Source organism: Canis aureus, chromosome 29 (assembly GCF_053574225.1).
Source record: "Canis aureus isolate CA01 chromosome 29, VMU_Caureus_v.1.0, whole genome shotgun sequence".
NCBI classification, from domain to species: Eukaryota; Metazoa; Chordata; class Mammalia; order Carnivora; family Canidae; genus Canis; species Canis aureus.
Window position 1 is genome coordinate 17,560 of NC_135639.1, and position 122,665 is coordinate 140,224.

Below are 122,665 nucleotides of genomic sequence, written 5' to 3' on the forward strand. Positions count from 1 at the left end.
GCTGCCCTGCGGGGACCCAGCACAGGAGCCCATGGGCTGCAGGTCCAGGTCAGCCCTGCTGTCCCCAGAACCGCCTCTCAACGCCCCAACCTCAGGACACACGCCCCCACCCGGAGTCGAGTCCGCACAGGCTCCCAGGTGGGGGACTCCAGCACCCACACCCCTGTGGGATTCCCGCTTTCCTCTAAGGACAGGAAGGTCTCCCAGGGAAAGGCACGCACCCTCAGCTCTGAGCCCGTTTGCTGTTGCAAGTTCAATAAAGTGTTGTTGTGTGAAAATGCACGGCCGGCTTGTTTCTGCGTCCCCCGGAGCTCTGTGCACAGGGTGCAGAGACACCCCCAGAGAGGAGGAGGGGGCACTGCCCAGGTCCCGACCAGCCCCTGCAGGGGCGCCGCCAGGCACACACAGCTGACATCCCCACGTGCCTTCCAGGGGCAGCCAGACACCAGGGTCAGGACCCCACAGACTCTACTGCGACTCAGCCTGTGCCCGCGGCCAGGACAGGCCTGGGACAGAGTGACAGCCGGGGAGCCTCAGGTCACCAGGGTCTGTGCTAAGCGCCCTGGGAGGTCTGTGCTCCCTCTGTCCAGGGGGCCTGGGCTGCCCGGGCTCCGGGGCGCTTCCTCCCCTCCTCGCCCCAGGCCTGTGCGCCTGGGGCACAGAGAGCCTGCGGGGCGGTCAGCGTGGCCCCGGAGGGGATGTCAGGACAGCAGGCCCTTGCAGCTCTCACACCTGGGCGACCCTCACCGGGTGGGCTCAGCGTGCACACCTGGTGCTGCTGGATCTCTCGCAATCCAAATTGCACGCCCTAGAGAGTAGGGGCTGGGTGAGCGTGGGGCTCGACCTGGGGGCAGGCAGTGCAGGGGACCGAGGGACCCCAATCCCATCCCCACCCCGACTCCCACACACAGGCAGCCCCAGGGCTCCCCCCATGGGCAGCTGGCTCCTCAGGAGCTCCCCCCAGGGCGGCCCCGAGGTCTGGATCCCCGCTGGAGAGGCATCAGGGAGAAGAGAAGCAGCCGGCGCTCGGCAGGGACCCACTGCCACCCACGGGAATGTGGCCGAGCCGGACCTTCCAGCTCAGGTGACCCTCTGGCGGGACGGCACAGCACGAGGGAGCCCGGGTCGGCCAGGAGAACCCAGCTAGCCGCCCAGCGCCAGCACCAGAAATGATGGTGTTTCAACCATTTCGGCATCAGGATGACACGGCCCAAGGATCAGATAGCGGCACGGCGACAGACACACACACACCCCAAACCCAACAAACATCGGAGCCCCCCGACTGTTCTCAGACAGCAGCTGGACGGTTACAGACACGATGCTGGGGTCCCCGGTAGGACACACAGAGGACACTACAGACCATGGCTGCAGAGGCGCTGGAGGCCTGGGGATGTGTCTGCGGGTGCCGACGGGGAGCGCAGGGCAGCGGGAAGGACCCTACAGAGGGGGGCCCCTCCTGGGAAAGGACACCGGGTCCCTGCGAAGGCTCTGGATGCTGACATCTGTCCTCCTCTCCTTCAGTTTCTGGTTTTCCCCCTACTTTGTTCTTCCTGATTCTCCTTCGGCCTCCACCCTGCATCTGAGCCACTGACCACACGGGCTTCTTTATGACGTCGGGTCCCAAAAGGAGGCCGAGCTCTGGCTCCTGGGATCGGGAAGGATCATCGCCGAGGTTTATGCTGATCCCCCGAGCTCATGCCTTCACGGCTCTTCTCTCCTGCAGAACGAGGGGAAACACAGGTCTTATAGGGAAGGAAGCCCACTCCCACTCGGGCGGGACCGAGCAAAAATAAAAAAGGAAGAAATAAGGAACTGGAACAGACACATAACCAGCAAAGAAATTGAATCAGCAATCAAAAATCTGCCAACAAAGTCCAGGACCAGATGGCCTTTCTGGGGCAATTCCACCGGACATCTAAAGAAGACTTAATATCCATTCTTCTCAAATTATGCCCCCCCCCCAAAAAAAAGAAAAGGAAGGAAAACCTTCAAACTCATTATATGAGGCCAACATTACCCTGATACCAAAACCAGATAAAGACCCCACTACAATCTGAGGCAGAGAGAGAGAGAGAGAGAGAGAGAGAGAGAGAGAACTAAAGGCCAATATCCCTGATTAACAGAGATCAAAAACTCTCAGTAAAAAGCTAGCACAAGAATCCAACAATACATTAAATAAATTATTCACCATGATCAAGTGGGAGTTATTCCTGGGTTGCCAAGATGGTTCAATATTAACAAATCAATCACTGAGATACAACACATTATTAAAAGAAAGGATAAGAACCAAGTGATCATTTCAACAGATGCAGGAAAAGCACTGACAAAACACAACATCCAGTCATGGTGAAAACCCTCAACAGGTTAAGTTTAGAGGGATGTACCTCAACATAATAAAACCTTAGATAGGGATCCCTGGATGGCGCAGCGGTTTGGCACCTGCCTTTGGCCCAGGGCGCGATCCTGGAGACCCGGGATCGAATCCCACATCGGGCTCCCGGTGCATGGAGCCTGCTTCTCCCTCTGCCTGTGTCTCTGCCTCTCTCTCTCTCTCTGTGACTATCATAAATAAATAAATAAATAAATACCTTAAAAAATTAAAAAAAAAATAAAACCTTAGATGAAAAACCCAGAATATCATCCTCAACAGGGAAACACCAATAACTTTTCCTCTACAGCCAGGACCAAGACTGGGATGTCGCCCTCATCACTCTGATTTGACACAGCCCGGAATTCCGAGCCACAGCAATCAGACAACAAAAAGAAATAAAAGGCATCCAAATGAGCTAGGAAGATGTCAAGCTTTCAGTATTTGATGATTAATGATTTTCTGTATAGAAAACCCAAAAATCTCCATCAAAAAACTGCTAAAATTGCAGTGAACAGTGAGACACCTGCAGCCCAGTGTTTATAGCAGCAATGTGCACAATAGCAAACTTGGAAGGAGCCTCGGTGTCCTGGGACAGATGATGGATAAAGAGAATGTGGTCTATGTGGACAGTGGAATATCCCTCAGCCATCAGAAACGACAAATACCCACCATGTGCTTCAACGTGGATGGAACTGGAGGGTATGATGCTGAGTGAAGTAAGTCAATCGGAGAAGGACAAACATATGGTCTCATTCATTCGGGGAATATAAAAAATAGTGAAAGGGATTATAGGGGAAAGGAGAGAAAATGAGTGGGAAAAATCAGAGAGGGTGACAAAACATGTTACAAAAACATGACCCCTAACTCTGGGAAACGAACAAGGGTTAGTGGAAGGGGAGGTTGGCGGGGGTTGGGGTGACTGGGTGACGGGCACTGAGGGGGGCACCTGATGGGATGAGCACTGGGCGTTATACTATATGTTGGCAAATTGAACTCAAATGAAAAAATATTTTAAAAACTGCTAAAACTGATAAATTCAGTAAAGGATACAAAGTGAACTTGCAGAAATCTGTTGCCTTTCTATGCAACAATAATGAGGCAGCAGAAAGAGAAATGGAGAACTCAATCCCGTATATACTAGCACCAAAAACAATAAGGTAGGATTAAGCCTAACCAAAGAGGTGAATGCCCTGCACTGTAAATCCTATAAAACGCTGATGAAAGAAATTGAAGATGACACAAACCAATAGAAAGCTGGAAGCTGAGCCATGCTATCTGCTCATCTCACCTCCACTGAGAAGTAAAGGATTCCACCCACAAAATGGGCTTTACATTTACACTCTTTAAAAACCACATTTTCTTAGGGACTTTTACACCAAACTGTCTTCTACAAGGTAGAAGTTCAGTAATGAGATTTCTTCCAGTACAATTTCACTTTATGTACTTCGATGAGTCCCTGAAGCTGTTGTGTATCACATGAGGTGTGTAGTCTGTCATTTTTTTCAAGTCTGAGGTACCGAGGGCAGAGCACACTTGATATTTTTGTTGCTTTCACAGTGTGATGACTTTTCCCGCCTTTATCTCCAGACCCAAGGACACAGAATAAAGGCAACAAAGATACGCACACTTTGAAATGTCAACAGGAATCTTCTGCAAGCCCAGGTTCTCACAGGAGCTATATATATATATAATTTTTAATTTATGATAGTCACACACACGGAGAGAGAGGCAGAGACACAGGCAGAGGGAGAAGCAGGCTCCATGCACTGGGAGCCCGACGTGGGATTTGATCCAGGGTCTCCAGGATCGCGCCCTGGGCCAAAGGCAGGCGCCAAACCGCTGCACTACCCAGGGATCCCTGATTTTATATTTTTGAAACACCTTATGGAGGTATGATTGACATACAAAAAGTTCTCCGTAATTAACATATGCAACTTGACCCTGACCCTCAGCTGAATATCTAGTTAAGATACACTCTGATTTAGAATATGACTCATAAATTATATGATGGCTTTTAGGAGCCACGGGATCCAGGACCAGCCTTATTCTCTTGACCAGGCTGGGTTCTAACACCTCCAGCCACGTGCCATCCACAGAGTGGCACGCGAGGGCAACAGTGAGTACACAGCGTGAGCCCCGCGCCCCCAAAGCTGAGGCTTCCCTCATCCTGTAAAACTTTGCTCGTTCAATGTTTACAGATCATTTTATAAATTATTAAAAGTGTGATTTTGTTGAATTTTTTTAAATCCAAACTAATTATTTGAAACTGTTAAAAGTATAATATGTTTTTTAAATTCTCAGATTTGAAAACACAAACAAACAAAAAAATTCTCAGATTTGGTCTCAGGGCAAGCAGATGGAAGACCCAGGGGCTGGGGAAAAGGCTGTTGTTATTGAATATATTCAGATCTACTTAGGCAACAAGTAAGATTCATATTCCACTTATTTTCAGAAACAATTCATGTTAAGTAACAAAAAATAGTGCAGTTCAGAGGAAAACGAAACAAGAATCAACAGCCTCAAGAAGTTGAGAAAGAGCCACACCCAGGAACAAAGAGCACATGCCCCAGAGGCTGTGCTCAGGCCAGTGTGCCCTCTGTAGGGCCTCTGTACCTAGAATGCCCCCGGGGCCCCGGGGGTCGGGTGGGCCAGAGCTCACACCCTGATGTTGAACTGTCATAACCAGTAGCGAGTCTCCCAGTCACTTCCTCCATGAGACACCCCAGTCCCTGACTCCTCCAGCCTGCTTCTCGGACTCCCATTCCTCTGTTCGGCCCCATTGTTTACTTTTCCCTTCATTTACATACTCTGTGTGTATGTTTAATTACATATTATTCTGTCATTTATTTTTTTTCTTTTTTTAAAATTGTTATTTATTTATGATAGTCACAGAGAGAGAGAGAGGCAGAGACACAGGCAGAGGGAGAAGTAGGCTCCATGCAGGGAGCCCGACGTGGGACTCAATCCCAGGTCTCCAGGACTGCGCCCTGGGCCAAAGGCAGGCACCAAACCGCTGCGCCACCCAGGGATCCCCTTATTCTGTCATTTAAATGTTTTGTCATGTTGTCAGTGAAATCATACTTTATATCATCCACCCTGATTTATAATCACTTGTTCCAATGCACGACCTAACTGGGGACTAGAAATACCCTCGCAGTGTCCTGGCAAGGTCCTCGCTAAACCAGCTCATCCTGCAGCTGTGGCAGTGAAGGCCTGATCCAAGCACTGCTATTTTTGTGCAAGTAAGATAGCACAAGGCAAATTAGCCAAAATCTTGGGTTTGGGTTCAGAATTGCTCATGGCCCCTCAGCCACATGAAATGGCATGTGGGTCCACCTTGAAGACACTTGCTAGTCCAATGTTGCCCTAAGGGAAGTCCTTGCAACAGCTGTTGTGTCAAACAGGGAGCTCATTATGAGAGGGGAGGATGAAAATCAGAATCCCTGAGATAGAATCCATCCTGGAGACTGCCTAGAACTTAATAGGAGTTCATCACATAGTTCTCGAATGAATAAATTAATCTAAAAACATTTCCTAATTTGATAAATGGTGAACCTGAAGCTCAGATTGACTCACCTCAGTCGTATTGGAAATCAGTGAGAGAGTCAATCTGAGATCTAAGATGACCTCCAGCATGATCCCCCAGAGTGGCTTTCACTGGAGCCACAATCACCCATTTAACCTTTCTGGACTCCCAGGCTTTCATGTGACTCTTCGTGTGGCATATTCCGTGTACAAAGGTCATGTCAGTGTCACAGAAGCCCCTTACACTGTTTATAACAGAGACTGTGATGTCAATGGAGTCCCAAGCCATAGGCCATCTCAGAGTTTGTCTGCAAAGATATGGTTGGTGGGAAACCCCCATGCTGACAGAGGGTAGAGGAAGATGGAAAAGGCAGAGCAAAAGACGTGGGTGCTCACTTCACTTCTAGCCCCAGAACACAGTGGTGTCCAGTAGGACAAGCCCCCCAAAATGCCCCCAGAACCTCCACAGAACTCACCCCTAAGGTCTGAAGCTGGGCTTCATACATGGGTCATGAGCACTCGTGGCAGCTCAGGTAGGATGACATGAGACATAACAAAGCCACAGCATTGACAGATGTGCATTCGTGGAGCAATGGATTTCTCCAAATATATTCTGAAAAAGGTAACAAATACACGGATACAACATTGATATTTTTAATTAAAAAGAAAGCCATACATATCACAGAGTAAAACTCTTTCAGTTAACAAATATTTATTGAGCAGCTACTTTGTGCAAATGTATAGATCTAGTCCTACCTGGGAGCTTGTGAACAGTGTGGGATATAATAAGTGGATCAAGCAGGGATGCTGGCTAAAAAGAGAACAGCGTGGGCTGAGGGGGCCATCGTATTCAGAGAGGCCCATTAGAAAGCCCCTGTGAGAAGGTGGCATTTGAGCCAAAATCAGAATGAAAGAGGGAGCAAATCCATCTGTGAGAAGAGCAACAGATTTTTATTAACTTTAAAGATAAAACATAAATGTTAAGACATTTTAACTTAGGTGTTGCTTTGGGACCTTTGGTTCTTCTCCTTAACTTTTTGGAATACATGTTTACTTTTCCTCAGTGTAAAACGCTCTAAAACAAATGTCTTATTTAAACATCTTTTATTAAAAGGCAAATAAATTAATCCTAGTAACCCCTAACCCTTAAGCCCTGAACCCTAACCTAGAGGTTGAGTACTGCATTAGTTTTCTACCAAAGTGTGAACAAATTTCCACAAACCTAATGGCCTAGAACAATAGAAATGTATTCTCCTCCAGCTGTGCAGCTCAGAAGTCTAATGTGTGTGGGGGCAGGGCTGTGTTCCTTCGGGAGGCCTCCATTTCCAGCCTCCACCTGGTGGAGGATTCCTGCATTTCATGGCTCACAGTCCCTTCCTGCATCCTCAAAGCTTCTAGAAAGGAATGCAGCTCTGCTGAGACCTTGATTTTAACTCAGCAAGACCTAGGTTGGACCTCTGGCCTAAAAAACTGACAAACATACCTGTGCTACTGTAAGCCACTACCTTGGTGGCAATTGATCACGCCAGCCATAGAAAACTAATCCACGAGTGAAGGTGAGTCTCAAATGCAGGTACAAATCCAGAGTGGAGGTGGTCAGAATCATGTTGAAGTTAGGTCAGAGTGTGGGTGAGGGTCAAGGACACCCTGAAGGTCAAGGTTAGTGTGAAAGTAAGCATCAGGGTGAGTAGGGTCAGAGTCATAATCAGTGCTTCAGGATGAATGTCAGGGTCAGTTTTAGGTAAATGGTCAGAGTGAATGTCAAATTATGACTCAATTTGAACATTAGGGCCTTGATTACTGTGAGGGTTGGATCCATTCAGGTTCAGGGTGAGAGTAGGTTCAAGGCAAAGTCACAATCAGAGTCAGAGTAAAGGTAGTAGTCATTTCTGGGTCAGTATCATGGTGAATGATGGATTCAGAATCAGGTGAAGGATATGCTGAAGGACAATACTGGAGTAAAGGTCAAAGTCAGATCATTTTCAAAGTGAGGGTCATTCCAGGATCAAGGATAGGGTGAGTGTAGGGTAAGGATCAGGGCCAAGTATAACCACAGCACGGTAGCTGCAAGAATCTTCCTGTTTTCCTCTCCTCTTTATTTACAACTGCTTTGACATTCATGACCAAGCAAAGATGCCTCTGCTCATCGCACCAGGACACCCAGATTTATACCCACCTGTGCAAAAGGAAGTAGGCAGACAGGCCCGTGAAGAGGCTTTCAGATCCAAGGAAGCTGATGAGCCTGCCCTACCCTGACTTGCTATGATTGGGAAAAGCACAACTGGAAAGTACAAAACAGGGTGACACTCACTGGAGTAGAGAATTTATTGTGGAAGCCCAGCCAGCCTGATGGGAAAACCAAGCACACCACTGAAGCAGGGTAGAGATGGGTTTGCAGGCAGAGGAGAAGGAAGAACTCGAGTCTGTCCTTCCCCAAGGCAACACTGGCAACAGCCTGCCCCTCAGTGCAGGTAGAAAGCAAAAGAGGTGAGTGGGTCCGTGACTTGGGGAGGTAACGGAAAGGGAAAGAGGCAGACAATGATAGCAAAAGGGATTGGAGGAATGTGTTCCCTACTGTCTGCTTCAAGATTTCAGCAGGATATGTGCCTGTGGATGTCTGGGAGTCCCCTCACTGCAGGATCCCACTACTGGGGCATGGGCACCCCCAAAGCCCTAGGTACAGCCACTCATCTAACCCTATTCTGCTGCAGCCCTGAGAGAAACCAGCTCATAGAGAAACCAAGAACTTGAGTGCCACCTTCTATAAAACAAAAGAGAGGTTTCTAATTGCCATCCAGTGGAAACAAAGCTTCTTGATCAAGGAAGGTGTTCACTACCTCCAATGCTAGGCAGAGGCACACTTCATCAAATGCTATGAAAAGTAACAGGAATACAGTACCACAAAAAGGAGATAATCTGGAGATAATCTTCCAGTAACCCATCTCTCAGGCATCGAATATTGTAGTCTGACTGATAAAGCATTAAAATAGCTGTTATGGAGATATTCAACAATCTACAAGGAAGCTCAGATGGGCATTTCAAGGAACTTAGATATAACATTAAAGAACAGAAGGAGTTCTCTACCAAAGAGATTTAAATATTTTTTTAAAAATAACCAAACAAAAATTCTGGAGCTGGGGAATTCAATGAATAAGATGAAGACTCATTACAGAGGTTAGGTAACAGGGGAGATCAGATGGAAGGAATGATAAAGGACTTGGGGATGGGAATTTATAAATGATTCAGGAAAGAACCAAAATTTATAAAAAGAAACCCTATGAGAGCTGAAAGGAAATGGGCGTACATGTCCAAGAAACTATTGGTTTCTTTATACAGGTCCAATAAAGCACCTATTATCTCAATGCAGAAAGACCTTCTCCAAGTAAAGTCACTCATATTTGATATTATAAAGAAACTGTCAAAAGTCAATCATAAAGAAAGCATCTTGAAGGCACCCAGGGAACAAAAGAAAGTAACTCCTGTTAATCTGTCTCATGTCAATTTGATTCTTAGTGTGACCTTAGAAGGACCTTGAGGAAACAGGACATTCTTGAATCCTTACATACTCGCAACAATCCATCACAAGGAAAAATTAAGGAAACGATATCATTAACAATTTCATCAAAAATAATAAAATAGTGGGATGTCTGGGTGGCTCAGCGGTTGAGCATCTGCCTTCAGTTCAGAGCATAATCCCAAGGTCCTGGGATCAAGTCCCACATCGGGCTCCCTGTGAGGAGCCTGCTCCTACTTCTGCCTACATCTCTGCCTCTCTCTGTGTCTCTCATGAATAAATAAAATCTTTTTAAAAACGAAAAAGTCACAAAATAATAATAATAATAAAATAGGAAAAATTTAAGATGTGAATATTATATAATATCAAAACTATAGGATGTAGATTTAAAAAATGAAGAGACCAATAAATGGAAAGATGTTTTGTACTCACAGATTGTAAAATATTGTAAATTGTGCATTCAAACCAAAGTGATCCACAGATTCAGTGTAATTACGATGAAAATTCCAAAGGCATTTTTCATAAAACAAAAACAATCCTGAAATATGTATGAAACCACAAAGGAGGGATCCCCGGGTGGCTCAGTGGTTTAGCGCCTCCTTCAGCCCAGGGTGTGATCCTAGAGGCCCAGGATCGAGTCCCACGTCGGGCTCCCTGCATGGGGCCTGCTTCTCCCTCTGCCTGGGTCTCTGCCTCTCTGTGTGTGTCTGTCATGAATAAATAAATAAAATCTTAAAAAAAAAAACACACACAAGAGATCCTGCATAGCCAAACCCATCTTGAGAAAGAATAAGCCTTTATACAAAGCTACAGTAAACAAAAGGCTTGAAAGTGTTGAGATTAAAACAGGCAGGAGGATCATCACAGCAGAATGAAATAAACACAAGCGTCCACTTTCCATTGCTCTACAAGGGAGCCAAGCGCACCACGCACAGGACGCCTCCTCAATAAATACTGCTGGGAAAATCAGCCACAAGCAACCCAAGACAGTATGTTATGCAATACACAAACTCATGCCACACACAAAAAATAGCTAAAAACACACGTTTTCACATCAGGCCTTTCCTCTGCCACTCGCCGAGGACCACCCCTTCTTCCTTTACTGTGCACCGCACTCAGGAAGCTGCTGCTCCAGGCTACTCACCTCCTCCTCCCGCAGCTCCAGGCCCCCTCGAAGCCCAGGACTAGGGGCACCTCGGCGGTGGCCCCGTCCATGAGGATGCAGAGCAACGCCACAGGAGGAGTGCGACCCATCTTTGGCATCAGCATTGTTTGAGCGGCTAGAACAGACCAGGAAGCCAGGCTCAAGTGAAGGCCCAAGGCTGGGAAGGAGCCAGCCCTGTGCCCTGGCAGCAGGCAGGGGGGAGCCTCGCAGGGGACGCCCTTCACGGTCCCGCAGGAGCCAGCAGCGCAGCAGGCCTCCCAGCGCGCCTCCTCTTGCTGGTTCTCAGGACCCCCGTGGTTTGGCAGTGGTTGGCCTGTCCTGGTGGTAAATCTCTACTGTTCCAGATAAACCCGTCTTTTGCTGATAAAATAAATGGCATGTTTTGTTAAGGTTAACAGGCCTGATTCATTTTAAGGAAGAGCAAACAGAAAACAGCCTCTGAAAACTGCGCAGCAGCTGTGCTTGGCTGGCACAGGTGCACGTAAAAGGAAAGTGTCCGTTTGCACTAGGAGGAGCCGCGCGGGCCGGGTGGCCTGGGGCCGCTGCTCCGCCCACGCCGCCGGTGCCCTGGGTGCCCTGGGTGCCCCCGAATCTGTGGGAGGAGGTCCGCCGTGTTAGACTTGCTTGCTCCCCGCTTCACCCTTCGTCACACGGACGCATTAACAGTCCCAACGGGCCTCCGACCTAACGGGCTTTCTCCGGGCTGACCGCGCGCCCTGCGCTCGAGGACCGCCCACCGCGCGCTCTGGGCAAACCGCAGCCGCAACCGCTCCCGGCGGCCCCGTCGGGGTCACGACCCGGGGACCAGCCCCGGGAGCGCGGAGCTCGGCCGCAGCGGGTCCCCAAGAGCCGACACGGTCACGGAGCCCCGCTGGCCAATCAGCGGCCTGGACCACAACGAGGCTGCACGCATGCGCACCAGCGCCCGTCCGCAGCCGTTGGGACCCGGCCCGCCGCGCTCCGAAGCTCAGTGCGCAGGCGTGCCGCGGGAAGCCCCGCCCCCGGCGCGGGTTTCAGCCAATCCCCGCCGAGGCGCCACACGCCGGGCGCTGGGGAGCCGAGGCCGTGGCGGGGCGGCCGGGGCCTTCGGGCGTTGAGCGGGCGGGAGCCATGGAGCCGGCCGAGAAGGCCGGAGGTAATGCGGGGGCCCGGCCACTGGGAGGGGCGGGCCGGCGGGGGCGCTGCTGAAGGAAGGTCGGGCCGTCCACAGCCGTTCGCCCGGCGGCCGCGCCTCAGGAGACCGCAGTCGCTCCGCTCTCCTCGCGGGCGTCGGGCAGCCGGGGACGCGGGGGCAGCGCGGGGCTCTGCTCCCGGTGCCGGCCGCCGCACCAGCCCCGCGGGCGCCCTCGCGGCTCGCAGCTCGCGGGGGGAGGGGGGAGGGGGGAGGGGGAGGGGAGGGGCACCGGAGGGGGAGGGGCAACGGAAGCGGCGGCCCCGCCCCCACCCCACCCCGGGGCGCCCCCACCCCACCCCGGGGCGCCCCCACCCGGCCAGGACCGGCCCACACAGGGGGCGCAGCCTGGCGGCCCTAGTGGAACCTTCGGGGCGTGGGGCGGGGCTGCCCTCGGGCGCGGGCGGGGGGCGCCTCCGGGGGGCGCCTCCGGGGGCCGCGGGGAGCGTCCCTGAGGTGGGGCAGGTGTGCGGCGTCTTCGCGCCTCTGCCCGCCTTGGCTGCGGCTCCCCTGTGGCCTCGACGTCAGTGCGGGGGATGGGAGCCACATGTCCGCCTTCCGCCGCTTCTTAGTCGGTTTGACATTATTTTGAGATAAAAGTAAAACCTGGGGGTCACACTGCACAGGCTACCCTGTGCCCTGGGTGCTTTGTTCACAAGATATCAAGCGTCGCACAACAAGGTATGACGACCCCGTGTGGGCACAGCAGTCTGCCTTCCCCTGTGACGGCGCTGGCCATGCAGTAGAGGAAAAACCACTGCAGCTCACTGCCTGGTCCACTGATAGTCCCTGCGAAAATGGTTGCCCAGACTAACTGTAAAAACCATTTTGGAGTCCCCCAAATTTATTAACTTCAGAAAAATACAACCTTGTGTCTGATGAAAGGAAACACCCTCTTGTCCTCCAGTCCCAGCCTCCAGAGGCAACGACTGTTGAAGTTTCTTCTGTTATTCTGGCCAGAGGTTATCTAAACACGGTGTGCGCGAATCTGTAGACTGACTGACGGTATGTTTCACTCTGGCCCTATGGGGTTCGCTCCACACCATTTTTTCCACTAGGGTCTCTTTCCCTGTTAGTACACACAAATCTACCTGTTCAGTGGCTGTGCGGCATCTTGTGGGGATAAGGCATAAGTTCTTGACTGCCGGGCATTCAAGTTGTTTCTCACTTTTGATGTAACAGGTATTGCTTCAGTGTCTTTACAGGCCTTGTGCATCCTTAACTGACTATATCTCATACATAAATCCCTAGATAACAGAATTATGGCCCCATCAGTTTCCACAGTCTTACCAGTATGTATGAGCTTTCCCACATCATCTCACTGGCCATTGTCAGATTTATTAATCTTTACCGATCAGATAGGTATAATATGTTATTTTCAACTCATTAATTATGATAGTTATCTCTTTTAAAATATTTAGTGACCATTTATATAATTTTTGCTTGACTGTCCTCTCCTTTTCTCCATTCTTATAGAGAAATGATTGTTTACCTTCTTTATATTGACTAGTTGCTCTTTAAAAAACGTATCATGGAAAAATTTAAGCATATTCAAAAGGTAAGAATAAAGTATAATTACCCCATGACCCCATCTTTCCACTTCAGTAGTTATCAGCTTTTAGCAAATCTTGTTTCTCCTTTATCCTCACCCACTCACTCCACTATTTCATTGGAGGATGACAGGCATGATAGCATGTCATCTATAAATATTTCCATACATATCTCTAACAGATATCCAAAATATAACCACAATAGTATTTTCATGTCTGAATAACAACTACAGTAATTCCTTAGTTTCAAATATCAAATATCCAGTCAGTTTTCTAATTTCCCTGATTGTGTCATCAATATTTTTTAAAGTACACAGGTTTGAATCAAGATCTAAATTAATGTCCATTTTTCAGATTAATTTATGTTCCTTTAATCCCTTTTAGTCTGCAAGACTTCCTTTCTTCATTATCCCTCAAAATCTGTTAAAAGAACGGAGTTGGTTTTCCTGTAAAGTTGCCAATCTGGATGTTGCTGATTGCATCCCCATGTGTCCTATTGCCTGTATTTCCTCTGAATTAGTATTTAGACTAGTGGATTAAAAGATATTAGTCTGACTTTTTTTTTGGCAAAAATAGTATATTATATTTTTACATCAAGTGGCTCATAGTATCCAGTTATCTTTATTGTGATGTTAATGCCATTAATAGTAATTGCCTAGATCTACCAGTTCATTTAGATATTAAGAATAAGAGGCAGCCCCGGTGGCTCAGCGGTTTGGCGTCGCCTTCAGCCCCGGGTGTGATACTGGAGACCCAGGATCAAATCCCACATCGGGCTCCCTACGTGGGGCCTGCTTCTCCTTCTGCCTGTGTCTCTGCCTCGGTGTGTGTGTGTCTCTCATGAATAAATAAATCAAATATAAAAAAGAATAAGTGCCTGTATTGGTTATAAACAGGTTAATATGAAATATTTTAAGAGGCTTCATAATAAGTGATTGTATATAGAATAGCTTTTTGTATTTTTTATGTTTAAATGAGATGTCTTAAATTTTCTTCTATTCTTTGAGATGCCTTGTATTTTCTGTTCTCAAGACTCTTTAGAACTCTCTAGTTAATTAGCCATCTGCAGTTAGAGTGATTTTTGATCCCTGTTTCTATATATATACGCCTTTTTATATATACCCCTCCTTTTTTTTCTTTCATTATTACATCATGAGCTTTGAGCCAATCTTGAATATTACAGGCAGTGAAACTTCACCCCTCCCCTTGGCCTGAGTTTTATTAAGGGGAAATCTGTGGTATGATTTCACAATTGTAGAAGGTTGACAGTGAAACAGTCTGACTCATCTCATATTCAGTGTCCACCTCAGGACAAGAAGCAGGGGCTGCCATTGTGGCTGGGGACCTGAGCTCCCTCAGTCCCATACCAAAGTTGTTGGACCCTTACTCGGGATTTTAAAGCGTTTGGTTTTGCCTCCACAGGGCAGGCCAAGTCCTCCCAGAAAATTGAAGACTTGCTGGAAATGGTGAAGAAGTTGCAGAAAGGTCACATGTCTCCTGTAACTGAAGCACAGCCTGAGCTTTGGGATAAGGCAGAAATGGATTCAGTTCCAGACCCCACAATTTACAACCTTGGGAAATTAACTCATTTGTTCTCTCTTACTTTTAAAAATTAATTCTTTGAAGTAAAGATACAGCCCCATGATTCAAAATTACAGTCTGAGGGGATAGAAGGCAAAAAATTTTCCCAAAACCCTCTTGCTAGACACCCATTTGGCCCCCACTGCATTTAGTTAAATCCAGGGTTTCAGTGTAAACCTCCACCTTAGCTCTACTGCTCTCTGCAGCCCAGAGCTTACCAGACTCGTTCCAGCCATGTTCCCACCTCATGGCGGTGTCCCACCCCCACCTGGAAACTTCGCTTCCCATGATTGGGGACCTTCAAGAGGTCTTCCCGTGGCTAAAGAGCATGCCCTACTCGTTCACTCTTTAATTCCTTGCCCGTCTATTTTTCTTGGCTACAATTTCTACAACCTGACTCAGTATCTCTATTTTTTCATTGCCTCCCCTGCCCAGAATAAGTTCCTGTAGGGCTCCCAACTTCCCCTTCCTGTCATCACTCAGCTTCCTTTCCTTCCTGCAGCGGGAAGCCTAGAGCCCAGGGTCGAAGTCCTGATCAATCGGATTAACGAGGTTCAGCAAGGTGAGCTCAGGGATTAGCTACATGATTTGCAGGTTCCTTGTTGAAAAGTGACTTAAGTATTTCATAGCAGATCATTAAACCAAGGATGGGTCCATTTAAATGCAACTGCTATAGTCATATTGTCCATTAACCTGGCGCTGCTGTCACCTGAGCCCCCCAAAAAAGGCATGGGCTCTGGAAGCCTCATTTCTTGCCTTAAAATCTGCCCCCCACCCAGATTTCCTTGAAGAGAAATGTGAAATGTCACTGTTTGCAGGGAATCGTGCAGTTGGAGGCTGCACTTATACATAGTTCTGCTTTTTGGCACAGCAAAAAAGAAAGCCAGTGAGGAGCTGGGAGAGGCCCGAACTGTTTGGGAGGCCCTGCAGAAGGAAATGGACTCACGTAAGCATACCAGGGGTTACCCAGAGGTCTCTGGTGTCAAGCCTTCCTGAACTCAACACTCTGGACATGTAGCATCCTTGCTGTGGCCAAGGGCTCCTGCCCCCTCTGCAGCATCAGGTCCTACCAGTCTCCTACTAGTAGGGTGGATAGGAGTATTCCCAGAGTCCCCTCCAAGCATCCTTCCACCTCAGGGCCTGTGAGGCGGTTCAGCCCCAGATAGTACAGGTCCTTCTTGCCACCCGTCATCCTAAGCCCTTACCTTGAATGTTCCTATCTCCAGTAGAACTCCCCCAGCCATCCCATTTAAGGATAGCACCCTGTCCCCACCGGATCACATTCCCCTTAGAACTTAATGTGTTTCTCCATAGCACATATTCCCAGTTCATCTCTCCTCTCCGTGTGAACACACTGGCCTCCACAGTTTCCTCAGTCAGCCATCACCAACCCTAGGGCCCTTGACTGCTTACAGGGAGTGTGGGCTCAACTCCCAAGGGTCCACATTTGGGGTTGGAGTAGAGCTGTCCCAAAGTGCCTGTGCAACCAGGGGCAGGTGCACTCCCTGAGGGTGCAGTGGGAGGTCTCCGATGCCTGAATGTGTTACTGTGTTTTCCAGTGAGTGGAGAGAAAGTACGCCTGAAAGAGATCTTGAACAAAAAGCAAGGTAATTGCAGCGACTCCATCCCCCTGCAGAAGCCAGTCTCTCCATAGTAGCTGAAGCCCTTTGAAACCTGAATTAGCTTGTATTCCTCCTGTGGCTTCTACCAGCCAGATGCAGGACTTGATCCTGGAACCCTGGGATCATGCCCTGAGCCAAAGACAGATGTTCAACCACTGAGCCACCGAGGCATCCCTCCACTAGACTTGCAGTAAATGACAAAGTCCCATCAGGTGTCCACAAGCCCACACATGATCTGACCCTATTTTCTACATCCAATCCTGATGTCTTGAAGGATTTTCACGTGGCCCTTGGCTCCTCTCCCTGCAGAGACCCTAAGAATCCTCAGGCTGCACTGCCAGGAGAAGGAGAGTGAGGCACAGAGGTAAGAGCTTCCACCTGGGCCTTGTTCTGCCCACCCCCTTGATCTGGGTGGAAAAGACACCAGGAAAATCAGCTCTGGACCCACGGTTGCATTATCTTCCTCTGTAAAAAAGAGAAGCTAGATGCATGTCTTCCCATCTCAGTCCCAACAGCACACAGTAAGGGTACTCTGACTCACTCAGATAATCATTCATTTGCTAGAACTACCAAATTCTTTCTGTGGTTTTATTCTATGCCTGGTACTCTTTCTAAAATAGGCTCCTTGGTTCTCTGTGCACTCATGTGTTCCCTCATTTAGGCATCTAGCCACCCAGTGTCTCCATCCACTTCAATATTCGTTAATCTATATCTCCACATAACCTTGATTTAGCTCATTTCATGACCCAGAGTCCCCAAGCCCTCGTATACCAACATTGGAATGGTGTGGGAAATTTGGAGGAGATTAGTTATCTGTGTGCTTGTGCACCTGTGTCCATGTTGATCTCCCTGATTTCACAACAGTATTTCCAGGGGACACGTGCCCATGCCCCCCCCATAAAGTGATCAAAGAAGGACCTCAACCTGGAAAGCCAGAACAGACCCCAAGAGGAAGCAGAAGCCCCACCCCAGCCCTCTCCTGGGGAGGTATTCAGAGACTGTGAGAGCTGCCTTGCCTCTTCCCAGGAAGCATACCATGCTGCAGGAGTGCAAGGAGCGAATTTCTGCCCTGAATTCCCAGATTGAGGAAGAGAAGAATAAACAGAGGCAACTGAGGTAAAGTCCCCGAGGCCAGGCAGAGTGGTGGTGGGTAATATTAGGGATGGGGCTTAGAAGAGATGGCTGAGGTGAGGCCTGGAGCCTCAAGGTGGTGAAGGTGCTTCCCACAGAGCAGAGGACGTGGGCAACTTTCATATGGTCTATGCATGAAGACCCCTGGCTTGGGCCAAGGTGGGGAGGAATGTCTCAGCACATGGCTCCTCATCTTGTGTGGTTGGTCTGCAGGTTGGATTTTGAGGAACAGCTAGAGGATCTGATGGGCCAGCACAAGGACCTCTGGAAGTTCCATGTGAGTCACCCAAAGCCATTCCTCCCACCTTTCACATCTTCCCTGGCAGTCCCAGGCCCAAAACTCATGATCATGCTGCAGGCCTCCTTCCTCTCATCTGCCACCCCCAGCTCCTGAGCTAGCATGGGTGGTCATATGTCCAAATGGCCCTTAGCTCAATCCCTCGTCATCATCCTCACTGCCACCCGGTGTCCTTCTCTTCACTGGGCCTGCCCATTCATCCCTTCAGGGGCCAGGAGGAACCCTGATGAACCAAGGAGAGGTAATCCATAGAGCGGATAGGAGGGTGTGTCTGCAGCCATGACTGACACAGGGCACACAAGTGGGGATCCAGGCAGACCATCCTGACCACCTAGGAGTCCAGAGAGAATAAGTGTTAAGATGGAGGGGCTCAGTGAGGAGGCCACACAAAGGCAGGTGGAGCTGCAGTGCCAGGCTGGTAACTGATTCTCCAGGGAACAGTTGTGATTTGTAATGTTTTCGGGATGTCCTGTAAGAAATAGTTGCCTCAGACCTGATCTCAAAACTGGCAAAGTTCCTGAACATTAACCACCTCATGAGCCTCAAATGCAGCATCACAGGTATCAGGCGAGACAGTTCCAGGTGCAGACAGTAGCCAGTACAAAGGCCCTGAAGCTGGAACATGCCTTGTGTGCCCAGAGGCCCAGAATAGTAGGAAGTGAGGCAGGCTGAGTAGAGACCAGATCCAGATAGACTTCTCTGAAGGGCATGGGAAGAGGCTGGAACACATGGACAGGCCTCCTCTCTACCTACTCAGGGGCCAGAGCAGATGGCCCGGGAGATTGACACCCTGGACAGCAGCAAGGAGCACCTGCTCAAAGAAGGTGAGAGCGAGAAGGGGGAAGCCCTGATTTGCCCTGCACTGCCCTGCCGTACCCTGCCCATTGTCCCTTCTTGCTGCAGAGAAGCTTGTGGAGGCAAAGCTGGAAGATGTGAAGCATCGTCTGTGTTCCCAGTTTGGGGCTGACGGCTGCTCAACCATTGCTGAGGGGCTCTTTCTCCGCAGCCAGGAGGCTGCAGCTGCAGTGTAAGACCAAAGAGGACAGGGACAGGGAATGGGGTGGAGGGACGGAGTTTCCAGTGCTGATGGCCCCACCCTCAGGCATCTGTTTGAAGAGGAGAACAGGAAGGCCCAGGGGCTCCTGGATGCTGCTACACATCACCATGAGCAGCTGCAGCAGAAGTGCCAACAATTGCAGCAGAAGAGGCAGAGGTGGGCATGGAGGCCCTGCCCCCAGTCCCCAAGAGGAAGGTGGCTGTGAGGGCACCTCTGCTCCCCTTTCAGCTCATCTCCCCATTTCTTTACACCCTCTTGTCCCTTCTCCTCCCCCCTCCCCATACTGACCCCACCCCTTTCTGTCCAGGCTTAAAGAGGAGCTGGAAAAGCTTGGGATGCAGATCCCTGTTCAAGCCCAAAGCAAACAAGAGGAAGGGGCTGGCCCAGGAGAACCTGTGAGACCTGGAATTGGGTGGCAAGGAGCAGAGATAGCTCATAAAAGGAGCTGGGTAGAGGAAGGCAAGGAAGGGGAATCACAGAGTCCTCAAAGATGCTCTTTGGGGAAGGGTGTTCTCATAGGGCATAACCAAGACAGAAGTACAGAGGCTGGCAGTGGTGGGGTGGGAAGGGGCACATCCCAGTAAGGCTGTGGGCACAGGGGTGCACAGAGACTTCGCTTCTCAGACCCTGACCTCCCACAGGCCAATCCTAAGCTCCTAGGAGTCATTCAGGAGAAAGACCCAGAGATGCCCACCAAGGAAGGCCCTATGCCCTCTTAGGCAAGAAGGACTCTCCCTACCCTGGAGCCTATTCAGTGCCATGAACTTCAAGAAATAAAATTACTATTTCAGTACCACTGTCTCAGCTGAGTTTGTGCAGGGGTGGTAGGGCTTGTCCAGCCCAAGACCCTTGACCCCTGAGGCTGGGTAAAGCCTTGGCCACATCTCCATTTGGCCTCAGCCAGAGTTCGACGGGAGGTGCCCAGTATGTGCTTCCCTAACCTCATAGTCTCTGCTCATTTCTAGGACTACACACCCTGTTTTGGATCTCCAGGCAGAAAGGTGCACGTTCTGCAAACTCACCCTGTGATTATTTGAATTTGTTACTGAGGCCTGAACTATACAGAACCTACAGAACCTGGAAATCCCAAACATGAGGAACAAGGTGCTTGGGATCTCAGCCAGTCCCTTACCCACAGTCCCCACCGACTAGCTGAGAAAAACATAATTGGAAGCCAAGTGTAGTTTCTGCTCTTGTGGGCACAAAATACATAACTGACATACCTGTCTATACAACACAGTATGTTAGAATTTTCCATGTCCTGGGAGTCAGTCACCTGAGACTATTGTGTGCTTTTGAGGCAGGTCTCAAATCAAAAAATGTACTCCCCAAATCAAGGGCAGCAAAGGTAGTCCAAGTCTGGGATCCTAGGCCAAAATGCAGTGACTAAAGTAGAGATCCTTCCCTTGGAAGGCTCCCACATGCCAGTAGGGAGGTAACATGACAGGAGAGGTCCAAGCAGGCCACCAGTGTGGAGAGCACTGTTTCCACGAAACAATGGGAAAACCTAACCTGGTGAGAAATTATTCATTCAGCCAGACAGTAAGCATCAGCCTCCCAGTTTTCTACCTGAGGTGGGGTTAATCAGACCTGTGTCATAAATGAATAGGTAATCTCAAAGTAACTCCTGCATCTCCTGGAAATTAATATTTTTCACTGCATGCCGGTAGAAACATCACCTTTAAGAACTGCATCTCAGCCAAGCCCATGATGCCCATGATTGTAGCATCAGGTTTAGATCTTTAAAACAGGACACACAATTGCTTCAACAGATGAATGAAAGGCTTTGGCAAAATCCAACACCTATATACATAAAGAAAAATTATAAACACAGGAATAGAAGGTAACTTCATTTATACTTGGTGGTGAAGTGTTAGAAGCATTTCAGGCATATTTAAATACTATTCATGACATTGAAGTTCTAGACAGTGAAATAGGACCAGAGAAAAAGGACTGGAACCTTCCCCTACCCCTGCTCACAACCACATGACTATCCGCCAAAGAAGAAAGAAAATCCTTCCTGCTAAGCCTTGCAATCTCCCTCCAGGCCCTTTACTTGGAAACCCAAAGATCGTGTCAGCTGGAAAAGGAGAACTGTAGCCCCATCACCACAGTGGGGCAATCAAGAGTGGGTTCCTAGCTGAGAAACACACTAAAATCCATAGCTGGTGGAGTCACTTACAAGGTTAAGGTAAAGGCAGATGACCTAGAAGAGATTGTTCAAAGATTAACCTAGACAAAATACCAAGGAGCCAGGACTCGCTAGGTTTGAAAATAAAACTGTTCCTCCTTCCCAGCTTCTCCAGTTATATCAGGCTAAAGATCACTTTCAAGACACTACCAGCAAAATGGAGCCACAGAGTAAATCTCAGACCAAGGGTGCTGCTTTAAGACCCTTCCTTGAGACTCTTGGGACACCTGGGTGGCTCAACAGTTGAGCGTCTGCCTTTGGCTCAGGACGTGTTGTTCCCAGTTTGGGGGTCGAGTCCCATATCAGGCTCCCTGTGAGGAGCCTGCTTTTCCCTCTGCCTATGTCTCTGCCTCTCTATGTGTCGCATGAATAAATAAAATCTTTAAAAAATGACCCTTCCTTGAGACTCCTAAGAGTGCACCTTGTATATTCTCACAGATGATAAGGCTTTTACAAATCTCAGAGGCTCTGTCCCCACATCACTCTCAGGTTGAGGTAGAGTGGATCCTGTTCCAGAAGTATGGGGCTGGCTTTCATCTAATAGAGTGGACAGTAGTTTCCTGTATCAGAAATCCAAAAACTTTTTTAAAGGAATCAAACCAATTTCAAATGAAAGGTTTAGAAACAGCTCAAATGAAGAAACTAGTTTTAAAAAAGGGGGGAGGTATGTCTTGTAGAAGAGAGAAAATGACTGAGTGCAGAATCCAGAACCTTGGAAGTCATCCCCAGAACCACTGCACCCTAATCCAGGAAATGATGGTGTGTCCTGCTAGAACCCAAAGTTTCTATGGACCACAGATGGCTAAGTGCCTCCCGATTCCCCTCCCCTTTGAGTGGACCAGCTGAAACTCCCATCTCCGTGCCACCACCGTGTGTCGTGTTGTGCAGGGCCCTAACTGGTCATGTCAGGTCACATGGCTTCAGCTTAAGAGCAACCACACAGAAGGGACTGCGCCCAAGACCGAGTACAGATGATGTCCTAGATTTTGAGCCAAGCAGCTTTATAAACGGACATCCTTGAGTTTTAAGTTTTTATTTATTCATAGAGACACACACAGAGAGAGAGGCAGAGACACAGGCAGAGGGAGAAGCAGGCCCCATGCAGGGAGCCCGACATGGGACTCGATCCCGGGTTTCCAGGATCACACCCCAGGCTGCAAGCGGTGCTAAACTGCTAAGCCACCAGGGCTGCCCAATCCTTGAGTTTTAATATAGTTTTTATATGTAAGTGATGTGAACTCTATCACCAGAAAGCAGATTGTATCCACTCAATTTTCCAAATATGGCCACATTACTATGTCCCATCCCACATACTCTTTTGTAAGATGCCCTTCTGTCAATAGTTGGAATCTATTTCTCCACTACTTAAGAGTCTTCATGGGCCCTGTAAATACAGACTAAAGAAATGCAGAACAGACACTGGCTACTTAGCAGTAGTACTGGTAAATGTCCCCTTGGAGGCTAAAATCACTCCCAATAACCAATGGTCTATACTGTTTAGAAAACTTTTTTTCAATACATTATCATTTCTAGCTGAGTTTTTATAAACCTTGCTGAAACTGATCATTTTCCCTTCATGAGAAATTCACTAACAAACACAAAATTCGTTCTCTTGAAAACTTGGACAAATTAAAGATATTTATAAGGTTTCACTTTATTCTAAGTGCTCATCTTAGTGAGTCATCTCTGATAAAGGCATTCCTGCCTTTATTGGATTCTTCCTTCCTATATTTCTTTAATTTTTCCATATATTGACTTGGGTTTAAAAGATGACCCACAGGTTCTTTCCTGTGTGAATTTCCTACACACGGATTGGTAACTCCTCTCCTATCTCAAAATCATAAAGTGAACTCGCTACAGTGGACTGGTAGTGTTGTAGATGTGTCAATAGGGCAATAAAAGGGCCCAACAGTGAACACTTCTCACTCAGGTGAATATAAGCAAAGATTTCTGAAGTAGAGTTGAGAAGACCTCTGCCTTTCTGCCCTAAGTCATGGCTGTGATCTCCACCCTGTGGCCCCCAAAACAAACTTGTGAGTAACCTGTGCTTCAGGAGCACAGGGAATGAAAAAATCAGCAAATGCAAGTAAGTTTTTTTGGTGGCAAGTCATAGATGTAATGTTTGTAATTTATATTCATATCCTCTTGGCCAGAAATCAATTACATGGTTCCATCCACAGTTAAGGGAGGCTGAGGAATGAAGGCTGTGTGCCCAACACAAAGAGAAAGTGAGTTTTGACATACACATAGCCAGTCTCTGTAATACATGACTTTCCCCCAGTGTGAGTTCTCTGATGTTTGCTGAGGTGTGATTTCTGAGAGAAAGTTTTTCCACATTCATGACATTCATAGGGTTTCTCTCCTGTATGAGTTCTCTGGTGCACAGTCAGGGCTGACTTCTGGTAGAAAGTTTTCCTACATTCTTTACACCCATAGGATTTCTCTCCTGTGTGAGTTCTCTGATGTCTATTCAGAGCTGATTTCTCACAAAAGGTTTTCCAACAGTCCTTACATTCATACGGTTTCTCACCAGTGTGAAGTCTCAGATGCACAGTGAGTTTGGCTTCACACAGAAGGATTTCCCACATTCATTACATTTATATGGTTTGTCTCTTGAGTGAGTTCTCTGATGGACAGTAAGAGCTGGGCGATGGCCAAAGGACTTCACACATTCTTTACATTCATATGGTCTCTCTCCTGTGTGAGTTCTCTGATGTGCAGTGAGAATTGACTTATGGAAGGTTTTACCACAAGCAAGGCACTCATGATGTGTCTCCCTATTGTGAACCCTTTGATGTACAGTGAGGGCTGACTTCTGGTAAAAGAACTTCCTATACACATTACATTCATAGCGTTTCTGGCCTGTGTGTGTTCTCAGATGTACAATGAGTTTTGTCTTCACAGAGAAGGATTTCCCACATTCATAACACTCATATGATTTTTCTCCTGTGTGGATTCTCTGATGAACAGTTAAGTGTGACTTATGGCAGAAAGATTTCTCACATTTGATACATGCATAGGGTTTCTCCCTGGTATGAGTTCTCTGATGGATTGTAAGAACTGTCTTACTGATGAAGGTTTTTTCACACTCGTTACATTTATAGGGTTTCTCTCCTGCGTATATTTTCTGATGTTTACTGAGATTAGACTTTTTGTAGAAAGTTTTACCACATACATCACATTCAAAGTTTTCTCTCCTGAGTCCTTGAAAACTGAGGGAGGTGTAATTTCTTGCAGAATTATCCCCACTTTGATTACATTTATGGTGATGTTCCTCAGAAACAGCTCTAGGAAGATTCAGTTGTGTTGGTTTCACACAAATGGTGTTCCCCCATTCGTTATATCTACAGGGATTCTCCCTCATGGAAGTTCTCTCTTGGGCAAGGAGAGCAGATTTGTCATAGGCTCTCCAATATTTATAGGCAGTCTCTCCAGTGTAAGCCCTGCTACAGGTAAAGAATGTTGTCTCCTTGTTGAAGCCTTTCCCTTGCCCAATAAATTCAACAAGTGGCTGCAAAGTCTGATCCTTCTGATGACAACTAAGAGGCCCAGAACACCTGAGGGGCTTCCCAGTCATATAACTGTCCTCAGGCTTCTTTCTATCATGCATCTCATCAGGCTCACTGGGGAGAAACATGTCCTGACACACGTTAAACTCCTCTGGCTTCGTTCCTGAATAGTTTCCGTCATTTATAATCAGGTTTGAGATGTGGATTGCACTCAAATTAACTGGTTTTCCCAAGTCGGTTCTCTCCTCAGTTGATGTTTCCTGGTTGGAGAATCCAAATTGGCACAAACGTCTGCTCTGATGCTCCTGTTGGGTCTCCATCAGGTCATTTGCAGTCTGGACATCTAAAATAAGACAAAGTAACCATATCTGTGAATCGCATCTAAGCACTTCTTATGGAATGTTTGTGTAAGAATAAAGAAGTTTCTTTGCATTGCAGTAGAATACGACTTTTAAAGACTCAATAATGGGTATGATTATGATAAACATGATTTTTCTTTCTAATGAATTAACGTAACACATTACACTAACAGATTCTCTAACATCAAAGCATGGTTTTATTTGTTCATTTTGCCTATTTAAGGTTTTTTTTTTCCCCTTCTGGGTCCACTAGGAAATATCTGGTCACAATATTCACCTATTCCCTAGCCAGGATTCTCAGCTGAGTTCCTTCAACTGCATTTCTGTCCCTGTTCTGTTTCCTGCTTTCTCTCATAATACCTGTGAGTTCCTTGTGCTGGGCTTTTTCTCATCATTCAGCTTTGCAGATGGCAAGATCTTCCTGAATCGGTTACTCTAGGATGCAGGAGAGGGCCATCTGTCTGTTACCTAAACAGGTATATTGCTTAGGGACAAGGTTTATTTTTTTACTCCTCTATGGATGGCTATGGGCACCTGTGGGGTTTTTCAAAGGCATCATCTCTACTTCTTCATGCTAGCCAAAGACAGCTTTCTTTTTTTTTTTTTAAGGATTTTACTTATTCATGACAGAGAGAGAGAAAGAGGCAGAGACACAGGCAGAGGAAGAAGCAGGCACCACCCAGAGAGACCGATGTGGGACTGGATCCCGGGACTCCATAACAGGTACAGAAAACTCTGGTCATCACTGTGCAATTCCTCCCTTCTGGTCTAAAAGATTTAGGTTCTGCTGTGCCCACCAACTGAAAAATCTTCTTCTGGATCCTACTTAGGTAGGAAAAAAAAAAACAAAAAAAACAAAAAAACAAACAAACTCCTGGCATTCTCACCCACAGTTTACAAATGTCCATACTGGATAATTTAGTTTCTAAAGACTTCTATCTTGCATTTCAGAGTTTCAGCTGTCCTATAGTTCTACTGAAACTGGAGTCACACACCTTTCTCTTTTTTAACAATGATTTCCACAAAAGAAAGTAAAAATGCTAACTTCAGATTCCAGTCCCCAAGTTTGAGTACCCTAACCTAAACACCTCATTCTACTAGACTTCAACCAATAATCTCTAGTTTCTCCTCTCATGTCATGGACCACCTCCTTCCATGCTCAACAATTTACTGGGTCCTCCTTTGTTTCATGATCTCTGATGCAGTCATTCACAAGGTTCCAGCTGGACCTCTTCTCTCAATTCTTAATAACTCCCTAGGCAACTTCCTCTAATCCTACCCAGTTTAGGGTTAATAATTCCCTAATTTACATCTCCAATATGGTGATGGATATCCATACCCTACTCCAGATTTTAGGTGCACCATGTATGACATATGGAAATGGAAAATAGTCATCTCAGTTGAAGCTCTACCAATGTAAACACTTAATATCCATGAAAATGCCTTCTGAGAATCCTTCAAACAATAATACACATTTTTCTTTCTCTTGTCCTCATTAAATATCCTTTCCAGTTCTTACCTCACTACTTAACCATGCATATTTGTTTCATCTTCCCTCTCAAGAAACTTCACATTCCATGAAAAGGACATTTCTTTGATTACTGTTCTTTACACAACAAAAATGACCAGTGCTTAAAATTTTCCACTTAACATGCCAAAAGATTAAACCAATGTATGAATAAATGCCTGAAAGAAAACAGTCCTTGAAAATAGACAAAAGGAAGACATTAAGAATCTAGGGATTGTAACTAACCAAGAAAATATTCCAAGAGATGCAGCTAGGTACCACATTTTGGTAAGTCTAAGAAAATATACTTGGTAATTTAAAAAAAATGGGGATGTCTGTGTATGAGAGTAAAGAATTCATGAGTCTGATACATGCAGACTCACTATCCTAAGGTCTGGACCTGGGAAAAGCACTGGGGAAAACAGCCCAGCATGGCCATGGCCAGCATCTACTGGGCTCTCCTCTTCCCAGACGCCTGCCCAGTATGCACTCACTGACCTGGGAGGCTCTGGGCTGGGGGTTCCTCTACAATCCATGGCTCTGCTCCTAGCTCCAACCTGATGATCACCTCAGGCTTTGTCATACAGTTCCCTGTCGATCAGAAATAAAGAGGGACTCTTAACAAACTGCTTTGGTTCACGGCCTTTGAGGAATGAAAGGAGCACCGCTGCAAGAGCTGTACAATGAAGGGCCAATGTGAACCTCTGACTAGAGGGGTGAACACACATTCTTCTGGGCCTTGAATCTTAAACCTAAGAAACATTTAATTTCACAAACAGTTGCACATATACCAATGAAGAAAAAAGTGGACACTTTCACTCACCCAAAGATGCCAGGCTACTGTAGGTCTCCAGCATCACGAACCTGTACAGGGTCCACTGAGCATGATCCAGGTCCTGCCACTCCTCCCAAGTGAAGTTCACAGCCACATTCTCAAACGACACCAACTCCTGTAATGACACATGCCTCAATTCAAGGCATTAGCCTGGATCAGAACAGGAGTCTGGGAGTTCACTCTTCTTTGTGTGTTTTATCTTGTACAAAATACAGCATGATCTGTACTCTGCACTGTGGGGTAAAGAGAAACCACAGTAGAAATTTCCTACCTCAGGCTGTAAACAGCAGCAAAAGAAAGCCACTGAACTTGAAGATGGATGAACAGATTTTTCTAATCTTAGACACAGAGAAAGAAAATGAAGAAAAATGGAACGAGGTTTAAAAACAAGTTTAACAACAGTCTAACAACATGTAATTGGAGTTCCATAAGTAAAGAAGAAAGAATTGAGTATTTATGTATTATCAGAAACAATTACTACAACCTTCACAAATTTTGTGAATGATAGTAATTTACAAACCTAAAAATTACAATGACCCATAATTAACTTAATAAAAAACTACTCTAGGCACAGTACAATCAAACTGCCAATATCCAAGGATAAAAAAAAAAAAGACCTTGAAAGCAGCCATAGAAGGAAGAGCACATTCAGATAAAAATACATATGAATGATGAGTAACTTATCAGAAGCAATGGAAAAAAATATCTTTCAAGTGGTGAAAGGAAATATCCTTCAATCCATGATTCTACATCCACTGAAAACTTATGCTACAAAATTGAGGTGAAATGAAAACATTTTCAGATAAACAGAAACTAGATAATTCACCATCAAAAGATGGCACTATAGTGATAAAGGACATTCTCCATGGTTGAAAGAAAATGACAGCAAATAACAATATGGATCCATAAGACAGAATCAAGATTACTAGAAATGGCAAATGTATAAGTAAACATAAATAATTAAACATTTTTCTTCTTTTGGTGTCTATAAAATACATGGTCCTTTAAAGAAAACATAACATACAGACTCAAGATGTACCTATGTATGTACACTATTGATAGTACAAATGATAGGGTTGGAAACAGATTTATACTATTCTAAAGTTCCTTTATGGTGTATGAAATAGGGCACTACTGCTCTAGTATGTTGTGATAAAGATTCATATTATAAAACTATATACAGTAATGAATAAAAAAGTTAAGGAATGAAGCACAGTGTTTTAATTTGCTATGGCTGCCACATCAAAAATATAAAAATGGTTTAGCCATTTGGAAGACAGTTTGGTACTGGATTCAAAAGTAAACACAACCTTTCAACACACAATCCAGTAACTGCACTTCTGGTATTTACCTAAAGGAGCTGAAAACATGTCCACATAAAAACCAGCACATGGATGTATTGCAGCTTTATTCACAATTGCCTAAACTTGGGACGCGACCAAAATGTCCTTCAATGGATGCATGAAAATGTGGTACATTCAGACAATGGAATATTACACAGCACTAAAGATAAATGAGCTATCAAGCCATGAAAAAAAAAGGAAGAAACATAAATGCACCTTAGTTAAGTGAAATGAGCACATTTGAAAGGCTATGTACAGTGTGAGTCCAACTACATAAGACTCTGTAAAAGGCAAAACTATGAAGACAATAAAAACAACACCAGTTGCCAAGGGCTATGAGTAGGAAGAAGGAGTGGAAGGAGCACGGAAGATTTTTAGGACAATGATGCTACTCTAAATGACTACAATGGTGTGTGACTAAAAAACAGATACATCATATTATACATCTGTCCAGATCCTGATGCCAGATGAGATTAGTGGGAGAGAAAAAGGAGTACAGAAACCCCACTTTGGCCTTTTGAGTCCCTGGCTGAATGGAAGAACTATCATCCATGAAAGAAGAAAGGAAGATATGGTTTTCAGGTGGGACTCGCTCAGTTTGAGGTGCCTTCTGGATGGCATCAAAAAAGTCACTCACCAGGGAGCTGAACCCATAGTCTAAGGGCGAGGGAAGAGGCCCAGGCTGGAGAAAGAAACTGCCCAGCACAGAGGGCCATGCAAGTCCAGGAAAACCATAGTGTGTGAATGCAGCGCAGATGTGAACACTTGGATGAGCCATGTTCAGGATCGGACACAAACAGAAGAAATCATCAGGGAGGCTGCCACAGAAGCTAACAGACAAGAATGTCTGGAGAGGGATGCCTGGAGGGGCTCAGTGGTTGAGCATCTGTCTTTGGCTCAGGGCGTGGTCCTGGAGTCCTGGGATGGAGTCCCACATTGGGCTCCCCTCGAGGAGCCCACTTTTCCCTCTGCCTGTGTCTCTGCCCCCCCCGCCGTCTCTCATGAATAAATAAATAAAATCTTTAAAAAATATATCTAGGAGAAGATCCCAGACAGTAGTTTCACTGCCACAGATGATGCAAGGAAGGCAAAGCCTACAGCACAGTCACTGAAATGAACTATAATCTGGGTTGATATGCAGGCTGTAGGTTACCTCTTCATTTAGAAGACATGAATTAAGATGGCACCGCAGAGGTTAAGGTACAAACGGGGCGTGGAACTCTTTGTCAGAAAACACAACTCTGAACAGTCTGATGCATAACCTACACAGACGGACTGGCTGAGAGATACATGTGGAGAGTGATTTAAAGGACCTGCAGTTGACTCAGTCCTGCAGACATCCCAAGGGCCAGCCGTGGATCGAGAAGGGCCTTCCAAAAGTTGTCTGGGATGCTATTTTAGCAAACCTTATTAGGCAAGTTGTGTTTTTGCACCAGTAGCCATCACCACTGCAGAGTCCTGGAGTGTTTATTTCCAGATTGGTAGTGCAACACTGTCCACTACCTCATCCGTGTGACCAACAAAGACACCACTTCAGACTTCTGTGCCCGCAAGTTTTCATGTCCCATGACAACATGGCACGCTCTCTCCTAAAAGACATAACCAATGTGTGTCTGATGCCACAGCATCAGAAAGACCAGAGACCAATGTGTATTCACCTTGGATGACTCTAAGGTCACATAACCTGCCCATATCCATGTGGCACCTTTATCGTGTTTTTGTGTATCTTCCTGAAGATGCATTTTCACTTATTTTTACTTTTCTATTTAAAGGATGACCCCTTCCTCATCAAGCACCACGTAAAACAAACTGAGGGACCACCAAACAAATAAACACACAAACCACTCACCAGAGATGTATTCATCTTCTGTTGCTCTTGGAAAAGCAGAGGACTCTGGAAAAATAGCTGGGAGAGAAGGCGAATGGACTAGAGTCATGACAAGACTGCTGTGGCTTGCTCCCAGATCCTGGATTCACTGGTTGGAAGCTCTCTACACAGCAGCTAGAAAAGACAACTGACAGAGAGAGAGACAGTGAGAGAGCTTGAGAGGGGACTGAGAGAGCCCGCCAGCCTTCTCTGGGACAAGAGTATTTTACACCTGGAAAAAGGGCAGGAAAGACCCTATTGGAGGAATACCCACAAACCCATGAATTTACACATACGGTATAGCCTTAGTTAATTAAAACACATATTTCCCACTGACTTATTGACAGTAACAGTAAGAATCAATTTAAGATTTTGAAGATATGGGACTCCTGGGTGGCTCAGTGGTTGAGCATCTGCCTTCGGCTCAGGGCGAGATCTTAGGTCTTGGGATCAAGTCCCACATCGGGCTCCCTGCAGGGAGCCTGCTTCTCCCTCTGCCTGTGTCTTTGCCTCTCTCTGTGTGTCTCATGAATAACTAAATAAATTCTTTAAAAAAAAAGATTTTGAATATGTTTATTAAAATAATGGTTGTTTAGCCATGCTCCTATTAATAGAGACATTACACGCAGGGCTTCACAGTGGTGTCTCTGTGAGGACACCTGTGTTTTAAATACCTCATCTTCACAGAAATTACCATCCTGTCACACAACACTTTTGGCTTATGACTTTATAGGAAAAGATATATGTAATGTACACGGTGCGGTCTGTTGTGGTTCTCAACAACTTGTTCCCATGTATTCATCACCTCCAACACTGACCTGGGCTTTACTTTCTGACTTGCTTTCATCTAGGGCACCTCAGCACACGTGACCCCAACACAGGATGAAGGGCACTTTTCCACGAGAGCTTACCTACCTCCTTGGACTACTATCATCTTGGAAGACACCTGGGGCTCACCTAGTAGGGACACATGGCTTGGCCAACAGCCAGTACGAACCACCAAAAACAGTAAACAAAGTCCTCTTCCACCAACCACCAACCACCAAGCTTAGTCATGGCACCAGAGGACTACGGCCTCCATCGTGAACCAGGCAAACACTAGTACAGGACCTGATCATGTGACCCTAGCCCCAGGTGCGGAGCCACGGGACTTCAACAAAATAAGAGGACTGCTGCTTACAGTCGCTAAATGTGGTTGGCCTGTCACCCAGCCCGTGCTAGAGGGATACATCTAAACCCCCAAACTCAGTATGTTCTTAGTAAAATTACACAGGGGCAAGTTGAATTAGATGTACCATCACCAGAAGCTGACAACCACACCCAGAACTTGTGAACAGCGTAAGGAAGGTGCACTCGGTGGACTTCAGTGAGGCTGCTGGAGGTGAGAGGCCACGGAGTCACCCGGAGCCCGGCCGCATCTCAGACGACTGTGTCCTTTGCTCCGCCAGGGGCCTCTGCTGACCCCCATTAGGCACGAGCTGCGCTGTATCTGTGCCCTAAACAGCAGTCTAGCCGGGAAGGTAATGCAGTCGCATTCTCCCATTTTACACACTTGAAAACGCAAAACGGGGTCCTGACGTTGTGCCGAGGAATTTATGGCCTTCACAGATCCCTGGCGCTCAGGGTGAAGCCCCCGGATTACGGACGCCTGGGGCACACGAGGCCTGGAGCACACGGAGCCCGGGGCACACGAGGCCCAATGCACACAAGGCCTAGAGCACATGGGGCCCGGATTACAGACGCCTGAAGCACACGGGGCCCCAACGCACAGGGGACCCGGCGCACACGAGGCCCGGAGCACACGGGGCCCGGAGCACACGGGGCCGGGGGCACACGGGGCCGGAGCACACGGGGCCGTAGCACACGGAGCCCGGAGCACACGAGGCGGGCAAAGCCACGCGGCAACGGGATGCGCACGTTTCCGGCGAGTCCTTCTCGGGAGCGGCTGCTCTACGTTGGCTGCATTATCGGAAACGACGTCAGAAGCAAGCACGTGCCCTGGCCTCGGGGCGGCAGGAGCGACGAGACCGGCCGCCCCGTGGGGCCGACGTTCCGGGCACCGGCTCGGAGGCTTCGGGGAGGGAAACGCGAAGGGGGCGTCGCGAGCCGGGCACGCGGCTTCTGCCGCTCGGGCCGCCGGGCACCTCCCAGGCCTGGGCCCGCCCGGCTCCGCCCGGCCCGGGGCTCCGACGGCGGGTGCGACCTCCCAGCTCGTGCCCCGGGGCTCCTGCGCCTCTGCTCCGCGGCGGGCGGCGCCCAGGTCGGGCTCCCGTCCCGGGCCGAGCGGCGCTGGGAGCCCGCAGCCAGCCGCCCCCGACGCCCCCTGCGAGTCGGGCCGACCCGGCCAGCGGCCCCCGCGCTCCGCTCCACCGCCCACGCGCCCGGCCGCCGCACCACGCGGGCCCAGGTCCCGAGCCGCCAGGCCCAGGGCCCGCCGTCGCCATCCGCGCTCGCACCGACCTTCGGGGACGCGGAGCACAAGCCAGAGCCCTCGGCGGCAGCGGACCCACGGCGCCGGGACCCGGCGGGGAGCGGAACTTCCGGGCGGAAGAGGCGCGGGGCCGCAGTGCGCGGGAGGACCCCGGAAGACTCCCAGAGTCCCGCGCGGGAAACCCCTCGCGGACTGCATTTCCCACAAGCCTCTGCGCTGCGTCCCTTAGCAGCTTGGGAAGTGACGCGTGGGGGTGTGACGGGGTCTCTACCCACGTGGCGGAAACGGGGTTCTGGTTAGTTGTGAAGTCCTGGTAAAATGGTAAAATTCTGATATAGCGGAAATATTCCATCACATGAAATGTCAGCTTTGTTAGTCGTACAATGATAATATAGTTCTAGAATTCACTGGGGTATTTTTTTCCACTTGCTTCCTAAAGCATGAATAGTGAAATAGCACCATGTCTGCATTTTATTAAAGAACTTTAAAAGCAGATACGGCAGCTCTTGTTACTTTGTTAGACTAATATTTTTAAAACACATCGTGAGGTTTGGTTTGGCGAACCAATGTTCATTAAAAGCCTACACTGGAAAGTGAAATAGAGAAGTTCATTACTCACAGGTTGGAGGAACTGTACCTCATGCTTCAAGGGGACCCAAGGCGAGGACAAGACGGGGTGCGGGCAGAAGAAGTTCAGTAGAACCTGGAGAACAGGCCTTCCTTATCATCCTCCCTTGACTTGTTTGGAGTTCCAAAGCCAAGTCCACATGGGTCGCTTCGAACCTAAAAGAGTGGAGTTTTGGTATGGTCCATGGGGTCCCTTACCTAAGGGAATTAGGAGGTGAAGGTTCTGGCAGGACCAGGAAGGCCTGCTGCAGAACAGCACATCGGCATTGAGCCTCTGCAGATTGTTATCTAGGGCAGGGCTAGTGTTAGTATGAGGTCCCAGCATGCCCCCTGACCACACAAAATGAATGCGGAGGCAGCAACTTCATGGAGCAGTTCGTCTAAACACTGGACACCAATACCCTATGAACCCATTAAGTAGATACTCGTTCAAGTGCCTTCTTAGCCGGCATGAAGCAGCCTCATAAATAGATGCTATTCTCACCCACTGAAATAACTTCTAAGCCATCGAAGGTTGCTATTCCACTGTTGGAAAACTTCCTCTAGTGTATATACAGGAATAAAATAATTGGGTCATAGACTTAGTGCCCTCCAAGCAGAGAAAATTTACATTTCCAGTGTCTAGTAATTACTTGCCAAGAAACTCCAATAATTTCTCCATTCATAAATTTTATCAGAGTCTTTATTTTCCTGGGAGTTGGATTTAAACATGGGCTTCCCGGAACTCCCTAGTTTCTGTGACACAGTAAACAAATTCAACACACTGCTTTTTGCTGTCACTGCTGCATTCTAGAAAGAGGGATACAATGGGTTTTTGTGATTGGGTTGATGTGGACTTCAGTGGTAGGGATGGTGGTTGATGGTCTGGCCCATGACCTATGTGACTTATCTCTGGTTTTCCCTTTTCCTAAACGATGACCTCCACTGTGCAATTCATGTATCTTTTATGATCCTGCAATTGCCCGTTGGCTATAGTATGCAGACCCATTCCTTTACTTTCCCATTCCTTTCTTTTCTCAGACTCTGGAATCCCTAGCCCTCCTTCCTCAGTCTCCTCGATCTCACAGTTCTCTTTTAAACACCTATTTGTGAGATATTTGAAGATCCTTTAGGTCCCTCCCAAACATTCAAATGTTTGCTAATTCATCAGTGAAGTTCTAGACCTGGGCATTTCTTGGTGTGAACTTTTAAGTTACTAATTCAATCTCTTTGGTTGTTACAGATTCATTCACGTGTTTTTTCTTAAGTCAGTTTTGGTATTTTAGGTATTTTATGAACTTATCCATGTCATCTAAATTATCTAATTTAGGGGTGTCAATTGTTCATATAATTCCTTTAAAACTGTTTAATTTCTGTAAGGCCTGTAGTAGTGTCTCATCTTTCATTTTACCAAGTTGAGTCTTCTCTCTATTTTTTGGTCAATTTACCTATTGTTTGTCAGTTTTGTTGATCTTTTCAAAGAACCTGCTTTTGGATTCTTTGATTTTTTTTTCTTTTGTTTTTCTATTCTCTGTTTTGTTTCCTTTTGTTCTAAACTTTATTTCCATCCTCTACTTGCTTTTGATCAGATATCTTTTCTTTTTTCAAGTGTCTTAAGGTGGAAGATTCCATTATTAATTCAAAATCTCTTTTCTTTGGTCATATAGACTTTCATTGGAATAAACTAGCACCCAAGTACTGTTGTAGTTGCCTCCCATGAATCTTAATAGGTTGGATCCTAATTTTCAGATATTTCAGTATGCCTTCTAATTTCCTTTTTGATTTCTTTGACAAATAGTAATTTTGAGGTTTGTTAATTTCCAAAATATTTGTGAGTTTCCCTTTCTACTTTGTTTTTAATTATGAATACCACTTAATTGTGATTGGAGAATATGCTTTGTATTATTTCTATGATTTTATATACATTCTGGTTTGTTTTGTGGCTTAGTGTATAGTTTTTCTTGAGGAATGTTTATGGGCAGTTGAGAAGAATGTTTATTCTGCTTTTAATGAATGGATTGTTCTGGACATGTTTGTTTATAATGTTGTTTGACTCTATGTTTTGGTTATTCTTTTGCCTAGTTATTCTATTCATTATTAATGAGGTATGGAAGTCTCCAACAATTGTCACTGAATTTTCTATTTCTCCCTTTATTTCTGTCTGTTTTTCTTACATGTATTTTGGTACTCTGTCATTAGGTGCCTATATGTTTATAATTGCTACGTCTTCCTCATGGCCCGACAATTTTTCATTATAAAATGACCCTCTTCATCTCTTAATATTTTTTTTTGTTTTAAAGTCTATTCTGTCTAAGATTAGTATGACCACTTTAGTATGATATTCTTGTGGATTTTTGTTCGAATTATATTTACTTTCCTAACCTTTTTAATACATTTTATCTTTGAATCTGAAATATGACTCCTGTATCCAACATAGACATACATCTTGTTATTTATCAAGTCTGACAATCTATACTTTATGATTGGATTCTTTAATCCATTCATACTTAATGTTCTTATTGATATATTTGGGTTTTTACTTGCAATTTTACTTTTTTCTATGCTTCTCATATCTTTTTTCTTTTCTTTTTTTTAAAGATTTTATTTATTTACTCATGATAGAGAGAGAGAGATGCAGAGACACAGGCAGAGGAGAAGCAGTCTCCATGCCGGGAGCCTGATGCGGGACTGGATCCCAGGACTCCAGGATCACGCCCTGGGAAAAAGGCAGGCACTGAAACACTGAGCCACCCAGGGATCCCCTCTCATATCTTTTTTCATTCCTCTATCTCTCCTGCTTTCTTTTGCAAAAAAAAAAAAAATAATGTTTTTATATGTAGCATTTACATAACTTCATTGATTTTTTTCACTATCTATGTTTTATAGCTGTTTCCTTAGTGATCTTTGGTTTACTGTATACACCTTAACTTATCAGGATCAGATTTAGATTCATACCAACTTACTTAGTTGTAGTTATATATAAAAACACTATTTCTATATATCTCTATATCCATCTCACCCCTTTTTTTTGAGGTACTATTGTAATACATATTACATCTATAAATACTACAAACTAAACAAAGTTTTGTTATAATTCTTACATAATATAACTTTATATTTTTAAAGACATTGAGAAAAGAGCAAGTATTTACTTACAGATTTATGTATTACGCTTATTTATTACTTATGGTTCTCTTCATTTATTCTTAGAGACTCAATTTTCCATCTGGAGGCATTTTCTTATCACAATACATCTTCTCTCCCACTGACCTCCATTATACTGCTATAGGCAAATATATTTTCATGCATTACAGGCCCAAAAATACATTATATACATACTGTTTTATACAGTGCTTTTAAATCAGTTAAACGAAGAAAATAGAAAAAAATGTTCATTTATACTTTCTTTTATAGTTTTCCAATTACCTTTCCTAGTGCCTGTCCCCACTTTTGGGGGACATATATTCAAAGTACTCTCTGGGGTCATTTACTTTCATCTTGAATAATTTCTCTTTATATTTCTTGTAAAGCAGGTCTGCTAGCAACAAATTTTCTCAGTTTTGTTTATATGAGCATGTCTTTCTTTCATCTTCATTTTTGAAAAATAGTTTTGATAGATATAGGATTCTTGGTTGACAGTTTTTTCCTTTGAGCAATTTGAATGTTATATCAATTCCTTCTGACCTCTATTGTTTCTGCTGAGTTCATTGTTAATCTTTTTGGAGTTTCCTTACATTGTAAAAAGTTTCCTTTTTAAGTATAAAGGGTTTCATTTTTCTATTTTCCTTCTCCTAAGATTTCTTCCTTGGCATTAAGATTCAGCATTTTTATAGTGATGTGTCTGTGGATTTCTTCGTGTTTATCTTAATTGTAGTTCAGTGAGTTCCTAGCCAGTTAATATGTCTTCACTGACTATATATCCTTGGAACTAATTCCTCAGACTTTATTTTTTTATTTTTTTAATAATAAATTTATTTTTTATTGGTGTTCAATTTGCCAACATACAGAATAACACCCAGTGCTCATCCCGTCAATTGTCCCCCTCAGTGCCCACCACCCAGTCATCCCCACCCCCCCACCATCCTCCCCTTCCACCACCCCTAGTTTGTTTCCCAGAGTTAGGAGTCTTTCATGTTCTGTCTCCCTTTCTGATATTTCCTACCCATTTCTTCTCCCTTCCCCTCTATTCCGTTTCACTATTATTTATATTCCCCAAATGAATGAGACCATATAATGTTTGTCCTTCTCTGATTGACTTATTTCACTCAGCATAATATCCTCCAGGTCCATCCACGTCAAAGCAAATGGTGGGTATTTGTCATTTCTAATGGCTGAGTAATATCCCATTGTATACATAAACCACATCTTCTTTATCCATTCATCTTTCGATGGACACTGAGGCTCCTTCCACAGTTTGGCTATTGTGGACATTGCTGCTATAAACATCAGGGTGCAGGTGTCCCGGCGTTTCATTGCATCTGTATCTTTGGGGTAAATCCCCAGCAATTGCACTGGGTCATAGGGCAGGTCTACTTTTAACTCTTTGAGGAATCTCCACACAGTTTTCCAGAGTGGCTGCACCATTTCACATTCCCACCAACAGTGTAAGAGGGTTCCCTTTTCTCTGCATCCTCTCCAACATTTGTGGTTTCCTGCCTTGTTAATTTTCCCCATTCTCACTTGTGTGGTGGTATCTCATTGTGGTTTTGATTTGTATTTCCCTGATGGCCAGTGATGCGGAGCATTTTCTCATGTGCTTGTTGGCCCATAGATCAATGGAACAGAATAGAGAATCCAGAAGTGGACCCTCAACTTTACGGTCAACTAATATTCGATAAAGGAGGAAAGACTATCCACTGGAAGAAAGACAGTCTCTTCAACAAATGGTGCTGGGAAAATTGGACATCCACATGCAGAAGAATGAAACTAGACCACTCTCTTTCACCAGAGAGTTTATACAAAGATAAATTCAAAATGGATGAAAGATCTAAATGTGAGACAAGATTCCATCAAAATTCTAGAGGAGAACACAGGCAACACCCTTTTTGAACTCGGCCACAGCAACTTCTTGCAAGATACATCTACCATGGCAAAAGAAACAAAAGCAAAAATGAACTATTGGGACTTCATCAAGATAAGAAGCTTTTTCACAGCAGAGGATACAGTCAAAAATACTAAAAGACAACCTACAGAATGGGAGAAGATATTTGCAAATGACGTATCAGATAAAGGGCTAGTTTCCAAGATCTATAAAGAACTTATTAAACTCAACAGCAAAGAAACAAACAATCCAATCATGAAATGGGCAAAAGACATGAACAGAAATCTCACAGAGGAAGACATAGACATTCCTCAGACTTTAAATGGTTGTTTTGTTTTGTTTTACAACTTTTACAGTTTGGATAGGGAGCAGGTCAGTGGAGTTCCTCACACTATTGTGCTGAAAGCCCCTCCAGGAATCATATAATTTTCAAACCTGGACACTCAGTGACTTGTGAACTCTGCAGTTTCCACAGAGTAATGACACACGGGTTAACAAACAAGATTAAGCTCAACCAATTGTCAGTGTTATATGAATGAGTCATAGTATATTTATGTGCTTTAAAGTTTTGCAGGTGCTAGCATGCTCTGGGTTACTATAATTTTAAAAACTTTAAATTCTGTAATAGTCATCCACATGTTTATTAAGTGGGTAAAATTCTAGCAAATGCTGAAAACTACACCTGATAATAACCTGAAGAACTGTTTATATTATAAAAGTTCAACAAGCAATTGGGGGAAAAAGCCACCATGATACACTATACAATTTAGTAGATAATACAGAAAAAATATAAAGAAACATTAAACAAATTTTTGTTCTAGTATTTGTAAATATATGCATTCTGGGACAGTATGAGTTTTTAGAGATATTAAGTATAAGAAATAGTGAAAGATATTAGGGGAAAGGAGAGAAAATGAGTGGGAAATATCAGTGAGGAAAACAGAACATGAGAGACTCCTCTAACTCTAGGAAATGAACACGGGGTAGTGGAAAGGGAAGCTGGTGAGGGGAGAGGTGACTAGGTTACAGGCATTGAAGGGGGCACTTGACAGGATGAGCACTGGGTGTTATACTATATGTTGGCAAATCGAACTTCAATTAAAAAATATAAAGTAAAAAATAAAATTTACAAGAGCCATAGAGGACATAATAAATGCCAATTACAGTCTTGGGGCCCCTAGAATCAGCGGAACTGTGGCTTTTAACACCAACCATCCTATTATGTTTTATTTTAGTTTGCTGCCAGCCACTGCCTTGAAAAGTCAAGCAAAAGGAGCCTCAGTATGGGGTATGGAAGTGTCTATACAGCACCAAGCATGATCCATTGGTGCCCTTGGCTACATCCCTCAGCCTGGTTGTAGAGGGGGAGATCATCCCTCTCACACAGAGCCTCAGCCCAAGTCTCCACATGATTCAACCTCGAGGTTTTTTCCAAAGCTAAGGGAGCTCCTTCATCCACTGCATGAGGAGTTCAAGGAGTCTCGCTTCTCATGCCTCAGTGGGTCAGCTGAGATACATGGACTAGCTTTTTACAAAATGCCCCACAGGATGAATGTCAGCTTGTTCACAGTGGTCACCAGCTCAGCAACACATACTTTCCTGCTTCTCCTCCTCCCCTGTCGTGTTTTCTGCACTTCTTCATTGTTGCTTTTTGCCATCACTTCCCAAATCAACCGCGAACACAAACTCCTATCTCAGCTCTTTTCGAGGGGGAGGGAGGAATACAAAACAAAGGAAGCAAGAAACCCAAGCAAGACAACAAGTCCTACTCAAGTCAAGAAGAAAGTGGTAACTCTAGCCAAAGCACTGACCCTCTCTCCTCCCCGGAGTGGGGCCCAAACAGCAACCCCAACACAATCACCCAGCGGGATCAATATCATCACCAGGACGGTGTGTTTGTTCGAAGATCCGACGGCTCCGCAGAAACCAGCGCTCGCGGTTGGGAACAGCCGCGCCACAAGTCCGGCGTGTGAAGTGCGAGGAGCTCTGGTTTCCTGCGGCTGCTGTAAGAAATCCCCACGGTCGGGATGGCGGAGGCAACACAGGTGTATCCCTTCAGCCTTCTGGGGTCCCAGTCGGAGACCAGAGTCCCCGCGCCGACGTCGGGGTCCTTGGCCCCTGGCACCCCGCGGCATTTCCGCGTTAGTGGGGCCCCCGAAGGTAAGCGGGCGGACAGGCCCCAGCGGCGAGCCGTCCTCGCCCTCCCAGGGTCTGGGCTCAGACCCAGGTGACCTCGCAAGCTCTGCGGGGCGTGCCCCCGTGCCCTTCGCCAGCATCTGGGACAAGGCAGCTCCGCGCACGGAAACATGAGCAACCTCTGCGAGCAGAGAAAGAGGGACAGTAAGGGGCTACACGGCTGCAGGCTGCAGCATGGGGCAGAGCGGGGGGAGGACGGGGCACCGCCTTCCGAACCCTAAACTCAAAGGGATCCAGAGAGAGAACGGAGCTCCTGCAGAACCCAGCGGAGGCGGCCGAGTCCCGGCGGGAGGGGGGGAGGGGCGGGGAGGGGCCGGGCGGGCCGGGCGGGGAGGGGCGGGGCGGGGGAGGGGCCGGGAGGGGCGGGACGGGGCGGGGCAGGGCGGGGAAGGGCCGGGAGAAGAGGGGCGGGGCGGGGGAGGGGCCGGGAGGGGCGGGACGGAGACGGCCGAGTCCGGGGCGGGGAGGGGTGGGGAGGGGCCGGGAGGGGAGGGGTGGGGAGGGCCGGCCGGCTCCGGGAGGGGACGGGGAGGGGAGGGGCGGGACGGGGCGGGGCAGGGCGGGGAGGGGCGGGAAGGGGCGGGGCCGGGAGGGGCAGAGACTGCCCAGTCCCAGCAGGGAGGGGGGCGGGGGCGGGAAGGGGAGGGGCCGGGAGGGGCGGGGCGGGGGATGGGCAAGGAGGGGCCGGGAGGGGCGGAGACGGCCGAGTTCAGGCGGGGAGGGGAGGGGCGGGGGGAGGGGGAGGGGAGGGAGCCGAGGGCGGGGCGGGGGAGGGGCCGGGAGGGGCCGGGAGGGGCGGAGACTGCCGAGTCCAGGCGGGGAGGGGAGGGGAGGGGAGGGGCGGGGCGGAAGGCCCCGCCGCGGGGATTAGAGTCGCAGCAGGAGTTGAGAGACGCAGGGGAGGCAGAGACAGGCAGGGAGCCAGGGAGGCCAGTGCAGCATTAGCGATGACAGCCCGGAGCGTCTGGGGTCTTCGGGAGGGGGCGGGGGGGGGGTAGAGCGAGGGGAGTTGGGAGGCTGCTGGTGGAAGGGGGACAGGAGGGAGGCGCTGCGGAAGCTGGAGCCTCACTCGCACCTCTGCTCGGGCCCAGTGACCAGGCTCCAGGCCTGTGACGTGGGGTCACTCCTTCAGGGGCGGTTCCTCTGCTTCCAAAGCCGGGTGTTGGGCTCACGAGGCGTCGGTCTCAGTGGCTTCCCTCGGGCGGCTGAACCGTTTCCAGCTTGTGACTCAAAGTGAGAGACGTGTGACTCCTCCGTGAACACCCAGGGGGACAGTAGGGGCTTCCCCTGGCCGACTTTCCATCCCCTGCTTGTGTGTCGGGGAGTAGGGGAGGGGGTCAGTAGTAACATCAAAGATCACATGATCACCGATCACCAAGGAAATATAAGAATGAGGAAGTTTGAAATACTATGAAAATGACCAAAATGTGACACAGAGACATAAAGTGAACATTTGCTATTGGAAAAATGGGGCCAAAGGCTGGCTCCGTGGGGCCTTGCCACAGAGCAAGTGCACAGGTGTAGCATCTGCGAGTGTGACCGCGTGAAGCCAGGTACACCGTGTGCCTGCGAGCGCCCTGCTCGGCTGCTTGCCCACCCTCTGCAAGGGTGGCGGAGAGGCCTGGCTCCCGCTGGGGACCCGGACAGGCACCGGCTGCCACACTCTTCAGCCCTTGAACCACAAGCGGGCGTGTTCCCCATTATTCCCGATGCCCAGGGAAGGGCCACACAGCCTGTTTCCACATGGGCACTGGGAAGGGTCCCCGGGCTCCTAGGCTGGACGTCACCCCCCGGCTCCCCAGAGCCTGCTCTGGGGAGACACGGGGCGGCCGCGCTGGACCCAGGCTGCCCTCGGTGTGCCCGCCACCCTGGCAGCGCCCTGGGAACCTCCCTCCCCTGTGCGGCCCTGCGCAAGGGCCCAGATGGGCAGGCAAGTGCCCATGGCCGAGGACAGCAGAGGCTCGGGGAAGCGAGACCTGCCACAACCCGGGAGACCCCAGACAGGCAGGCAGGTGCCCGCGGCCGAGGACAGAGGCTCGGGGAAGCGAGACCTGCCATGACCCGGGAGACCCCAGACGGGCAGACAGGTGCCCGCGGCCGAGGACAGCAGAGGCTCAGGGAAGCAAGACCCCAGGCAGCCTGTGTCCCCACCTCCGCAGGGCAGGGCACAGCTGGCCCGGAGGGCACGTCCACAGTGGGGGCAGGGGTGCCAGGCTTCTCCATGAGGCCTTGAGGTCTCCGGCCTGAGCTTTGGGCAGACGCTCGCCAGCTGTTCACCAGGTGTTTGCCCTCGTTTCTCAGATTAGGGTTGGACATTCCCAGCAGCTTCCCTGGGGCGTGACAAGAAGGCATGGTGGCCGAGCCCTGGGGTTCTCCGTGCTGCTCTGTCCTCGGTGAGCTTGGCTCCCGAGAGTGTGGGAATCACGGGCGGGGACCGGGTGTGCGGCGAGTCAGGCAGCGTGGGCGATGGGACGTGGCCTCAAAGAGCATCTCGAGAACAAGCCTGGGACACAACCCAAACTCTTAGGGTGAACCCTGGATCCTTGAAGCCGGACCTCAGTCTTGCCCTCAGCCCTATACTCTCACCCTCATCTCTGACCCCTACTTTAGCCCCTGCCCCTGAGCTCAAAAATCCCATCTTTACCTGTCATCTGCCTCTGCCTTGGCTCTGTGTATGAATCCGGCATCACAGAGCTGATGAAGACAAGCCACAGTGGTGCTGGGGACATCCAGGACGGCACGCAGAAACCGTAAGTTCTCAGATTCCCTCTGAAGGCTGAATACACTCATGTTTACAAAATTTAGGTTTCATTTTTTTTGGCCTTCCAAGTTACTAGTTTCACTGCATATACTTCATTTTTTTAATGACAACAACTTTTGACATCTGTCTTATTGCAACATGGTGTTACTAACTGCAGTCACCATTCTGTACATTATGTCCCACGATGTATTTATTTTATGTCTGGAAGTTTATACCTTTGACCCACTTGAACCGTTTCTTCATCAATATGCTTTTACTTTATTTTTTGAAGATTTTATTTATTTTGAGAGAGTGTGTGTGTACACGAGTGGGGGGAGGGCAGAGGGGGTGGGAGAAGCAGACTCCCCTCTGAGTGCAGAGCCTGACATGGGGCTCGCTCCCACGACCCTGAGATCATGACCTGAGCTGAAACCAAGAGTCAGGAGCTTAACCGACTGAGCCACCCAGGCACCCCCCCCCCATATGCTTTTAAAGTCATAAAACAATTTTAAAAAAAAACACCATATTCTAGTAAATTAACTTGAACATTATCAGACTTTGTTATAGGATGAAGACATTAAGTATGGGGATGTGAAAAGGATCCAGTATTCTTAGAAAGAGCATACCAGGTACTAACCACAGGTCTCTCCTCCACCGAGTCAACTGATGCGGATATAAGGGTTTTCTTTTTTTCTTTTTTTTTTTAATTTTTTTATTTATTTATGATAGTCACAGAGAGAGAAAGAGAGAGAGGCAGAGACATAGGCAGAGGGAGAAGCAGGCTCCATGCACCGGGAGCCCGATGTGGGATTCGATCCCGGGTCTCCAGGATCGTGCCCTGGGCCAAAGGCAGGCGCCAAACCTCTGTGCCACCCAGGAATCCTGGATGTAAGGGTTTTCATTGCTGATGTCATGATGTTTATTTCTAGCAATTTCCCTGATTCTGTTTTTATACTTCCCATCACTCTGCTCTTCCATCTTCTCATGCATGTTTTCCACCTTCCACTAGATCCTTGAACACACTAATCATGAAGATTTTAAGGTCCTCGTCTGGGAGATCCAAAATCTCTGTCATCTGTTAACTGATCCTATTGATCTCTTCATTTCTTGATTGTGGTAGTTTTTTTCCTTGCTATTTTGTGTGTATAATTTTTAAAATTCAATGCTGAACACCATGTGGGTGCAGGAAAAACTGAGGTAAATCATAATTATCCTGGAAACCGGCATGACTGTTATTCTGTCAGGCCATTGATGTGGAAAGTTGAAACAATCCAGACAAGAGTTGAGCTAAATTTGGGATTTGTTGTTATCATTACTTCTTTTATGCCAAGACTTCACATTTCTCCAAGGGAGTCATCTCACTGCCTTGGGCACAGGGCAGAGGCTGGGGTGCCGGGATGCCTTTCTCAACCCAGGTGTCCACACTCAGCTTTCAGCCACTTCTCCATTGTTCTTGCCTCTGTCGCGCAGCAGATGGCTGCCGACGGGTTCTGGGCTCACTGTGAGGGGCAGGGGACCCTCTGTGTCCTGCTGACCCTCAGCCCTGTGCAGGCTCTCGCACCTGGGCAGGATGCTCCTGTCCCGCCCTCCTCTGCCGCCCAGCCTGCCTGGCAGGGGGGGGGGGGGATGTCTGCCTCACACATCCCCCTCAGCCTGCGGTAGAGCTTCCTACCTGCCCTCAGGGGCTCAGGACTTTGCTTCCTGTTTGTCCCCAGCAGCCCTGGTCCTTGCCTGCCCTTCCCCAACAGCTTAAGGCTTTCTTGTCAGTGAGGAACAAAGGTCAAGTGGGTGGTGGTTTCTCCAGGCCCCCCCCCCCCCCCCCCCCCCCCCCCCCGCACTCAGGCCCTCAGGCCTGTCCGCATCGCTGAGAGGGAAAGCGCTGCCCCCCCCCCCCCCCCCCCCCCCCCGCCCCACCAGCTTCGGCCGACCCCATCTGTCCTGCGAGCTTATGGCGAGCGAATGAAGGCCCCTTCTCTTTCCTGTCCAAGCCCCCCAGCTCTTCCTGCCCAGACTTGGGCTTTGGCAATTCATTAACATTGGGGCAGACTTCTCCCTGTCCAGGTGACGGCTTCCTCTCCTCCCCCCTTGCAGAGTTCTGCCCCGCCTGGGATTTCAGGTAAGGCCACTTTGACCGGTGCTTTGTCTGGCTCTTTCTTGTCAGGAGGACAACACTCTTGAGCTTTCTACAGCTTGGTGGAAGTGGAACTCATATTTTCCTAACAGCTCTCGTTCAGTGAGGGGAACTCATGCCAGCAAATATCTTCCATGTTATAAAAAGGCCTGTGGATGACGGTCACACCCAGTTAAAACCTGTCATACATAGGACTGAAGTCATTGGCGCCAGCACTTACTTAGTATCCAGCGGGCATCTACTCTATGTGAGTTCTGATCGCGTTGAGGAAATAGATCTTGCGGGGATTTTAACCAGAGATGCTGGTGGCCACAGGTGGGCCGAGACTGTTCTGCTTTCCTCTGGTTTGTCTTTTATTTCAATCTGGGTAAGAAGCAGAGCTTGAAAGACTGACGTATGCTCAATAATCCATTACACATCGGGTCAATGTTCAGCTCCCTTTGATCAACAGCAGGCTTTAAGGTAAAATTCTGCAGAGTGGTGGTCAGGAATAAAAATACCTCCATTCGAGCAAGACTTTCTCCAAGACATGCCCGTTTTCCTGGAAGCAAAAATCATTTCATTAATTGACTTTTGTGAAGACTGACAAAGGAAAATGGAAATTTTATCGTCCAGAGTTCTTTTTGTTCTTTGCCCTCCAAAGATGGCTGGAACCTGGTCACCTGTCAGGATGACAGGATGGGAAGCCTCCCAGTGATCATCTCCAGGTACCAGAGGGAAGTGACAGAAATACCATTTTCAGAAAAGTTCATGTTGAGCTGGAGGGTGGCCTCTTTCATCATCTAGAGATTATTTTCACATGCGCACAAGAAAAATTCGATTTTTACATTGTTTTTATTGTAGATGGCCATGTATTTCAGGGGCAAGTGAAAATCATTTCACAATCATTTCCACAATCATTTTATTACAAACTATATTTTAAAATATACTGAATTGATTTATCTGTGATTCCATTTTAATGAATTAAATTGATAGATGGCCGGAAATGTGGAGTTTTATTTACCAATAGAGAAAGGCACGAAGAAGTCACTCTTCTGAAAGCTGCCATTTTCATCCAGAAAATGGTTCGGATCAAACCTTTGTGGGTTCGTAAACTCTTTACTGTCGTACAAAACAGAGGAGAGCAATGGGAACACAGTTGTGCCCTAAAACCAAGAAAATCTGATAGTTAACTGAGGCACTTCTTTCCAGAGAGCCCAGTGTCAGTTGGTGGAAGGTGGGATGACAAGTGACGCAGGTGACTCTGTGGGGAATGGCTCCATCATGACACTGGATCTGCGGCTTTCCCTGCATCTGCAGGAGGAATAGTTCAGGGACACATGACACACTGGGGGAGTCAGGTGGCAGTTGATGCTGAAGTGTCCAAGCAAATGGGTAGGACTCTCTGATCCAGGGCGTGAATATGAAATAGACCCTCGGGGTTCCCGCCTTTGCCACCACGTAAACACAGACTCTAAGACACACATCCTTGGATCTGCCTTCACCCTCACAGGAGCTGGTTCCCAGAGCCAGCGCAAAGCTTGAAAAATGATAACAGAAAAAAACTACTGAGAGAGGGAAATTTTGTGAACCTGTCTACAGCAGTGGTAAATCCAAGAAATTTTCTGTCTGATACTTTTTAATGAAAAGCAGAATTGTTTATTAAGGGGTTACAAACGGGAGCAAAACAATGAGGACAGAACAGAAAGAGAAGACCATTGTGGTTCATAAAGAAAACCATCGCAGCTGAGTAGATGATACTTATATTTTGCTGAGGGAAGATGTGAACATATGATGGTGCAGATTGTGTATGTAAACATGCAATTGTAAAACACAACACTTTAGGAGGAGCCTGAGCTTGAAGAAACATGAAGTGATGAGGACTGTGAATTTGATGGCTATGCAAGTGAGGATGAGGTGTAGGCCTGTTTTTTGAAAAAAAATGTAAGTCACAAAATATGCTTTCTTTTTAAGTATTGTCTTTTCTACCTTCTCTTTATTCTTTATTTTGTAAATCTCATCATCATGTTGCAATTTGCCTTTCCCGTCTCCCTGTCTCAGACTCTGTCTCTCCTATCTTATTTCTCTTTATTTCCCTGCAGTGGATCCTTGATAATCTTCCCCAGATCCGTCAGCACTTTATTTCTCACTTCAGCTGTGCATAATAGACCCATTATGCTGTTTAGTCCAACTATTATCCTTTAACATTTAAAACAACTGCTTATGTATTTAAATAACAGCTTTATTGGGATATAAGTTACATATCATAAAATTTAATCCTTTAAAGCATACAGTGCAGTGGTTTTAGCATATCCACAGTTGTGTAACCATTGCCTACTTTTAAACATTTTATTCACACCAAAGAAACCCCCATACTGCATTAGTAGTCATTCCCCATTCCCTTTGACTCCCAAACCTGATAAACACTAGTCTAATATCTGGCTCAAAGGATTTCCTAATCTGGACATTTCATATAAATGGGATCATACAAAACACATCCTTTGATCTTGTTTTTCTCATTTAGCATATTACTTTTAAGGTTTACATGTGTTGTAAAATGAATTGGTACATCATTTCTTTTTATGACTGAATAATACTCCATTGTACAGATAGACTTCTTTTTAATCTATTTGTGAGTTTTGGACATTCGAGTTGTTGCCATTTTTTTGGCTGCCATAAAGAATGCTGCTGGAGACACTTGTGTACAGGATGTGTGTGCGTGCGCGCACGTGTGTGTGTGTGTGTGTATTCACTGTTTGGTTTGTGAATTCTGCCCCCTAATAGCAGTGAAACTTTTGTGTCTAAACCTAGGCATGGCATAGGACTGGGCTTTGTCCTTACCCAGAATCCTTGGCAGTGATGATTCTCCATTGTGCTTGTTGGCTTGTGAGAGGAATTTTCTGGGTCTCATAGAGCGCATGGTCTTCATGCTGGGGTCAGGTCTAGCTGCTGCCCCACATGGACCAGTACACCGTTCTTGCCCATGGGGCTCAAATCTCTGGCCCCTAGCTGCTAGGATCTCTCAAAGCCTCTATCCATGTGAGTCACCCACGTTTTTACCAGTACTTGGTAATAAAATTTTTTTAAGTTACCTAGAGTATTATAGACTATAATTACAGTTTTAATTTGCACTTGCTAGTTTGCTTGAATATCTTTCCATACACATATTGACTTTCTAGGTGTTCTGGTCTGTGATTCTCTTAGTTTTATCTTTTGTTCATTTGTTCTTTGTTCTGTGTTTTATTTCCTTATGATTTGGGGAGTTCTTTACATAATTTAGCAGTTATTTATTTATCAGTTATATGCACTACAGGTATTTGTTCATGATCTTTAGCTTAGCTCTGGCCTTGTGTTGTGTTTGTTCTACAGAACATTTTCCCTTTTAATGAAATCACATTTGGCCATGCTTTTCTTCAAGATCGTGCCATTTCCATTGCGTTTGAGAAGAATTTTCCTGCCCCAATATCATAAAAATATTCTCCTGTTATTATAAATGAATTAATTTACTTCTTTTTTTTTTAGATTTTATTTATTTATTTATTCATGATAGACACAGAGAGAGAGGGAGAGAGAGGCAGAGGGAGAAGCAGGCTCCATGCAGGAAGCCCGACGTGGAACTCGATCCCAGGAGTCCAGGATCAGGCCCTGGGCCAAAGGCAGGCGCCAAACCACTGAGCCACCTAGGGATCCCCAATTAATTTACTTCTTGCATGAAAGTGCTCAATATTTCCAGAAATACCTTTTCTGTGGTTTGAGGTAGGGACTTCATAGGGATTTTTTTCTATCGTCATTTACTGAACAGTCTTTTCTGTCCCTAATTTACAATATCCCCTCATCACACACACCTGTCTAGGTCTCTTTCTAGGCTCCCTACTCTGTTCCCTGGGGGGAATCCCCACTATTTGAAACAATCACAATATCCACTGACATTAATTTAATATTATCACTCACCTTTTAAAAATGTATATGACTTTTCTTGGCATGTTTCCATTCTATATGAATCTAGGATCTTCTTGTTGTGTTCCATAGAAAACATAGTTCAGGTCAACTAATATTCGATAAAGGAGGAAAGACTATCCATTGGAAGAAAGACAGTCTCTTCAATAAATGGTGCTGGGAAAATTGGACATCCACATGCAGAAGAATGAAACTAGACCACTCTCTTTCACCATACACAAAGATAAACTCAAAATGGATGAAAGATCTAAATGTGAGACAAGATTCCATCAAAATCCTAGAGAAGAACACAGGCAACACCCTTTTTGAACTCAGCCACAGTAACTTCTTGCAAGATACATCCACGAAGGCAAAAGAAACAAAAGCAAAAATGAACTATTGGGACTTCATCAAGATAAGAAGCCTTTGCACAGCAAAGGATACAGTCAACAAAACTCAAAGACAACCTACAGAATGGGAGAAGATATTTGCAAATGACATATCAGATAAAGGGCTAGTTTCCAAGATCTATAAAGAACTTATTAAACTCAACACCAAAGAAACAAACAATCCAATCATGAAATGGGCAAAAGACATGAAGAGAAATCTCACAGAGGAAGACATAGACATGGCCAACATGCATATGAGAAAATGCTCTGCATCACTTGCCATCAGGGAAATACAAATCAAAACCACAATGAGATACCACCTCACACCGGTGAGAATGGGGCAAATTAACAAGGCAGGAAACAACAAATGTTGGAGGGGATGCGGAGAAAAGGGAACCCTCTTACACTGTTGGTGGGAATGTGAACTGGTGCAGCCACTCTGGAAAACTGTGTGGAGGTTCCTCAAAGAGTTAAAAATAGACCTGCCCTACGACCCAGCAATTGCACTACTGGGGATTTACCCCAAAGATACAGATGCAGTGAAACACCGGGACACCTGCACCCCGATGTTTATAGCAGCAATGGCCACGATAGCCAAACTGTGGAAGGAGCCTCGGTGTCCAAAGAAAGATGAATGGAAAGAAGATGTGGTTTATGTATACAATGGAATATTACTCAGCTATTAGAAATGACAAATACCCACCATTTGCTTCAACGTGGATGGAACTGGAGGGTATTATGCTGAGTGAAGTAAGTCAGTCGGTGAAGGACAAACATTATATGTTCTCATTCATTTGGGGAATATAAATAATAGTGAAAGGGAATATAAGGGAAGGGAGAAGAAATGTGTGGGAAATATCAGAAAGGGAGACAGAACGTAAAGACTGCTAACTCTGGGAAACGAACTAGGGGTGGTAGAAGGGGAGGAGGGCGGGAGGTGGGAGTGAATGGGTGACGGGCACTGGGGGTTATTCTGTATGTTAGTAAATTGAACACCAATAAAAAATAAAAAAAAATCAAAAAAAAAAGAAAACATAGTTCAAAGTTTTATATGACTTTATAGATTAATATGGGAAAAATATCACCTTGGTGTTATTTTTTCTCTACTAATATATTAAGAATAACTCTATTTATTTAGGTCTTCTTTATGCCCTTCAATAGCTTGTTAATTCTCTCCACAAATGTCTTGCAGAGATCTTGTTAGATTAATTCCTATGACTTCATTTCCTATAATTTTGAGTCCATTTTAAGTGGACGTTCTTTAAATAAACATAAAATAATTTGTGTTTCACTATTGCTGATGTATGTAACCTATATTTTCTATCATGAGTTTAAGATCATAAATTTTTATCACTAAAATATTATATTTGTTCCTAAATAAAAAAGAGAGCTGTGCAGCATACATTTTCTTTCCAATTCTCTTCTTGCTGCCCATGTAATTATCCCTTTATATCTTACTATTGTTTAAATCCAAATATATTCCAATTTCCATGAGAATTTCTGTTCTTAACTGATTATTTGATCTATTCCCTCACACTCTTTTGTTCTTTATCAGTCTCTCTAGAGGTTTGCTATTTTACCATTTTTCTCCCAAATCTAGATTTTATTTTTTTTCTATCATTAGTTTCTTTTTGGTATTATGACCTCATTTGTGCTCTCTTAGAGTCTGCACTGTTATTCTTTCTCTACCTTCTAATTGTAATATTCACTCATTAAACTCGAATCTGTCCTTTCTCTCTTTCAATATTCCTTTTGTCTTCCTTAGGTATATTGCACAAGCATTTCTAGTGGAGCTTTATTTAACTACTATTCAAGTGCAAACTCTATTGGAAATTGTGAAATCTCTGGAATAAAAACTGCCCAAAATATTTTTTTCTCCTACCTTTTCTTAAGATATAAAAAATTTTTTGATCATGATTATTAAAATGCCTCTTAAGAAAACAAGTAATTTTTTGGTAAAGTTTTTACTTACACAGAGTCAGCAAATGGGGCTAATAGAAACCCACTTCCCATAAAATAAAAAATCAGGCACTTAATTGTCATAATACAAGAATGTAAAGAAAGATGACTGACCTTAGGAATGTAGAACTGTCTGAACTTGGTGTCCTGAGTCACAGCATGAGGCAGATTAGAGGGGATGAGATTGATGTATCTCTGGACCTCATGCACTACGGCATCTGTGTAAGGCATCTGGGCCCTGTCGTTCATGCAGGGGACCCGGTCCCAGCCCACCACTCTGTCAATTTCCTCGTGAATTTTACCTGCATGAAACAACAGTGTCACTCATGAGCCATCCAGATGACATCCTGAAATGTCATCTGAAACTGGGCTACAGGGGTCCAGAAACTCAATTCTACAAATTCACAAAGGAAAGCATTCCCTTCTATAAGTCATGCTGTTTGAAACTGTGGTAGAAACATGTTTGATTTGCCTGAAATTGCCCATAATGCAGGATGTGCCCAGGACCCCCCATGAGATGATTCTGTTAGCCTGAATCCTTCACTTGTTCTTTATGAGAACTAAAAGGGCAGGGTTACAACCATTCAGTTCCACACAGATATTTGCAAGCTATACTGCAGACAATTCTGACTCCGGAAGACCATCTAAGATGTCACTAGCAACCAGTATTCTGAACATTTATGAGAAGTGGTGGGAAAGATACTTACTAAGTGTACTAGACAATCAGCTAGAAACCTGTTCCTCTCAACAACACTCTAGGGTAGGTTTTAATCTTGTTTTTTAAAAAACATTTTATTTACTTATTTGAAAGAGAAAGAGAGTGAGCATGGGCAGAGAGAGAAGCAGGCTCCCCGTGGAGCAGGGGTCATGAGCAGGTCCCCCCTGGGATCATGACCTGAGCTGAAAGCAGACACTTCACCTACTGAGCTACCCAGGTGCCCAAATATTCTTGTTTTTAAGAGGCAACAACTACAATTCAGAGACATCAAGTGACCTCATGGAGGCTATCCTATTGTGGAGCCAGGATGGAAACCAAGGCTGTTTTACTGTAACCACACAATGCTTTTGGAACAAAACTTTCTAAGTGAAGAAAGTGTTGATTTCCTTAAAGCTCTCAAGAGACAGCTATTCTAATTTCATGAAATAGCTCCAGAGAACCACAGAAGCACTAGAGAGGGGCCTTCAGCTCTCACTTTGTGTTGCTTTGTACCAAGAGGGAGACTGAACTGAGAATGCACGTTTGTCCTGAGCCACACAGCCAATGTGCGGCACATGTGCAACAGGCATGTCACATGCCGACCCTCGTGTGTGAAATGAAGTTTGAGATTCAGAAACTAATTCCTTCCTCTTTCACTGATCAAAAAATTATTTATGTCATTTGATATCATCTTCATTGTGATTAAATATTTCAGTTTATTTATTGCCTGCTTGTATAAGGCAGTATATACAGGGGTTTCCAAGGACATATCAAAATTTGGGAATAATGATCAAAAGTTGGGCAGCCTAACTCAGTGGTTTAGCGCCACCTTCAGCCCAAGCATGATCCTGGAGACCCGGGATCGAGTCCCACGTCGGGCTCCCTGCACGGAGCCTGCTTTTCCCTCTGCCTGTGTCTCTGCCTCTCTCTCTCTGTGTCTCTCATGTCTCAATAAAATCTTTTTAAAAATGATCAAAAGTTATTTTAGTTATTCTAAATAATTTCTAAAAATTTATCCTAAAGCCATGATCAAAGGCATATAAAATTTTTGGTACAATGATCTTTTTCAAATTATGTGTCATAGCAAAAAATGTAAAACAATTGAAATTCTCACAAATAATGAATTAGTTAAATTATAGTATGCTTCAGTATGAATAATTACATGCTAATTTAAAATAATATTTTATAAGAATTCCTAATAATGTGTAAACAAGCCCATGATGTATTACTAAGTGAAAAAATAAGGTTCAATACAGTAAAATTCTGATTGCTTGTGAAATGTGTATGTGCACACAGAAAGAGGGTTAGGAAGGAGACTGTCGGGACCCCTGGGTGGCTCAGCGGTTAAGCATTTGCCCTTGGCTCAGGGGGTCCTGGGATGGAGTCCCACATCGGGATCCCTGTGAGGAGCCTACTTCTCCCTCTGCCTATGTCTCTGCCTCTCTGTGTCTCTCACAAATAAATATAAAATATTTTTTAAAAAAAGAAGGAAGGAGACTGTCCAATGCAAATATACACTTATATCTGAATGATAGAACTACTTAGTGAATTTTTTAAAATTTGTCTACGTAATTTTCTGTATTTTCCAATTTTTATAGGATGGACCTGTGTTAATTAACTTTTAAATCAGGGAAAGCTAGTACATGAAAAAATTACCTGGAAGAAATAACTGTTGAAGAGTTGGGATGCCATCTTCTTCCCCGTGTTGCCCCCACCCCAGCCCAAATGCTCACTCACCCTCCACCTCAGGGTGCTTCAGCAGGATCAGCAGCGCCAGCCGCAGGGTGTTTGTGACTGTCTCAGTGCCAGCACTGAACAGATTAAAGCCAACAGCTACTAGGTTCTCCAAGTTAAATTCAGAATATGGATTGTGTTTTTCCTGTAGATAATGGAGTGATCAGTACATGATTTCATAAGTTCACTACTAGGTACAGACAGATGCAGGTTAGAAATGGTAATAAGCCCTTAGGAAGTTGAATATTTACTGTGTATACGAATGGTTATTTTTATGTCTTTTTTTGCCAAGTGATTTTCATTTGATACATAATTTGTAATCGGCAAAGAAATTATTTCTAAAATTTTGCATAGTGGAAAATATATCTTAGGATGTTTCACTTTTGACAGCCTTGAAGGTAAAAACAACAGGACCTGCTTGTGTATAAACACATGCACATGACACACCTGTTCGTGTGCATGGACTCACACACAGACAAGCATACTCGCAGTATCCCCCAAGGCACTTATCATCTGTCCAGGTGGGCTCTGTCCAGGCATTAGAATAAGGTGACCTGAGCCCCCAAAGTAGTGATGGCAGCAACTGTCACTCTGCATATCAGCCAGTTTGCCCACAGTTGTAGGATCAGCCAGTGAGCTCCTCAGGGCAAACAGTGGCACTTGGGCCACTTTGCCAACAGGTGCACATACTCAGCCATCCATCAGTTAATGAGGGAAGGGTATGCGCTCCACATGTGAACAAGAAGGTTGGGAAACACACAGCAGAGGCCCAGGGGCTTCCAGACAGGGATTGGTTGACAGGCCTGGACCTGAGTGCCTGGAACCCAGAAGAACACATCTGTGCTCCAAGGGCCACACAGCCGCCACACGTACCTCCTCCATCCTGTCGAGGAAGCAGTCAGTGTAGTCCCGGGGCTGCTCAGGCTTCAGAGTCTCTTGATGCTGTGCCACTTTCTCCAAAATGAAATTTTTTATATTCTGAACGTTTTTAAAAAATTTCTGGTGTCTCCCAGGAAGATAGTGAATGAATGATGGCCACAAATTGTAGAGCTGTAAGGAAAAGCCACATCCCCATTCTATCACCAGGAATCAAACACCAAGAGAGGGTTGTGTGGTCCTGAAGCATCTCTGTTCCACGGGACCCTACCCTCTGCAGCCCCTTCTTGTTTCTGGGTGCAGGATCTCAGGGTGGGCTCCTGCCTGCATTAGCAAGAGCCAGGGAAGCTTGAGGGCATCTCAGAAGAGACATACTGGCACAGGAAAGCCTGACTGCCCCTCATGGGCCCTCAGCTGTGTTCTGTCTCCCCATGTACACTCCGCACGGCTGCCTCCCTGCTGCCCAGGCTGGGACTCTGCACTCTGCTCACCCCTGGGACCAACGGCAGGCAATCCCACAACCAGGGACCATTGACTTCACCTGTGTCCAGAAAGAGCTTGCTATGGAAATGTTTTCATTCAGCAACATAATCAGCTGCTGCAATTCCTTGTCTTGGTAGTCAAGGCGCTCATTAAAGAGGATGGAGAAGATCATGTTGCAAGGAGCACAAGCAAAGATGAAGGTAGGGTCTACGGGCTGAGCTGATAAGAGGGAAGATTACAAACATCAAGGAAAACTTTCATGAATGGTCTACACTTTCCAAATAGAAAACAGGGAAGGTGGTCCCAGCGGTGTAGTGCTGGGCTCAGGGAAGCAAGGGGAGGTGGCCCTAACTCCCCCCAGATATCTGGCTGGCGGTGCATGCCGACCAACCCTGTGTGTGTGAGAGGGCCTGCATCAGGTGCTGGGCTTCCTCCTGGATGCGGTCCTCAATGCTCCTCTTCCCCATCCCAAAGTTCCGCAGGGTCATGAGGGTAAACCGACGCATTTGCTTCCACCGCTCACCATGGCTGAACACAATTCCTGAGGGAAGAACCAAGGACAGGAGTCTGGTCACCAGAGGGCAGGCAGAGGGGCCCTGGCACATGATGGACACTTGATACTATGGGGCTTCCTTGAGAACTTTCAGAGGACCAGAGCATCATCAACTTTTCCTTTTCTACCCCAGGCTGATGCTAGAAAGTAGATTTTTTAGAGTCCACAGAATGTCAGTTCTTCCTGGAGGCAGCTCATCTGAAGGGCTTTACTCTCAGACTCATCCCAGTTTGGCTCTTGTCAAAAACCCAGTTGTCTGCTTCTCTCTCTTTGTCCTATAGGAAAGTGCCACATCCAGCTGTACAAATCTGAAGTCAGTTCTGCCACAGGATTGTCAGGAAATACCAGCATGAGAGGATGTGAGCTCACACTAGTTACCCATATCCATCAATGGGGGCAACAAAGATATTTCTGATAATTCCAGGAATTCTAATTAATGTCTTAGACCAATTCAATAGGATCTTGGCACTATGACCAAAACAATAAGTAGTAAAAAGAGGCAGCCAGGACAGAAGAGAGTTTGTAAGAATTAAAAACTTACAGCATCTTATCTTCTTCTGACAGTGATGGGCTAGGTGATTCTAATCAATCCCTTCTGCTGAGATAAGATAGACTAGGTGCTACATAAACATATGTATGGTTCATAAGGACCAGTAGGAAAGCAGTACGGAGCCAACAAGGGAATGAGGAACTGTGGGGGTTGCTTTCCAATAGAAGCACAAGTGAGAGACAAAAACCAAGCAGACCTGTTGAACACTGGGAAGGTCCTAGAAGCAAGAGTCAAGCCTGCCAAGGAGAGCATCTTCGGTAACCATCTGGGGCTGCACCCAGGAGTGAGACTGACCTGGAGATAGATCAACCCAACAGGTCCACAGCCCAGCTTGAAGCCACCTGCTGGTGCAGGGCTAGGGTGCCCCTGGTGCTGTTGCCCTACCTGCTTCAAGGAAGCAGTAAATCTTCTCTGTACGAAGATGCCATTACTCAAGCCTGAAATTATCCCTGCAATTTTTAAGATAAGTTGTCTGGAACCTAGTACAAAATTAGTAGGCATCCCAATAGATGAGCACAGCCACGAAAGTACAGGTCACAGAGACCGGCTGGAGCTCCATCTGGTGGCAAAATCAGAGACGTTATTAACTCTGAGTAGGTCAGTGTTAAAAACATGATTAAGAATTTGTTAGAGATTGAAAACAAATCATAGAACATCAAGTTTTCAAACTGAAAAATAGAATAACTAAAGTTAATACTCACATTTACACACAACCGAAGAGAGAACTTGTGAGCTGGAAACTTAGAAGAAAACAGGTCAAACAACAGAAGTTAAAGATACTGAAAATCCTGAAAGAATTTAAGAAAGTTTTCAGATAACATGTATTATTGGTGAGTAACAGGGAAAGAATATTATGGGAGAAATGCTTGTCTGTATGATGACAGAACTTTCTCAAACTAACACACGTACTTTAAAAATGCAGAAACCGGGAGGAGGCAAGATGGCAGAGAGTAGGGGTCCTTGTTTCATCTGGTCTGTTTAGCTAGAAAACTATCAAACCATCCTGAACACCTATGGATTCAACCTGAGATGTAAAGGAAGAATGGCTGTAACTCTACAAATGGAAAAGTGATCACTTTTTGCAAAGTAGAGCGCGGAGAAGAGAGACGGAGGGGACATATGGGAAGATAAATGCTGGGGGAGGGAGTCTGTGTAAGCTGGCTGCAGGATAGAGCAGCTGATAGAGACCTGGAGCTCAAAATCAGGACCTTTAGACATCTGCTCCTGTGAGACAATTCCTTGCCTGAAAGGTGCTCAGTGGTGAAGTGGGGCAGAATCACAACAGAGATGGTAGGGTCTCAAGAGGGAACCCCAGAAAGGACAGAGGTTCGTGAGTCAGCAGAGTTCCCCAGCATTGGAGCAGGAAGTGGGTTGAGGTCAACTCACTTTGCCATAAACTAAGAACTAAGGCCAGGTTGGATGACCACTGTTCATGTTGGGTCCCTGCAAAGGCCTGGAATGAAGCAAACCTCGGCCTTCTTCTGGGAGAGACAACTATGCACTCTACCAGGCAAACGCCGTCTGTGCCAGGGCCCAGTGACGGACAGAAATGGGGCAACCCTCTGCTTCCTCAAGGAGAGGCTGAGTTGTGCGCACACAAGCTGCTGAAAGCTTTCCCTGCCCGGGCCACAAAAGGAAGAACCAGAAGTAATACTCTCTGTCACAGATCTAAAGGATATGAATTTAAGTAAAATGTCAGAGATGGAATTCAGGATAACAATTAGAAAGTTACTAGTTGGGCTTGAAAAAAGCATAAAGACTCTAGAGAATATCCTAGTGCAGAAATGAGATCTAATCAAGCCAAAATTATAAATACTCTAACTGTAATGCAATCTAAACTGAATGCTGGGATCCCTGGGTGGCGCAGCGGTTTGGCGCCTGCCTTTGGCCCAGGGCGCGATCCTGGAGACCCTGGATCGAATCCCACGTCAGGCTCCCGGTGCATGGAGCCTGCTTCTCCCTCTGCCTGTGTCTCTGCCTCTCTCTCTCTCTCTCTCTGTGACTATCATAAATAAATAAAAATTAAAAAATAAAAAAAAATAAAAAAAATAAAAATAAACTGAATGCTCTAACAGTTAGGGAGAGTGAGGAAGAAGAGAAAGTAACATAGAAGACAAGTTGATAGAAAAGAAAGAAACCAAGGAAAAGAGAGAAAAACAACCAAATAGCTCATGAGGAGAGCCTCTGAGAGATAAGTGGTGCCAAAGAAAAAGAACATCAAAATTATTGGAATGCAGAGAGAGAGAGAGAAAGAGAGAGAACCAGAAGGCATATTTGAGCAAATCATAGCTGAGAACTTCTCTAATCTGGGGAAGGAAACAGGCATTCATATCCAAGACATAGAGAGGACCCCTCCCAAAATCAACAAAAACAGATCAGCACCCTGGGATATAATAATGAAAACTTCAGAGGTAAAGAGAAAATCCTGAAAGCAGCTCAAGATAAGAGATTCCTAACATACAGAGAGAGAAATATTAGATTGGCAGCAGACATCTCCACAGAGACCAGGCAGGCCAGAAAGGGCTGGTGTGATATATTCAGGGTCCTAAATGAGAAAAACATGCAGCCAAGAATACTTCATCCAGCAAGACTATCATTCAGAATAGAAGGAGAGATAAAGAGCTTCCAGGATAGACAGAAACCGAAAGAATATGTGACCACCAAATCCACTCTGCAAGAAATATTAAGGGGGACCCTGTAAGGGAAGCGAAAGCCTAAGAGTGATATGGACCAGAAAGAAACAGACAATCTGCATAAACAGGGACATTACAAGTAATACAATGACTCTAAATTCATATCTTTCAATAGTTACTCTGAATGTAAATGGCTAATTCTCCAATTAAAAGACACAGGGTATCAGATCGGATTTTAAAAGCAAGATCCATCCATATGCTGTATACAGAGACGCATTTTAGACCTAATGAGACCTTCAGACTGAAAATAAGGGGGTGGAGAACCATTTGCCATGCAAGTGGACCTCAAAAGAAAGCTAGGGTAGCAATCCTCACTTCAGATAAATTGTATTTCAAACCAAAGACTATAGTAAGAAATGAAGAAGAACGCTATATCATTTTAAAGGGTGTATCCAATAAAAATATAATATCTAACAATTATAAATATAGGAGCAGCCAATTATATCAACCAATTAATAACCAAAGTAAAGAAACATATAGATAATAATACTTTGACAGTAGGGGACTTCATCACCCCACTCACAGCAATGGTCAGATCATCAGCAGAAGAGCAAGAAGAAACAGGGGCTTTGAATGACACACTGGGCCAGATGGACTTCACAGATCTATACAGAACATTCTACACTAAAGCAACAGAATACATAATCTTCTCAACAGAACATATAACTTTCTCCAGAATAGATTTACCGGGTTACATATCAGATCTCAACTGGTACCAAAAGATTGGGATTATTCCTTGCATATTTTCAGGCCACAACACTTTGAAACTTGAAATCAATCATAAGAAATTTGGAAGAAACTCAAACACTTGGACGTTACAGAGCATCCTAGTGAATGAATGGGTCAACCAGAAGAACAGTAAAACAGATCAAACAGAAATTAGGAGCTTGTTCTTTAAAATAATTAATAAGATAAATAAACCCCTGCCCAGACTTATCAAAAATAAAAGAGAAAGGACTTAAATTAATAAAATCATGAATGAAATAGGAGAGCTCATGATCAACACCAAGGAAATACAAACAATTTTAAGAACATATTATGAAGAAAGAACATATTATGAGCAACTACATGCCAACAAATTAAGCAAATGGGAAAAATAGATACATTCCTGGAAACTTATAAATTATCAAAACTGAAACAGGAAATAATATAAAACCTGAACAGACCAATAACCAGCAAGGAAATTGAAGCAGTCATCAAAAACCTCCCCCCCCAAAAAAAACTTCCCAAAAACCAAGAGTCCAGGGCTAGTTGGCTTCCCAGAGGAACTCTACCAAACCTTTCAAGAATTAATAATACTTATTCTATTGAATCTGTTTCAAAAAATACAAATGGAAGGAAAACTTCCAAACTTGTTCTATGAGGCCAGCAATACCTTGATCCCCAAAACAGATGAAGACCCCATCAAAAAGAAGAATTACAGACCAATATCCCTGATGAACATAAATGTCAAAATACTAACCAAAATACTATTAATAGTTTCCAACAGTACACTAAGAAGATTATTCACCATGACCAAATGGGATTTATCCCTGGGATGCAAGGCTGGTTCAACATTCACAAATCAATAACATGATAGAACATTAATAAAAGAAAAGCCAAGTACCATATGATCCTCTTGATTGATGCAGAAAAATCATTTGACAATAGACACCATCCTTTCTTGATTAAAACTCTTCAAAGAGTAGGGATAGACAGAACATACCTTAATATCATAAAAGCCATCTACAAAAACCCCACAGGGAATATCATGCTCAATGAGGGAAAAACAGAGCTTTTCCCCTAAGGTCAGGAACACAACAGGGATGTCCACTCTCACCACTGCTATTCAACATAGTACTAGAAGTCCTAGCCTCAGCAATCAGACAGCAAAAAGGAAAAAAAGGCATTCAAATTGGTGAAGAAGTCAAACTCTCACTCTTTGTGGATGACAGGTTATTGTATATGGAAAATCCAAAATACTCCACCCTAAAATTGCTAGAACACATAAAGGAATTCAGCAATGTGGCAGGATACAAAGTCAATGCACGGAAATCAGTGGCATATCTACACACTAACAATGAGGCTGAAGAAAGAGAAATTAAGGAACTGATCCCATTTACAATTGCACCCAAAAGCATAAGATACCTAGCAATAAACCTAACCAAAGAGGTAAAGGATCTGTACTCTAAAAATTACAGAACACTGAAAGAAATTAAGGAAGACATAAAGAGATGGGAAAACATTCCATGCTCATGGGTTGGAAGAACAAATATTGTGAAAATGTCATGCTACCCAGAGCAATCTACACAATCAATGCAACCCCTATCAAAATACCATGGACTTTCTTCACAGAGTTGGAACAAATAATCCTAAGATTTGCATGGAACCAGAAAAGACCCCAAATAGCCAGGGGAATGTTGGGGGGAGGAACAGCCAAAGCTGGGAGCATCGCAATGCCTGACTTCAAGCTATATTACAAAGCTGTGATCATCAAAACAGCGTGGCACTGGTACAAAACAGACACATAGATCAATTGAACAGAATAGAGAACCCAGACATAGACCTTCACGTCTATGGTCAACTAATATTCCACAAAGCAGGAAAGACCATCCACTGGAAAAAAGACAGTCTCTTCAAGAAATGGTGCTGGGAAAATTGGAGAGTCACATGCAGAAGAATGAAACTGGACCATTCTCTTATACCAGACACAAAGATAAACTCAAAATGGTTGAAATATCTAAATGTGAGACAGTAATCCATCAAAATCTTAGGGGATAACATAGGCAGCAACCTTTTTGACCTCGGCTGCAGCAACTTCTACAAGTCACATCTCTAAAGGCAAGGGAAACAAAGGCAAAAATGAACTATTGTGACTTAATCAAGATATAAAAAAAAACTTCTGCACAGCAAAGGGTTGACAAAACTAAAAGGCAACCTACAGAATGGAAGAAGATATTTGGAAATGACACATCAGATAAAGGGCTGGTATCCAAGATCTATAAAAGAACTTCTTAAACTCAACATCTAAGACACATACAATCCAGTCGGTAATGGGCAGAAGACGTGAACAGACATTTCTCCAGAGAAGACCCTCACATGGCTCCCAAGCACATGAAAACATGCTCCGCATCCCTGGCCATCAGGGAAATACAGATCAAACCCACACTGAGATCCCACCTCACACCAGCGAGAATGAGGAAAATTAACAAGACAGGAAACCACACATGTTGGAGAGGATGTGGAGGAAGGGGACCCTCCTGCACTGTTGGTGGGAACGTGACCTGGTGCAGCCCTTCTGGAAAACTGTGTGGAGGTTCCTCAAAGAGGTAAAAATAGACCTGCCCTACGACCTGGCAATTGCACTGCTGGGGATTTACCCCAAAGATACTGATGTAATGAAACGCTGGGACACCTGCACCCCAGAGTTCACAGCAGCAGTGTCCACAGTAGCCACACTGCGGGAGGAGCCTTGGTGTCCTTCAGAGACCATGGATAGAGATGATGCGGTCTATATACACAATAGAATATTATTCAACCATCAGGAAGGATGAAATCTAACCATTTACATCATCGTGGATGGAACTGGAGGGTATTATGCTGAGTGAAATAAGTCAATCGGAGAAGGACAATTATACGGTTTCACTCATATGTGGGATTTAAGAAAGAAAACAGGATCATAGGGGAAAGGAGGGAAAACTGAATGGGGAAATCAGAGAGGAAGGCATACCATGAGAGACTCTTGACTTTGGGAAAAAACTGAGGTTTCGCTGGAGGGGCGGGGGTGGGGGGATGGGGTACCTGGGTGACCGGCATCAAGGAGGGCACATGATGTTAGATAACAGGGTGTTATACGAAACTGATGAATTACTGAACACTACATCTGAAAATAATGATGTACTATATGTCAGGAAATTGTATTTAAATTGTAAAAATGCAGAAACAGGATACATACAAACAAAACCATCCAAGGGGGATAAATACACACCATGCTCTAAAGGATGACACTATGAACTGTAATTTTGCACAAAAATAATAGACACCAGATACAAGGAATGGCATCTTTAAAAGAATGAGAAGAAATCGCCACTAACCAAAATTCTGATTCAGTTGAAACCTCTTTCAAAAATGAAGATAAAATTAAGGCAGGTTGAGGCAAATGTAATCAGAAAGAATTTGTCATGGAAGACTGCAGTAAATAAATATTAAAGGATGTATTTTAGGCAGAAGTAACTTGATTCCAATAGTTCATAGGACCCTTGTTCGTTTTTTGGAAACAGATCCAGGAATAAAATGACTCGCCACAGCTGGTGTAGTTTCTGCCTAAGTAGATACAGACCCACGACAGCAGGAGACGTGTTCAGGTGTGTTCCCAGCAGCAGCATGGGCCATGACCCTCAACCCAATGTCCACTAACAGTGGAAAAGATAAATGATGTCCAAACGGTAGAGCGCCGCACAGCGACAGAGCTGGCCTGAGCCCGGCAACCACAACATGCAGGCAGCGCAGAAGCACACTTCCGAAGGGAAGAGGCCGGATCCTACAGAGTAACTACTGTGTATGCCATGTCTATACAGCTCTAAAGTAGGAAAATTGAAATATGGTGTTCAGTGTCAGGGTATGTGTTAACTGGGGAAAGGCGGAGTAATGTGTTTGGGGGGAAGGCAAGCGGGGACTCCATGGTCTGGGGTGTTCGCTCCTTCATCTGAGTGGTGGCCGCACAGGTGGGCCGCACAGGTGCCCTCTGAGCTATACGATTGCGACTTTGTACTAACCCCAGGAAAGGTGGTAACAACTGTTATATTAAATGGTTCAAGCACTCTCCAAGTAACAGACACAAGGCTTAAGACTAAGCTGGTGACCCGAGGGAGGGCAAGGAAATCTTTCCTACTACAGAAATAGGGACAGCAGGGGGGCGGGAGGGTCACTGGCACCCCCAGCCTTGGACACAAAAGACGGTATCCATTCCAGATCTTCTGCTCACCAGCCACCAGTCAGCCATGAAGGCAGGAGGACACCCCTGGGTACGAGGACTCAGAAAACACCCCCACGCCCCCTCACTCACTCTAGGGTGGTGCCTCACAAAGCACAAAGGGAGAACCGAGATGGGCCTCTGCTCCCTGTGCTCTTGCTCACTGCAGAGCCCTTCCTGGCCAACCCTCCAGTCCACAGAAAATCTAGCACGGTGCCTGCCATCCCCTGGCACAGCAACTCTGCAAGCAATTAGACATTTCAGTCCTTGTGAAGATGAAGACCTGTCGCTCACACTTGCAGTAACTGGCACAAATCACTGTGTGATGCTCTACCTTCCTACGGCCCCCACCCCTTCAAAAAGCCACATATTCTGGAACAAGAGATGGAGGGGAATGAAAAAGGGGGAAGGGTACGTGGGTGGCATGGGCTGGGCAGAGCTGTGATGGAGTAACTGGGGTACCTGCCACACCCCCAGCACCCCAACCCCGGGAAGGGCTGTGAACCACAGCATCAGGCAGATCTGAGGCCCAGAGGGAAGGGGGCTGGCCCGCGCTCTGGTTGGAGACATACCATATCCTCTGAGGGCATTATCCATGATGGGGAACTTCCCTCTGCCTTCAAAGTTGATTGCCTGGCCGCACAGGGCTTCCTTCAGAGCCTGGTATCCATGCAGCACGACGACCGGATGGGCGCCCAGGCGCAGTGAGTACACAGAGCCGTACTGCTCAGCCAGCTGGGGAGAGTGGCAAGGCACACCTGAGCAACTGGCCCGGCTCCTAGCTGCGCAGGCCCAGGTAGAAGAGAAGCAGCCCCGATGCGTGGCCAGCACCCTCCCTTAATGAACCCCAGCCAAGACTCGGGGCTGCAGTCCTGGGGGTGGGGTGAGTCATACTCCAGCCTCTTGAGCTCTTGTGCCTTTGCCCTAATCCCTTCCTTTACTGGAGGGAACAAACCACTTACTAAGCGTTGGACAAATCCTAGTACTACACGGTGTCTCGACTGGGAAAAGACAGGGCCCAGCGGGAAAATTACTGTCTTTGATAAGCTTTCTAGTGGGTGAGACGTGATGCTCAAGTCTGGACTCTGCTAGCGTGCAGACATGCAGAGGGAGACACCAGTGAGGATGGGGTGGAAGGCCGGGGCGTGGTCTCATCCTTGAGAGGCCACTGGGGAACGTCTCCTTGGAAGGCAGCGCTGTCACCACCAAGAAATAAGGGAATGGCAGCCAGGTGGGGATCTGCAAGAACAGTATGTCCTGCAGAGGGATCCGCGAAGCCCTGAGGATCACGGGTGCCTGGGGTGGGAAGGATTGAGGAGGCCAGTGGCCACAGAGGGCAGCAGAGGGCAGGAGGGTGTGCAAGGTGGGGCGGGGGGTTAGAGGGTGGGGGGAGTGGAAGGGCCAGGTCCTATGAGGGGCACGAGCTGCTGAGGGGGGTGGGCCACCTCCTTCAGGGCCTCTCTGCCTGGAGTGCGAACGGAATGGAAGGAGGCCATCTGTGGGCAGGACACTGTTGAATTGATCCAGGTAGAAAGAGAACGTTGGGTTCCCTGTGTCTTCCCAAGGTAGAGAGAGGGGTTTGCTGGTGGCTGGGATGTGGTGGTGGGGGGGGGAGTCAGGGTAACTGAGAATACAAGCACCCCTTCCAGACATGGAAGGCAGGAGAGGCGGCAGGGGCAGAGGTGCAGCTTCATGCCGGTCAGGGCAGTGCCCGTGAGTTCCGTGGTGCGAGGGGGCTTCGAGAGCTTAGGGACCCATTAGTAGGGCCACCTGAGTCCTCCCAAGCCTGGCCCAGCAGAGGCACAGACTCGGGGCAGGGAGAGGGGACCACAGCTGATTGCCAGGGAGAGAAGCACATGACTAGGCATGGAATGCCAGCCGGGAAGGTGCCCATGTGGGCATTGGGGAAAGTGGAGATGAAGGACTCCATGAGGGCCCTGCAGAAGCTTCTAGAGGCAGTCTAGGACACACCCACCCACCTCTATGTCCCTCACTCAAGTCAGAATCCACTGCTGTCTGAGGATCCTGATTCCCCAACAGCCCTCCTAGCCTTTCCTGAGTGGATGCCCGTGATCCTGGCATCTGAGACTACACGGCACTGGGCTGACACAGGGCAGGGCAGTGGGACCAACGTGCTGGCAAGTCACAATGGTGCGATCCCAAGGTACAGCTGGAAAGCCAGATGGATGGGGGCACATTGAGTCACAACGATGGGGTACAGATTGGGCAATGACCGCACTGTGCCGCGGACACGCTCCTCACTCAACAGGCGCTCCGTATGTTATGGTCACATATCAGAGTCCAGCTGGAAGGGCCTTCTCTAGGGAGAGACCTGTCGGGGGGCCTCAGAGGCCGTTAGTTAAAATGGAGCCATTCTTGAGGGGTCACCATTCTTGCTCTCCTCAAAAGGATGGAACGAACAGGAAGTAGGAAGGAATCAACACCCGCCCCGGTGTTAGCTGGCCATACCTGAGAGGCCTTACCCTGGAGAGAGAGTTGGGCAGGTCCCAGAGGTTCACCTGCAGGATGTTCCCAATGATGGGAAGAGGAGGCGGGCCCGGTGGGAGCAAACGCCCGCGAGTGCCTCCTCTTCTCCACACAAAGATGAACAGCAGGAAAGCCACACAAGCCACCAGGAAGGTGGGCAGACCGAGCAGAGCCATGTCACCGCCCCGTGTGGGCCGTGGGGCTGGCACTCGGACTGTCAGCCACTCGTGGTGTCAGCTGTTGAAGACAGTGTGTTGTGATTGCAAACCAAGTATACAGGAGCCCCACACACTCCCTTGAGCCTGTTTAGAAATGTGACAGGTTTGGCATCTTTGAAGTCACTTAGTTCAGAGTCTATACTGTCCCCAGCAGGGTTCCCCTTGTCCCTTTGTTTCCCGCCCCCACCACCAACCTAGTCGTCAGTTTGGCTCTTCTCCCAGGATAGGAAGGGAGAATTTGGGCGTCTCTTGCTCCAGCATATACAGAGCTGGCGGTGGAAGAGGGTCTTTAACTGGATCCCCTAGCCCCCTCCTCTTCCCAACCACCTCTCATCCCATCTTCTCCCTCCTGGGCATTGGTGGTGTCCCCACATGTGGCACCTCCTCCCTTCCCACTGAGCCCCTGCATCACCCCTTCCCTGTTCAGTCCATTGAGGACAAAGCCGTCAGAATCTCCCTGAAAGACAGATCAGGCAGGTCATTCACTTGCTGAACCCTCAGTGGGTCCCCGGGATTTACCTAAGGGTAAAGCCTAAAAGCCTTAGAAAGACCTCCGAGACCCCCTAGCTTGCGGTTTTGCCTTCCTGCCCTGTGGGGAGTCCGAGCGCCCAGCTCCAGGAACAGCCCACAGTGTGGCCTCCGGGCATCTCCCCTGCCCTTCCCTCGGCCTGCGATGATGCCCCTCCTGCCTCTTCTGGGGACTCACCTGCACCTTCAGCCCAAGCCTCTCCTCACGCTCACCAGGCAGACCTCCTCTCATGTCTTAGGTGGTGATTGTACATTAACTTCGATGACTTGCTGTATTTGGACAGAAACCATGGAATTGAGGACAGTGAGCGAACTGTCCACTTACCCTTGGCCCCTGGGATGGGGTCCAGCTGCCCACACCTCCACTAGGCAGGCGCGTTTTGTAACCGTCCCGGCGTCCTCCATCTCAGGCATCTTCCACACTTGCCTGACTATTCCTTCTCTCCATCCCACGGTGGGCTGCCTCCTCATTTCCACTGGCACTTACTTAGTTATCCACAAGATTAAACAATTAGTATTTTTTAGGTTTACGGGCTATTTGTAATATTTGAACCTGTTATTTGCCCATTTTTCTAATGAGATGTTTGCCTTATTGCTTTTTCAAGATCTTTATGATATAGTCAATTTTCCAAAAAAGCAGTAGCATCTTCATCTGCCCAAATAATATGCACATTAACTTAGTGAACGTGTTCCCCAAGTTAGGTGTCAGTTTGTCAAATTTCATGTCAGGATATTCAAGACAATGTCTTACATGAGAAGTAATGATGAGCTATTCCTTTTCTGGCATTACAAATTAAAGTTCATTTTTTAAGCAAATCCTCATTTTCACTGGGGAAACAATACACAGGTATGTGAAGAAAGTCACTACCCCCCGCCACCTCTCCTCCAGACTCACTCCCGCCAAGTCCCTGGGTCGGCAGCCAGCCACGCATTGCTCCTTTTGGCTGCACGTTTGGGTGCCTGCACGTGGGGTGGGGGAGCCAGTGCTGCTGGCCTTGCCAGGATCCTGGGGGCTCACTCGGTTAAGTATCTGCCTTCGGCTCAGGTCATGATCTCAGGGTCCTGAGATCGAGTCCCTCATAGAGCCCTGCATGGGGTTCCCTGCTCAGCGGGGAGTCTGCTTCTCCCTCTGCCTGCTGCTCCCCCCATTTGTTCTCTCTCTCTCTCTCTCTGTCAGAACAAAAAAGAGTCTTGCCATCTGCTCTTCTACTTGTTTTTTGTTTTAAAGATTTTTTGGGGGGATCCCTAGGTGGCTCAGCGGTTTAGCACCTGTCTTTGGCCCAGGGTGTGATCCTGGAGACCCAGGATCGAGTCCCACATCGGGCTCCCTGCATGGAGCCTGCTTCTCCCGCTGCCTGTGTCTGTGCCTCTCTCTCTCTGTGTGTGTCTCATGAATAAATAAATACAATCTTTTAAAATAAAAGTCTAATCAATTTTATTTATTTATTTATTTATTTATTTATTTATTTATTTATTTCAGAGAAAGCACAAGCTCACTTAGAGGAAGAGGGAGAAGAAGGCTCCCACTGAGCAAGGAGCCCGACTTGAGGCTCAGTCCCAGGACCCTGAGATCATGACCCGAGCCGAAAGCAAACACTTAACTGACTGTGTCACCCAGGTGCCCCTGGCCTACTTGGTTTTTATTCTCTCAGCAGCTATTCCTTGGGCATCCTCTTTGAGATCGATAGATGTAGCTTCTGATCATTCCTTTTAATGCTGCACAATATTCCATGGTGGGATACATGATAAGATAAAGGAAATTTTCAACTTCTAATGTTTATGGGCCTCAGGAAGTTATACTAGAACATTAACCAAGGTCAAAGCGACTCAGCAATGTCTCAAACCATGGCTCTATTTCTGGCCGGCACACTGTGTACATCTGTGTTGTTCAAAGTATAACTGAAAGGGGGCATTCCAAACACAAAGATAAACAAAAGGGAGAAAGCTCTCTTTGTTCCCATAAAATTAAAGCCACGCGCCCTGCGTCTTGTGTGGTTTGGCTCACACCTGAAGCCCAAGGTGAGGTCTGCGACTCTCTAAAGCATCCTTTGTCTGATGACTTCTAACTGTTGTACGGGAACGACACGCACAACCCTGCACCAATGTCCTCCCTGAGACCCTCTTCTCGTGGAGATCCTGTGCCCCAGGCAGCTGGCCTCACTCGGGCTCCCGTAAAACTCCTCCTCTTTTTAGGTTTCTTCATTTTTGCATCAACATACACCACACGCAATAAACCATTCCCCTGAGAAGGTATATTTGCGTCCTTTCCAGTTTTCCTGTTTGCTTTTTGCCCACAATTAAGGAGGCTGTCTTGAGGGTTCTTTCATGTAATTTTAATATTCTGTTGTTTCTGTGGTTCCCAAAACAGGAACAGTGGGGTCAAAGGGTGTGTATCATGTTCCTTGGAGGAGGATTATTTCCACAAGACACACTCCCAACCTGGCGTCGCTGACCTCTGGTGGGGCTCCTTGGGGACTCTGGCCACAGGCCAAGCGTCCAGCCCAGTGGGTGGAGGTCACGGGGGTTCTGGCCCTCAGTTCTTCACCCCACATTCATTCATGTGATGTCATCACATTCCTTGCTCTGTAGAATAACTCAAATACATCTTTTTTGGAACAAGCTTTTTAAAAAGATTTATTTATTTGGGGGGGGGCAGAGGGAAAGGGAGAGAGAGTCTCCAGCAGACTCAGCCCTGGTGGGGGGCCTCATGTGCCTGGACCTGAAGATCCTGCGATCAGGACCTGAGCCAAAACCAAGAGTGGGTACTCAGCAACTGGCCCCCTAGGTGCCCCGGAATAAGTTTATTCTTCATCCCACAACACAAAATCAATGCTTTTAGTCTTTCTCCCACTTAAGAAAAGAATGACTGGCATGATTTTATGGACATCACAAGGAAACTTAAAGAGAGTTCTGTGTTTCTGGGTCTGGAACCAGGGCGCTTGGTCCCAGCGGCCCTCGCAGGGGCAGTGGCGGTGGTTTCCTCTGCCCTGACCAATGCGCTCTCTGTAAATAAAAGTGGACTTTATAACAAATATTTGTGTTTGGCAGAAACAACAGTTATGGACTTTGAAAGGGGTTGTGAAATTGGGGGGTGAACTCGTCTTGTGTGTGGGAAACAGGTGAGGCAACTCCAGCAAGTGTGAGCAAGAGGCTCCCAGGCCCCGCCCCCCAGCCCCTCTAGCCCCCCCAGCACCCCCCCGCGTCAATGCCCCTCTTCTTCCTGCACCGCCGTGGTCCAAGCCCTCCCGGGATGCAGGTGCGCTGCTGGATGAGCACCTGCTCCCAGGCCGGCAGGTGACCTCTGTCAGCTATCCCTGGGCCGCGGGACCCTGACACACCCCCAGGGGAGGTGGGGAGCGCCTTCGTGCACCTGCCTCTGCTCTGCCTCTGCTCTGTGCTCCAAGACCAGGCCCCAACTTCCCCAGCAGGGAAGCGCCCCACCTGCAGCCTTCTGGTGCAGCCGGAGCTGAGCCACAGGCACTCGGCCACCCTCAGCCTCGGCCACGGGAACAGGTGCTCGCCCAACCCGCTCCTGGCCTTCTTGTCTTCCAGCACCACGCAGCACTGTGGAGGTACCCAGTTCTCTACCCCAAAGATCCCGAGGGGCTTCCTCCTGAGCCAGGTGCTCCCACTGCTGCTGCCCAAACACTGAAGGCCCCGTTGCCAAATTAGCAAGACCCTTGTGTTGGCTCCCACAGGGGCTTGAGCACTGGGCAGTTTTGCTTCAAGGGTGAGAGCTTCGTCACGTGGGAGTCCTGAACTGGGATGTCTCAACTCCTGAGAACTCACACCGGGGCTGTAACTGACCCCAATCAGGGAAGAGTGTGAGCAGTCCCTGAGAATGCCTGGTGTTCCCACCTACAAGAGAACAGTGTGGACAGCAGCTCTCACTTTGGACCACCCTCGCCAAGAGAAATCACTACTAGGTATGACGGTCCACTCGGTCCTTCCTTTGGGAAAGTCTTGGCAGAAAATTCACATTCAGTAGGTTTGCAGGTAAGCTGGAGATTGCATCAGGGCTCAGGGGCAGGTGAGCCCATGTGTCCTTGGGCCACAGTGGCCTGACATGGGGGTTGGGTCTCCTGTGACCAATTACCATCAGCGCCCTCCGGGCTCACCAGTCAACTTCCACCATATCCCAGCTCAGGTCTCCAAGGCCGTGCAGGCAAGGGCTGAAGGCTTGCAAGTACCCTGGGTTCTTGTCAGGAACTTTATGCACCATCTGGCCCATCACTCTCACCCCACGCTCACACTTGCACACACTCCTGCTTCTCATCATGACCTGTACATGAGCCTGTTTCATGTCTCACACACATGCTTATACACAAACACATACTTCATTCATCATATACACACATACAACTTTCATGTCCCACACATGTATGTACTCATTATACACACACAAACACACATGCACATGCGTGTGTCCATATACATGAACACAGGGTCTTTCTCACTCTGATTCCTCCCTGCTCCTCTGATGGAGCATGCTATGGTCATCTGTGAGGCAGGAAATACCCCCGGTCGATGGCCTCACTCCCTGTGGGAACATTTGTGATTTCTGAATTGGGCCTATCCAGTCACATTCCCCTAGTTTCTTTGAGACAATTGGACTCCTTTCCTAGTGGAGTTGCTGTACCTTGAGTGGGTTAGCTTTGCTCTGGGCCAGTGGGGACACAGGCCATCTGCCTCCTTTCATTTCACCCCTACAGAACCTCAAAAAACTCCTCTCCAACTTAACAATATATTTGGTTTTAATTAAATCTGTCCTAAGAGCAAGTTGTATTCTTCTTATAATGGAACTCTCTAGTTATTAAATATGTATCTTTGCTGATTGACAGCAGCTTCTAAGCCACGTTGATGCCCTGCCTCATGCAAGCCTGTGTGATCCTAGATGCCTGAGCTCACCAGAAAGCCTAGCAGCCCTGCTGCCAGGAAATATATAGCTGTAAATACTTCCAATAAAAAAAGATTTCAAATCAACAACCTATATTTATACTGTAAGAAACTAGAAAAATAAGAACACACTAGATTCAATACTAACAGAGGAAGGGAATAATAAGGATTAGAGATAAATTACAGAGAGAATAGAAAAACGATATGAAAGATCTTTAAAGCCAAGAGTTGCTTCTTTGAAAGACCAACAACTGACAAACCTTTAAGGTTGCTTTTTCTTTTTTTAAAGATTTTATTTATTTATTCATGACAGACAGACAGACAGACAAGCAGAGGGAGAAGCAGGCTCCACACAAAGAGCCTGATGTGGAACTTGATCTCCAGACTCTGGGATCATGCCCTGAGCTGAAAGCTGATGCTCAACCACTGAGTCACCCAGGGGTCCCGTAAGGTTGCTTTTCACTCTGCTCAGCTTTCTTTTGCTGTTGGGATGGAGTGGGGGCATCTTAGTTCCTTATATGTGGAACTCGAATCAGAAGTCTTCTGCACCATTCTTCTTGCATTCCTGAGAGAGGGTAGGACATGGGGAAAGCTGCTGCCCCCAACACCAAGAGACAGATGGGTTAACACAGAGCCACAACTTACAGGAGGAGGACCCACGAGCTGAAGCTGCCATGGGACCATGTGGGGCAGGAAACTTGAACTGTGCAGAGAACACAGAGTGAACTCCAGAAGGACCCACTCACAGGGGTCCCTACAATATTGTGAGATTTGTTTCCAGGACCTTGACCAGATTCCCACAGTAAATATCAGAGTAAAGGAGGGGGGGAAGGTGGAGGGGAAATGAATGGCAAATAAATGTACAATTTGAAACACATCAGAGCACACCTTTTCTTAACAGGGCCTGCCCTCAGGGGCACTTACTTAACTAGAGTTCAATTGACCTGGGAAGGGAAACAGCCCACCTCCAACCGCATCTAACCACCCTGTCCCACCTGGGGGAGAAGGGGAAGCTTAGAACCCCTTGTTAGGGTCACAGTCCTGAGGCATAGGCCTACTAATGACTGAGACCTGATCATAGGCTGTAGGACATGTCCCCTGCCCCATACTTCACTGCCACACAATGGCCTATTTACTGCAGTTCCCTTTACCCGAGTGTCATATTCAGCAATCAAGAAAAATTACAAGGCATACCAAAAGACCAAGATCACAATCTGAGAATGCAAAATAGCATCAGAACCAGATGGAGAGATATTGGAATTGTCAATCCAGGAATTTAAAACAACTATAATTAATATGCTAAGGGTCTTAAGGGATAGGGTAGACAGTATACAAGAATGCATGAGCGATGTAAGCAGGGAGGTGGAAATCCTAAGAACCAAAAGAGAAATGCTACATATATTTATCACTGTAACAGAAATGAAGAATGCCTTTGATGCGCTCGTGAGTGACTGGACACAGATGCAGAAAGAATCTATGAGCTAGAAAATATATCAATAGAATCATCAAAAAGCAAAGAGAATGAAGAATGAAAAAAAAGTATCAGAATATCCAAGGATGTAGGACAACTACAGAAAATGTAACCTATATGTAACAGGAAGACCAGAAGGAGAGAAAAGAGATAAAGGACCACAAGAAACATTGAAACAATAATAACTGAGAATTTCCCCAAACTAATGTTAGACACCAATAAGAAATATGAAAACACCAACCAGGATAAGTGCCAAAAACAGCACACCTAGGAATATCATATTCAAACTGCAGTAAATCAAAAATAAAGAAAAAAATCCTGCAAGAAAGTCAGAGGAAAAAAAACTATTATCTATAGCAGAACAGAGATAAGAATCACAACCACTTTCTCCCCAGAAACTATGAGAGGAACAAGAGAGTGGAATGAAATACTTAACTTGAGAGAAAAACCCACCAACCTAGAATACTGTATCCTGCAAAATCAACCTCCAAAAGTGAAGGAGAAATAAAGACTTTCTCATATAAACAAAAATTGAGGGAATTTGTTTCCAGTAGACCTACCTTGCTGAAAATGTTAAAATGAAAATAATACAGATCAGAAACTTGGCTCTATATAATTATATATAATGTAAGGAAGAATATATATGTATATATATTACATATATATGCTTACATGTAAATGAAATGAACAATGATAATACAAGGAATTAGGACTTTCTTATATTATACTTACGCTATCTGTGAAGTGCTATACTACTACTTTAAAGAGGATTTGGATTAGTTGTAGATGCAAAATCCTGGACAACCATTGTAAATTATATCTTAATTTTCATAGTACAGATCTTTTATCTCTTTGATTAGGTTCATTCCTAGGTATTTTATAACTTGGTGCAATTGCAAATGGGATTCCTTGATTTCTCTTCCTCTTTCTTCATTACTGGTATAGAGAAATGTGACAGATTTCTGTACATTAATTTTGTATCCAGTGACTTTACTGAATTCCTGTGTCAGTTCTAGCAAATTTTTGGTGAAATCTTTTGGGTTTTCTATATATAGTATCATGTGATCTCTAATAGTGAAAGTTTAACTTCTTGGCCAATTTAGATTTCTTTGCCTTTTATTTCTTTTTGCTGTCTGACTGCTGAGGCTGGAACTTTCAGTACTATGTTACATAGTAATAATAAGAGTGGACATTCCTATCTTGTTCCTGGCTGTCACTTTTCCCCCATTGAGGTTATTAGCTATCGGTTTTTCATATATGGACTTTATTATGTTGATATATGTCCCCATTAACCCTACTTTGTTGAAGGTTTATCATGAATGGATATACTTTTTATAGCAGCACAATAAGCAATATTCAAATTATGGAAAGAGCCCAAATATCCATCAAATAATGAGTGGGTAAAGAGAATATGGTATATACATACAATGGAATATTACTCAGCCATAAAAAAGAATGAAATCTTGCCATTTGCAACACCATGGATGGAGCTAAGAAAAATAAGTCAGAGAAAACCAAATATCATATGATTTCATTCATATGTGGGATTTCAGAAAAAAAAACAAATGAAAATAGGAGGAGAAAAGAGAGGCAATACAAGAAACAGATTCTTTACTATAAAGAACAAACTGATGGTTACTAGAGATGAGGTGGGGAGGAATGGGTTAAACAGGTGATAGGCATTTAAAAAGGTGCTGTTATGATGAGTACCAGGTGTTGTATGTGTTGTATGTGAGTGATAAATCACTAAATTCTATACCTGAAATTAACATTGCACTGTATGTTAACTAGCTGGAATTTAAAACTTGGAAAAAAGAAGTATAAGTAATAAGCTAAGAAAGGAGAGAGAATGAAATCATATAAAATACTCAATTAACAGTGTGCCTAGGTGGCTCAATCAGTTAAGCATCTGCCTTCAGCTCAGTTCACAATCTCAGGGTCCTGGGACTGAGTTCCACATCGAGCTCCTTGCTCAGTGGGGAGTCTGCTTCTCCCTTTTCCTCTGTACTCCCCACTGCTTGTGTGTGTGCTCTCTCTCTCTCTCTCTCTCTCACCCTCTCTCTCACTCTCTCTCTCTGTTAAATTAATAAATACAATCTTTTAAAAATACTCAATCAAAACCAAAAAAAAGGTAGTAAAAGAGTGGAATATAAAAATAGGAACAAAGAACAAGGGCAATGAATAGAAAACCATAATAAATATGGTAGATATTAACCCAAGTATATCAAGTATCACTTGGAATGTCAGTGGTAAAAATACACCAAATAAGACAGATTGTCACAATGATCAAAAAATAAGACCCAACTATATGTTGTCTACAAGAAATCCACTTTAATTTTTTAAAATTTATTTATTTATTTATTTATTTATTTATTTATTTATTTATTTATTTATGAGAGAGAGAGATAGCAGAGGGAGGGGCAGAGGGAGAAGGAGAGAGAGAATCTCAAGCAGACTCCTGATGAGTACAGAGCCCGATGTGAGCTGGATCTCACAACCCATAGGACCATGACCCGAGCCAAAACCAAGAGTCTGACACTCAACTGACTGAGCCCACCCAAGCACCCCACACCTTAACATATTTCAAAGAACAGAATTCATACAATGTCTGCTCTCAGATCACAATAGAATTAAGGCAGAAATAAATAACAGAAAAGTAACTGAAAAATCCCAAAATACGTGAAGATTACACAATACACTTCTAAATAATACAGGTGTCTGAAAGGAAGTCAAAAGAAATTTAGAAATATCTTAATCTAAATGAAACTGAAGACACAATTCATCAAAATCTGCAAAAGGTAGTGAAAACTCCACATAGAGGGTGATTGACAGCGCTGAGTGCACCTATTAGAAAAGAAGGAAGACCTACAATGAGTGATCTAAGTTCCCACCTTAAGAAAGTAGAAAACTAAGACCAAATTATATCTAGGGCAGCCTGGGTGATGCAGCAGTTTAGCGCCACCTTCAGCCCTGGGTGTGATCGGGTCCCACATTGGGCTCCCTGCATGGAGCCTGCTTCTCCCTCTGCCTGTGTCTCTGCCTCTCTCTCTCTCTGTGTCTCTCATGAATAAATAAATAAATAATCTTAAAAAAATTATTATATCCAAAGTAAGCCAAGAAAAGAAATAATATGAATCAGAGCAGAAAGCAATAAAATTCAAAAGAGGAAATTAACAGAGAAAATCAACAAAACCAAAATCAGTTCCTTGAAAAGACCAATAAAATCAATAAGCCTTCAGCCAGGCTAACTAAGAAAAGAAGTAAGAGGATGCAAATAATATCAAAAATGAAAGAGGGGTGATCACTACAGATGCCATAGAAGTTAAAAGGTTAATCAAGGAATACTGAACAAGTCTATGTCACAAACATGGTAACCTAGATGACCATAATCATGGACAAATTCCTTGAAATCCCTACCTGCCCAATTAAAACAAGAGGAAATAAATGATAGGAATAGACTTATCGCTATTAAAGAAATTAAATCAATAATTAATAACGTTCTAAATCCAAAAGCACCAGGCCCAGATGGGCTCCCTGGTGAAATCTACCAAACTTCTAAGGAATGGATTATCTATAATCTCTTTCAGAGGAATAAGCAGAGGGAATGCTTCCTCACACATTATATTCATTACTCAAATACCCAAATCAGACAAACACATTATGAGAAAACTACAGACCAATTACTCTTATTAACATAGATGCAAAAATTATCAACAAAATATTAGCAAATCAAATCCAGACGGGATTGTGGACTTAAATGCTAACTGCAAGCAGTAGGACTTTGAGGTTGTTGGGATGGATTAAGTGTATCCTGCAGGTGGTAGGACACGAATCTTGGGAAGCGAGAAATGGAATGCTCTAGACTGAATGTCTGTGTCCCCAGGATTCCTATGTTGAAGCCCTAATCCCAGGAGGTGGGGCCTTTGGGAGGTGATCAGGCCACGAATGGGACCAGTGTCCTTAGGAGAAGAGGCCAGAGACCAGCTAGCTCTCTTTCTACCACGTGAGGACACAGTAAGAAGTCAGCCACCCGCAACCGGGCAGCCCTCTGCCCTCACCGGAACCCCACGCTGCTGGCATCCTGGTTTCCAGCCCCCACACCTTCAGTGGCCAGTTACTCCCAGCCAATGATACTTCGCTACAGCAACAGAAGAGACCGAGACACCTCCCGAGCCTGTCCACCCTGCCCTTTCTCTTCCTGTTTTGCCAAAGGGGGTTCAGATTGATCAAAGATTTTCTAAGCTCAGGCTACCTCTTGAGGTAGTGTTACCTCGTATCCATGCTTTCCCGTGATCACACGGCAGGACTTCAAGAGCTGGGCCAGGAAGCCACCCCGTGGACGCAGTTTTGGAATGTGCTGACCAAGAAGCCAACTCAAGCCTGTTGATAATCGAAGGCTGCTGCCTGGGATCAGTTAAACATTTACACTCAAGTGGCCCCTACCCTCCCTCCCAACTGTTCCTTTTTTTTTTTAAGATTTTATTTATTTATTCATGAGAGACACAGAGAGAGGCAGAGACACAGGCAGAGGGAGAAGCAGGCTCCACCCAGGGAGCCTGATGTGGGACCCAATCCCAGGACCCCGGGGTCATGCTCTGAGCCAAAGCAGACCCTCAACCACGGAGCCACCCAGGCGTCCCTCCCAACTGTTCTTCATTACATTTGAGTACTTTGGAATTTTCCTAGGACATTCTCTCAAATTTAAATCCCCAAAGCAAATGAGAAGGCATTTTCTCACACTCTTCTGCTGGAAGCAGGATTACCACTGGGTAGGCATGGGCACGAGCAGGACAGGCAGCTTTCAGAATGCGGTAGCCGGGGTGTCAGTGTCGATTCTTGCTAGTGCCGCCTTGCGGGTACGACGGCACGCACATCCTCACCCCGGAGCCCGTGATGACTCTACCTTACATGGGGAAGGGACTTTGAATGTGTGACTAGTTAGGAACCCTAAGAGCGGGAGATTATCTGGTGCTATCTGGGTGGGCCATTGTCACCAGACGTGTGTAAGAGAGAGAGATGGGAAGATGCTACATGACTGGCCTTGAAACGTTACTCCCTTCACTAAGGAACACTTAGGCAGGACTCTGAGCGTGCCACACGTGTTCCGGAGGCCCTGCATACCTAACCTGTGCAGCCCTCACACTCTTTTCAGCAGCAGGGCCTCCATCAGGCCCATCTCACCGATGGGCAGTCCAAGCACGCAGGCTGAGCACACAGGAGGCCTTGGTGGGAGCCAGCGGGGTGGGGAACGAGTTCTTGTTCCAAATGCCTCTTCTGTTCCACAACTTTGTGTAGTTCATGGAGGCGACCAATCATTTCCTCATTTCTGCCTAACCCCACATGGGGTCCCCATGTGCCTAGAGTTTTTGTTCCAGGTAAAAAGTCGCATCTTATTAAGAGATAATAATGGATGTCTACGTGGACTTTTCAGACCTATTTTAATCTTAAAATATAGCACATAATGATACTGAGAAGTGAGCCCAAAGGAACAACCTCATTTCCGAGGCACAGATGGCACCGGATATGTTTTCGACGTGGCTAACAAGCCTTCAAAGTATATTATTTTCCTCTTTTCCAAACTAATCCAACAAAATAGCATCTGTATTCGTTTTTGTGAACCCTAGTCACCAGGCAGTTCTACCTTCCTGGAAGAGACATATTTCCATTACTGTGGTCGCCCTTGTTTCCGGGGACTCCAACACAGACTCAACTAGGTCATAGTTTGTTTCAATTTGTTTAATTAGTTTTGCACAATCTTTTTTGGACGTTGCTGTCAAATTTCATCTGATGAGTGTGACTCTGAAAAGCAGCATCTCAGGACCAATTTATTCCCTGTGAAACCCTGAGTGCCTCCACCAGACTGTGCAGGGAGGGTCTTCCTGGAGGCATTGAAGGGATATGCGGAAGCAGGAAGACTCCAGGTTTGCACCAAAGAGCCTGGGGCCCGGGGGTCTTCAGCCCGAGCGGGGAACGACACAGAGTTTGTAATGGGGGGGGATCTTGGCAAACCCGATTGTGCAGGGACTGAGGTCAATATCCTTGGGGTCGACGAGAGACTTCAGGTTAAAGTGCTGCAAAATGGCGGACAAGAACAGGAAGAGCTCCATGCGAGCCAGGCCTTCTCCAACACACACCCGCTTTCCTGGAAGCGACAACAGTGCTGCTGAGGCTCTGAGGCGGTCAAGACACAGAGCCCTGTCACGGGGGTGGGGGTGGTGGCAGCAGAGGGGGCCCAACCACAGCAGAACTGACCCCTCTCTGCCCCTTGAAGGGAAGCACATAACACACTTCAGTATAAGAACGCCCGTGAGCCTGCCCACGGCTTCCGTCACCAGGACCAGCAGGTAATACGGTTTTGAGAGATTTTCACTAAGCCCTATTAGATCATTTTAGCACTAGAACGAGGAGAAGTATCTGCTGCGCAGAAAGAATAATTCATCTCATCCCCAGGACTGCTGGTGGGAAGATGTCATTTAACCTCTGTGAACAGAGAAGAATTTGGGTCCCCGGGGCAGGTGCTTGACCGTGGCAGAGAGCAGGACCTGGGGACGGCTCCCTACACCTGCTCTCCTCTTACCTGCGGAGAATGCCTTGAAGTAGTCACTATATTTGAATTTTCCGTTTTCATTCAGAAAGTGCTCTGGCTTGAACTTCTCTGGATCAGGGAATTCTTGTTTGTCAAACAAGACGGAGTCCAGTGTGGGAATTACCACTGTGCCCTAGGAGGAGCAGAGGCCCGTGTCAGCCAGTCAAGGTAACAGAACACGGGCTTCCCCCTGGGACCCGGTGGTGGAAGCCGTTAGCTGACGGGCTACATGAAAGGCAGTCAGGGGTCAGGTCAAAACGGTGACGAGAGCTCTCATCTCATCAGAGAAGCTCACAGGCTAGATGGTACTGTTGTTGGTTTCTGGGGTTGGGAAGTATGATAACCCCCAGGCGCTGTCCCGGGGGCCCCCTTCCAGATTTTTCCCATATCTTGGTCACCAGGTGCCAGGGAGGTACCGCTCCATGGGCCAGGAGCACTGGCCTGGGACCCACTAGACCCACTAGTCAGCCACATCTACCAAAGGATCCTGCCCTTTGGTGGGCTAGTGGGTGGGTGGGTGGGGCGTCCACGCTAGCTCACAGCTGACCTTGGGGATGACATATCCTCTGAACATCGTGTCCTGGTTTGCTACATGGGGCAGGTTGGAGGGCAGCAGGTCGATGAATCGCTGAATCTCGTGCACCACGGCATCCATGTAGGGCATCTCCAGCCTGTCCTTGATGGCAGGGACTCGGCTTGGGCCGATCACCCTGTCGATTTCTTCATGAAGTTTCTCTGTCAAGAGAATAGATGCAGAGGACGGACTCCAGGGTGGCTCAGCACCCCCGCCCATCTACCCAGCACAAGCTTATAGAGCATTCCCAGCGGTGCTGCGGGGGGTCCTGGATACATTGGATTCTGGGGTCATTGCTCCACAAATGCCAATGAGAGCCAGTCGCCGCGAGACGCCTCAAGTCTCTAGCACGTGTTAGCCTCTAGCTGATCCAACTCTCGTCATTACGCCAGGAATAGAGAAGAACGAAAGGGTCTTAGGAATTTCAGTTGGAGGGAAATCTCTGTATGAGTTATACCCAGGCTGCTTCACTGCAGGCCCGGGAAGGTGGAGGTGACGGCAGGACGGAAACAGATGCACGTGGCCTTCTGCATGAGGAACGAGGGAGCGGGGTCTGGACATCCCTCTCTTTGGGTGGGGTCACCAGCAGCCTTTGACAAGTCACTGGGCCTTCATAGCAGGTTGAGGGACGTGCAAATGATGTGCCACATGGTTCCCAGGTGTACAACTGTAAGCACATCCCGTGTGCATGGTGTGCTGATACTTAATAAATGTGAAACGTGTGACGTTGAGCACCGAGACGACACTCAGCAGAAGTCTGGGGGTGGGCGGCAAGGGGCCCGACAGGGGCGTCGGCGGGCTCTGCAACCTGCTGCCCCGAGCTCCGAGCAGGCACTGCAAACGTTCACGCTTGCTAAGTTTGGCTGTGGTGTGGCTGTCAGTCATATGTATCTTCTACCTTTTTCTCTATATTGGAAATTACTCTTAATTAATCATGTAAGACACTTGTCCAGCGTACAATTCCCCCGACAGACTGGTCAGAAGTTCTCTCAGATCTGTGAGAGATCTCCAGGGACTTCTGGCTCCTTCCCCCCAATTCTGTGAGACAGACAAAGCAGTGGCTTTGGGGTCAGAAGCAGCAGATCCTGTTCCTGAGCAGGTCACACTCCACATCCCTCAGGGAAATTACCTCCTGCCCTAGAACACCTGCCCTTAAGATCACGGGATATTCAAGGGTGTAGCCCCAGCCTGGCACAGAGCAGAAGCCAGATTAGCAGCAGCAGCGGCAGGAAGCGAACCTCAGGGTGATGGGGCCCCCCAGAGCCAAGCCCAGGGGAGCGGGGAGGCTGGGCCTGGACACCAGCCAGGAGGAGCCTTCATTCCCGGGAGCAGCTCCCTTTCTCTCCTCCTTCCTGGGAGGTTGGTGCTCATCCCCCTGCGAGTAGCGACGCCCTCACACTGCTTGTCCTTGGCCCATGCCATCGGGAGGTGCTTCCGGGCCGTGACCCCCTGCACGTGCGGCACCAGGGCCTTCTCCTCCTCCAGGGCACTGGGAGGAGGAGCCCCGGGGGAAGAACGAAGGGCGTCCAGGCTGGCGGGCAGTCCTGGAGCACTCGTCCCCGGGGTTCCCTCTTGGTTCCTATTCTTCCAGTAGGGTAAACTATGCCACGAGGGCCTCAGCCCCATGCTGCCTCATCTCTCTGTTCTGCCTAGGAGGCCAAGTCTTGTTTGGGGATGAGATAGACATTATTGGGACTGCTGGGTGGCTCAAAGGTTGAGCATCTGCCTGTGGCCCAGGGCGTGACCCCAGGGTCCCTGCATAGAGCCTGCTTCTCCGCCTGCCTGTGTCTCTGCCTCTCTCTTTGTGTCTCTCAGGAATAAATAAATAAAATCTTTTTAAAAAAGAGATAGCCCTTACTGTCACTGTCATAAATAGGTTATATTATGGAGCAGAACACAGACGCCGTGCGTGTCTCCACACTGCTGTTGGCTCTTCTTTTCTGCAATCAGGTGTGTCAGTGGGGCGTGGGGGGGGCTGGTGTCCCAGAGTGCCGGTGCCCGTCCTACACAAGAACATGTCCGCTGAATCCATGCGGTTGCGGTGGTCCCCGTGCCACTTTCCACTTTGCAGACAGAAAGTTAAAGCCCAGATGCTCCAGCCTAGCGGCCAGGGTGTGACAGCCATGGCCCCGGGACCCTTGTTTGTTAGCTGGCCTACCTTCGACCTCTGGGTATTTCATGAGAATCAGGAGCCCGTATCTCAGGGTGGTGCTGGTGGTCTCCGTGCCCGCAAAGAACAGGTCAGCCACGGTCACGGCAATGTTGTCCAAGGTATACCAAGGCTCCGTACCGTATCTCTCCTGCAGGCAGTAGAGTCAGACAGGGACTCCGTAAGAGGAGACTTCAGGTGTACGAGAGGGAACCGTCTCCCTCAGCAGAAAGGAACTGGAAGCCCTGCCAGCTCCACAGGGAGGAGGGGGCAGGTGTGCATGAGGCTACCCCATGGGACATGACCATGTCCGCAGTACTGTTAGGGGAAGCAAGGCTCCCAGAGAGCTGGCCACGGGCAGGACTGTGCGCTGCCCCAGGCTGTGCAACCGTGCTCCTTCTACAGAAGTAGGTGTAGGGGCAGCCCGGGTGGCTCAGCGGTGTAGCACCACCTTCAGCCCAGGTGCGATCCTGGAGACCTGGGATCGAGTCCCGCGTCGGGCTCCCTGCAGGAAGCCTGCTTCTCCCTCTGCCTGGGTCTCTGTCTCTGTCTCTCTCTCTGTGTCTCTCATGAATAAATAAATAAAATCTTTTAAAAAAAAAAAGAAGTAGGTGTAGGGGTAGGGGTGTAGGTATTGTAGGCTTAGGGTTAGGGTATAGGTAGGAGTAGGCATAGGGTATGTGTGGGGTTAGGGATATGGCTAGGATTAGGGGTAGGGGCAGGATAGGGGTAGGGGTATATTTAGGGGTGGGGTAGAGCTAGCAGTAGGGCCTGGTGTAGTGGTACGTTTAGGGTGGGGGTAGGATTAGGGGAATGGTTAGAGTATGGGTAGATTTAGGGGTGGGGTAGGTGTTGGGGTAGGGCTTGGGTTATGGGTATGGTCAGGGTTAGTGTTAGTCACAGGGTTTGGGGTAAGGTTAGGGCAGGGTTAGGTTATGGTTATGGGTAGAGGTAGGTTAGGAGTAGAGTTAAGGGTGGGGTAGGGGTAGCACATTGTAGGGGAAGGGTCGGCATAGTGCTAGGGGTAGTTGTAAGATTAGGGGTGGTGTTAGTCCTGGGGGGCGAGGCTCTCCCTGGCCCTGAACCGTGACCTCCAGCAGCCCAAGGTGAGCTCCATGCCCCAGTCAGCACCACTGGGTCCCAGCAGGCAGGGAGTCACCAGGAAGCCAGACACCCGGGAGGGGCAGTGAGGAGTCCCACCAATGGAAGAGCTTCTCAGCCCCCAGAGTTATCCAGGGAAACCAGGTGGAGAATTCACATCCTGTTCTAGAGGCACGAGAGATGTCAAAAGAGAGAGGAGAAGCCTCACCATCTGGGTGGGGGTCTGGGGGCTGTCAGGTAGATGATGCTGGACAGGCCTGGAAACCCCTCAAGTCCCATACAATTTGGGGTCTACATGCTGGCAAGGAGTGTGCAGGGCTTCTCCCCAAATGAGACCAGCCGTGTGTCCCCACTTCTGGGAGCAGCTGTGGACCTGTGAGGCCGGCGTGGAGCAGGTCCCGGGCGTGGGCACGGGCCATGTGGACCGTCTGGGCGTTAGCAGGGCCACCCCGGGACCCGGAGCACACAAGCACCCCGCGCCCCGCCAGCAGGGCACCACGTTTCCCCGGCTGCGGGGAGCAGTGCATGCACGTACCTTCTGCAGCTCCTGGAGCAAGCAGTCAGTGAAGTCCCGGGAGCAGGTGGGGTCCAGCGACTCCTGGTGCTCCTTCACCCTTTCTAAGCTGTAATCCTTTAGTTCAGCCACATTTCTTAAGACTTTTCTATGGCTTCCGGGCAGGTAGTGCAGATAGCTTGGGAAAATGTTATAAAGCTAGAAAGAGAGAGACGGGGAATTTCCCTACTTGTTTCCAGATGCAACAGGGTTGGTGTCCTGGGCCCACTGTTTCTCTGCGTGAACTGATGCGTCATATGGTTTCACGACGGAACATTTTGGCTCACGGTATCTTTCGGAAACCAGCGGTCGCGTGTGTGGGGTCTCGCGTTGGCAGGGCCCCGCTTAGAGGGCAAAGCGGCCTCCTGGGGCCGGCGAGGGGGCACCGCGGCCCCGGTGTCTGCAGGAGCAGCAGCCGGCTCGGGCCTTGCGCCAGCCCTGGCTGACCTCGGGCTCCGCCGGGCCTGCTGCCCTCGGGCCTCACCTGGAGCCAGCCGGTGCTGAGCAGGTGGAAGTTCTCGTTGAACAGCTTCTGTATCCGCAGCCCAGTCTGATCCGAGTAGTCAAAGTGCTTGTGGAAGAGGATGTCAGCGATGACGTTGAAGGGGGCGAAGCCCAGGAGAAAGGTGGGGTCGAAGGGCTGGCCTGGAAGACGGGGCGGTCAGGGCGGCCCGCACCGCCCGGCCGCCCCGCACCTGGGGCCCTCCCAGCGGCCGCAACCCTAAAAGGCTTGTGGGGCCTCCCGGGGGGTGCCCAACTCCCCGGCTCCTCCGGGCGAACACGAGGGCTGTGGAGAGGACCCCGAGCTGCAGACGGGCTCTGTGGAGTCGAGCCACCCTCGGGGAGCCACCACCTATGACGGCTCTGGGGCCTTGCACTCCAGGGCTGCCCCTGGCAGAGCTGGGACCTGGGCCACACGCACCCCGGGTGCCCCTGAGCGCCTCCAGCAGGAAGGGGATCTCCCTCTGGATCCGCTCCTCGTTGCCGCGCTTCCCCATGCCGTAGTCCCGGAGGGTGCTCAGGGAGAGTCGCCGCGTGTCCTTCCAGCTGGGCCCATTGTTGAACGTGATCCCTGGGGGACGGGACAGCGGGGCTGGCTTACCGCGGGCGGCAGGGACCCGGGGCGGCCGCCGGGACACACTCGGTGTCGGTCCCACCCTGGAGCCAAGCAGGCCGAGGAGACGGAGAGTAGACGGGTCCCGGCCCTGATGGGGCGGGAGCGCACCGCGGCCCCGGGGCCTGCTCAGACGGGCCACGGCCAGGCTGCACCACGGGGACGCCTCGGGGTCCCGGGAGCAGGGCTGCGCAGGCCAAGCCCCGGTTCCTACGGGCCCCGCGGAGCCTGCCGGGTGGACGCCGGGTCATGGCCTGGCTGTCGAAGGGGGAACCCAGGGCACATGTGACCGTACCCCCTCGTGTCCGTGGGGGCCACTGACGTCCCACCTCCCGGGGCTGCGCAGACTCGCGGATCCAGACAAGCAGGGGGACCAGAGTGCAGACCCCCGAGAGGCCAGAGGCCGGAGCTGTGGGCTGGGAGCCGCAGCCGGAGGACCCGAGAGGCTGGCAGGGACGCGAGAGAAGGGAGTGCCCACCGGACCTCCTGGCATGGCTGTGGCATGGCCACTGCGGGGCCGACAGGGAGGCCGACAACTTTAAGTTGGTAAAGGGAAGAGTTGTGTAGCAAAGGGAAGGTGGCAGATGCCACAGAATGTGAGAAGACAGAGAGACAGAGAGACTGAGACAGGGAGACAGAGACTGAGAGACAGAGACAGAGACAGGGAGACAGAGACACGGAGACTGAGAGACTGAGACACAGAATCTGAGACAGAGATAGACATTAAGACAGAGATTGAGACAGGGAGACGGGAGACAGAGACAGGGAGACAGAGACTGAGAGACAGAGACAGGGAGACAGAGAGGCAGACAATGAGATTCAGAGAGGGCGATCCCAGAGGGGCCAAGACTTTGGGACCCAGAATAGGCTGAAATGGAGATAGTAACGCTTCTGGGTCAGAGCCTCATAAACATTCACTGAAATGAAATTTATTGAACTTACCATGCACCCGTGCCCCATCAGCCCCATCTGCCCCATCCGCCCCATCCACCCCATCCACCCACAAGTCCCTTGTGCTTGATGTTGAGCTAATTGCCACTGGCATCATTATGCCTGGGGAACCGGAGGTGTCCCACGGACAGGATCTGGGCCACGTGGGACGTGTGAAAATAGGAGTTGGGAGCCAGAGGCAGGAGGGGATAAATCCCCCTTGAGTCCAACGCATGTAATGTGAATGTGGGCCCTGCCCAGCTGCCCTCAGGGGCCTGTGGCTTGGACCAGACGTGGCAGTTAAGGGCTCCCTGGAAGCAGCTGGAGCTCCTTGACCCCATAACCCCTGCTCTTGTGTTAATGACAAAGACTGAGGTAGTTAACTTTGCTCTTGGCAACCCCAAACAGGTAAAAAAAACTTACAATGCCCAAGAAAGAAAATCCAATGTCATTGATAATGACGGGGTATGACCTTGTGACTGTAGACGGGAATACGGGGACAGCACCGTAAGAACAGTGGACCCAGCTGTAATCCCATCAATTTGAAAATTCTGCATCATTGGATACAGATTTTCCAGAGATTTTTTTTTACCCAAGTTAAATCAGAAAAAACTAGAGGCTTCTGGGTTTTTTTAGAGCAGGGGGGACCCTGCTTTATTTCTTTTTTTTTTTCCCCTGCTTTATTTCTAACGTGATTTGGAATCTCACTAAAACAATAGTAAGTCAGTAGAGGAGAATAGGCACATGAGGGCGGAGGGCAGGCAGTGTGAGCAGTGAGATCCCAGGGCTTTGAGCCGGAGGAGCTATGAGCAGGTGCCCCACGGGCTCCAGGATGTCCCAGGAGATGCAGGAGGTGGGTGCTGGAGTCGGGAGTCTGGGCGACGCTCAGAGACCCACGTGAACACTAATATAAGGTAACAGTGCATACTCTCCATATGGGAACCCAGGGCTCTGGAGGCATGGGCTGCAGGAGAGAGACGAGACTGGCAAGACCAGAGCATGTAGAAGTCCCTTGTGAGCGGGGCTGCTGTGCCCGGCACCCCTTCCTGGTCTGAACACCCCACCCATCCCAGTATAGAGGTCTCCTGGTTGTAGAATGAGAAGTGCAGCTGACCTAAGCCCCACAGACAAGCAGATGGCCCAGCATGTTAGGTGAGGGGCCTCAGAGCACGGAGCACCCACACCCAGGAGCAGGAGAGGTTGGAGGTGGGGAGAGCTCCCCAGACGGAGGCCCCGGGAGGCTGGAAGGTCTTCAGGAGAAAGCACAGCTCACCTGCCCCTGTGGCATTTCTCTACACGCACATCTGTGCTGCTGGTCAGAGTGGGGGTGCGGGTACACCCATAGCAACTTTCAGGAAAGTGGGTACTGAGCACCTGGATTGTTGAGGGTGTCTCTACCCTTCTGTCTTGTTGCACTAAGTGGTTACCACCCCCTGGTATTTCAGGCCTGGGCTCCGACCCCATCCTAGGAGTCCTCTGAAAAGCTGGCTCACCTCTGTCCTTGTGCGACTGGAATGCGAAGACTTCTCCTCTGCCAGAAAGGTCATTCTTGTGGTCAAGCAGAACTTCCTTCACCGCCTTGTAGCCATGCAGGACCACCGTGCGCTGGGAGCCCAGGTACAAGGTGAACACTGGCCCGTACTGCTCTGCCAGCTGCAGAGACCAGCAAGCAGACAAGTGAGACCACTGGGAACTTAGGGAGGATGTGGGCCAGGCTTTACACTGATCCCCAAAGCGGTTGTTGGCCGAGAGAACTCAGAAGCAACTGGGGAGAGATAATCTTTGTCCAGCTCGACTTGGGAAGACCCTTCCCATAGAGACTTCCTTCTGCAAGGAGTGAGGCTCCAGCATACCTGGGCTCCTGGACACAGCTTGGTGGGCTGACTCCTGTCCCTCCCTTGAGAACCCTCTGCCCATATCTGCCCCATCACTCCCACCTGCTGCCGTCCGCAGGCAAAGTCCCAGACCCCAGGGTGCTATAGGAGGACACTGAGCCAGCACCGTCCTGACCTCCACGAGCCCATCCTCCAGGGTGCGTGAAGCACTGTCAGCACCTCCTGTACCTCAAACACTTCCCATGCCTGCTGGGCGCCCGATGGCATTCTTTGCTCATGTAACAGATTTAGTGATTCATTCAGTTTTTAGATTTGGTAGTTCATTCGCTATTCACAACAATTGTAGACAGAGGGACTACACAGGTCGGTTGACACCACTTTTCATCCCGCCCTTTGGCATCTACAGTGTGCGCCTGCTGTGAACGCATGGCCCTCCTTGCGTTGCAGTGGCCTCGCCAAGCCATCCAGTGACAGAGCAGTTAACCTGTGGCTCAAGCAGAGGCTTCCAGGTCAGCCATGGCCAATGCCCCCGCCCCCCGCCAGGGGCTCCATGCCCACGCTGTATCAACTACTAAATATCATTAAGATCACTCTTGGATGCTACTGTTAAGTCAGTTCATTCATAACAGGCCGATATTGAATAACAACTTGTCTGACAGTGAATTAAATGCACCCAAACCATGTCTAGTCCCTGAATTCTCCTCCCCTAATCAACAGTATGTCTCCTACCTTGGCGAGAGATTTGGGAACATTCTTGATATCCACCTGCAGAATATTCCCAATGATGGGCAGTGGAAAAGGGCCAGGGGGCAGTTTCCAGCGGCTGTAGATCTGCTTCCAGATAGAGATAAGCATTAAGGTGGCCATCCACACCAGCAGGGCCACTGTGATGCCCAAGGCGGCCATGGTGTCTTTGGAGTCACTGCTGACTTGTGAGGATGCTCCAAAGAAAGGCAAAGCTTTTTATAATGCACCTTCAGGAAGGAGGGTGACCAGTCAACCAATGCCGCCTTCCTTTTCCTCTGGCCCAAGACACTGGTTTATTATTAGCCACTGTTGGCATTCATTTCAAAGGCTGGTTCCTATAGTGGTTGCATCTGAGAAGCCCCATCCCATCGCACACTTTATGATGCCCGGGTCTGTCAACACTGGATGCTGGCACCTATGCCAGTCAGCAAACACAGCATCTAGGGGACTATCACCAACAGGTCAGAACACAGAACACAGACATTGGTTGGGCAGGAGGATTCAGGCTATGTTTACAGGTGTGGTTTGGGGGCAGAATCTATATACGGCAGCATCGATTACGCGCTGATGAGTATCTCCGTGGCACAGTGCTGGATCTTGTGGCGCAAGTCTCTTGACATCTGATCAGGTGATGCCTTGATCACCAGCAGCCAAACCCATAGGGCCAGAACAGGGTGATCTGGCATCTGAAGTCTACTCCACTTTGTCAAAGCAACTGGCAAATTCAGAGCAAGAAAGAAAAGAAAGAAAAAAGTTAACCAACCCTGAAAATGCTACTATGACAAAGAGGTACATTTTGTTGGAGAAAATTAGGGGATACTTATTCTTTAGAATCATTTTTGTCAAATTCTTTAAAAATTACATTAGGATTTACTGGATTTGTTTTAAGTCAATGAGTTAAATTGAGCAGACTTATCCTCTTGTGATGTCCTGTCTTCATTTATCCACAAATGCTGCAGGCTCCGCAGGCTCCTCACGTTAGTCCTTCACACAGGAACGTCCACCTACCTGCTAGGGTTGTTTCTAGATATTTCACAGAGTTTTTTCTGTGTGTTTACAATGAAGAGAATGTTTTTCATCCTGTCTTCTAATTGGTGATATTAGGGAAGATCTTTTTTTTTAAGATTTTATTTATTTATTCATGAAAGACAGAGAGAGAGAGACAGAGAAGAGACAGAGACAGAGACAGAGACAGACACAGGCAGAGGCAGAGGCAGAGGGAGAAGCAGGCTCCATGCAGGGAGCCCGACATGGGACTCGATCCCAGGTCTCCAGGATCAGGCCCTGGTCTGAAGGCAGCGCTAAACCACTGAGCCACCCGGGTGCCCGATATTAGGGAAGATCTTAATTTCAGGTTGTAATTTTGTACCTTAGTGTAAGTAATACATTTTTGTGTATCATGGAAAATAGAATGAAAGATGAAAAAGTTAAAACCACCTTCTATACTTTTATTTATAAGAAAATGAGGCTGTACCCCATATACCATTTGTAACCCATTTTTTTTCTCTCAAATTATTAGCAACATGGGCAATCTATTGATTGTTCTACATTTAGAAATGCTGCCATGTTACTTGTGTTTTACTTGTTAACTGTCCTGTGTTGTGAAGGGATGTGGGTCTCTGGCACAAGTTTTGGAGGCCCTGGCTCCTATCTGGTGCTGAACCCCTTGAGCTGGAACTCACAAGGCTGGTTGGGTTGTAGACCATGTATGAGTTGCACTTGACCTTGTCTTCCCTTCCAGGAGCTAGTGTGGGGTGACAGGGTCCACTCCTCAGGATGGAAACTTAGCTGTCTGGATCCTCTACCGTCTTTTTTCTTAAGATTTTTTTATTTATTTATTCATAGAGACACAGAGAGAGAGAGGCAGAGACCCAGGCAGAGGGAGAAGCAGGCTTCACGCAGGGAGCCCGATGTGGGACTCGATCCAGGGTCTCCAGGATCAGGCCCTGGGCTGAAGGCGGCGCTAAACCGCTGAGCCCCCCGGGCTGCCCTGCATCCTTTACCCTCTTAATCAGCCCTGTCAGGCACACCGGGGTGAGACAACATTGGGTCTATGCACCATTTCTCCTCTTTGCTTGTCCCAGTTGCTGCTGCCGGAGGAAGGGCTCTCATTCAAGTGAGGTTGAGGACGGGATGTGTGTGAGGTAGAGCAGGCCTGATGGCTCCCATTGGCTAAGAACGGCTGTGTCTGTGCATCTTTCCCAAGGGTGTGCATGCTGAGGAGGGAGCCTGAGGGCAGGCGCAGGTGAGCCTGGAGCTCACAGGAGTGCCACTATGGTGTGGGGCCAGGCCCTACCGTTCTAGGTCCTCCGCCCATAATGCTGGTGGGCACCCAAATAACATCAGATTCTAAATACAGGAATACATCTCTATATATGTGCATAATATTTATACCTGTATAGGTATATCACGACATTTTTGAGTACTTCTTTTTCAAAGCAAAGCCTTTTTATTTCTCTTACATCTTATTCAATTGCCTGGACCTTCTAAGATAATGCTAACAAATGGAGATGACAGAGCTGGTCTGGCAGCAGTGAGGTCCTTCTGCAGGCTTTCCATCACATCTATTGTTGGTTGTTTGTGGCTAAGATTCCATCACACCAGAACCACTTTCCTGTTTCTCTAGTTAACTAAGAGGACCTAGAATGAGTGTTGAGATGATGAAATAGGTTTTTAACTGAGAGGATCTTACGACTTTTCTCCTTGGGTCTGTTGGATTGTGCTGGATGAAGACATGGTCTCGTGTGAAAGCACTCGTATTCCTACATCACAGCCAGTGTTTTCGTGGATTGACTCTCTTTTTGCATGCTGATGGATTCAACTATTAATAGTAATTTTAATAGTTTTGCATCTATATCCATACATAAAATTGGGCTGCAGATTCTTATGTTTTATTAAGTTCTTGTATAAGAAAAAAAAGTTCTTGTATAAGAATTGTGCTAACTCAAGAAACAATTGAAATGCTCTCCATCTTTTTTTCATGTCTGAGATATTTTAAACTGTCATAAAATTATCTGGACTTTGAAATGTTGTTAGAACTCATTAGTAAAATGATATGGAGAGGCTTTATTAAAGTTAAACAATTGTTCATAAAGATTAATTAGGAAAGTAAAACATGTTCTGTGTAACAAATTCAAACAATTCATAACTGGATAAAGCAGAAAGAGTCTCAGGCTCTCCCCACAGAAGTAGATTCCCTATTTTAAGCCCCATTAAGAAAGAAAAACTGTTGCCAATTCTTTTATTTATTTCTTATTTTTGCTTTATTTCGTGAAATGTTTCTTTTGAAGGCGACTGGGTGCCTCAGTGGTTGAGTGTCTCCCTTTGGCTCAGGTCATGATCTCAGGGTGCTGAGATGGAGCACCACCTCAGGATCTCTGCTCAGCGGGGAGTCTGCTTCTCCACCTGCTTCTGCCCCTCTTGCTCGTGTCCTCTCTCTCTCTCTTTCAAATAAATTAATAAAATCTTTTAAAAAAGATTTATTTTTCACTTACTTAATTCTGTGTATCAACCTCATAAATATACTTAAAAGGGAAATTAAACAAGTGCCTTGGTTATAGTTAACTGAAAACAACTTCCTGTAAGCTGGCCTGGCCTCTCACTGCAGGTGGGAGCCACATCTTCAACACTTGCACAATTAGCTGTAGGAATTGAAATAAAGTCATAGGAGAATAACAGAGCCTTCTTTTTAAAGAGGCTGCCTGCCTAAAATCAACAACTCAGGAGACAACAAGTGTTGGCGAGGATGTGGATATTACATAATAGCCAAGGTCTGGAAGCTGCCCAAGTGTCCATCAAGTGAGGAATGGACAAAGAAGATGTGGTCCGTGTACACAATGGGATATTACTCATCAAGAAGAATGAGATCTTGCCATTTGCGATGATGTGGATACAGCCAGAGACTATTATGCTAAGTGAAGTCAGTCAGAGAAGGGCAAACACCATACGGTTTCACTCATATGTGGAATTTAAGAAGCAAAATGAGCAAAGGGAAAAAGAGAGAGAGAAACCGAGAAATAGACTGTTAGCCCTAGAGAAGCCGCTGACGGTCAGCAGAGGGGAGGTGGGGGGGTGAAAGTGTGCACTTGAGCTGGGGTGAAGCGTGCACGTATCAAATCACGACACTGTACACCTCAAACTGATATTACACTCTATGTCAACAATATTGGAGTTGAAATAAAATACAAATATAAATAACAAATAATAAATAATAAATAAATAAATGCTGCCTGCTATGTTCCCAATGGCATAGAGGAAAATATTATGCAGGAAAACCAGCACAAACATTGACAGCTCAGATGGAAGATGTGCTTCGGAAGAGTTGTACCTGGTAACTTATCCTGGATACAAATCCCTCATCAGATATGCAATTTGCAAATATTCTTTCCCATTCTGTGAGCTTTTTACTTCCTTGGTGATGTTCTCTGAGCACAGAAGGTATAACTTTTGATAAAGCCTGATTAATCTAATTTCTCTTCATCATTTGTGCTTTTGGTTTGTATCCAAGTAACAACTCCCAAACTAAGGCCACACAGACTTACTGTCAGGTTTTCTTTAAAGTCTATGAGCCACTTTGAGGTAAGGCTCTTCATGGTATGAGATATGTCTCCAATTTCATTCTTTTGCCCCAGCATCACTTGTTGAAAAGACTATTCAGCAGCAGAGAAAGCCTTGAGAGTGACAACTGTCTTGTCAAAAATCAATTGGCCGTAGATGTATGGATTTATTTCTGAATTTTAAATTCTATTCCATTAATCTACGTCTGTCCTTATGCCAGTGCCACACTGCCTGGATTACTGTAGCTTTGCAGTAAGTTTTTGGGTCAAGAAATGAGTTCCCCCAAATAGTTCTTTTTGAAGATATTTTTTAGATATTCTGAGTCCCTTGGTTTCCATACGAATTTTCACTTTGTCAGTTACTGATATTTTGGTAGAACTTAAAATAAATCCATACATCGATTTGGGGAGGAATGCCATCTGTATTAGTTTCCAGTTTGCCACTGGAACAAAGCACCATAGACTGAATGATGTAACAATAGACATTTATTTCTCACAGTTCTAAAGGCTACTAGTCCAAGACCATGATGCCTGCAGGCTGGCACCTTTTGAGGTGTTTCTCCTTGGCTTGCAGACCGCTGCCCTCTTGCTGCCCTTCACATGGCCTTTCCTCCGCACAGGGTACCCCTGAGGCCTCTCAGTTCTTCACCCCCACTTTAGTTCATGTGATGTAAAATCTCCTATGCTCAGCCAGGCATTATGGGGAGAGGGTGGGCTCCACGAGGAGGTATTTTGACTACCCACTGAGCCTCTCCTCTCAGATGGTTGTCAGGTCGTACTGCTCCTTGACTGCCTTCTATTAAACCACTTGCTTTAGTGGCAATTTCTGTGGGGAAAGTAGCTTCTATCAGGCTGCCTCAGTGTCAAGAGGGGAGGGGCAGAGGGAGAAGAGAGGGAGAATTTCAAGCATACTCCCCGCTGAACATGGAGCTCAATATGGAGCCCAATGCAGGACTTGATCTCAGGACCTTGAGATTATGACCTGAGCCAAAATCAAGAGTTGGTCACTTAACCGACTGAGCCACCCAGATCCCACCCTCTCAGAAGTTCTTTAAGAGGCAACTCAGTAGCCATAAATCCTTAGACCATAGAGGAGAAAGGGCACCCAAAAGGCTCTGGATAGGCAAGAAGGGAATGCAGTAGGAATGGAGTTGAAAATGTGCTTGACAGTTAATTTCAGAAATGTCTCCTGGAGGGGCGCCTGCCTGGTTCAGTTGGTGGAGCATGCAACTCTTGATCTCAGGGTCATGAGTTCAAGCCCTGCACAGAGTGGATAGATTACTTAAAAATAAAAATTAAAAATCTTTTAAGAAGAGAGAGGGAGGGAGAGAGAGACAGAAAGAAATCTCTCCTGGAAATTTCCTCTTATTTTGTATGGTGAAAGGATTGAGAACACCAAAATGGAAATTTGGGCAGATAAGTAATTAATGTTTAATGAATTCCTTTTTTATTTAAATTCAACTTGCCAACATATAGTACATCATTAGTTTCAAATGTAGTTTTTAACAATTCATCAGTTGCGTACAACACCCAGTGCTCATCACATCACGATCCTCCTTCATGCCAATCACGCACTTACCCTATCCCCCCACCCCCCTCCCCTACAGCAATCCTGTTTGTTTCCTATGGTTAAGCGTCTCTCATGATTTGTCTCCCTCTTTGAACTCTTGATTAAAAATAATGACCTTGACAAAAGCCAATAATCTTTTCCAAGTTAAATAAAAGCAGAGAACATACAACATCACAATGTCCAAAGAGCAAGCCAGCGTGGTCCAAGATTGCTTTCCACATCAAGGGGACTAGGGACTATACGTGTGTGTTCTCTTATCTGTCAGTTGGCTCTGACTCTATCTGGGAGCTGCTGTTTAAGATTCTGGGAGCAAGGAACACTGTTTTCTGACATGCAAGAGCATTAGCCCCTCTGGGTGGAAGAAGCAGCCCTTTTGTGTAGCTTCAACTCACCAAAACCCCAATGGAGATGCCAGCACACCAGTGGTTGGGGAGCTTGGCTACAGAAGGGTCCCCCAAAAGGCCTGATGCCTGTGGAGGACCAGCAGCTGTGGTAGCTACTGGCGGGGGTGAGGGGGCGGCAGAGGAGAAGAGCAAGAACAAAGACTCTGATGCAACTGGGTCCTTCATTATCTTCAATAATGTAGTTGACACATTGAAAAGAAAGTGTGAGGCAGAGACCAGGCAAGATGGCAGAAGAATAGGTGTCCTCAACTCACCTGGCCCCACAAACTTTCCTAGATAACTTACAAAACATCCTGAACACCTATGAATTCGACCTAAGATTTAAAGAGAGAACAGCCGGGATGCTCCAGAGAGAAACGTTTCACTTCTAACAAGGTAGGAAGGTGGAAAAAATAAAAAAGAACTAAAGTGGGGGAGGAGAACCACAACTAGCAGGGCTAAAGCAGAGCAGGAGAGCCTCGGGGCAGGAAAGCCCAGCCCTGGGGAAGCGGGAACTTTAAAAGTCCGTGCCAGTGGGTGGCCCGGGGGGCTCGGCAGTTTGGCACCGCCTTCAGCCCAGGGCCTGATCCTGGAGACCCGGGATCGAATCCCACGTTGGGCTCCCTGCATGGAGCCTGCTTCTCCTTCTCCTGTGTCTCTGCCTCTCTCTGTGTAGGTGTTTCTCATTAATAAATGAATAAGGTATTTTTTTTTTAAATCCATGCCAGAGTTTGCCCTGATGAAAAAGTGCTTAGTTGGGAAATGAGGCAGAATTTCAGGAGGGGCAGTGAAGCCTCCAGATTCCCAGAGTCACTATAAGAGGAGGGGTGCCCGGGGGAAAGCTCACTACAAGGCGCAGTCCGATATGGTAAAGGGCTGGAGCACCGCAGCCCTCCGGGGCAGGGCATTTGGGAGAAGCCAGGTGGTTAGGCCGGCGGCTCCAGAGGTCCTTTACCCTAGAGGCTGGCAACAGAAGGAGTGACTGTACCTGGTTCCCTTCAGGAGAGGCGGTCCCCAGGGGCGCAGGTCCAGCAGCACAGGGCACGGGATCCCCGGGCACCCAAGTGGACAAAGCCTAGGATCCTGCGCTTGCCCTGGGACAGGCGGAAACAGGGAGGACACATGACAGCGAGAACTCTCCTGCACTGGGAGCCACGCAGCTGCACAGATCAGTGCACCCAAGCCCAACCCAGGAGCATCCAGGCCAGTGCGGACTTGGAGCCGCGGTTAGTTACTCATGGGGAGCTGACTCCAGAGCTGCGAATCTGCCCGCCGCCATTGTTGGTTTTCCTCCTTGTTTCACCTCTGCCTGGGAGGGGCGAGGCCGCCAGGGAACAAAGGCTTCCCAGGATAAACAGCTCATACTGAGCCCAGCACCTGGTGAGCAGCGGGCATCTCCACCCAGGCGCACACACCTGAGAACCAGCACAGCAGGCCCCTCCCCCTGAAGACCAGCTGGAAGAACAGAGGAAAAGCAAGTTTACTGAACAAGCAGTGCTGTAAAGCTCCAGGACTGAGGGAAAATAGAATATAGGACTAGAAGGTCCTTTTTTTTTTCCATTACGACTCGTTTTTATAGCAGGGTAAAATTTTCCAATATTTTTTCTCTTTTCCCACCTTCTCTACAATATTTACCAACTCTTCATTTTTAAGTTTTTTTTCCTTTTTGACTTTCATATTTCTACAATTACATGTCTTAGACATATTTTTCACTTCTGGATTCCCTTCAACGTACTCAATTTAATTTTGATAGGTATACGAGATATGAGTATTTGGTTTTTTTTTTCTCCCTTGTTTTGTTTTACAATGGTGGAAGTTAGTACCTTCTAATGCATGACCTACATACACCCAGAACCAAGTGGAACACAGTGTTGGTTCATTCTGTGAGATTATATTCTCTCTCTTCCTTCCCATTCTGAGCCCCTCTTTTATCTTGTTTATGTTTTTGTGGTCAATGTTGGGGCTTTATATAAGTATTGCTGGGGTTTTTTTTAAAGATTTTATTTGTTTATTCATGAGAGACACAGAGAGAGAGAGAGGCAGAGACACAGGCATAGGGAGAAGCAGGCTCCATGCAGGGAGCCCGATCGTAGGACTCAATCCCAGGTCTCCAGGATCACACCCTGGGCTGAAGGCAGCACCAAACTGCTGAGCCACCCGAGCTGCCCAGTATTGCTGGTTTATAGAAATTTGGGATTGAGCATCTTCTAACTACAGAACAAAATACACTCAGAACCAAGAGGGTCACCCTCTAGGACACTCAGGGAGACTACATTCTCTCTCCACTACCACTTCCTCACCATCCCATCCCTGCCCTTTTTTCCCTCTCTTTTTTTTTCCTTCTTCTTTGTTTTTGGTTTTGGGTTTTTTATTTTTACTATTTGTTTTAAAATTTGTTTATCAGTCTAGTGGTCCTTTTGATTTACGTTGCTCTGTTCTTTCTCTTTCTGGTCTCTGACTTCATCACAATCATCTAGTGTGAAATTTGCTTAGGTCGTGGCTGATAGTTTTGACTCAACCCATTCATATAGCCACTCTGCATTGGACAAAATGACTAGAAGGAAGAATTCACCACAAAAAAAAAGAATCAGAAGCAATACTCTGCCACAGAGTTACAGGATTTGGATTTTGATACAATGTCAGAAATTTAATTCAGAAGCACAATTATAAATCTACTAGTGGCTCTGGAAAAAAGTGTAAAGAACTCTAGAGACTGTTACTGCAGAATTGAGATCTAATCAGGCTGAAATTAAAGAGATTAACTGAGATTCAATCCAAACTGGATGCTGTAACAGCTAGGGTTAACAAAGTGGAAGAGAGAGTGAGCGACATAGAAGACAAGGTGATGGTAAGGAAGGAAGCTGAGGAAAAAAGAGAAAAACAATTAAGAACCCACGAGGAGAGGCTAAGGGAAATGATAGCTTGAGAAGGAAGAATATGCATCTAATTGGGATTCCAGAAGAGGCTGAGAGAGAGAGAGGACCACAAAGTATATTTTAACAAATCATAGCTGAGAACTTCCCAGATCTAGGGAAGGAAACAGGCATTCAGATCCAAGAGATAGAGATGACCTCCCAAATCAATAAAAACCATTCAACACCTCGACATTTAATAGTGAAACTTGCAAATTTCAAAGATAGAGAGAAAAATCTTATTTAATATTTTATTTATTTATTCATGACAGAGAGAGAGAGAGAGAGAGAGGCAGAGACACAGAGGGAGAAGCAGGCTCCATGCAGGGAGCCCAATGTGGGACTCAATCCCGGGACTCTAGGATCAGGCCCCAGGCTGAAGGCAGTGCTAAACTGCTGAGATACCCAGGCTGCCCAAAGAGAAAATTCTTAAAGCAGCCCGAGACAAGAGACTTTTAACTTATATGGGCAGAAATATCAGATTAACAGCAGACCTCTCCACAGAGACCAGGCAGGCAGAAAGGGCTGGCATAATATAGTCAGGGTACTAAATGAGAAGCACATGCAGCCAAGAATATGTTATCCAGCAAGGCTGTCATTCAGAATAGGAAGAGAGATAAATAGCTTCCAGGACAGACAGAAACTGAAAGAATATGTGACCACCGCTCTGCAAGAAATATTAAAGGGGGGATCCCTCGGTGGCTCAGCAGTTTAGTGCCTGCCTTCAGCCCAAGGCGTGATCCTGGAGACCCGGGATCGAGTCCCACATCAGGTTCCCTGCATGGAGCCTGCTTCTCCCTCTGCCTGTGTCTCTGCCTCTCTCTCTCTCTCTCTCTCTCTCTCTCTCTCAAATAAATAAAATCTTTTTTGAAAGAAATATTAAATGGGACTCTGTAAAAGAAAGAGGGAGCCTAAAGAAACAATCCTTAAAAATGGGGACTGAATAGCTAATACAATGACACTAAATTCCTATCTTTCAGTAGTTACTCTGAACAGGAATGGGCTAAATGATCCCATAAAAAGACACAAGGTATCAGACTGGATAAAAAAACAAGACCCAAGAGACTTGTTTTAGACCTAAAGACACCTCCAGCCTGAAAATGGAGGGGTGCAGAACCATTTACCCTTCAAATAGTCCTCAAAAGAAAGCTGCAGTAGCAATCTTCATGTCAGATAAATTAAAGTTTATCCCAAAGACTGTAGTAAGAGATGAAGAGGGACATTATATCGTACTTAAAGGGTCTATCCAACGAGAGGACCTAAAAATAATAACTATTTATGCCCCTAATGTGGGAGCTGCCAAGTATATAAATCAATTAATAACCAAAATAAAGAGACACTTACATAATAATATACTAATAGTAGGAGACTTCAACACAACACTCTCAACCAATGACAGATTTTCTAAGCACAACATCACCAAAGAAACAGGACTTTAAATGATACACTGGACCAAATAGATTTCACAGATATATAGAGAACATTCCATCTGAGCACAACTAAATACACATTCTTCTCAAGTGCACTTGGAACTTTCTCCAGAATAGACCACATACTGGATCGCAAATCCAGGCATCAACTGACACCAAAAGATTGGGATTGTCCCCTGCATATTTTGAGACCACAATGCTTTGAAACTAGGACTCAATCACAAGAAGAAATTTGGAAGAAAGTCAAACACATGAAGGTTAAAGAGCATCCTGCTAAAAGATGAAAGGGTCAACCAGGAAATTAGAGAAAAATTAAAAAGATTCATGGAAACTAATGAACATGAAAATGCAACCATTCATAATCTTTGGGATACAGCAAAAGCAGTCTAAGAGGGAAATACATCACAATACAAGCCTCCCTCAAGAAATTGGAAAAACTCAAATACACAAGCTAACCTTGTACCTAAAGGAATGGAGAAAGAACAGCAAATAAAACCTACACCAAAGGATCCCTGGGTGGCGCAGCGGGGATCCCTGGGTGGCGCAGCGGTTTGGCGCCTGCCTTTGGCCCAGGGCACAATCCTGGAGACCCGGGATCGAATCCCATGTCGGGCTCCCGGTGCATGGAGCCTGCTTCTCCCTCTGCCTGTGTCTCTGCCTCTCTCTCTCTCTCTCTCTCTCTCTCTCTCTGACTATCATAAATAAGTAAAAATTTAAAAAAATTAAAAAAATAAAACCTACACCAAGCAGAAGGAGAGAGAGATAAGAAAGATTTGAGCAGAACTCAATGAAATAGAGACCAGAAGAACTGTGGAACAGATCAACAAAACCAAGAGCCGGTTCTTTGACAGAATTAATAAGATAGATAAACCACTAGCCAGCCTTATTGAAAAGAAAAGAGAAAAGACTCAAATTGATAAAATCATGAATGAAAGAGTAGAGATCACAGCCAATACCAAGGAAATACAAGCAATTTTAAAAACATATTATGAGCAGCTATATGCCAATAAATTAGGCAATCCAGAAGAAATGGACACATTTCTGGAAAACCACAAATTACCAAAACTGGAACAGGAAGAAATAGAAAACCTGAACAGGCCAATAACCAGTGAGGAAATTGATGCAGTCATCAAAAACCTCCCAAGACACAAAAGTCCAGGGCCAGATGGCTTCCCAGGGGAATTCTATCAAACGTTTAAAGAAGAAACAATACTTATTCTACTAAAGCTGTTCCAAAGGATAGAAATGGATGGAATACTTCCAAACTCATTTTATGTGACCAGCATCACCTTAATTCCAAAACCAGACAAAGACAAGGAGAATTATAGACCAATATCCCAGATGAACACGGATGGAAAAATTCTTAATAAGATACTAGCCAATAGGATCCAACAGTACATTAAGAGGATTATTCACCACGACCAAGTGGGATTTATCCCTGGGATGCAAGGCTGGTTCAACACTCATAAAACAGTCAATGTGACAGGTCATATAAATAAGAGAAAAAAACAAGAACCGTATGATCCTCTCAATAGATACAGAGAAAGCATTTGACAAAATACAGCATCCATTCCTGGTTAAAACTCTTCAGAGTGTCGGGAGAGAGGGAACACTCCTCAGTATCATAAAAGCCATCTACAAAAACCCCACAGGGAATATCATGCTCAAGGGGGGAAACAGATTTTTCCCTAAGATCAGGAATACGACAGGGATGTCCACTCTCACCACTTCTATTCAATATAGTTCTAGAAGTCCTAGCCTCAACAATCAGGCAACAAAACGAAATAAAAGGCATTCAAACTGGCAAAGAATCCGTCAAACCCTTCCTCCTCAAAGATGACATGATACTGTACACAGAAAACCCAAAAGACTCCACCCCAAGATTGCTAGAACTCATACAGCAATTCGGCAGTGTCACAGGACACAAAATCAATGCACAGAAATCAGTAGCATTTCTCTACCCTGACAATGAGACTGAAGAAAGAGAAATTAAGGAGTCAATCCTATTTACAATTGCCCCCCAAACCATAAAGTACCTAGGAATAAACCTAACCAAAGAGGTAAAGGATCTATACCCTAAAAACTACAGAACACTTCTGAAAAAAATTGAAGAAAACATAAAGAGATGGAAAAATATTCCATGCTCATGGATTGGAAGAACAAATATTGTGAAAGTGTCTATGTTACCCAGAGCAATCTACACAGTCAATGCAACTCCTATCAAAATACCATGGACTTTCTTCACAGAGTTGGAACAAATAATCCTAAGATTTGCATGGAACCAGAAAAGACCCCGAATAGCCAGGGGAATATTGAAAAAGAAAACCAATGCTGGGGGCATCACAATGCCGGAATTCAAGCTATACTATAAAGCTGTGGTCATCAAGACAGTGTGGTCCTGGCACAAAAACAGACACATAGATCAATGGAACAGAATAGAGAACCCAAAAATCGGCCCTCAACTCTATGGTCAACTCATCTTCAGCGAAGCGGGAAAACATATCCAATGGGAAAAAAAAGACAGTCTCTTCAATAAATGGCTTTGGGAAACTTGAACAGCTATGTGCAGAATGAAACTGGACCATTCTCTTAACCCAGACACAAAGATAAACTCAAAATGGTTGAAATATCTAAATGTGAGACAAGAATCCATCAAAAACTTAAAAAACATAGGTAGCAACCTTTTTGACCTCGGATGCAGCAACTTCTTGCAAGACACATCTCTAAAGGCAAGGGAAACAAAGGCAAAAATGAACTATTGTGATTTCACCAAGATAAAAAGCTTCTGCACAGCAAAGAGTTGACAAAACTAAAAGGCAACCTATAGATGGGAGAAGATATTTGCAAATGACCTATCAGATAAAGGCTAGGATCCAAGGTCTATAAAGAACTTATCAAACTCAACATCCAAGAAACAAACAATCCAATCATGAAATGGGCAGAAGACGTGAACAAACATTTCTCCAGAGAAGACCTACACATGGCCCCCAAGCACATGAGAACATGCTCTGCATCACGTGTCCTCAGGGAAATCCAAATCAAAACCACAATGAGATCCCACCTCACACCAGTGAGAATGGGGAAAATTAATAAGACAGGAAACAACAGGTGTTGGAGAGGATGTGGAGAAAGAGGACCCTCTTGCCCTGTTGGTGGGAATGTGAACTGGTGCAGCCACTCTGGACAACATCGTGGAGGTTCCTCAAAGAGTCAGAAATAGGGCTGCCCTGTGACACAGCAATCGCACTACTGGGGATTTACCCCAAAGATACAGATGCAGGGAAACAGCGGGATACCTGCACCCCAATGTTCACAGCAGCCATGTCCACAATAGCCAAACTGTGGAAGGAGCCTCGGTGTCCTGGAACAGATGATGGATAGAGAAGCCATGGTCTATGGACACAGTGGGCTATCACTGAGCCATCAGAAAGGATGCAATCATTTGGAACAACATGGATGGAGCTACAGGGGACGATGCTGAGTGAGCTAAGTCAGTCAGAGAAAGACAAATACTATATGATGTCAGTCATGTGTGGAATTAAGAAACAAAACAGTGAACAAAAAGGAAGGGGGAAAAGAAAAAAAAGAGAGAAGGGAGCTAGCCTTAAGTGACTTTTAACAATAGAGACAAACTGAGGGTTGCTAGAAGGAGGTGGGGGGATGGGCTAGATGGGTGAGGGGTATTAGGAGGACATGTGTTGTGATGAGCACTGCGTGTTGTACGTGAATGAGGAGCCATTGAATTCTACTCCAGAAACCAATAGTGCACTGAATGTTAACTAACAAAATTTAAGTTAAAAATAATAAGGAATTTTGGTTCAAAGTTACCAAATTAAAGATAAGGTATATAATTTGAGGATGGATGAGTCAAAGGCCAACATTTGGGAACGTTGCCTACCCATCTGCTTGCACCGTCCACCTGACTGAAGGAGGCCTAAAGATGCTTTCTTCAGCCAATGAAATAAAATAAAATAAACCCACAACTTAATATCTTAAAATATGAAATTGTGTGTGTTGGTCTTTTAACATTTCAATAAATATCTAATAATGTCATTTCACTTTCATCCTTTGCATGATTAATTAGATATTCCTCATTCTGTGTTCTTAGATCTTGTATAATATTGCCTGTTTGTGCATTGTATCTGCTAATATCACTGCATGTGATGGGAAGTAAATGCAACACAGATATCAGTGCAATCTCTCCTAAATCCTCCAGCATGCAATAACTAGAATTCAATATTTGTGTATAGGTTTTTCTTTTTTTTAGGTTTTTCTTTTGATATATGATTTATATATAACAAAATGCACAATCTTTTTTTTTAAAAGATTTATTTATTTATTAATGAGAGACACAGAGAGAAAGGCAGAGACACAGGCAGGGGGAGAAGCAGGCTCCCCGTGGGGAGCCAGATGTGGGACTTGATCCTGGATCCTGGGATCACACCCTGAGCCAAAGGCAGACGCTCAACCACTGAGCCACCGAGGCGTCCCCAAAATGCACAATCTTAAGCATACATTCACTGAGTTTTGACAAATGCATGAAGCTGTGTGACCCAAACGTCTATCGAGTTATAGAACGTTTCCATCCCACCCAGAAGGCTCCTTCCTGTTCCTTCCTTGACAGTACCCACTCCTTCCCCTGATGCAACCAGTTTTCATTTTTTCTACCAGAAGATAGTTTTGCACGGTCTATAATTCCACGTAAAACAGAATCATACGGTACGTACTCTTTCATATGAGGCTTCTTTCATTTAACACAGTGTCCTTGAGACCTGCTCATGCTGCTCTGTGAATCCACAGTCTATTTACGTTGCAGGAAGGATCCTATTACAGGTCAATGCCATGTTTATTCTTCCATTTTCTTACTTATGGACGCGTGAGTTATATGTTGGCTTTTTGGGTGTTGTGGATAAAGCTGCTCCAAACATTCTGGTACAAGTCTTTGTGGAAATGTATCTTAATTAATCTTGGGTGCGGACCTTAATTTATCTTAGGATGCTGGGTCATAGGGCAGGTATATATTTAGTTTTGTATGAAACTGCTAAACTTTGTTCCAGAGTAGCTGCACCCATGTTCATCCCCACCAAGAATGAATGGGAGACCCAGTTGTCCCGTACCCTTACCGACACTTGGTGTGCCGGTCTCTTCCATGCTAGTGTCTTAATGGATGTGCACTGGTATCCCACTGGGTTTAATTTGTGTCTCAGGGTGAAGTGAGCAGTGGGATAGCTCCTTAGGGGGGGCAGGCCTCCGGGTGATTGCTGTGGCTGCTTTGCTTTTTACCCTCTCCTGTTTCCTTCTGATTTCCTTTGTTGAGATTTTCTTGTTTCTTGAGTTAAGTGTTTATTGAATTTACGTACTGACCTGTTACTTTAAAAATCAGCTTTCTTGTTTAAAGCACCTTTAGGTTTACAACAAAATTGATCAGGAAATATAGAAATTTCCCATATCACCCCTGCCTCTCCCCATTCCAACAGCCCTCCAGAAAGGTTCGTCGGCTGCAGGCTGCCGCTGATGAACTCACACTGACGCAGCATATCCCCCAAATCCATGGCTTATGTTAGTATGTACAGTCTTTCATTTTCATGTGTGAGTATTGCACGACATTAATTTTTATTGAAGCAAAACCGACATATAACATTATATTAGTTCCAGATGTGAATCATGATTTGATATTTGCATCTATCGAGAAATGACCACAGCAAGTCTAGCTAACACCTAGCACCACACAGAGTACAAAGTTGTTTTCTTGGGAGGAGAGCTTTTAAGACTTGTGCTTTTAAGACACCATATTTCATTTACCGACTCATTTAGTCGATGGGCATTTGTGTTTCCACCTTTGGCTTCTGAGCTTTTCCCCTACAGACATTTGTATATGATATTTTCGTGTACATATGCTTTCGTTTCTCTTGGGTGCATATACACCTGGGAGGTGGCACTGCTGGGTCAGACAGTGACTCCACGTTCAATAGGTGGAAAGCCACAGAACTGTTTTCTAAAGTGGCCGCACCAATTTATGTTTCCAAGAGCAGGGCGTGAGCGGTCTGATTTCTCCACATCCTCGGCCACGCCAGTTATTGTCTGCCTTTTTGTTTGTAACTGTTCTAGTGGGTGAGAACACGCTCCATGTGGTTCTCATTTGCATCTCCTTCATGACTTATGATGTTGAGCATCTTTTCACGTACCTGTTGGCCATTCATGTATCTTCTTTTGAGAAGGTCCTATTCAGATCCTTTGCCTATTTTTTAATCAGGTCATTGGTCTTTATATTATTGAATCAAAAGAGTTTTTTTAGAATTCTAGATACAAATTCCTTATGAGATGTACAATTTGCAAATATTTCCTCCCATTTGCTAGGTGGCATCAATTTCTTGATTGTATCTTTTGACATATAAACTTTTAAAATTTGAAGTCTAATTAATCTAATTTTCTTGGGTTGCTAGTCCTTTTGGTGTCATATCTAAGAAGACATTGCCAAATTCAAGGTCATGACGATATAGATGCCTCTATGTTTTCTTCTTAACGTTGTATAGTTTTTGTTCTTGGGTTTTTGACCCTTTATGGGTAATTCTTATATATGGTGTGAGGCAGGGAACCAGATGCATTCCTTTGCAGGTGGATGTCCAGTTGTCCCAACACCACTTGTTGAAAGGACTTTTCCTTCCCCACTGAATAGTCTTGCTAGGTTTGTCAAAAATCAATTGGCCATAGTTACATGGGCTTATTTCTGTTGAGTTATAGTCCATTGATCAACATGTTGATCCTTATGCCAATGCCACACTGCCTTGATTACTGTAGCTTCTTAGAAAAACTGAAGTCAGGAAGAGTATTGTTGGGTCCATCAGCATCCCGCTGAGGCTTGCTGCCCTGTGGACCTGGGAACCTCTGGAGAAGAGAGACTCTTGCACTATTCTGAGAATCCTCACAGCACTGGGACAGTGCCACCCATCTGGCAGGTGCCGACCAGATTGTTTAACTAAATTAGCACAGACATTGAGGTTTATATGCTACAAATGATGGGTACATGTTGTGAGCTATGAGAAAAAGTTAAAGCTCACTGATTATTTTCATGAATTAACATTATCCCTTTAAAAGAATATGTCAATTAGGAAAATCAGACATAGCCAAAAGTTATCCCACATATAAATAAAGTAGAGGAGGGGATCCCTGGGTGGCGCAGTGGTTTGGCGTCTGCCTTTGGCCCAGGGCGCGATCCTGGAGACCCGGGATCGAATCCCACATAGGGCTCCCGGTGCATGGAGCCTGCTTCTCTCTCTACCTGTGTCTCTGCTTCTCTCTCTCTCTGTGACTATCATAAGTAAAATAAAAATTAAAAAAAATATAAAGTAGAGGAATTGTTCAGATCTTGAGTCGCTGAAACTCTGTTGCATTTACAGTCACATGAAAAAAATAATTATTGGTCAGGGACTAGAACTACGTGCTGATGACTGAGGTGAAGGAATTCGGAGGCATGGGACCAGTAATTGTTCCTTTTATGAAGTTAAGAACCACTGTAAATTAACAATGGCCCTTCTGCAATGACTAATATCTCTGTCTTATTTTGAATTTGGTCACTAAGATAAATTAGTAGATTTTTTTCTGTACGGACTATTTTTTATATGTTGGGCATGTTGAAGACAGACCACCTACAGACCAGAAACTGCTAATCAGTTGTGAGCCTCTTGACCATTCAGGTGAAGGAGCCACTGCAGTGACCTCACTGTGCCTCATCGCCCACTGCCAGGTCCCCAAGGGGTGTGCGGGCTGGGTTCGAGCCTGCCAGCACGACTCTCCTCCCCTGATGCTGGGGTGCCCAGCATTGGGCTGGCCACTTAAAAATGGTTATGAAAAAAAACATCTTCTGCAGACCAACATCAACACTGAAAGTCAGTGACAGATGTCTCCTGATGTGATGAGGTGAGGGTGACTCCTCACCCTGTGATCTTCCTCCTGAAACAGCGCCCTAGTCTGATCCCGAGAAAAACAGCAGAGAAATCCCAATAGAGGAAGACTCCACACGATTCCTGATTAGCACCCCTCAAAGCTGTCATCAAAACCAAGGAAAGTCTGAGAAAACGTCAGCCAAGAGGACCCTACACGTCACATGATATCCTGGGTGGGATCCTGGGACAGGGAAAGGACAAACTCGGGACAGAAGCTAAGGCAATCCAAATCAACTATGGACTTTAGTTAATAACGATATGTCGATTGATTCACTACTAATAACAAATATCCCACAGTAATGGACGTTGTTACCAATAAGGGAACCTGGGTCTGGGTTCTGGGAATTCCCTGAGTCGTCTTCTCAATTTTCATGTAAGTCCAAAGGCTGTTCTGAGAAATAAAGTCTATTTGAAATAAATCTCATCTATTTATGGGATTTATTGCTGCAGGATTGGTCTTAGACGGCTCTCATCCGAGACTGCCCACGAGAAAGAGGCTTCACGCCGCCTTTACACCCATGTCCGGGGGAGCCCTGTTCCTGGGGCCCCAGTCACCCCGACCCTTTTCAGTGCCCACAGGGGGCCCTGGTTACCGCCAGGAGGATAAGTGCTCTCTGCACTCTGAGCTCGTCAGCACCCCCAATATCCACTTGGTGGGTTGGACGTCACTTACAGGCTGACAGCAAGCAAGGGAGTCACAGAACGGGAAGGGATGGTGTCAGCCTCACGCCCCATCCTCTTTCCCACCAGAGGAAGAGTTTCCTGTGTCTTTGCATGAAAACATGGATGTCTTACATTTAGACAGGAGATGGTCTGCGGTGCGCCCCTTACATCCAGTATCTTGCTTTGTGGACCATCTTCCCTAATTTTCCTTTTGATGTTTCCAAAATGGAGATTTGTTTTTGCCCTGACCTATTTTAATTGTGGAAAAAAATTATAGAAAATTGCTTTGCTCGTGGTTTTCACTGCTCCAGTTTGAAGTTGCAAAGTCCTCAGAGACCTCCAGCACATCTGCTCATCTGTGACCTATCTCTGCACCACATCAGGAGGGAGAAAGCCAGCAGTGTGGTTTGGAGCCTAAGTAGGTCAGGATCTTTAAGAGAAAGATCTAGTGAGCCTGCAGCTGGGTTTTTGTTAATCTGGGTGGGCGGTCAGCCACACCTGCTGACAGGTACCTGGGTGCCAGAGGGGATCTCATGTGGCTCAGATACTGCAACCAGAAGAGGACGTAGGAATTCCCACTTGCACACAGCAGGTCCCCGGCGACTCCTCAGAAGGGTTGTGTGTGGCATGGGGCGTGGGACGGGGCCGTCAGTGACCAGCAGGTGGGGACTCCCAGTTGGCTGGCTCAGTGGCATCTCGGCTCTGCACAGGTGGGAGCAAGGAGGGGAGAGGGTTAGACATGCAGCCGGTGGGCTGTCAGGAAGCCCAGAGCTCTCCAGCCTTGGAGCTCTACCGTAGCTGATTGTAGCTGATGACGTATTTCTGTAAGTTGGCGTGTCTTTGTTCAGGGTCCACTGGGAACAGACAAACTTTCTCTGCTTGAGATAAAGCAGCTCTGCCGTGTTGTTAGCACCTGTGCCTGGTAGCCCACAGCCCACGCAAGCCCCCAAAGCAGGTCATGGGTGCTCCTACCTGATGCCCCGGGGGCTGCATGGGGTTGGCCCAGGGAGGGAGATCAGGCTGGCCTCGTTTTCCTCATGCACCATCTAACTGCACTGTGGGCATGAGGAGATGCTCCCCTCAACTGAGCCGGGCCCTGTCCTGCCCAGGGAGACTGGGTGGCCCCAGAAGGGTTGAGGGCTGTGGGTGCGCAGGCCTGGAGCTGAGGGGATGCATTGGCCCAGGTCGTGGGGCTTGCCTGAGCTGGGTCTGTGCCCCTCTTACCTGTATCCCAGCCCCTGGGCCAAAGAAGGGACAGGCTTCTTGTCCAGCCCAGGAGCAGGAGACGGGGTTAGAACCTGGTGCCTGGGTGGCCCCACTCCCTCCAACACCTTATCCCAGGGGAATGGTCTGGACCAAACCAGTCAGGGCTGGGCAGCTGAGGCTTCAATGGCAGGGCGGTGGCCAGGGGAGTCCACACTGACTCTGACGGCTGAGAACGACCATCCCCAAGCGCCTGAGCCCTCTGATGCCCTGGGCATGACAGGCTGGGCCTCAAGCCACTCATGTCCCTCCAAGACGCTGCTCTGCCCAGTGCCTCGCTCACAGCGCGCACAGGTGACAGTCCCATGGGCTCCCCTGAGTCCTGGAGGCCCCCGTCCGCCCGGGCTTCTGCTCCTGCACGGAGACAGCGGCGTGCTCTGTGCCGCACAAGCGGAGCCCACCTTGAACCCCCTCACCTGCTCTCCAGGGAACAAGCGTGTCACAGTGGCTCAAGAAAGCGTGTTCCTACGTCTGATAAACAAAAGGAAATCGCCGTGTGGAATGTTCGGGGGTTGAGCAGAACCTCAAGGGGACCTCCGCATTACAGGCCTCGGGCTTCCTAGGAGTAGGTCCTGGGACGGCACTCTCCAGAACTGATTTATTAAAGTCGTACTCCAGAGAAGCCAGGCTAGGTAAGGACAGGGATCAAACATGAGTGTGATTGACTCTAGCTGAGGCCTCAACATTGGTCTGACCCTGGGGGCGGCTCTGGAACAGGAGATTGGCGATGGGTAGAGGGGTGGACTTTCATCCGCCCACACCAGCTGCTCCATGTCATGGGCCCCAGGCAGGGATGTACCTGTGCAAGGCAGCCCGGTCCTCATGTCCCGGGAGGTGGCACTAAAGCTACAGCATAGGCCTTGCATGCAGGGAGACGCTGATGGGGGGAGGGGGTGCTCAGAGGGAAGGAGCACAGCTGCTGCGGTGTCTAGTCAGGGCCAGTTGACTGCAGGCGCCATCCACGTGCTGTATCCATACTTTAAGAAAGGCACAGCATGGTCAGTCCACCATCCAGCCCGGAGGCAAAACCAGAGCCTGGCATTGGGCTGTAAGCTACAAATTCCTAATAAATGTGTGGATGGAGGGGGGGAGTTAAGATGTGGAGGAAAGGGATCCCTGGGTGGCGCAGCGGTTTGGCGCCTGCCTTTGGCCCAGGGCGCGATCCTGGAGACCCAGGATCGAATCCCACGTCGGGCTCCCGGTGCATGGAGCCTGCTTCTCCCTCTGCCTGTGTCTCTGCCTCTCTCTCTCTCTCTCTGTGTGTGACTATCATAAATAAATAAAAACTTAAAAAAAAAAAAAGAATGTGGAGGAAAGGAGGACCCGGCATTTGTCTGGTCCCCGGAATTCAGCTAGATATTTATCAAATCATTCTGAACACCTGTGAAATCAGCTGAAGGTCTGAGAACGGTTGCAATTCTACAAACTAGAACAGCTGTGACAGGAGGTGCAAGAAGTGAATCTGGGGCTATATGTGTAAGATCAACCATGAGCAGAGGGAACTTCCTTAACCCTGCTCCTGGAAAGTGTTAGAAGCAGCAGAGTACTAAATCAGAACTTTTGGAAGTCTCTCTGAAAGGGCTTCAGGTAACGAAGCAGAGCGGGGGATCCCAAGTGGGAAGCACGTTTTCAGGATCCCGGGGTCACAAAAAGGATGGGGGCACCTGAGCGCAGCAGGGGTCCCAAGCATCAGGGCGAGCCCAGGTGCCAGCCTTCTGCTGCCCACTGCCATAACCTGGGAAGTCTGCACAGTTGGGCAACTGCTCCCAGAGCAGGGGTCGCGCAAGAGGCAGAAGCACGGCAGGACCCCTCACCCTCCCCTGGAAGGGGCGACATGGGTCCCCCACAGGAGTCTGTGAAGTCTGAAGACTTGAATTGGGGTCACTTGTCTGAGTTAAAAATGCTGAGTCACAGGCTGGGTGAACACAGAGTGTGGACGGACACCAGGGAGACAGAATGACGGACAGCTTTTCTGTGAGGGCACATGAGGAGTGGGGGGTGCTAACTTCCAGCTCCGAGGCTGCAGACGGGGTGCTGCTATTTTCACCCCCTCCCAGCTCAGGAGTCGCTTAGACTGAGCCCGTCCCCCTGGCAAGGGCGGCGCAATTACTCCTGAGCAAGGACATGTGCGAACCAGCCCAACAGGCCCGTCCCCCAGAAGGCCCGCAGGAACACCCGGCCAATAGCACAGGAACCCAACCGAGAGAACTGCAAAACTCCAGCTCTGGGGGAAATAGTATATGGCATTCCTGGCTGGTTTTATTATCATTTTTTAAAATATTTTATTTATTTATTCATGAGAGACGCAGAGAGAGAGAGAGGCAGAGACACAGGCAGAGGGAGAAGCAGGCTCCATGTAGGGAGCCCAATGTGGGACTTGATCCTAAGACCCAAGATCTCGCCCTGAGCTGAAGGCAGCGCTAAACTGCTGAGCCACCTGGGCTGCTCTGTTTTTATTATTTTTTAGTCTTCCGGGTTTTTTTTTTTTCTTTTCAGCTATTTTCTTATTTGATCAATTCAGTTTTTAAGCCTTTTTTAACTTAATTTTTATATTTAATCTATATTTTTTTTCACTTGGTTTCTTTTCATTGCATTCAATTCTATTTTCAGATATAAATAAGTTGTTCTTTCTTTCCTATTATGGGATCTAGTTTCTTCAAACAAACATCTATTTTATTGTTTTGATGTATATTACTTCTTGTTTGATTTCTCACTCTCTCATATTTTTTTCTCATTTATTTTGTTTGTATTTTTCTGCTGTTGCTATTTTTGAATTTTCTCTCTTTCATCTATTCTTTTCTGTATTTAATGATGAGATGGAAACACTCGCCTCAAAAGAAAGAACAGGAGGCAGTACTCACTGCCAGGGATTTAATCCATATGGATATAAGTAAGATGTCAGAACTAGAATTCAAAATAATGATTATAAAGATACTAGCTGGGCTTGAAAAGAAAGCATAGAAGACACTAGAGAATCCCTTACTGAAGAAATAAAATAATTAAAATCTAATCAGGCCAAAAGCAAAAACCCTATTACTGAGATGCAGTCAAACATGGAGGCTCTAACTGCTAGAATAAAAGAAGCAGAAGCTGTGGTCTATGTATACAATGGAATATTCCTCAGCCATTAGAAACAACAAATACCCACCATTTGCTTCGACCTGGATGGAACTGGAGGGTATTATGCTGAGTGAAATAAATCAATCTGAGAAGGACCAACATTATATGGTCTCATTCATTTGGGGAATATAAAAATAGTGAAAGGGAATAAAGGGGAAAGGAGAAAAATGAGTGGGAAATATCAGAAAGGGAGACAGAACATGAGAGACTCCTAACTCTGAGAAACGATCTAGGGGTGGTGGAACGGGAGGTGGGCAGGGGGTGGGGGTGAGTGGGTGAGGGGCACTGAGGTGGGCACTTGAAGGGATGAGCACTGGGTGTTATTCTATATGTTGGCAAATTGAACACCAATAAAAAATAAATTCATTTAAAAAAAAGCAGAAGAGAGGTAGTGATACAGAGGACAAAAAGATGGAGAATAAGGGAGCTGAGATAAAGGGAGATAAACAGCTACTGGATCACCAGGGGAGGATTCGAGAGATCAGCAATACTATAAAGTGAAATAATATTAGAATAATTGGGGCCCAAGAAGAATAGTAGAGAGAGGGGATGGCTAAGGATTTTTTTGAATATTATAACAGAGAACTTCCCTAATCTGGGGAAGGAAACAGGCATCCAAGTCCAGGAGGCACAGAGAACCCCCCCCTCAAAACCAATAAAAAATAGATCATCACCACAATATACTAGTGAAGCTGGTAAATTTCAGAAATAAAGAGAAAATCCTGAAAGTAGATCAAGAGAAAGGTCCTAAACCTGCAGAGGTAGAAGCATAAGGCTGGCAATAGACCTATCCACAGACCTATCCACAGACCACAGACCTGGTATGTGGACCTATCCGCATACCAGCCAGAAAGGGCTGGTATGATATAGTCAGGGCACTAAATGAGAAAAACATGCAGCCAAGAATACTTTATCCAGCAAGGCTGTCGTTCAGAATAGAAGGAGAGATAAAGAGCTTCCAGGACAGACAGAAACTGAAAGAATATGTGACCACCAACACAGCTCTGCAAGCAATATTAAAGGGAATCCTGTAAGCAGAGAGAGATCCCAAAAGTAACAAAGGCCAGAGAGAAAGAGACTATGTACAGAAACAGTGACTTTACAGGTAATATAATGGCACGAAATTCATATCTTTCAATAATTACTCTGAATGTTTGTGGGATAAATGCTCCAATCAAAAAACAAAAAACACAAAAAACACAAATCCAATCAGATTGGATTAAAAAAACAAGACCCATTGACATGCTGTCTCCAAGAAGCTCATTGTTTACCCAAAGACACCTACAGATTGAAAGTGAGCGGGTTGGGGGGACCATGTATCATGCTAATGGACAGCAAAAATAAGGTGGGGTAGGAATCTCTATATCAGACAAATTAGATTTTAAACCAAAGAGATGAAGAAGGAGACTATTTCATACTAAAAGGGTCCTTCCAACAAGAAGATCTAACCATTGTAAATATTTACACACCTAACATGGGAGAAGGCAATTTTGTAAACCAATTGATAACAAAATTAAGAAACACATTGATAATAATACATTAATAGTAGGGGACTTTAACACCCCGCTCACAGCAATGGACAGATCGTCTAAGCAGAAGAACAACAGAGAAACAAGGGCTTTGAATTACACACTGGACCAGATGGACATCACAGACATATTCAGACATTCCATCCTAGAGCAACAGAAGACACATTCACCTCGAGTGCACATGGAACATTCTCCAGCATAGGTCACAAATCAGGTCTCAAACGGTACCAAAAGATTGGGGTTATTCCCAACATATTCTCAGACCACAATGCTCTGAAACTTGAACCAAATCACAAGAGAAAATATGGAAGGAACTCAAATATGTGCAGGTTAAAGAGCATCCTACTAAAGAATGAATGGGTCAACCAGGAAATAAAAGAAGAATTTTTAAAATTCATGGAAACAAATGAAAACACAACATCCCAGAACCTTTGGGATGCAGCAAAGGCGGTCCTAAGAGGGAAGTGTAGATCAATACAGGCCTTTCTCAAGAAAAAAGGAAAGTCTCAAATATACAACCTAACCTTATTCCTAAAGGAGCTGGAGAAAGAACAGCAAAAACAAACAAGCAAATGAATAAATCCAGTAGGAGATGAGAAATAATAACGATTAGAACAGAAATCAATGAAATAGAAGTCAAAAGAACAGAGAATGGGTGAACAAAACTAGAAATGGTTCTTTGAAAGAATTAAAAATATTGATAAACCCCTAGGCAGACTTATGTAAAGGAAAAGAGAAAGGACGCAAATTAATGAGATCGTAAATGAAAGAGGAGAGATCATAATCAACAACAAAGATATACAAGCAACTATAAGAGCCTACTATGAGCAATTATATGCCAACAAATTAGGTAATTCAGAAGAAATGAATACATTCCCAGAGACATATAAACTACCAAAACTTCAAGAGGAAGAAATAGAAAAACCTGAACAGACCCATGACCAGCAAAGAAATTAAAGCACTAATCAAAAATCTCCCCACAAACAAGAATCCAGGACTGGATGGCCTCCCAGCAGAATTCTACCAAACATAGAAAGAATTAATACCTATTCTTCTGAAACAACAACAGAAGAAGCAAATAGAAATGGACTGAAACAGAACAGAAATGGACTGAAAACTTCCAAACTTTCCTATGAGGTCAGCATTGCCTTGATCCCAAAACCAGACAAAGACCCCACCAAAAAGAATTACAGACCAATATCCCTGATGAACACGGATGCAAAAATTCTCAGCAAGATACTAGCCAATAGGATCCAACAGTACACTAAAAGGATTATTCCCCACAATCAAGTGGGATTTATTCCTGGGCTGCAAGGGAGGTTCAACATCTGTAAATCCATCAACGAGATACAGCACATTCATAAAAGATGAGAATGAGATGATCCTCTCAGTAGTTGCAGAAAAAGTATTTGACAAAATACAGCATCTTTTCTTGATTAAAAAAACTCCCTGCAGTGTAGAGATAGAGAGAACATACCTCAATATCATGAAAGCCATCTATAAAAAACCCACAATAAATATCATCCTCAATGGAGAAATACTGACAGCTTCTCCCTTAAGGTCAGGAACACGACAAGGATGTCCACTCTCATGACTGTTGTTCACTATGGTAGTGGAAGTCCTACCGTCAGCAATCAGACAACAAAAGGAAATAAAAAGCATCCAGATTAGCAAAAAAGAAGTCAAACTTTCACTCTTCACAGATGACATGATACTTTATGTTGGAACCCCAAAAGACTCCACACAAAAATTACTAGAGCTGATACAGGAATTCAGCAAAGTCACAGGATATAAAATCAATGCACAGAAATCAGTGGCATATCTACACATTAACAATGAAGCCAAAGAAAGAGAAATCAAGGAATTGATCCCATTTACAATTGCACCAAAAACCATAAGATACCTAGGAATAAACCTAACTAAAGAGGTAAAGGATCTGTACTCTGAAAACCATAGAACCCTCATGAAAGAAACTGAGGAAGACGCAAAGAAATGAAAAAAAAAAAATGTTCCTTGCTCGTAACTGAAGAACAAATATTGTGAAGATGTCTATACCACCGAGAACAACCTATACATTCAATACCATCCTTATCAAAATAACATCCACATTTTTCACAGAGTTGAAACAAATAATCCTAAAGTTTGTATGGAACCAGAAAAGACCCCAAATAGCCAAAGGAATGTTGAAAAAGAAAACCAAAGCTGGAGGCATCACAACTCCAGACTACAAGTTGTATTACAAAGCTGTGATCATCAAGGCAGAGTCCCATCACTGGAGAAGAGAGAAAAGGGCAGAAAGCTACTTGGAGAAATAATGGCTGAAACCATCCCAAATCTTGGAGGGGTATGAACATGCAGAGACATGAAACTCAAAAGATGCCAAACAAGGTCAACCTGAAGATTACCCTCAGACATGTACATCATCAACAATCATCAAAAGCCAAAGACAGAGAGTTTTGAGAGCAGCGAGAGAAAAATGCCTCATCATATACAAGGGCTTCCCCGGCCCTCCTCTGAGGCCATCACTGGATTTTTCAGAAAAAACCTTGCAGGCTTAGAAGGAAGTAGGATGACAGATACAAAGTGCTCAAGAAAAACCTGCAACCAAACACTAACGCTGTCCTTCAGAAGCAAAAGAGAGATAAGACATTCCCAGACAAATAACAGCTGAGGGGGTTCATCACCACTGCGTCTCCCTTACAAGAAATGCTACCTGGACTTTAACAAATTTGGTTGAAAGGAACTTATTAAAGTTGTGATATCTTATGAAAGTATGAAACTGTTAAAGGTAAATGCATAGTCAGATTCAAAATATGCGTGCCGTAACGGTGGTGCACATAGTACTTTTAGCTGTAGCGTAAATGTTAAAAGGCAAAAATATCACACACAACTATAGCTACGGTCATTTCTAATGGACACACAACATAAAAAGATGTAAAGTGTAACATCAAAGCACAAATGTGGAGAGAGATGAGGAAAGGGGGAGTTTTGTAGGCTCTTAAGCTAAGCTGCCATCAGCTCGAAGGAGATTTTTATAACTATAGGATGTTTGATGGCAACCTCTTGGTAAACAAAAAGCAGGAACTGCTAGTAGGTACACAAAAGACAAAGAGAAAGGAATCGAGGCAAACTATGACCAAAAAACTCAACACATCACAAAAGAAGACAGCAAGAGAGCAGAATGGGCCTCGGGAACTGCCAAAAGTGAAATAATATTAGAATAATTGGGGTCCAAGAAGAATAGTAGAGAGAGGGGATGGCTAAGGGTTTCTTTGAACATTATAACAGAGAACTTCTGTTGTTGTGAAAACAACAGAATGGCAGTAGTAATTCCCTACCTTTCAAGAATTACTTTAAATATACATGGATTAGAGATGCCTGGGCGGCCCAGTGGTTCAGTGTCTGCCTTCCTCTCAGGGAGTGACCCCGGGGTCCTGGGACTGAGTCCCACATCGGGCTCCCCACAGGGAGCCTGCTTCTCTCTCTGCCTGGGTCTTTGCCTCTCTCTCTGTGTCTGTCATGAATAAATAAATAAAACCTTTTTAAATTTTTAAAAATTAAAAAAAATATACATGGATTAAATTCTCAGGCAGCCAGGGTGGCTCAACGGTTTGGCACCAACTTCAGCCCAGGGCGTGATCCTGGAGACCCGGGATCGAGTCCTACGTAGGGCTCCCTCCATGGAGCCTGCTTCTCCCCCTGCCTGTGTCTCTGCGTCTCTCTCTCTCTCTGTGTGTGTCTCTTATGAATAAATAAATAAAATCTTTAAAAAAAATTCTCTGGGTTGAGTGGGTAAAAAACAGGATCCAAAAATATGCTGCCTAGAAGAGACTCATTTTGACTTAAGGTAGTCATCTGCTGAGAAGCAAAGTCGTGGGAAAAGATATTTTATGCAAGTGGTAACCAAAAGAGCTGAACCGGCTATAGGTACATTAGACAAAATTCCAAATAGTCTTCCGGTCAAAATCAGTCATAAGAGACGAAGACATCAGTATGTCCTGATAAAGGGGTCGGTTCGTAACACAATACAACAATTTAAAGTATATGCACCCAAGGTTGGAGCATCTAAGTACAGGAAGTGAACGTTCACAGAAGTGAAAGGGGAAATGGAACATCACGGGACGACACTCGAGGACTTCCAACCCGCACTTTCATAAGTGGGGAGACCATCCACACAGATAATCCGTTAGGAAACCACAGCAAATAACGGCCTGAAATACTCAGTGTGTTCCATCCCCCGGCTGCAGGATGCAGGTTCTTCTCCGGTACGTGCGGGCATCTCCAGGAGGGATCATATAGTGTCCTACATTGGGCCACAACACGGGCTTTCGCAGATTTAAGAAGGTTAAGATCATACCAAATATGTTTTCTGAGCATAACTACATGAAATTAGAAGTCAGCAGCAGGAGGAAAGTTGGAAAATCTGAAGCTGTGCGGAGGTTAAATAGCATGCTTCTGAAGAGCCCACAGGTCAGAGGCAAAATCAAACCTACCTTGAGCAGCAGGGAAGGAAACATAACACAAGACGGAATCAGACAGGGAGACAAACCATAGGAGGCTGAGTCACAGGACACAAGCCAAGGGTCGCTGGAGGGGAGGTGCGGGCGAGGGGGCACCTGGGGCCGGGGCGGGATGAGCACTGGGTGCCGAATGCAACCGATGAATCACCAAACTCTACCTCCGAAACACTAATAGAGAACTACATTGAGGCAAGATGAAGCGGAAACACAACGTCCAGAGACATGGTTTGCAGCAGAAGCAATTCTAAGAGACTCCTTTTATTTTTTTTATAAATTTATTTTGTATTGGTGTTCAATTTGCCAACATATAGAATAACAAGAGAGTCCTTTATAGCAATAAAGGCCTACGTGAAAAATGAGCATCTCGGGAAATAGGAAAAGAACAAACTAAGCCCTAAGTTACAGAAGGAAGGAAGTTCTTTGAGCCGAAGAAAATGAAATACGGGCTAGAAACACGATAGAAAATATCAACGCAAATAAGAGCTGGTTTTTTGAAATGATAAAGAAACGGGACAAAGCCCGAGCTAGACTCACAAAGAATAAAAAGAAGACTCAAGTCAACGAAGGAGACGTTACAGGTGACACCACAGACACAGCGACGGCCCCAAGAGGCTACGACGAGCAATTCCACCCAGCTAGTGGACAACTGGAAGAAATGAGCAGATTCCCAGAGACACACAAGTGACCAAGGCTGAATCACCCAGAAACAGAAAATCTGAACGGAAAAGTAGGGAGGAAGGACACGGAATCAGTCATCAGAAACCTGGCGACAAAGACCAGCCTGGGGTGCGCGGCTCCTACCGACATGGAGATGGACGCCCTCCTCTCAGGCCCTCCCCAAGAGCCGCAGAGGAGGTCGCTGGCCCGGCCGGCACAGCTCGGTCCCCGAAGCTGGACACGGACGCTGCAGGCAAGTGGCCCCAATGAGCACCGCTGAGAACGTTTGGGAAAGGAGCACAGGCCGAGGCAAGGCAGGACGACGCCTGGCACGGGGATGCCCGCGCGGGTTCGACTCGATCTACGCGAGCCCATGGGAGCAGGACAAGGGTGAAACCATACGACCATCTGGGAGACGCAGAATTCAGTGTCCTTCCACCACGACAGTCCGTCCACCATGAGCCGCAGAAGGAGGGCGCTCAGCACAGGAGCCAGGGCCACCTCCACCGCCACCGACATCACGCTCATGCTGGAAGCCACCAGCCTTCCCGGGGCCGGGAACGAGGCAAGGACTCCACGCCCAGCACTGTGGCCCCGAGCGCACGGAAGGCCTGGCTGGAGCTCTCAGGCCACCAAGACAAGTAAAAGGCATCCCCTTGGGAAAGGAGGAGGGAAGTTGTGCCTGTTTGCAGACGGCGGGATCTTATAGGAAGAGAATGACCATATGGGTGACCTGAAACAACCCCACAAGGTGCATCCTCACTTTTGCAACAACGTGGATGAGCCTGGAGCACATTCTGATCAGCGAAATCCGCCACAGAAAAATGGAAAACATGTGGAATCTGAAAAAGAGTTGAACACGTGGACACGGGGTAGAAAGGAGCCTGCCTGGAGCTCAGGGTGTGGGGCACGGAGGGAGCCCGGCGGAGGCCACACTGCACGCTGACGACGCACTGTCCTCCATACTTGACATTTGCCAAGACAGTAAACATGAAGCTTTCTCCCCGAGAAACGGCAGCTGCGAGATGATGGCTGTGTCCTCTGACTTGACTGTGGCGGTCACTGCACAGGGTCCTCGGGCACCGACCGTCACGTCACGTACCGTCAAGGACTCAGGTTGATAAGACCCGGTACAGACGCCTTTTCTTTGTCATTCTTACCTACATAAAACCAGGGGGAAGCCGGGCCCGTCCCACGGCCCTTACGAGCACCAATGGGGGGGGCGCTGACCCCTTCTCTGAAACCGGGCAGTGGAGGGTTCGGGCAAGTGAAGCCCAGATTAGGCCCAAACTGGCAAGTGTCCGACCAGGAACTGAAGACGCCCAGCCCAGACGGGCAGTGTGGACGGGCCTGACAAGAGCTGGTGGCCAGCCAGCCGCTGCTCCCTCCGCGAAGGTCCCCGAGGTCTGAAAAGCCACCGGCTGGAAGCCCCCCGCCTCGTCCAGGAGCAGAGGCACCTGCAGGCACCAGGCTGCGGCTGGCGGCTGGCCCTGGGCGGTGGGGGGAGGCTGCATGCTCTCAGGTGTGCTGGGGGGCGGTGCCCGGCGGCACGAAGTCTACACTCGCTCCCTGCGTGAGGCAGTGGCACTGGAGCACGGGACGCGAAGGGCAATCCCAGTGGCTGCTGGCAGGCAGCCGTTAGCTCCTCCAAGCTGCTGACACTTGGGAATGTCCAGCAATGGCCCCGGGCAACGACCCGCTGGCAGGCGGTGGCCTTGATCTTCTGCACACGTGGATGGTGAAGGAGGACAGCGTGTCCCGTGGTGGAGACACAGGGTTGGTGCGCTCTCTCCCTGCGCTTGTCCTGTTTAAAACAAAGTCTGTTTCCTAATCATTGCTGACGACTCCCTAGAGCTTTTTCCTTGGGACCGAGCAGGAACCTTCTCCAGAGGACACGGGATTCCAGACCTTCTCACGCGTGTGTGAGCAGTTTCTGCAATTGAATGTGGGGCCCACGTTGTGCAAAGGGGAAGATGTGCAGCGCTGCTGGGTGACGCCGTATGATCCGCTTCACTCTGCGGCTGAGGGTCTGAGATCCCATTGCCCGTTACGTTTTAGGATGAAAACTCTCTGATTATATTTTTTAAAGGAAAATGAGCAACAAGGATAATATGTAAAATCCACCTCCCTCCCTCCCTCCCTCTCTCTCTCTCTCTGTCTCTTATTTAAAGAATCACAATATTTGGCTGAAACATCTCAGCATTTCCCAGTGGGCGATCCGGTGGGTCATCCCAGAGCCTCTTCGCCGGACATGTCCCCAAACGCCAGTGACAGTCGCACCGCCCCGACTGCCGGGTGGGTGGGGAGACCGATCCCGATGGAGGCCGAGCCCCGTCCAGGCAGACGCGTGAACGTCTTTACTTAACCGAAGGGCTGGGGTCTAAGCAGT

General features: G+C 46.6%; 4 protein-coding genes across 12 annotated transcripts; 1 reads left to right on the forward strand and 3 right to left on the reverse strand.

Moving 5' to 3' along the window:
- The first annotated feature begins 11,558 nt into the window (after positions 1-11,558).
- Positions 11,559-19,778, forward strand: SYCE1 (synaptonemal complex central element protein 1). Of its 4 annotated transcripts, XM_077877061.1 has the most exons (14): positions 11,571-11,710; positions 12,654-12,751; positions 14,719-14,781; positions 15,380-15,439; positions 15,749-15,823; positions 16,437-16,484; positions 16,809-16,863; positions 17,526-17,615; positions 17,844-17,907; positions 18,686-18,752; positions 18,832-18,955; positions 19,031-19,141; positions 19,293-19,380; positions 19,627-19,778. In XM_077877061.1, the coding sequence occupies exons 3-14, from the start codon at positions 14,760-14,762 to the stop codon at positions 19,702-19,704; spliced, it is 882 nt and encodes a 293-aa protein (XP_077733187.1). In that variant the 5' UTR covers positions 11,571-11,710; positions 12,654-12,751; positions 14,719-14,759; the 3' UTR covers positions 19,705-19,778. The 4 variants fall into 4 exon arrangements, with proteins under 4 accessions (XP_077733186.1, XP_077733185.1, XP_077733187.1 ...); XM_077877060.1 differs by lacking the exon at positions 12,654-12,751 and having other exon boundaries at positions 11,559-11,710; positions 19,293-19,444; XM_077877059.1 differs by lacking the exon at positions 12,654-12,751 and having other exon boundaries at positions 11,560-11,710.
- Positions 19,779-22,190: 2,412 nt separating this feature from the next.
- LOC144300882 (zinc finger protein 39-like) lies at positions 22,191-33,210 on the reverse strand. 4 transcript variants are annotated; one of them, XM_077877057.1, is made up of 6 exons: positions 33,057-33,210; positions 30,579-30,744; positions 30,233-30,318; positions 27,375-27,501; positions 27,050-27,142; positions 22,191-25,028 (listed from the first exon to the last, which is right to left on the reverse strand). In XM_077877057.1, the coding sequence occupies exons 4-6, from the start codon at positions 27,406-27,408 to the stop codon at positions 23,719-23,721; spliced, it is 1,437 nt and encodes a 478-aa protein (XP_077733183.1). In that variant the 5' UTR covers positions 27,409-27,501; positions 30,233-30,318; positions 30,579-30,744; positions 33,057-33,210; the 3' UTR covers positions 22,191-23,718. The 4 variants fall into 4 exon arrangements, with proteins under 4 accessions (XP_077733183.1, XP_077733180.1, XP_077733184.1 ...); XM_077877054.1 differs by lacking the exon at positions 30,233-30,318; XM_077877058.1 differs by lacking the exon at positions 30,233-30,318 and having other exon boundaries at positions 27,375-27,517.
- Positions 33,211-44,146: 10,936 nt separating this feature from the next.
- On the reverse strand, positions 44,147-78,470 carry LOC144300885 (cytochrome P450 2C23-like). 3 transcript variants are annotated; one of them, XR_013367623.1, is made up of 11 exons: positions 67,953-68,093; positions 67,025-67,265; positions 65,114-65,276; positions 56,186-56,335; positions 55,853-56,013; positions 55,309-55,485; positions 54,439-54,580; positions 52,119-52,306; positions 46,745-46,886; positions 45,283-46,282; positions 44,147-45,213 (listed from the first exon to the last, which is right to left on the reverse strand). XR_013367623.1 is itself a non-coding variant. In XM_077877063.1 (11 exons), exons 3-11 carry the CDS (start codon positions 67,202-67,204, stop codon positions 46,095-46,097), a joined length of 1,491 nt encoding a protein of 496 aa, XP_077733189.1. In that variant the 5' UTR covers positions 67,205-67,265; positions 67,953-68,044; positions 78,412-78,470; the 3' UTR covers positions 46,071-46,094. The 3 variants fall into 3 exon arrangements, 2 of the variants coding, with proteins under 2 accessions (XP_077733189.1, XP_077733191.1); XM_077877063.1 differs by lacking the exon at positions 44,147-45,213 and adding an exon at positions 78,412-78,470 and having other exon boundaries at positions 46,071-46,282; positions 67,953-68,044; XM_077877065.1 differs by lacking the exons at positions 44,147-45,213; positions 67,953-68,093 and adding an exon at positions 67,827-67,934 and having other exon boundaries at positions 46,071-46,282.
- A 1,392-nt stretch (positions 78,471-79,862) lies between these two features.
- CYP2E1 (cytochrome P450 family 2 subfamily E member 1) lies at positions 79,863-89,936 on the reverse strand. Its single transcript, XM_077877066.1, has 9 exons — positions 89,713-89,936; positions 88,642-88,801; positions 86,027-86,176; positions 85,589-85,749; positions 85,087-85,263; positions 83,460-83,601; positions 81,275-81,462; positions 80,719-80,860; positions 79,863-80,283 (listed from the first exon to the last, which is right to left on the reverse strand). The coding sequence occupies exons 1-9, from the start codon at positions 89,887-89,889 to the stop codon at positions 80,096-80,098; spliced, it is 1,485 nt and encodes a 494-aa protein (XP_077733192.1). The 5' UTR covers positions 89,890-89,936; the 3' UTR covers positions 79,863-80,095.
- Between the last annotated feature and the right edge of the window lie 32,729 nt (positions 89,937-122,665).

Coding starts and splice junctions, on each gene's coding strand:
- SYCE1 (XM_077877059.1), top strand. CDS start 11,686: ATGGAGCCGGCCGAGAAGGCCGGAG. Junction 11,711..14,718: donor GCCGGCCGAGAAGGCCGGAG/GTAATGCGGGGG, acceptor TTGCCTCCACAG/GGCAGGCCAAGTCCTCCCAG. Junction 17,908..18,685: donor AGGACCTCTGGAAGTTCCAT/GTGAGTCACCCA, acceptor CTACCTACTCAG/GGGCCAGAGCAGATGGCCCG.
- LOC144300882 (XM_077877054.1), bottom strand. Junction 27,143..27,374: donor CAGTAGCCTGGCATCTTTGG/GTGAGTGAAAGT, acceptor TCTGATCGACAG/GGAACTGTATGACAAAGCCT. Junction 25,029..27,049: donor CCCAGCCCAGAGCCTCCCAG/GTCAGTGAGTGC, acceptor GTCTTATTTTAG/ATGTCCAGACTGCAAATGAC.
- LOC144300885 (XM_077877063.1), bottom strand. CDS start 67,204: ATGGCTCTGCTCGGTCTGCCCACCTTCCTGGTGGCTTGTGTGGCTTTC. Junction 56,014..56,185: donor GGCCCTCTCACACACACAGG/GTTGGTCGGCAT, acceptor CCCTCTTATCAG/CTCAGCCCGTAGACCCTACC. Junction 52,307..54,438: donor GAAGCACCCTGAGGTGGAGG/GTGAGTGAGCAT, acceptor TGTTTCATGCAG/GTAAAATTCACGAGGAAATT.
- CYP2E1 (XM_077877066.1), bottom strand. CDS start 89,889: ATGGCCGCCTTGGGCATCACAGTGGCCCTGCTGGTGTGGATGGCCACC. Junction 85,750..86,026: donor GGCGCTCAGGGGCACCCGGG/GTGCGTGTGGCC, acceptor CCCGTCTTCCAG/GCCAGCCCTTCGACCCCACC. Junction 80,284..80,718: donor CTTCAAGGCATTCTCCGCAG/GTAAGAGGAGAG, acceptor TGTCGCTTCCAG/GAAAGCGGGTGTGTGTTGGA.